Below are 131345 nucleotides of genomic sequence, written 5' to 3' on the forward strand. Positions count from 1 at the left end.
TGAATTTTTTTTCGAAATTGGTTTCTAGTCTATAACTTTTGATTGAGAAGTCTGATCGAAAACGTACGAATTGATTTGGATTCTACGCACCCAAATTAATAAGAAAGTGTTTTCCCGAGAAATTTTGGTGTAGTCGATTTTTGGTAAAAAAGGAAGGTTATACACTGCCTTTTTTTGAGCCCCGAAAAAAAAATTGTCTCACATCGACCCGGAAAAAAAATTTTCTTATAGAATGTCGCCTGTAGAATCCAAAATTTCAAACAATTCCAAGATTGGGCTACTAGTTCAAAAGTTACAGCCCTTTGAATTTTTTTTCGAAATTGGTTTCTAGTCTATAACTTTTGATTGAGAAGTCTGATCGAAAAAGTACGAATTGATTTGGATTCTACGCACCAAAATTAATAAGAAAAAGTGTTTTCTCCAGAAATTTTGGTGTAGTCGATTTTTGGTAAAAAAGGAAGGTTATACACTGCCTTTTTTTGAGCCCCGAAACAAAAATTGTCTCAGATCGATCGACCCGGAAAAAATTTTCTATAGAATGGGCCTGTAGAATCCATAATTTCAAACAGTTCCAAGATTGGGCTACTAGTTCAAAAGTTACAGCCCTTTGAATTTTCTTTCGAAATTGGTTTCTAGTCTATAACTTTTGATTGAGAAGTCTGATCGAAAAAGTACGAATTGTTTTGGATTCTACGCACCAAAATTAATAAGAAAAAGTGTTTTCCCGAGAAATTTTGGTGTAGTCGATTTTTGGTAAAAAAGGAAGGTTATACACTGCCTTTTTTTGAGGCCCCGAAAAAAAAATTGTCTCAGATCGACCCGGAAAAAAATTTTCTTATAGAATGTGGCCTGTAGAATCCATAATTTCAAACAGTTCCAAGATTGGGCTACTAGTTCAAAAGTTACAGCCCTTTGAATTTTTTTTTCGAAATTGGTTTCTAGTCTATAACTTTTGATTGAGAAGTCTGATCGAAAAAGTACGAATTGTTTTGGATTCTGCGCACCAAAATTAATAAGAAAAAGTGTTTTCCCGAGAAATTTTGGTGCAGTCGATTTTTGATAAAAAAAGGAAGGTTATACACTGCCTTTTTTTGGGCCCCGAAAAAAAATTGTCTCAGATCGACCCGGAAAAAAAATTTCTTATAGAATGTGGCCTGTAGAATCCATAATTTCAAACAGTTCCAAGATTGGGCTACTAGTTCAAAAGTTACAGCCCTTTGAATTTTTTTTCGAAATCTGTTTTTAGTCTATAACTTTTGATTGAGAAGTCTGATCGAAAAAGTACGAATTCATTTGGATTCTACGCACCCAAATTCATAACAAAAAGTGTTTTCCCGAGAAATTTTGGGGTAGTCGTTTCTTTGGTAAAAAAGGTGGTGGTCTTCTGGAAATGACAAATGACTGACAACAATCTTTCTCCTTGGACCATCCTGTACTGTCCATTACTTTAGTGATTTGCGAACGACAGACCGACGGACAATTTTCATAATTCGCTTCCGGCAAATGCGGAAAGTAATTTCAATTTCAAAAGTTTTCGAGTACTTTTACAGCAGCCGACTTTGAACAATGATTGACACTCGCCCTGCATTTTAGTGCACCGATCCGACATTTTCCAAGTGAAATTGCTCTCAAAACGTAGTCAGCCTTGAATAACCTTTTTGTTACACTCTAAAGCCGCATTATATTCTTGTCATTGAAAGTCAATTAAAATGATTTAATTACAAAAGTAAATTAATTACGCCATCGAAATGTTCGCGATAGATAAAACGTATTGACACCCGAAGGTTCGGGAGAATTTAATTTAGCTCGCCGCCCTACTTGTCTTTTATCGCCTTTCGTATTTATTTGTTACTGTTCCCGATGACGTAAGCTGCAATGTCAACAATTTCCTGCGTTATTTTTTGGAGCCCCCGGAACGGAAATTTAGCGATTTTAACCTGAAGAGTGTGAGGCAACACCTTCGCGTCGACATTTACGGATTGATTGTGCCATTTCGAGTGAATACTATAAATCTTTAAATAGAGTTGTGCAATCCCTTCACTTGCCCGCACCTGCCCATTCCTAGGCAATTCCAAAAATAAGTCCAAACTTGGAGGTGAAAGCTACGAGTAAATTGTCGTAATCAAATCTCGTCAAAAGTAAACGTTTGGGAAGCACCGGGACGAACAAATATTTGAACAAAGTTTCGGGGGATAAATCCGTGTTAAAGATTAAACCGGCGCTTTTTTTAGTACCGCTGATATTTGAAAATAAATTGTGACATCTGACAAATGTCGGGATATAGATTTTTTCGCCTGTATTCTAAGGATTATGTCAAGAAAAGGTCCCCCACGCCCGCCGCCCGAACCCCCTATTGTATTTTCGCACCTTTATTTGTAGGTTTTTGTAAATTTTTAACAAAAGAGGATCGTGTTTTGTAAATAAATTTCGGTTTTATATTTCTTTAAAATGTGAAATTTACCTCGAAGAGAAGGTGATCAAATAATGACGCGCTCGAGCGGTTGCGACAAATGTGTCATTTAACGACAAATTAGTGTTTTCCCTCTTTTGTGCTCCCTGAATGGCTACAGTTTCGTCACATTGTCAAAAATATGGGAATCTTTTACAGCGGGAAGCGTGAAAGATTGTTCAGAGCTAGACGGAAATCCTACTCGTCGCATTAGAACCAAAATTTGACCGCTTTCTGGTATACGACGTTCAAAAATGCTTTAGAATTTTACAATGATTTAGTGTTTAAAAGGATTAAAGAGCTGAACATTCATGAGCCCTTTACATACATTAATAAGAGAGATAAACAGTTGTTTTTTTCCATTACACTTGGCATGAACATCTCCAATAAAAGAATAGGGAATTTTTCCATTTTTTTCACAAGAAAAATTCAGGAAAGGCTCTAAAACGATCTTTAAGGGCGACGGGCATTTTTTGGGAGTTCTAAAACCCCCATGACACTTGGGATGTAGATAATTAAAATAATTGAAGATTTTCACATTTTCTCAAAGAGAAAGATTCAGGAAAAGCTCTTAAAAGATCTTTTAAGAAGGGCATTTTTCACGAGTTCAAAATTACCATGACACTTGGCGAGAACATCCTCAATAAAATAATTGAGAATATTCAGGGAAGTCTTAAAAAATCTTTAAATGTGGCGAACATTTCCATTACAATTGAATATGAACATCTTCAATAAAACATTTGGTAATTTTTACATTTTTTTTCAAGGGAAAGATTCAGGGAAGGCTTTTAAATGATCGGTAAGAGTCATGGGCATTTTTTTGCGAGTTCCAAAATTATCATGCAACTTGCCATGAACATCCTCAATAAAAGAATTGAGAATTTTAACATTTTTTCTACGAGGAATATTCAGGGAAGTCTTAAAGATCTTTTAAATGTGGGGAACATTTCCATTACACTTGACATGAACCACTTCAATGAAACAATTGGGAATTTTTACATTTTTTTCAAGGGAAAGATTCAGGAAAGACTTTTAAACGATCGGTAAGTCATGGGCATTTTTTTTGAGTTCCAAAATTTCCATGCAACTGGCCATGAACATCCTCAATAAAAGAATTGGAAAATTTAACATTTTTTCTACGGGGAATATTCAGAGAGGTCTACAATTTCCGTGACACTTGGCATGAACATCTTCATTTAACCAAATAAACCTTTTTCCCACGGGAAATATTCAGGGAAGACCCTTAAACGATCTTTAAGGGCGACGGGCATTTTTTGGGAGTTCTAAAACCCCCACGACACCTTGGGATGTACATAATTAAAATAATTGAAGATTTTCACATTTTTTCAAAGAGAAAGATTCAGGAAAAGCTCTTAAAAGATCTTTTAAGAAGGGCATTTTTCAGGAGTTCAAAATTCCCATGCACTTGGCGGAAACATCCTCAATAAAATAATTGAGAATATTCATAGAAGTCTTAAAAAATCTTTAAATGTGGCGAACATTTCCATTACACTTGAATATGAACATCTTCAATAAAACAATTGGTAATTTTTACATTTTTTTCCAAGGGAAAGATTCAGGGGAGGTTTTTAGAAGATCGGTAAGAGTAACGGGCATTTTTTCGCGAGTTCCAAAATTTCCGTGCAACTTGCCATGAACATCCTCAATAAAAGAATTGAGAATTTTAACATTTTTTCTACGAGGAATATTCAGGGAAGTCTTAAAGATCTTTTAAATGTGGGGAACATTTCCATGTCACTTGGCATGAACATCATCAATAAAACAATTGGAAATTTTTACATTTTTCCCAAGGCAAAGATTCAGGGTAGGCTTTTAAACGATCGGTAAGAGTCACGGGCATTTTTTTGCGAGTTCCAAAATTTCCATGCAACTTGCCATGAACATCCTCAATAAAAGAATTGAGAATTTTAACATTTTTTCTACGAGGAATATTCAGGGAAGTCTTAAAGATCTTTTAAATGTGGGGAACATTTCCATGTCACTTGGCATGAACATCATCAATAAAACAATTGGAAATTTTTACATTTTTCCCAAGGCAAAGATTCAGGGTAGGCTTTTAAACGATCGGTAAGAGTCACGGGCATTTTTTTGCGAGTTCCAAAATTTCCATGCAACTTGCCATGAACATCCTCAATAAAAGAATTGAGAATTTTAACATTTTTTCTACGAGGAATATTCAGGGAAGTCTTAAAGATCTTTTAAATGTGGGGAACATTTCCATGTCACTTGGCATGAACATCATCAATAAAACAATTGGAAATTTTTACATTTTTCCCAAGGCAAAGATTCAGGGTAGGCTTTTAAACGATCGGTAAGAGTCACGGGCATTTTTTTGCGAGTTCCAAAATTTCCATGCAACTTGCCATGAACATCCTCAATAAAAGAATTGAGAATTTTAACATTTTTTCTACGAGGAATATTTAGGAAAGTCTTAAAGATCTTTTAAATGTGGGGAACATTTCCATTACACTTAACATGAACATCTTCAATAAAACAATTGGGAATTTTTACATTTTTTTCAAGGGAAAGATTCAGGGAAGGCTTTTAAAGGATTGGTAAGAGTTTTTACATTTTTTTCAAGGGAAAGATTCGGGGAAGACTCTTACAAGATATTTAAAGGTGACGGACAGTGCCTTCTGCGGTTAGGGATATTCCATTCCGCCCCAACACAGATAAATGCAAGAAGAACATAGCTGCTACAAAATATCAATGTAAATCTAAAACAATAAATTTAAAAAAATCGAATCATTACACATTTTGGTGATAAAAATAAAAAATGATTCTATTTATTCTTGTCGCACATTTCTGATACGGAGATTAAGTAGCAACAGTAAAGCAACAACAAATAAAAATTATTAATAGAGCGAACGCGTAAATGTTGGCTTTCTAAATTTTTATATTATTATTATTATTATTTTATTTGATTGTTTTTAACCAACATAATCCTAAACTTTTACAGTTTAGCTTTGGGGTGTTTGTTCTATCCTGTAACAGATGGTGTCGGACGATAATCATACAAAAACCCAATTGCCCAGAAAACCCCACAAAAACCTCAAATGCCCATGGGTTTTTTGGGTTTTTTATACAAAAACCCGGGTTTTTGCCAACCGTGAACTTGTACTTTTCATTAGTGCGCGTAGTGCGCGTTTATTTTTAAGAATGAATCTCGAAAATTTCATAACACTTTTACTACTTACTTGCTTCACCCGGGAAATATCGTCTCCTATCACTATTTTCAAGCGGTAGAATCCCAACAGTCTTTTGGATCACCTAAAAATACTGGCATTCTTGAAACAGTAAATAAAAAACACTGGCAACAGTTCATAGTTCTTGAAACATCGCCGACAAAGACGGACTCAACTGACCACCCTGTATATGAGTAAAACACAAAGTGTAAAAATGTAAAAATCAAAATACAATTTTTTGTAATTTTAATTTTTAGACTGCTTGATACATACTTTACGCACTTAAGGCACCTCTCCCACTTGAGACATTGCTAGTGCCAAAGACATCAGAGATATGAATTAACACTTGAGTTCTGAATAAGCCTCAAGACTGAAACACATCTGGGACGCTTGAGACACGCGAGAGCTCCCTGTTCTAGGTATATTCAGAGCAAATACTCCGGGCGCGAGTTTTTTTGGAGCAAAATTTTCGAAATTCAAATAAGAATCGAAGATACAGCAATTTGTCACCCTCTCTCAAAGATCGGGCATTAGATATTGTCAATAAAATGGGACCCCGGTCGGAATCCCGAGCAACCCCCCTGAAATGGATCACAATTGGCACGTTTTTAATTGTGCACTCGGTGTACACGAGGGGCAATTGAGATTATCAGGGAAGTGGCTTGCGGTGCGTTCTACGTTATCGAAAGATACGCGACGAGACATCGCGGCGGCGGTTTTTGTTTATCGCAGACGTCTAGATAACAGACGCCCATTCGACAAAAACTTTTGATTGTTTTTCGATAACAAAAACAAGCGGAACAAAAACCTTGGTGGAAGAATGCAGGTGAATCTTATCGTAAAGGAAATAATGTTATCTGGGATCAAGTGTGCCGATTAAGTGAATCATCACAACTTATAATGCAGGTGCTTTCATTTATATGATAATTAAACAAAGCGGCGCGTTGTAGAAATCTACGTGGAACCCGACTTCTTAAAGGTTCACGAAATGCTCCGGAATTCAACTGCACACCTCAGTTTTTTATATATATAGAAGGTATAAAACATACATAACAGTCCGCCATTTTGTATGAAACAGGTATAAATATCAAAAAAATACCTGAACCATCTTTTTCATCGTCCATTAAACAAACAAATCGCTAGAGCCACCCTTGAGCCTAATTACGAAGTGACCTTAACGCCACGGACTCGAAAATCAAATTGGAATTGCTTACCTGTTAACATCGCTTTTCACATTTTCTTTAATAATAATCCCCCCTAGATCCATGGGGCCATTTACTTCATTCTCCAAAAAAAATACCACAATCACCTACACAAATTAGTCCACAATAACAATTAGCGAAAATGTACAGTTGGGCGACGAAAGACGGGACGAAACGCGACTAAAATGAAACCCAAACGAATTTGAACACGATTCTTATTTATAAAAACGTACTTGGATCGTTTATTAAGCCACAAAATTCACTACACGTTCCCCTCGCACGTACAAATTCTGTATGAAATCTACAGCATCTTTGGTGCGCTGAACTCGACAATAATCTTTAAGCCGAAAGCGCGACTCACACGCTAAAAACGGATCACACCTCCACCCCGAGACTGTCGGGCCGAAATTTGTGGAACTTCGCCTGAAATGTTAATTTCCGCGCGATCGACGAAGAATCAAAAAGTTAAAAGGACGCCTCGCTTTAATGCAACACGAAAAGGGAACGTGAGGATGAGCGAATTGTGCTGGTTAAACGCGACTTTTCCACCGTAAATGCCGCAGTACTGCCAACCTCGAGTAACTAAAACACCCAAAATTGGTTCAATCATTTTTTTTTTATTAAAAACTAGAATTACACTTTACAAGAGAAAATCTACCAGGGGCGCACTTTACTTTGAGTAGCGTGCGACAACATCCACGTGTTCCTCTCCTTCTTCACCATTTGCATTTGCTTGTGCCGGGGGTGCTTGTCGCACAGCACGAACAGCCGATTGAATCGCATTATGAAATAGCACGCCTTGCAGCGACGTTTCAGTATTCCCTTAGTTTTAAACGAGCACGTTTGCGTTACGAGCGGGCTGACTGTCGGAAAAACACTAGCTGGTGGTTTCGAAAGCAAGTGAAAGTTGCTGGTCGGTACGAGGAACGATGGTCGGATTACCGCCTTTACTAGCGATTGTAATAGAGAATTCATGGCTGTAAATAAATCGCGCTCTCATAAGAGTAATAGTCAATTAAATGAATACCTTTTTTTAGAATTGTTTGGAAAATGTAAACATTATGAGTTTGGAATTTCTAGGTTAGGATATTTTGTACTGGCTGTGGCTAAAGTAGCTGCCCATGTGTTTACCTTGCCGAGTAGAATAGTGGGTGTACATATGAATTGTTGCCTAATATCCTATGAGAAAGAGACATAAAAGTCTCGCTAATGGAGAAAAATCACGGTTCCGTGCATTTATTTTACCTATTAGTAACCATTAATGGTTTAGTTTTATTCCATCTTCGACTGATGTTCCTCCAGTTTACTGAGCATTCCTTCCTGAGAAAAGATACCGTGAGGTCTTTGGAGAAGGTGACAATATAGCGCCTAAAATAAAAAGGTTTGAATTAATACTTCATTCAGTGTTCTGTAGGTTGTTTTATGAGTCATGTTTATGTGTTTTATTTTCAGAAACCACTCAATTACTTCGTTAATGCAGATCCATGCTTCGGCGCAACAGGCTGCCTTCTACAGAGTGGGTGTCCACTATTAGCACCACGAAACGTGAAAATGCCGGTCTCAAACGAAGAGAAGGAAAGCAGCTCCACAGTACAAGCCTCTGTTGTGCTGATATTGTATTTGTTCATGATGGTCTTCCATGTTTCCGCCTCTTTTAACAGAAAATTATAAATTATACAAAAAATCACGTGCTTATCATAAATTCTGCTAATACACACAGAATTATAGTACATTATTTACCTTTTCTTTCCATGCGGTTCCATCAATGTGTGTATTTCTACTAAAGTCACTAAATATAGAAAGTACCGCAATCCATTGGGCTCGTATGTTAAGAGAGAGAACGCATGATTTTTGCCCAAAAATGGCGGAGTTTACCAGATTCTAGTCACTTTAATGTTAAGGATTGTTCTATCTGTTTGGAGATATCTGCATATATTTTTATAAAACATGACAATTCTATAAAGTCAGGTTAGGAAAAATGACAGCTATTCAGATTTTATTTGTCAATATTTTTAAGTTGGCAGCAAATTAGCCCCAAAATGGCGGATGATTGCGGTACTTTCTATATCTAGTGACTTTAATTTCTACAATATTGTAGAACCAAATCCACCAAACTGTGACAGTACTAAAAAGTACTCGCTTCGTCGTCATGGCAAACACACGAAACAACTGAACACGGCTGGAGCGCTTTCCATATACTAAGCGAGCTGATTGGCTAATACCGAATCATCAGTGTAGCCAATCTTAGGAATCCAAAACCAACTGCCGGTTCTTCAACTGACCGCGGTTCCTACCTGCTTTTTGCAACCGGATCGATGTGACCAACCACAGTTACACGCGAATACGAAGCGAGGGTGATTGAATAAAAGCAAAAATTGCATGTATGAACCAACAATCGCAAGAAAATACTAGCAATCGCAGGAAAAGTAAAAATAAATTTCCTTCATGGTCACTACACGCTTTCATACAAGCGCGATTTTAATGTGCTAATGAATGCAGTTTTATTTGTACAATACAATCTACATAATATTACGCAATTATCGTATTTCTGATTAAATCAAAACCAAATTATCTGCCAAGTATGTATCGATTCTGGTGGCACCACGAACCAACCTGAAGTTACATTCACTTAAAATGGAAAAACAAAAAATGACTTTGTTTTCCCATTTGGGTTGGTACTACCTCAAAAGCGAATGTAACTTCAGGCTGGTGCACCACAAACAGAAATATTCAAATTAAGCAATCCTCGAGGTAACCATCCATTTACAGAACTAGTCCTCTCTCTAGTCGCAGAAGATTATGTCACATTCGCCTTCTTCTTGTGCTTCTTACTGTCCAGATGTTGCTTAAATTGTACCTCCGAATTCAAAGTGAGATTGCACGGGTTGCAATAGTAAAACCCGCTCGGGGTCCGAAAGACAGACAGATCCTTCTTGGAAATGCTCGGACACGACAAGGTGGATAGTATCGTGTTGTCATGATGCGGATGGGGTGCTAAAAAAATAAAAGTGGGGGGTGAGTAAATTTCCACGTTCAAAGGACCAACCTTCCACCGGCGACTGCGGCACCTCTAACAGCTTCATCTTCTTCTTGTGCTTCGATCCGTTCTTGTGTATCTCCAGTTGTTGCTCCGAGGTTACGCAGACGTTGCAAACGTAACATCGCAGACCGTCCTGGCGCAGGTGACGTTCGATTTTTATCTCCTCGGGTATCACGAAGTCGACACCGAAGCTGTCGTGAGGTTTCGGAACGACCGTTGACCTGCACAGAACGCTTGAACGATGTGAGAATCGATTTAAAGGCACTCACGTTCTAATCCAATTGCCGAAGCCGTCGTACTGTCCTCGCCCGGCAGGCGGCGCCGCACCTAAAATGACCCTAAAACCTACATTAAAACAAACGGCTCTACGTTAAGTACATAGAAGTGAAACCTTCTGTGGTTCCTACTGCTGTAGTGCGATTCGGCGTGCAGCCGGCCGGTCAGAGGCAGATCACAAGGTTGACAGTAGAAATATTTGGGATCGTGATCTTCGAACTGTTTCTCGGGGGGCTTCGCCTTCTCGTGCAGCGGGGTTCCGGTGGTTTCGGCGTACTCGATCAGATACGCGCGCACCTTCTTCATGTGTCGCTTGGAGTCGTAATGCAATTTCGCCATTATGTTACTCGAGTGTTGGCACTCGCACAGTTTGCAGAATAATGGTTGGAAGAGCGCCTGCAGTTCGGCGGGTAGGGTCGGATCGCTTAGGTGAGGAAACGTGTCTCTGTCTAAAACGAAGGATAGAGCGAGACCCTAGCAAACACGAACGTTACATTTTTGAGTCGAGGCGCTAGTCTTCGGTTTCTCCTTGGTACGTTCGACGTGCTCCTGAATTTGAGATATCGTCTTGTAGATTACTGTGGTAGGGTCCTCGGCGTACACATTTTGAAGAGGTTGAAACAGGGCATTCGAAGGCGAGTTTGTGTCTTCGGTTTTGGCTTGTTTTCGAGGTATTATGAAGTTGGTGGAGAATTGGGGGCCTAAGAATACACTTACAAGACATGTCTCCTAATAGACCGATAGCACTTACCCCTTTTAAGATTGCCTGAGCTATCCATTTTGCAAATTACACAAATCACAACCGCCAAAAGATACAACAGCCCGCCATGTTTAATTTGATCGAGTGTGACGTCACGATCATCAGCTACATACAGTGTGTGTCAATTTATTCCGACTACTTGGCCAACTCAAGGCTCAGTTACTTGTAATTGCTGATTTGATAAACCGATGACTGAACTCAAGCCATCGAAATGAATATGAGGGTGCTAATAGAAGAAGTGCTACTTAAAGTTACACTAAGGCCGAAGAAAAGCAACTTGGCAGCGTTGCATCAGTGTGACATGACAGTTGCCTTAACCTCAAACATTTCCAAAGTCAAACTTTCGAAATGGTTGACGAAGGTACCAGAAAAACCTTAAGCGGCATTCCCCTTTTGCAAACGAAAGCAGGCCCCAGAGACAAAGAGCTATGGATACAGCGGCTAAAGGAAGAGTACCAGTCGCTCATTAAAGTACGGCAAGTTCGCTTAACATATGTTTCGGTCTCTCGACATCTCCCTTTCAGTACGTTCAAAATAACAAAGAGGCCGACAACGACTGGTTCCGGCTGGAGTCCAACAAGGAGGGCACGCGATGGTTCGGTAAATGTTGGTACATTCACGACCTACTCAAGTACGAGTTCGAAGTTGAATTCGACGTGAGTTATCTCGCGAAACCGTTACCTTAGGTAATTTGCGCCGTTACAGATTCCGGTAACTTACCCGCATACCGCTCCGGAAATCGCGTTGCCAGAACTCGACGGTAAAACCGCCAAAATGTACAGGGGCGGAAAAATCTGCCTATCGGATCACTTCAAACCACTCTGGGGTCGGAATGTGCCCAAATTCGGATTGAGCCACGCGATGGCACTCGGGGTAAGTCTCGCTCTGATTTGAGTTGGTTGTCATCGTAGCGTTTGTTTGTAGCTCGGACCTTGGCTTGCGGTTGAGGTACCAGATTTGATCTCGAAAGGGATAATTACGTATAAGGAAAAGGAACCTGAAAAAGCGACATAGTTTATTGTTTATTATAAAGAAGCTGCTTGTTTTTGTATTACATTGTAACTAAAACTATTTACATTGATTTAACAAAAATTGCCTTATATTTGAATTGCAACCCTTAATCTGCCATGCCATTTATTTTTCTCTCTCTTGCTCTGGGCCCTCAACAGACTTGCGCCCAATTACAGAGTAGTCCGCATAATGCTTTTTAGAGGTGCCTCTGCAGGTCTTTCCCAAGATTTAATTGAAAAATCCAGTGAAATAATTGGATTCTAGCTCAGAACAAATTGCTCTGAGAATTCTAAGGCCAAAATTTGTTTATAAATAATCGTATATTATTAATATTGATATTGTTTAAGAATTATTTAGTTAATTATGCGTAATTTTGTTTAATAAATTGCGTTTTGTTTTGATTTTTGTTACAAAGATAAGGAACATCTGGCAATTTGTCAGTATTATCTCTGGTTGTTGCGATAAGAGTTGTTTTTCGCTGCGTAAGTGCTAATTAGTTTTAAGATAAAGGTCATAGTTATAGATCTTAAGTCCTAATATTTGTTCAGAGCCCCAGTTTGTGTGTGCCTCTGCAGGTCTTTCCCAAGATTTAATTGAAAAATCCAGTGAAATAATTGGATTCTAGCTCAGAACACATTGCTCTGAGAATTCCAAGGCCAAAATTTGTTATATTGATTTTGTTTAAGAATTATTTAGTTAATGATGCGTAATTTTGTTTAATAAATTGCGTTTTGTTTTGATTTTTGTTACAAAGATAAGGAACATCTGGCAATTTGTCAGTATTATCTCTGGTTGTTGCGATAAGAGTTGTTTTTCGCTGCGTAAGTGCTAATTAGTTTTAAGATAAAGGTCATAGTTATAGATCTTAAGTCCTAATATTTGTTCAGAGCCCCAGTGCAATGTAATTGGAATTTTTATTCTGTATGGTTTCTGGTTAAACAAATAAATAAATAAATAGTTGACCATCCCATAGCCGACGGGCTGGCTGACTGGCAGCACATTCGGGCCCGTAGAAGAACGCTTGTAGAAAGACGAGGAATGCAGTCGACTTTAGGCGTCCAAAAGATTTTTAGAGCTCAAAACGCTATCTCTCTTTCTCATTGCGCCAATAGAAGCTCGAGCTATGAGAAAGGTGCCCCAAAAATTGAGTGCGACTATTTTGTGGAGGGTTTTAAGCGAAATCCACCAAAATGCGAGTTGCGGGACGTCCGAAGTGGGTACCGACAAAGGGAATGTGGTAGACTGGTGGAGTCAAAACTGACTAATAGAATAGGTACTGATCTGCTACACAAAAATGAGCTGAAGGCCCTTTGATCTCACACGTGGGCTTTGATAATTTTTTACTTATACGCGCCATAACTGAAGATCATTTTATAATTGTGATTGATGAGAATTTGTCTCTGGACTTTTTTGGGTCCTGCAATTAAAAATGGATTATCGCGAGTATCTTTGTCAAGAATTACATAATATTGTATCTGGGTCGTTAAGGTGCTATTAACCAAATTGCTTTATTCCGCCCTCCGAAATTGGCAGTCTATAAAACGCGCAAATCATTTTCCCATTCTGAACAGTCTTTAATCATGTTTAGTGCAATACTCTTCGCCGCACTTCTGTCGTTTTCTGGCGCGGGGAAGCTTCGTAAGACATTCCGATTCTCGTCGCAATTTCAACTTTGTTTTAGCTGCCAATCTCAAGGTGTGCAAACGTACCGATCCCAATATAAATGAGTGCTTCCGTGATGCTGTTCAAGACTCGTTGCCCAAAATCAAAGCTGGTAAGCGAGTAAGTCGGTTTTACCTCACCCGAAAGTGCGCTTTTAGGTATACCCGAGCTGAATTTTCCACCATTTGAACCCTTTGAAATTCCCAGTATGTCGATACAAGCCGGCCACAGCGCGGTACAAGTCGTCCAAAACTACAAGAACTTGAAGCTCCACGGACTGTCCGAGTCCATTGTCGATGATGCTAAGTACACAGATCTCCCACTAAAACTTCCACTCTCTCATTTTCAATGACAGGTTGGAGCACTCCGAGGACGGTTTCAAGGCGGAAATGGACGTCACAATTCCCACTGTACGAGCCGAGGCCGACTACGAAGTCCACGGACAACTACTTATGCTTCCGATAACCGGAAGCGGAAAATCCAGCCTATTATTCAGTAAGTGCTCGGAAACTATGCTCAGTTGTGTACACCCAAGGACTTTTGCAGAGGACTCGAAAGCCACGATCCTAATGGTCGGCAAAAAAATAGAGAAAAAGGGCAAAACGTACTTGGAGGTGAGCGAGCTGAAGGTCGACTTTGTACCGAAGGTAGGAGAATTCCACTTCGACAACCTTTTCAACGGCGATCAAGCGCTCGGAGATTCCATGAACAAGATGATCAATGAGAACTGGAAGGAACTCTTCGAGGAGATCAAGCCTGGGTTTGACGAGATTTTCTCGAAACTATTCCAAACCACTGCGAATAGTATATTTACCAAGATTGCGGGGGATGACATGTTTCCGGTTTAATTTTGAATGAGCGCGTATAATTTTGTAGCACTATGTATAATGTTAAAATGTTTCTGTATTGTTCTAAGGTACGCGAGCCACGAACATCCAAGTCTTTCCAGAGCACTCACAGCAATGGAAGTTTTCCTAAACCTCACTGTTCACGATTTCCTTTAACTTTCTTATAATAAGCTTAGATTGACAGGAGAAACATTTTTTTCTCCTATTCTCTTTTGAATACGATTTTCCAACTGTTTGCACTTTGTGTATTTAAATCATAGCAAATACAAAGATTTTGTGTCTCTCTTCTTCTTAATATTACAATGATAGAACTAAAGACCTGCATGTACTGTTTGCCCAGAGCGCAAAAAATGTTATGATACGCCCCTGGTAGACAGGGATTCCGTGGCGGTCATGTACACACAGCCATTACAAACATAACCTAAAATTCAAAATGTTGTGAATTGAATTAGAATTTTTACTCGTATTTTGTAACATAATGACGTTAATAAAGACCGTTTCATCGAAAGTGTTCCACGCTATTCAAAACGTTGACATCGACGAGCTGGCAAAATGTACCGAACAGGAGATACGACCGATCCTACCGTGTCTCGTTCGGATGAGCCTAATCTCTCCCTTGGACACCTCAAAGAAATGCTCACGCCAAAAGATCGACATCCTCACGATAATTTCCGGCATCGAGTACGTCAATTCCATCGTCGCACTACTCTCAATCGACTTTCACGCGCTCGAGTCGGACGTGCGCAAAGAACAGCAGCTGCGCCAGAAGAGCTGCACCACGCAGCACGATTCCATACTCATAAGCAACCTGCCAAACGGTCTCGCCTTGGAGTACGAACGTTCGGACATGACGAGACGTCTGCGACTCGTACTGAGCGAGCTGCTCTTCATTCAGTCGCAGATACAGGACCTCGGCGATAACGTCAGCGAGCAGGAGTTCTACATGAAGTCGTCCGAACTATTCGACAACGACATTTACATCGAGGAGATCTCGGACGTCGTCTGCATCGCGCTCGCCGAACTGCCGATGCTGCTGAACGTGCAGAGCATGGCCGAGACGCTTCTGCACGTGCATAACGGGCCCGCGATCATTTGCAGGGTGGTCGCGAACTTTCCGGATTCGTTTCGTGAAGGTTGGTACGTGACGAACTCGAGAACCACCGTTTTAGAGTGTTCTTTTTTGCAGTGTGCACGAACTTGATACAGAGAGGCGAGAAGCAGGAGGAGAACGCGCACAGCACGATCCGTCTGAACGCGATCGCGATGTTGTGCCGGATGAATCCGTCGCAGGCGCTGTCCGTACGGAGCAAATGCGTCGAGCTGTGTCGCATGCCGGCGCTCGCCATCACGCTCTCGTTGGAAAACGCGCAGAGCGCCGGTTCGGTGCAGGACAGCGATATGGTCGCGTTCGTCTCGGGACTGTTACTCGGAAATGATCAGAGTATTCGGTTGGCTCGTGACTTCGTGGGCGAATTTGTCTTAATTGTGCGCCTTGCAGGAATTGGTTCGCGCTGTTCATACGTACAGGTCACAAACGGAAGGGGGAGGTTTCCAGCACGTCCCTACAGCTGTTACGGGAACATCTACTGACTCAGCTGCAGAATATCATGCACGTCTGCAAAGATGGCGAGTTGCCCGATCATTGGGTGGTCCAAGCGTCTGCATTGCTACGTTTATATTGCGCCCTTCGGGGGATTGCCGCTATCAAGTGTGTATCTGCCCTCCCCCCCCCCCCACTCCTCTCTTGTCCATTTGCCATCATTGTGTAATTTGATTTTTGTAGGTTTCAGGATGAGGAGGTCAGCTTAATTGTGCAACTCCTCACATCGCATCCGAATCCCACGCCTGCCGGCGTGCGATTCGCATCGTTGGGGCTATGCATGCTTATCGCGTGTCCGTCTCTCGTCTCGCAGCCGGAACTTGAAAAGCGCAGCATTGATTGGGTAGGTAGTTGAAGGGATAGCAAGAGGTAAATGTCATGGTACTGGTCGCCCGTTACCTTTCGGTGGCCTTGGAAAGCAGGTCAAGGTGAAATTCAAAGGTCATATTTTATCTTCAAGGTCATATTCGTACTTTTTCGTTCAGACTTCTCAATCAAAAGTTATAGACTAGAAACGAATTTCGAAAAAAAATTCTAAGGGCTGTAACTTTTGAACTAGTAGCCCAATCTTGGAACTGTTTGAAATTATGGATTCTACAGGCCATATTCTATAAGAAAATTTTTTTTCCGGGTCTATCTGAGACAATTTTTTTTTCGGGGCTCAAAAAAAGGCAGTGTATAACCTTCCTTTTTTACCAAAAATCGACTGCACCAAAATTTCTCGGGAAAACACTTTTTCTTATTAATTTTGGTGCGTAGAATCCAAAACAATTCGTAATTTTTCGATCAGACTTCTCAATCAAAAGTTATAGACTAGAAACCAATTTCGAAAGAAAATTCAAAGGGCTGTAACTTTTGAACTAGTAGCCCAATCTTGGAACTGTTTGAAATTATGGATTCTACAGGCCACATTCTATAAGAAAATTTTTTTTCCGGGTCTATCTGAGACAATTTTTTTTTCGGGGCTCAAAAAAAGGCAGTGTATAACCTTCCTTTTTTACCAAAAATCGACTGCACCAAAATTTCTCGTGAAAACACTTTTTCTTATTAATTTTGGTGCGTAGAATCCAAAACAATTCGTACTTTTTCGATCAGACTTCTCAATCAAAAGTTATAGACTAGAAACCAATTTCGAAAAAAAATTCAAAGGGCTGTAACTTTTGAACTAGTAGCCCAATCTTGGAACTGTTTGAAATTATGGATTCTACAGGCCACATTCTATAAGAGAATTTTAAAAATGGGGTCATTGACCTCTGATAACTGAACGTCGCAAAATGGGGGAGGTATTGAACTTTGATAACGTTGAAAATGAAATGACATGACAAAATTAGACCATTGACTTTTGATGACCTTGAGAATAAAACATGACCCAAAGAATAGGGTCCTTGATTCTTGATAACCTTGAAAATAACAAAAAAGGGGCGACTGAACTTTGATGGCCTTAAAAATAAAATATTACATTATAAAAATTGGGTTATTGACCTTTGACGACCTGGAGAATAAAACGTGACCCAAAAAATGGGGTTCTTGACCTCTGATAACTTTGAAAACGAAACATAACATGTCAAAAATGGGGAGATTGATCTCTGATAACTTTTAACGCAATAAAGGGGTCTATTGAACTTTGACATCTTTGAAAATGAAGTGACACTATAATAATAAGGTCATTTTCCTCTGATGACCTTGAAAATGGCATACTACACCTCAAAAAACTGGTGGTTATTGAACTTTGATAACCTTCAAAATAGGGCTATTGACCTTGAAAATGAAATAAGATACGAGAAAAATGAGAGAAATTGGATTTTGATAACCTTGACAATAAAATATGATACAAAAATGGGGTCATTGACCTTTAATGACTGAGAGTCATGGGACTATTGCCGTTTGATGGCCTTGAAAAGTAAAAACCATGGCACCCCAAAAAAGGGGGGGAGCGGTTGACAGTTGGTAACCTTGAAAGTGAATTGGCAACACAAAAATGGGGCTAATGACCTCTGATGACCTTGAAAACGTATGCTCTTTAGTTTTACTTGACCTGGTCACAGCAAAGTGGCACGCGACCTCAAAGAAATCGTAATTAAAATTAGCGTCAAATCAGTCCAAGTCTAAAATAATACGAAAGGATTACGGGTGTATAAAATTAAACTCGAAAATTTTTACAAGTTCTGAAAGGGGCTGTTTTAGGTACAGTGGCTCGTTCGCGAAGAGGCGTACTTCGAATCGACAAGCGGCGTTTCCGCGTCCTTCGGCGAGATGCTGCTGCTAATGGCGATTCACTTTCACAGCAATCAGCTGAGCGCGATCTGCGATCTCGTATGCGCAACGCTCGGTATGCGAATACCGATTCGTCACAACAACATGACGCGCATGAAGCTCGTCTTTACGCAGGAGATCTTCACCGAGCAGGTCGTGACTGCGCACGCGGTCAAGGTGCCGGTAACGGCGAATCTCAACGCGAACATGGCCGGCTTCCTGCCGGTCCACTGCATACATCAACTGCTCAAGTCGCGCGCGTTCGCCAAACACAACGTGAACATCAAGAGCTGGATCTATCGGCAGATTTGCGCGAGCACGTATCCGCTGCATCCCGTGCTGCCGTTGCTGGTCGAGGTCTACGTGAGCAGTATTATATTGTCGAATCCGCGCAACTTGGAGGTGACAAACAAGCCGCTGACCGAGAACGAGATACGGCGCGTCTTTCAGAGTTCGATCTTCGGCCAGTACTTCGACTCGAAACGTTCGGTTTTCAACATCGAGTTCGACGCGCAGCACGAGGACGTCTACGTTAACGAAACCAGTCTGACGCCCCAGCTGCTTCTGCTGTACTATCTGCTGTTGTACGAGGACTGTCGATTGACCAACGTTCAGGGCCCGAACACTTCGGTGAAGAAAATTAAAATTTACAGCGCCGAATTCATGTCCGAACTACCGATTAAGTACCTGCTGCACCACGCGCAAAAGGACCAGGTGTCGTATTCGGGTCTCTTCGGGCCTCTGTTGAAGCTATTGGCCACCCACTTCCCTCATCTGACTCTGGTCGAAGATTGGCTGGACGATATGTCGTTTAAGAGCGGTAGCAAGGCGAGTTACGTGAGCGAGCTGACCGTCGTCGAGGCCTTCAACGCGCTGGAGGTGAACCCATCGAAATGCGCGCGGATGCTGCGCTGCCTTCTTAAGATGGAGGCGATCGATATGTGGCCGTTTGCTGAGGTCTTCACGCAGTTTGCCAGGAAGATTTTGGGCAAGGACGTTCCGCGCTACGTTCAGGATTTGTACAAGGAGGTTTGGTTGAGGTTGAATACGGTGCTGCCGAGGAGACTGTGGGTGCTCACCGTGAAGAACGTGGTCTGGAACTTGCACGGGCTCGTGCGGAGAGACCTGGCCGACGATCCACTGCAGGTAGGTCCGTGGCCGATTGCGCGAATTCGCCACTGTTCGTTTTGGCAGGTGATGCGTTGCGACGAGCGGATTTTTCGATGCGCTTCCATGTACGCCATCGTATTGCGAGTGTTGCGCGCGAGCTTGGCGTCTTCGAGAAGTCAGCTGTATCAGCATCTGCAGTCGAATCCGAAACTCGATCAAAATGGTCAGGTGGTCGCCGATTCGGACAGAGAAGAAATGTGTCGTGCACTGGTCGCAGCACAGGTTTGTATCTAATCTGGTTCTCTCTATTTCTGTAAAAAAATGTCGCGAAGAATTCGTCCAGGTTGAACCATATGTGTGGCACAGGGTAGGCGTCTTTTTTTGACGCCGAATTGCGCACTGGAGTAGAAGCTCGATTGCGGTACTGAGGGTCCCTGGTTGCAATCCGGGCTTTGGCATAGATATTCGTAAATGTATAAGAGGCTGGGTTGGTAGAGCAGCCTCGTCTACTTAAAAATAAGGGGAGAGTCTGGCTTCTCTAACGTGTTTGGCCATACCTCCTCCTCTTTGCCTATACTGGGGTCTGTGGGAAAGTTGTAATGTTGTTGTCCAAGTATTGGTGACCTTGACATTGATTATTTTACACAGCGCCCCAAGGGTTTTTAGTGGTACTACGGGCTATGAAATTGTTAAAGTTATTCTTTATCTTGAACAGATTCTTGTATTCGCTACCCCGTATATTATCCATAGGGGCTGTTTATTGTCTTCTGGGACCGTAGTGAAGGTAGCAGCCAAAAAGTAGCAGCCGATTTAATAGTTTCTATTCAAAATAGGGCGTGGTTTTCAGGGGAGTGACCTGTTTGCAGTGACTACACACTGTTGCCACATATTAATTCGGCTGCTACTTTCACTACGGTCTTCTGGGGCCTGCTGGTAACGCTTTCTGACCTTTCTAACGTCCGGCTTTTTATTATTGAGTTCGTTTTCCCACCATATTTCATACCCCCCAGATCCCTTGTGCTACGTTTTTCTTCAAAATGTGCAGCCCTAAGGATTCTCGTGCCAGTTTTCTATTCAGGATTATCGAATCTTGTTTTCCTGTCGAAGATTTCATGTTCCACTGACTCCTGGTGTTACGTTGGATGGTCCCTTTCCAGAAATTGTTTAGGTGCTATGGGAACTATACGTTTTCAGGAAGAATGTTGAACCGGTGTCTGGTGGGGTATTCCAGCCAAGCGTCGGAGGATTTTAAAAGGTGTAGCTCTTTTCCTAGGGCCCCTGGGGGTATTCCAAGTTTTATATTTGATCGTCTTGCCCATGTATGGGAAAGGTTTTTATTTGTATGTATTTTAAACGTGTATGACAAATGTCTCTTCGATTATGAATTATAAACCCTAACCTCACTTTTTATGTGACTTGTTTACGTTTTCCATTTGGGGCTCTGTTAATCAAATCAAGTGCCATGCATCGTCGAGATTCTTATTCTAAATACAAAGAAGACCGTAGGCATCCTTCAAGAAAAAGGCGAAGATCTCCTTCGCCTCAGGCATCCTCGTCTTCGAAAGAGAAACCACCAGACTTGCAAGCGATTATCAACATCAACAGGCACCATTTCAGCTCGTTCCTTCAAAACCACCTGAACGTAGGAAACGCGGACGACTTCTGGAAGTTCTTCGAGAAATACCAAACGATCCAGGCCCACTCGACGGACTCCGCGAACTTCGACAAAACGAATCTCCTAAACGTCAACTTCGACCGGTCCCCGGCTCAGCTGTACAACAAGCTGCCCGTCAACGTACCCGAAGCGTGCTTCGCGAAATTCCTAAACTCGGTCCTCGTCTACCAGGACTTTCAGCAGAAATCGAAATTTTCCAAATTGAGAAAGCTCCGCAGGGCACAGTCGGATCTGCCGATCGCGCAGTACAAGCGCGTCCTGATCGAAATGCTAGAGCGAAATCGCGTCGTGCTGGTCGCCGGCGATACGGGTTGCGGTAAATCGACGCAGGTCCCTCAGTACGTTCTCGAGGCGGGCTACAAGAAGATCGTGTGCACTCAGCCGCGACGTATCGCGTGCATCTCGCTCGCGAAACGAGTGGCGTACGAGACGTTAACGGATTATAAGACGGTTATCGGTTACCAAATCAGGTTTGTATGATTTTTTTCTCTCTCCTTCGGGCTAACTCGAGGGGTGTCTAGTGTACCCAAAATAGGAGGGGACGCGTGATAGGCCTTTAATAGCATAATTTGCTGGAGGTTTCCAAAATTTCTTACGTAGTCAAATGTGGGGGAAAATACCCCCCAGAACCCTTAACCCTCAAAACAAATAACACGCACATCGTAAGATATCTCTTAGTATACACGTGCGTTAATTAATTTTCGTCTGATAAAATTCCTTATCGCCAACGACCAGATGTGCCTTACTCCTAACATCTAAATTGCATAAATAACAAAAGCGAAAGAATTACACATTAACACAATTTCTAAAAGGAAACAAACAACACTGGAACACAAATTCAAATGAGACGAACCAACTCTGTGCTTATTTCGTAAATGATCCCCAAATTTACTTAAATTGAAATATCCTCATATACAGGGTGTCCCATCATTAGTTTAGAAAAAGTTTTCCCCGTCAGTCCGTAGGGAGACACCCCTCAGGCCAGCCCCCAAGCATAACTTTAGGTGACAGTGTTCTTTAATTAACAACCCTAACGTAAGGTTTGAGAAGACGAAACGCGCCGACACGTCAGTCGTTTTCATGACCGAAGGTCTACTGCTCCGACAAACCGCCGAAGAGGAGACCATCAACGCGTACGACGTTATCATTTTGGACGAAATACACGAACGCCATCTGTACGGGGACTTTCTGATCGGAATAATGAAGTGCCTGTTGCACAAGCGCGACGATTTCAAGCTAATTTTGATGTCGGCGACGATTAACATTGAACTATTCAAGAGCTACTTCCAAGAGGAGGAGATCGGCGTAATCGAAGTGCCGGGCCGACTGTACCCGATCGACGTCCAGTACTTGCCGATCATTTACGACTCGTACAAGCAGAAACGGGACCGTTTCGATTGCAGCCCGTACCTTCGGGTAATCCACATGATCGACGCGAAGTACCAACCGCATCAGAAGGGCGATCTGCTGGTGTTTCTCAACGGGTTCGCCGAGATTTCGGCGCTGGCCGACGCGGTGAACGAGTACGGCCAGATCAAGCAGAATTGGATCGTGCTCCAGTTGCACAGCAGTTTGTCGCTGGAGGAACAGGACAAGGTGTTCGATTACGCGCCGGAAGGCATGCGAAAGTGTATCATCTCGACCAACATCGCCGAGACTTCGGTGACAATAGACGGGGTCCGATTCGTGATCGATTCGGGTAAGGTGAACAAGATGATCTACAACAACGTGGGCGGCATCAACAAGCTGACCGAGACGAACATCTCCCAGGACAGCGCGAAGCAACGCGCCGGGCGCGCGGGCCGCACCGGCCCCGGCATTTGCTACCGAATGTACTCGGAGGAGACGTTCAGGTCGTTTGACCCGTTCACCGTCGCCGAAATTCACCTCGTTCCGCTAGAGGCGCTCCTCCTCAACATGATCTCGCTGGGACTGAGCGACATCCAGAACTTTCCGTTCTTGGAGAAGCCGAGCGCCAGCGCGATCGAGGAGAGCGTCGACAAGCTTAAATTCTGCGGCGCCCTAAAGCTCGACGAGGACTATCTCGTGTTAACTACTCTCGGCGAGTCGCTCAGCAAGCTGCCCGTCGACTTGACCATTGGAAAAATGCTGATAATGTCCACGCTGTTCGGCAACGTGAACTCGGTGCTCGCGCTCGCCGCTGTTTTAAGCGTGCAGAGTCCGCTCACGCAGCAGGCCTACCGCAATTTGGACACGCAGAACGCGAGGAAGACCTTGGAGAGCAATCACGGAGATCCGATATCGCTACTGAACATGTACAAGGAGTGGCTTTGCGTCAAGCAGGACACGGTTCCGATGGAACGGCAGCCGAAGGAGAACTCCCGAACTTGGGCGAAGAAGAGAGGTCTGGAAGAACAACGATTTTACGAGGTATGGCTTCCCCCGCGCGAGTCTGGGTCATTTTCAAAATTGATTTAAAACACCCTGTATAACACTTTTTTTGAATAGCTCCCTTCAATGATAGATAGAGAGAACCAGAGTGTACCAGTCAAACTGATAGGTCGGTGCTATGTTTTAATTGTTGTGGAGTGGGACACAAAGCCAGCAAATGCAACGCTTGTATCCCTTATGTTTTCCCTTGGGTGGTTCGTTCATCGATGCATATTTAATCCAATACAGTATACGAAATGGTCTTTCATTGGCTTGCGTCCACACTAGTTTTTCCGTGGAAAGTGGAAAACCGTTTCCCTTTTTGAATTTTTTGAAGATATTAATTTTTTTGGATTCTGGAATTTTTGTTTTGGAATTTCTTAATTCAATACAGGGTGTCCCTTTTTTTCGAGAGGGAAATCATGTACAGGGTGTTCAATTTTCAAGGGAATTTCTGTTATAAAAAAAAAAATAATTTTTATTTCCAACTTTGCTTAAGTATATAGGCGCAAGTGCTCTTTTTGCCTTAAAATGATAAAAATCAAAACTTGAAAATTTTCCGTGGAAAGTGGAAAACCATTTCCCTATTGGAATTTTTTTAATTTAAAATTTTTTGAATTCATTAATTCAGTACAGGGTGTCCCTTTTTTCTCAAGGGGGAAATAATGTACAGGGTGTTCAATTTTCGACACTTCTATTTTTGAATTTATTAATTCAATACAGGGTGTCTCTTTTTTTCAAGAGGGAAATAATGTACAGGGTGTTCAATTTTCGACACGTGGCTAGGGTATTTCCGTTATCAAAAAATAATAATAATATTTATTCCCAACTTTGCTAAAGTATTTTTTTGACGTTTTGGCGTAAAATGCTCAAAATATTGAAGTTTTTGAATTTATTAATTCAGTACAGGGTGTCCCTTTTTTCTCAAGGGGGAAATAATGTACAGGGTGTTCAATTTTCGACACTTCTATTTTTGAATTTATTAATTCAATACAGGGTGTCCCTTTTTTTCAAGAGGGAAATAATGTACAGGGTGTTCAATTTTCGACACGTTGCTGGGGTATCTCCGTTATCAAAAAATAGTAATAATAATATTTATTCCCAACTTTGCTAAAGTATTTTTTTGACGTTTTGACGTAAAATACTCAAAATATTGAAGTTTTTGAATTTATTAATACAGTACAAGGTGTCCCTTTTTTTCTCAAGGGGGAATAATGTACAGGGTGTTCAATTTTCGACGCTTTGCTAGCGTATATATTCCCAACTTTGCTAAAGTATATAGGTGTCATGTGCTTTTTTTGACTTAAAATGCTAAAAATCAAAACTTGAAAATATTCGCTCGCTTAAGAGATACGGGGGAAATAAAAAAATTGCCAATTTCAGAAGGACCCTGTATTGAAAAGAGACAGAAAAATATTTGAAATAATCTGCCGTTTTGAAAATAAGTACACAGGGCGAGGTAAACGAGTTTTTTTGTGTATTTTTTGAATTGTTTGAACTTTTTTTAATCTTTTTTGAATCACTTCAATCTTTTTTTATTACCTTGGTGTGTTATATTTTTGAAGAGAATTTAATATCCTACTTTTTTAGATCAAAATATACAGGGTGTACTATTTAAAATAATGAGGTTAGGTATATTTATTTTGAAAATGGCAGATATTTAACAATCATTATCAAGAAACCTTTTTAATAGACATTTCTCTGTATCACTTTTTAACAAAGAAAGTGGGGCGTTTTCAAATTTTGATTTTACCATTTTCAGTTTGACCCAACACTTTCAATTCCTTTTCTCTATTTTTTGATTTTTTAAAATTTTCCGAATTAATTAAATTTTTGAATTTTTATTTTTTGAAAAATGACCCAGACCTTCTCTGTCTCGCACGTTCAGGTAACCCTACCATTCTTTTTTATCTTTCGTAAGGTAACGAAACTGATCCAGCAATTTCGGGAAATCCTGGAGGACGCCGAGCTTTTATCGAAAAGAGCGCAGGGCGAGCTTTCGAGCGGCGAACGTTCGATGCGCTACGGCGAACTGAAACAGCTGAAGACGCTCAGGCGCAACCTCAAAAACGAGGGTCGCAGCGCCCAGCGCAAACAGCTCAAGTTCCAGCGCTTCGACGTAGAGACCGACGATCGAGAGGCCGGCGGCAAGCTCGACCTTCGAGACATCGAGTTTCGCATCACGAACGACTTCAAAAAGCTGCAAACTCTCCTGGACGACTCCTCGCCGGAGAGCTTCCGGGACCTGATGATGCTCAAGCTGATACTGACGAGCGGGTTGTATCCGCAGGTCGCCGTCGAGGACGAGCACAATTACTCGAAGAGCGTCGCCGAGCGACTGTACCACACGAAGAGCAAGAACTTCGTCTTCTTACGTCCGCTGAGCTGTTTCACGACCAATCCCGAAGTGCTCGAGATACACGCGGACGATATCGACGTGCCGCCCCCGGGATACTTCAGCAAGCGGCCGATCAGCCGAAAGCACCAGCTGCTGGTTTACCAGTCGATACTGGAGACTAAGAAGGTGTACCTGATGAACGTGATGAGGATGCCAGCGATTCAGACGCTGATGCTCTTCGCGAAGACGATCGCCACGAATTTGACGCTCACCAAGTTCGTGTTTGACGAGTTTCTTCTGTGCGACGTCCCCGCCTTTGGGCAGGGCAAGACGTTACTGTTGCGCGCAGTACAACTGCGCAAAAAACTGAAGGAGAAACTGGAGGAGAAGCTCGGGGATGTCTCGGCGAAGTGCGACCAACGCGACGCCTTCTACTTCATCGAGGACCTCGTCAAGTTCATGACGACCGATGTCAGTTACAATATTAAACGACTATTACCCGCGGACTTAAAGGTTATATACACGGACGAATGCTTTCCGAGCCCGGACTCGAACCCGTTCGACTCGGAATATCGCGCGACACAGAACAGCGCGTACGGCGGGTTGCAGGTTACCGAGAACGTCGTCTACGGCTGCTTGGTGCAGGAGGAGTGGGCGTGCATGATCGAACAGCAGATTTCGACTATGACCTACACGTGCGCGAGTTGCGGGGGGGAAATGGCGGGGGTGTCGGTGCTGAACATTATGCAACACGAGGCGAGTTGTACGGTTTCAAAAGCCGAACAGCGGGCAGAAACAGTAGCGGAGCCAGTCGTTGTTAAAGCAAACTCTCAACAGTATTATTGTGATAAATGTGATAAAACGCTTATGTTAGCTCCTATTGATATATTAAAGCACAAAAGGTCGTGCAATTAATTCCAAAACTCTCATTCAATTTGCAAAACATCAAAAACAAAATTAAGACCCTGAAAGAGCGGTTTTTAGGGCTTGTTGTTTTACACATACCCCGCACGCAGGCGTTCGATAGACAATTAAATAAAGAAATCTTAATTATTAAATAATTCAATTGATCTGATCGTAACAAAATTGCGATATCGCAATCAACGGTGCTTTAAGTGTGATCACCTGGGTCACCAGACGATAACATGTCCTGAAACGCCTTAGATCGACGAAAAGAATTCCTCAATTCTTAACGAAAACGTAAAGAATCGCGGTGTCAAAATATCGCGAACAGTTCCCAAAACCTGTTTTGAACCTCCTCTTTTCTAGAAAAAGAAAGAAGACCAAATTCACATTTGCAAATTTTAGGATAGCGCAGCTGCTCAGATGCTGTTAGAAACGTGCTTGGAGACGAAAGAAGACTCCGAAACGCCCGGTCAGCTTCTCGCCCTGCAGGAGGTACGCTCCCTCGTCTGCAGCTACCTTCACCAGGTGTTCATCGTCGATCCGTCTCTGGCGAAATTAATCCACTTCCAGGTAACCTCGCCCGCTTCATAGTCGCCCTCTAGCGTACAATTTTAGGGTTATCCGAGCGAGCTTCTCCCAGTAACGGTCCGCGGAATTCCCTCGGCGCACATCTGCCTCGACTCCCTGCCCGAGCTGATGCAGCAGCCGAGCGTCACGAAGCAGATCTTCGCCATTCAGCTCCTCTCGCAGCTCTCCCTGCAGTACGCGCTGCCGAAAAGTCTCAACATTTGCGTGACCGCCCTGAATCTTCTCTACGCCCTGCTCGGGGGTAAGCAACCAAACCATTGCGCCCTATTTTGGTTATATTAGCAAACGCCGTTTGTATTTGAGTTGTGTCTTTGAAATAATCTAAAAAACGAAAAGAAATTTGATTCGGCTCAAAAAAGCACCAATTTATAGATTAGTCTCATCGTATAGATTGGTAAAAATTTTGTGTTCGCAGCGATCTCACCGAGACAGCGTGTGAGATTATTCAAGGAGATTCTTCCGGCGCTAACGCAGATCAGCGAGGCGTTCCCGCCGTTGGCCGAGGACATCGTTCAGTTTCTGATACAGCTGTCGCGCGTGGCGCTCTCGCAGGCGTCGCTCGCGTCGTACTTCCACGACCATCTCACCTGGGACAGCGAGATAAACGAGAGTGAAACGCGAGAGATTTCCGAGCTCGCTCAAGTCGTTTTTAACGACATTATAACGAGGACTGTTCTGAAAACTAACATTTATAACTAGGTATAAATAATAAAAGCGTTTTTGATTTTTTTTTTTACTTAGTGGCGTGTGATGTTGCCCTGTATGATTCTATTAACCATATATAGTGTGGAAAAAGCACCCAATCCAGTTCCTATTCTTCGCTGTATGTGTTGCTTTTTCATTTTGTACCCGCTGCCGGACGGATTTTTCCTTGAACATGAAATGACACTACACAAGGTGACTTTGAAAATCAAATATGACACTACCTTTGAACTTCACCTTGGTCTACTTTTCAATGTCACTGCCAGGAGGCGACCGACCTTGAACCGGTCCTACTACACTACTGATAACATACATATATATATTGTCGAAATTTGTATTTAGTCCATAACTTTTGATTGAGAGGTCTGATCGAAAAAGTACGAATTGTTTTGGATTCTACGCACCAAAATTAATAAGAAAAAGTGTTTTCCCGAGAAATTTTGGTGCAGTCGATTTTTGGTAAAAAAGGAAGGTAAATAACTGCCTTTTTTTGAGGCCGAAAAAAAAATTGTCTGAGATCGACCGGGAAAAAGCATTTTCTTATAGAGTTTGGCCCGTAGAATCCATAATTTCCAACAGTTCCAAGATTGGACTACTAGATCAAAAGTTACAGCCCTTTGAACTTTATATATATATATATATAAAAATTTGTATTTAGTCCATAACTTTTGATTGAGAGGTCTGATCGAAAAAGTACGAATGGTTTTGGATTCTACGCACCAAAATTAGTGAGAAAAAGTGTTTTCCCGAGAAATTTTGGAGCAGTCGATTTTTGGTAAAAAAGGAAGGTAAATAACTGCCTTTTTTGAGGCTGGAAAAAAAAATTGTCTGAGATCGACCGGAAAAAGCATTTTCTTATAGAGTTTGGCCCGTAGAATCCATAATTTCCAACAGTTCCAAGATTGGACTACTAGATCAAAAGTTACAGCCCTTTGAACTTTATATATATATATATATATATATCCTGGACCTAGACCTCCGGTGCTGCTACTCTCGGGGAGAATGTTGTCTTGGAGGTCTGAGTGGTATTGAATACCCCCCGGAAAAATGAGTGGAAGGGCGATCGAGTCTTGAGCACTTTAACTGGAGAATATTTTCCTGAAGGAGGGTATTCCATACCCCCCAGACCACCCTGTGCTGCGATAACTTTCGAGAAGGAATCATCGCACTTACTACTACGATCCGGTGTAGTATGGACTGCCAGCCTGAAACTTTCACTTTTCTCCCTCGCCCCCAAAGACACTTGCAAGCACAGCCATTCTGTTGAGGTCTGAGGGTATGGAGTACCTCCAAGAAAAATAAGTGGAAGAGTGATCGCTTCATAATATAATGTGCGAGGAAGTGAAGGGTGGGTTAAAGTATATATGAGTGAGGTTAGGTTAAAGTGCTAGTTAGGTTAGGTCAGAAATCTTGTATCAGGAGAATATAATATGCGAGGAGGTGATTCAAGTTTGAGTTAGGGTGCTAGTTAGGTTAGGTGAGGGATCTAACTCACATGAACCAAACTTAACCTTCAAAATGAACACCCATTTTAAGTTCTCTGATAGTGAGGTTTAAGTATTTCTTGTATCACCTTGAATCACCTCCTCACAAATTATATTCTCCTGATACAAGATTTCTGACCTAACCTAACTAACACTCTAACTTAACCTCACTAATACTTTAACCTAAGCTTCAATCCCCTCCTCGAACCTTATATTCCCCTGATATAAGATTTGTAAAAGTTGAAGGCGAAGTAATGCGTTCCCTTTTCCAGCCTGCCCACGAGGCTGTGCAGAGGATGTCGAATACGGGGGATTAAGCCCCCTCTGTTGCAACGGTACTGGGTCCCTCTGTTCCGGTGGAACCCTCTCCCTTACCCGTATAACATAACCATTACCTTGGTTACTCTAGGGATGTACATACCTCACATTCGGCCACAATGGCACCCTGTGGATTCCAGTGAAACCCTGCCAGCCGAGCAAACCTCCTCCTCCCAGGAGCCCAGAAAGGGTTTGTTTGAATAATCGTCCATATAATTCCCACGAGTAGTGCGGAGGTTTCACCTGGGTAGATCCGCTCCCGAAGGAGGGGCCTATAGGGAATTAAGGGTAGTGGATTCTATCTTTGTTTAGTGGTTGTAAACACTCGATCGCTACGCGTTAAGTCTTCTTTTTGCTGGAGGTGTATTCCATACCCCCCGAGGCGAAGGCGATCATGATAGTGCTGGAGAGGAGGGGGGATGGAATACCGCCCAATCTCCAAAAAACCAGATTCTCCGGATTCTTTAAGTCAAAGTTGAACTGAAAATGAAAGGGCGGGGGAGTGAATTGCGTAGGTTGCAAAGAGCAGTGAAGATGTCGAGAGGGGAGATAGTGATAGAAGCAGAGTATAGAGGAGTGGAAGAAGAAATTTGAGCAACGGGGAATGTCGGGGGAAAGGGAGATTCCAATTGTTCCCGCCAACATGGCTCACTCGCATTCACTAAATTCTGCAAAAGCAACAAAAAAACTGACCCCCCTTAACAATTTCTCAAGTGGGGCAAATACGCATGCACAAAATTGCCAAATCGATATAGCTGGTCGGGAATGGGGGCGTATGAAAGATTCATTCAAAAGGAAGATAATTGTTCGTCTTTATCTATTGATCGTTTCAGTTCTGCGGGAGCAGCGCGCAGCAGACGACGGCGACGACTTCGCCTCCGATGAAAAGAACGGCGGCGCCCCATTCCCCACGTTAATGTGTTCCGTTTTCAGCTTCCCAAAGTTCGGTTTCTTTTTTTCCCGCCATGGCCGGTAAGGTGAACGAGAAAAGTTACATCCTGCAGTCGAGCTATAATTTTTCGGAGGACCAGGTGAGAGTCGCAATCTCTGTCGGCGCCGCTCGCTCGATCGCCGCTTTTTTTAGGGCAGCAGCGTCGATTCGAACGAGAATGCCTTCGACGATATGAAACAGTTGATCGCGGTAAATATCGAAGGGTCTTGGTGGTGGATGATGACCGTGTTGCGTTTCAGGAGGAGGAGAACGAGAACAGGTCGAGTCTGCCAAGGGCGAGCTTTAATTTTATTAATTCCATTATTGGAAGCGGAGTCATTGGTGATTCGCGTGGTAAGTTGGACGTTTTGGCTCATTGTCAGCTTTTAGGAATTCCGTACGCGCTCCACCAGTCCGGTTTTGGTTTGGGTCTCCTACTGTTAGTGATGATAGCCTACATTACGGATTACTCTCTGATACTGATGGTGAAGAGCGGACATATCAGTGGAAAGTACAGCTACCAAGGCATCATGGAGGCGGCCTACGGAAGACCCGGCTATATTCTGCTGGGGATTCTACAGGTGGTCTATCCATTGATCGGTGAGCGAGCCGTTTCCACCCGCTCGGCTTAAACTTGAACTTGTAGCGATGGTCTCGTACAACGTCGTCGTCGGAGATACCGTGACCAAGGTCGTTGTGCGTCTAACGGACGCATCCCCCACGTCCATCTTTTCGAAGCGCGAAGTCATCGTCCTGATCTGCACTCTCGCCGTTACTATTCCACTTTGTATGTATCGAAACATAACGAAACTCGCACACATATCATTTACAAGCCTGATCTGCATCGGGACCATTCTTATAACTATCTTCTTCAGGGTTGGATCGATGAGTCTAATAGTGTACGTATCGGCGCTTCCTCGCGGACCACACTCTAACGCTTTATTGCAGGCCCCACCACACAAACGCGTGGAGATTTGCCAACTGGGACATTGTGCCCGCGATGGCAATCATGTCTTTTGGTAAGAGTCTTCTTTTAACCCCCTCCGCCATCTTTATTTTCAATTTTTCCTCGTCTTCCTTACCTGCGCCATCTTGCAGAACTTCAGCTTCTCAATCTTCCTAATCTTGATTTTCATTGAAACCTTGATCTTCCGCTAAAAAGTCGTGTAAAAGAAGGGCGAGAAACTTTTAACTTCACCTTGATCTCACACCTCAAGAGCATTACCACCTTTGAACGGTGAGAAATGTTTGAATTTTGAACGACGACCAAACTTTGGACTTTGACCGACAAGCAAACTTTGAACTTTGAACGGCGACCAATTCTTGAACTTTGATCGGCTAGCAACCTTTACACTACTAAACAAATTCACAGACGATCAATGACACCACACACTGATCCTAAGACCCCACCGCCATTTCGACAAATCGGTCGTTATGACCTGTATTTGGTTTTCGATGTCATGCTGTTAACAATTGACTTCTTTTTTTTGTTAAAGTTACCGTCAAATGACCTTGACGCCAGAAGTTTATTCTTAAAGTCGTAAAAATCAATGTCCTCATTTTTCCCGTCATCTTTCATTTTCAAGGTTAGCAAAGGTTAATGACCCTAAGGTTAAGTGCCCTTGAACTAACCTCTAGCTAAAGCGGAATTGACCATTGAACGTCACCTTGACCTATTTCCAAATGTCAAAGAAGCGGGGTGAGCGGCTAGGTCCATCTTTGAACTTCCCCTGGTCACCAGCCGAGGCCGCGACCTCCGAGGACCTTGAAAATGGAATGAGACATCAAAAAGGAGGTCATTGGATTTTGATGAAATGAGACATGAACCGCCGCGTGACCTTTGAACTTCACCGAGATCTACTTCCTTAAGTCTCCGCCAGGTGGCGAGCGACCTTGAACTGCTCCAGACCCTGTCCTATATGGCTACTGGTACTTATGCTGCTAATAAGCGTTGACCTTGGAAAGTAGGTCGCGGTAAAGCTCAAAGGACAGGCTTTAGTGATAGTATTTAATTTTTGGGGTGTCAAATTACATTTTCAAGGTCAATGGCCCCAATATGTTAAATTACACGTTTGAGGTCATCCCAGGTCAATGACCCCAATTGATGTTGCCTCCATTACACAGTAGATTCGCGGGCACATTCACATCGGCAAGAAAGTCGACCCCCAGGAGGCTATGATTTTTGCCGTCGGGCAGCACCAAGAGTTTTGTCAGGTGAAAGTCTATATGGGCGGCACTATTTTTTGGTGTGTCACATAGGTCAGGGTGAAGTTCAAAGGTCCATTCGGTCATTCATCTCTCTAGGGTGCCACGTGGTAATTTCGTAAAATGAGTCAAAGCCTTATTTTGACCCCTAAACCTCTTTTTCTCTACAAGAATGTCAAAGTGAGAACCAGATCAAGCGATATTTACCCTTCAACTAGTGACCTTTGAAAGTTGTGTACTTTGCATGACTTTGCACTTTACGTACCAATTATAAAGCATTCATGCGGATCGAATAATAGTATGTCATGGACAGCGTATGCTGAGCACTTATGACCAAAGCAAGCGATAGCCATTTAAATCAACTCCATGTATAATTCCATAAGGCTCAATTTTAGTGTTGTCAAAGTTATCTACCTCTCCTCCTGACGAAGAAATTCAAAAGTTGCTAACCGTTCAAAGTGCAAAAGTTTCCCGTCGTTCAAAGTCCAAAGGTTGGTCGCCGTTCAAAGTCCAAAGGTTGGGCGACATTCAAAGTCCAAAGTTTGCTAACCTTTTTCTGTGTTCTGTGGTGGTACATAGAAACTTTAACGATTTTTATTTTTTTGATTTTGATAAGGCATATGCTCGGCTTCGGCGGCTGCGCCGCCTCGCCTCGCCAGTTCAAGTAATCGCAAAACTTGATAATTTTCAGCATTCATGTGCCACCACAACACTTTCCTGATCTACAGTTCCATACAGGAGGCGAACGAGAAGCGCTGGGAGCTCGTGACACACATATCGCTGACAATCAGTCTAGTTATAACAGCCTTATTCGGAATAGTCGGCTACGCCACGTTCACCACCTACGTCCAAGGTGACCTTCTCGAGAACTACTGCTGGGACGACGACCTGATGAACTTCAGCCGTCTTCTCTTCAGCATCACGATCCTCCTAACCTTCCCCATCGAGTGCTTCGTCGTTCGCGACGTCGTCGAGAGCTCGTTCTTCAGGCACGATCCGAACGTACCGATCTCCGACCGAATGCACTACGTATCCACGCTGGTAATCGTCGGCATCAGCTACTTCACCTCCATTGCGACGGACTGCTTCGGGGTCGTGCTCGAGCTGAACGTAAGTTCACTCGTCGCTTACCCGCGCAGTGACGGTTGCTGTTTCAGGGCATTCTTGCGGCGACACCTCTAGCATACGTCCTCCCCGCTCTGTGCTACCTGAGGTTGGAGGAGGGTTACATTTTCTCGAGACGAAAGCTACCGGCCGTCGGGCTCGCGCTGTTCGGCATGGTGGTTACGATCCTGGGAGTGATACTCCTCTGCGCCGACCTCAATGAGGGCGACACGTGCTCGCACGGAAAGGTGATGCCCTACTGCGCGGCGAACTTTACTCTTCGCGTTTAGCTGGGCGATCCATTTTAGATCTAATGCGTCCATTTTGAAAAATCTCTATGTACTCGCTCTTTGAAATATCTTCTTAAGTTAAGCGGAAACCAATTGCATGTGACAACTTGAAAATCGCCAAATAGGTATTTATGTGATACTACCATAAAAAGGGATATTTATAGAAATCGTTGGGTTCTTAGACGCGTATGCACTTAGTAAATGAATTCAGCCATATTTGTTTACCAAATGTGTACATTTATTTTTTACTGTAATTGTTGCGATTCCAAAAAAATTTATCTATCAATTATTAAATGATATTTTAAATGTTGTTGAAGACCATTGACTACTTTCCACAACGCTACAATTTCAGGTACCCGATTCTGCACTGCAATTTGGAACGAAACGCCAGGAAAAAATATGGTTTGCATCAAAATATACTTTTCTCTCATATTGGAGGCTATAATTTGAATTTAAAGTAGACCCATACGATTTTGCCATTTGAAGTTTGAATCGATTTATAAGCTTAACGACCCTTCTACCGCGCAGTTTCTCTGTTCTTGCTTTTGATTTCTACTTTCGGGCTGAGCATAAATGGATTGGGTGGTTTTTTTTTAAATGGAGGGTGTGATTTTTTTTCGTAGGTGCAATCTATCGTCTAGTAGCAGGGGTTAAAATTATTTGGTGGGGGTTTCTTTTTCATTTTAAATAGCGGGAGGGGATATTGTTTAGCTTTCTTGTGTCTTTTCTCTCTAGATTGTGCTATTTCCTAACGTAACTCGGTATGGGTGCGCGCGCATTAGTTTTCATTTTCGGTAAAACGTATCACTTTGCTCCGATATTCCTTGCGTGCATTGGGTGATTAATTGAACGTCTGGAGATAATACAGCATTACAGACCCGCAGATTGGGTGTCGAATTATGTGGAGGGAGTGAAATCCGTTGGTTCTATTGCATGGTCGTAATTTTATATATATAAAGTTCAAAGGGCTGTAACTTTTGATCTAGTAGTCCAATCATGGAACTGTTGGAAATTATGGATTCTACGGGCCAAACTCTATAAGAAAATGTTTTTTCCCGGTCGATCTCAGACAATTTTTTTTCCCGGCCTCAAAAAAAGGCAGTTTATTTACCTTCCTTTTTTACTAAAAATCGACTGCTTCAAAATTTCTCGGGAAAACACTTTTTCTCACTAATTTTGGTGCGTAGAATCCAAAAAGATTCGTACTTTTTCGATCAGACCTCTCAATCAAAAGTTATCGACTAAATACAAATTTATATATATATATATATATATATATATATATATATTATAGGTCTGATCGAAAAAGTACGAATCGTTTTGGATTCTACGCACCAAAATTAGTGAGAAAAAGTGTTTTCCCGAGAAATTTTGGAGCAGTCGATTTTTGGTAAAAAAAGGAAGGTAATACACTGCCTTTTTTGAGGCCGGAAAAAAAAATTGTTTGAGATCGACCGGGAAAAAACATGTTCTTATAGAGTTTGGCCCGTAGAATCCATAATTTCAAACAGTTCCAAGATTGGACTACTAGATCAAAAGTTACAGCCCTTTGAACTTATATATATATATATTTTTAATAAAGAAAAGAGGAAGAAGCAAGGAAACAGAAGCCGAACTAGAACAATTACAAAAAAACAGCAAAATCAACCGATCACCGCCCACAACAAAGACAGAAGAGAAAAAAAACAGCAGAAAAATCCGAAAACACGAAAGAAATTAAAAATATGATGATAACCATTAACAAGAGTATGATAGAAATGAGAAATGACATCAGAAAAGGAATAACGGAAATGAAAGAAGAGTTTAAAAAGGAAATGCAGGAACTGAAGAGGCAAAATCAAAAGAAGGAAGAAAAATGGAACAAAGAAAAACGAGAACTAGCAGAGAGAGTAGACAAACTAGAATGGAGACTGGAAAAAGAGGAAAGGACGAAGCAAAAAAATAATGTTATAATTAAAGGAGAAGGAGCAAATAATATTAAGGAAACAATGAAGGTATTGTTGTGAGCAACATTCTTAAAAAGGGGGCAGTGCAACATTACAGTACAATTGTTGATCACTTTCAGAGTGGGAAAAAGGCAGGCCTTAAGAACTACAAATCCGTGTCTTTACTAAACCATTTATTTATATACTATACATATTGCCTTCCGTACAGTCGCAACATTTCGATCACCAGAAGAGGCTGCAATTAAGACACCGATTAATCGACAAACTTGGCATATTATACCTACTTCATTATCGACAGTTCCGGCATTCCGGGATCGGAGCCCTTCTTGAAACCTACAATTATAGCGAGTTCGGTTAGAACGGTCGAAGACGACTTGACCGAGTACCTTACCCATATAGAGAACGGTGGGTATGAAGGCGTAGTGGAAAACCGTCTTCGATAGCTCGACCACGGAGGACAGTCGTTGCAAGGTATCGTTGGAGAGCATTGCCGAATCGGAAAATTTGGAGAGGTGACAAAAGTTTGGTTATGAAATTGTTTGGTCGCGTTCGATCAGCGGTCACCAGTGGCGTAGACGTAGAGCGACAAGACGAAACCAGTCGAGAAATTATTCTGTTGCTTTGAATTTTTTAATTCTTTACCTTACTCAGCTTCATACGGGTCCTTTTCTTCAAGTTATCTCCATTCTTTTCAAATTCGACAGTCGTATTTTTCCATTCTTTTGTTTCTTAAAGTTCAAGTTTCAAGATTTTTCCTTTTCTTCAAATCCATTTCTCGGATTCTTCTGTTCTTCAAATTGTTAGTGTCAAATTTCCTAGATGCGTAAGATATCTTTAAGATTTATAACCGAATCTTCATTTTTTAGATCTTCAAATGTTTATCAAAAATTGTCATTATCAAGTGATTTTTGACCAATATTCTTCAAATCTTCTTCCAGTTCATCTTCGTCATATTTCTGAATTTTCGAATTTGAAGGCTATTCTCAAATCTGCATCAAAAAACTGTTATCAAGACAGTTCTCTATATATCTCCTACAAGTCTTCAAACTTTCTTTTCTCTATAAGCCTTCTTCGAGTGATCCTCAAGTGCCTTTTGCGCATTTTTTCAATATACTTCAAATCTTCTTCCACATTCTTCAGCTATATCGCCGATTCTTTGAGATTTTGACCTACACAATTCATATCGTCTAGAAAATTGAAAAACGCACTCGTGTGTCAAAAATTATATTATAGCGCTTTCTGTCTTTAGACACAAGTTTCTTCTATTTTCTGATCTTCACATTTTTGAATCTTCAAATACTTACACTATAAATTATCTCGACCATTCTTCGTTTCTGTTTTTGGCAAATTTAAAAGAAAGTACGAAGAGAGGGGGAGGATTATCGATTATGTATTTGTAAATAATGAAAAAGACTCGTTACTACGTATCCGTTTGGCTATAGGCTGCGTCCAGGGCCACAGAGACGTCCGCTTGCACGTCGCTGTCGCGTAGCTTTGTCTCCCGCAACATCGTCATGATCTGCAATTACAACCGCGACTAACGCAACGGCCGGCGTCGCAACGCGTCTTACCTGCGGCGAGTACTGCTCCACGGCATCCAGTAAAGTTTCGGGATAGTTCGGCGAATAGTAGCGCACGATCTCCTCCGGGAAGCACGCGTTGATTATCGTAATGTATTCCATCAGCCTCGAGCCGGGCTCGGCCTGTATTTCCTGAACCTTCTTTAGTCCGCCGCTGGTGACGAATAGGCGACGCGCCTTCGGGTCGTTCGGTAACACCTGAAGCACCACATCATTTCCATGGGTTTTTAATTTCAAATCCGAACCTTCTAGAACGTTATCGAGTCGCCAGAAAGTTACAAAAAATTTTGTAGGCGGCGCACGGATCGGGTGTGGAGGATACGCATTTTCGGTCCCTCGAAGCTTAATTAAAAGTTATACGGGATAAATCGAAATTTTCGTACGCAAAAACCGAAGAAAAAATTGTCAAAAATCGATGGCCTTGGGGATTTCAAAAATACCCCCATCGCCTTATACAAAAATGCTCGGTTTTCGCTGTACGGGTAAATGTTCGTTTTTTAAAATTTTGTGACCGTTTTTTTGGGGTGTCAAAAAATTGATACAGTCTAAAAATCGCATTAATTTTTAAATGTCCGGAAATTGAAGGCAGTTTGACGCTCTGTCTTAAAATGCGAACCTACAAGAAGGGATTTACTAAGGAAAAGCTTGGCACGATATTGGTCCTTTTTTGAGCCGAATCGAATTGCGGTTCGTTTGTTTTCGCTTTAACAACAGTCAAGTAAATAGAACCTACCTTGCTAAACTGCCCCAGCACGTACTTGAGGATGTTAATAGGAGCGACGTACAGTAACGGCTCGAGGGCGCTGAGCATGATGCACTTCTGCAAGCACTGCTTCAAGGTGGTCTTGCATTTGTACTTGAGATCCTCAGACGACGTGTTCGCCAAGTAGAAGTTGAGCAGAAGAGGGAACGCATTTGCGATACCAATCGCCTTGGCGTGCTCCGGGCTGTGCTTGCCAATCTGTCCGAGTGTCCATACCGTGACCGCCTGGGTGGCGTCGTCGCTGCTCGCTCTCAAAATGCCCGTCAGCGCGTCCACTCCGTTGCAGCCCAATACGGACATGGCCAACTGGTCGCTGTGACCCGCGATGTACCCCACCGCGGTAATGCAGGGCACCTTCGATTCCTCGGACTGATGATGCAAGGCCTCCATTAGGGCCCCGATGCCGCCGGTGTTTACGACGAGCTGCGTCAATTCGAGCGAGTGCTTAACGATGTCGCGCACGAGCGAGGCGGCGTTCCGACGCACGACCGGGCACGCGTGCGACATGTGGATGAGCACGCTCGGGAAAATCTCGGCCTCGACGACGACCTCGGCCAAATCGTTGCTGTGCGTCGCGATGCAACTCAACGCGTGCAACACGTTGCGCTTCAATTTCTCGTCTTGATTGCCGAGGTTTCGCACCAGGTGGGGCACGGCGCCGGCGTCCACGACGTTCTGCGCCAAATCCACGCCGTGCTTGGCAACGTCGGCGATGGCGCTCACCGAGACTTGCTTGATCGTTAACTCCGGCTCTTGCAAGCACAGGATCACCAAGGGGACCGCGCCTATGTCGACCACGTTTTGCGCTAACGCCAGACTGTGACGCGCAATGTGCCCGATGGCCCATACCGCCCCCTGCTTCACCTGCAATGGGTCGTTAGTGCACATTAGCCAAATAGTGACAGTAACCATCGGTTCAAAATCCTCAAGGCACAACACCAACGCCTCCAGTCCCCCCGAGCTCACCACCACGCTCGCAATCTCCTCGTTGTGCCCCGTCAACGAGCGGATCACAAAGAGAACAGCCCGCTTGTAGTACTTCTACAACATTGCGCTAGTGCAAGATCTGCAGTTACCACTTACATTCTGCCTTTCGATGTCGCGCAGCAGCAACGGCAGACAGTTGCGGTTGATGACCTGCTTGGCGAGCCGGACATCGCAGTGTACCATGCGTCCGATCGCGATCGCCGCGCATTGCTGAATTTGCACGCAGGTGTCCGAGAGCAGCGACTGGAGCAGCTCTGAAATGCACGTAAGGGGCCGTTAGTCGCGATTTCGGGAACAAACCGAGCGCGCCCGCCTGTCTGAGGTACTCGACGTTCTGAGACCGAAGCGCCAGCTCTCCGACCGTTTGCACGAAGCTGATCCTCGCCTTTTGGTACTGATCGAAAACTTGAAAGATCGATCTCGCTGTCATTTTTAATGTCGACGAATTCGAGGGCACTTCGATCGGTGGAAATTTCACTCCAATTGTTGTAAATCATTACTTATACCTCCATTTCCACTCTTCTCCCCCGCCTGTCTGCTCCTCCCTTATTCGCCAATTGATTCCCTCTAACAAAATCTCAGAAATATTAGTCTTGGCTTGCTACGATCCCTAGGTATACGTTCCAGAAGACAATATCTTCATGCTCTCCTTTTCCTTTACCGTATTCTCTCCCCTTCTCGCTCTCTCATTCGTTTCCTCCAAACGTAGTTGCTTGGCTTCAATTGTCGCTTATTTTACTTGCAACTTTTCTTCAGCCATTCGTACGCCTTTCTCTCTCGTTTTTTCTTCCTCTGTCGCTATTTCTCTTCTTCCCCCCCCCCTTTCACTTTTCTCCGCCGCCCCCAAAATGACTTGCAAGCAGAGCGATTCTGTGGGTGACTGTAGTACCAGGGGTTTGAAGGTACCCCCCCCCCCCCNACCGTTTGGGAGCGTGTAGGTGGTGCGTAGGGGAGTATTTTGATATAGGACACTTGGGGTCGGAAATCTAAAATAAGGGTGCCAGAGCAAAATTTACCTTCTGGAATTTCGCGCCTGTAGGTAGGCAACCCAACCGGCCGGCGGTGCACACGGAGCGATCTCAGGCGGCGATGTGTGGCTGACACTTGATCAGAATTTTGTTTAAACCCACGAAATCCAGTCTGCAACGACGCGTATCAAGTGAATAAACACTATGGCACGTTTTACTAACACGGAATACGCGGACATGCACTTCATGTACGGATTGGCAAATGGAAACGCACGAGCTGCACGACGAGCGTACGCTGAGCGGTATCCAAACCGTCAGTTACCCTGCAGACAGGTCTTTCAAGAAGTTCACTTCCGACTGTGCGAGACAGGGCAATTGCAGGTAAGCTGACGGGAGGCTTAACTTTACACACAGATTCGTGATGCACATCGATACTTGGGTCATTTAAGCACCCATTTCGAAAAGTTTGTTTGTTTACACCGACATCCTCCTATTTCGCAGCCCACTAGCGCCCGTGATCGCGATCGCCCGTTGGTAAATGCCTTAGAGGAGGATGTGTTGGAACGTTTCGAGGCAAACCCGCGTACTAGCATTCCGTGTATATAAAGTTCAAAGGGCTGTAACTTTTTATCTAGTAGTCCAATCTTGGAACTGTTTGAAATTATGGATTCTACGGGCCAAACTCTATAAGAAAATGTTTTTTTCCCGGTCGATCTCAGACAATTTTTTTTCCCGGCTTCAAAAAAAGGCAGTGTTATACCTTCCTTTTTTTCCAAAAATCGACTGCTCCAAAATTTCTCGGGAAAACACTTTTTCTCACTAATTTTGGTGCGTAGAATCCAAAACGATTTGTACTTTTTCGAGCAGACGTCTCAATCAAAAGTTATGGACTAAATACAAATTTCGAATATATATATATATATATATATACATAAAGTTCAAAGGGCTGTAACTTTTGATCTAGTAGTCCAATCTTGGAACTGTTTGAAATTATGGATTCTACGGGACAAACTCTATAAGAAAATGTTTTTACCCGGTCGCTCAGACAATTTTTTTCCGGCCTCAAAAAAGGCAGTGTATTACCTTCCTTTTTTACCAATAATCGGCTGCTCCAAAATTTCTCTGGAAAACACTTTTTCTAACTAATTTTGGTGCGTAGAATCCAAAACGATTCGTACTTTATCGATCAGACCTCTCAATCCAAAGTTATGGACTAAATACAAATTTCGACAAAATATATTATATATATATATTATATATATAATCCATGCTTCAAATAAGTCTTCAAGGTTTTAAATCTTGGAGTCGTCTGTGAGGCTTCTACTGGGTAATTCTCACAAGTTGGCAACCCTGCGTCTCTGTATTTTTTTATAACCTCAAATACACATTTCGACCTTACACAAAGAAAATGCCAAGAGCGGCACCCAAAGACCAGTAACACGATGAACCTCTCACTCCTCGTCTTCGTAATAAATCTATTTTTAGTGAACGCGGAGAAAAGCGTCGTAATTGTCGGCGCTGGGGCGTCGGGAATCGCCGCGGCGTCCTTGCTCGCCGAGAGCGGCGTCAGTTTCACCATTCTCGAGGCGGAGGACCGCATCGGCGGACGGATCTTTAGCGCGCGGTTCGGCGAGTCGAAAGTGGACCTGGGCGCCCAATGGAGTCACGGAGAGCAGAAGAATACGATGTACGATCTCATTCGAGATCTCGATCTGGTGAAGCCGAGCGAGTTTAGGAAGAACCTGTATTACTCGGGCGAGGTGTTTGACGTAGCGCTCGCGGATGAGTTGTACCGGCTGTGCAAGGGGATATTTTTGAAGGGCGTTCCGGTCGAGGATGTGTCGGTCGGGCGGTTTGTCGAGGAGAGATTTCGCGAGGTTGTCGAGGCGAAGTATGGCCTCGGCGAGAACGTTACCCGGTTGGCAGGGGAAGTTCTCGACACTTTCATGCACGATGTTTTGGTGCAACGAGGGGCACAGTCTTGGTACGATATATCAATGCGTAACGACTATGATCGCCTGAAGGGTCAGGCGTACTTAGATTGGAAAGGTCGTGGTCACGGTATTATTCTGGACGTTATGATGAAACGGTACCCCAACACCTCGGAGCAGCTGCCAATTGCCGAGAACATAATTTTCAACCAAGAAGTGAGCAAAATTCACTGGAACGGGCCCCCATCCATTCGGTGTGTCGACGGTTCCCAATACTTCGCAAACCATATCATTTTCACCCCGTCCTTGGGCGTTTTAAAGCACGGCCATCGGGAGCTATTTCAACCGGCACTCCCTTCTGCTAAAATTGACGCAATAAACTCGCTGGGAATAGCGTCCGTTTTGAAGGTAATATTGGAATTCACCCACCGGTGGTGGGATGTGGACGATTTCAAGACCGCCACTCTGTGTTGGGCCACCGCCGACTTGGAGCAACTGGCACGGGAATTTCCAAAGGGTCCCATCAAGGTAGTACGGTCGCAAATGTAGATATACTACGAAATTTGATCCGGCTCAAAGGACCAACATCTTGTAGTATATTTACATCGGCGCCACTCTCTGCGTGATCTCAAAAGTGTGAGTTTCAGCATAACAGGTCGTGGCTGGAAAATTTGTGCGAGTTTTACGCCCTCGACGAGAACCCGAACGTGCTGGCCGCCTGGTTTACCGGCGAGTTCGTGCCCGACATCGAACTGCTGCCCGACGATACGATTATCGACGGGCTTACGTTCGCGCTTCGCAAATTTTTCCGACGGAAGTACGAAATAAGCCCGCCCGTTCGTCTTCTACGGTTCGCTCGACCCTAATACGTGTCGACCTTGACTTTCACTTTGCCCTAGGAGCAACTGGAACTCGAATCGTCACTTCCGAGGGGTGTACTCGTACGAAACGCTCGAGTCTCGTCGATTGAACGGGTCGGCCGCATCAGTCCTATCAATGCCTTTAACGTTGGAAAGCGGCGAAGTATCACTTTTGTTTGCGGGTGAGGCCACCAGTCCTACGCATTATGCCACCGTGCACGGTGCGATCGAGGCCGGGTACCGTGAGGCCCGAAGGATCATTCAATTAGATCTGTAGGCGGAGATTTGTATTTATTAGTTATTAAGTAATAAAAGCAAGTGTCCCGTTTGATTTCTGTTTATAATGATAGACGGCCCCCTTGGTCTTCGTTGACCAATTCGTCACTTCCACTTTGCGCAATATGTCCTCTGGATTTACAGCAGCCTCACTAAATCTCTCCTCGTCGTCGCTCTGACTAGAGGAGGGAGCAACAGTGACTCTCTTAGGCTTCGTTTTGCTTAGCTTCAGCCGTTTTGGCGAGTTTTTAAACAATTTTACGCCGCCTTTCTTGGAGCTTGGCCAGATGGGGCCACCGGTCTTGGTGGTAAGTCGCTTTTCTAACTCTTTGTCTAACATCTGCGACAGTTTCTTCGCGACGTGAGCTTGAAACTGAGGTGTAACACCCAAGGTGTCGAATTGGTCGGCGTCGTCCCATCGACGCCTTAGAGACGGTTCAGTAGCCTTATCGATTGGACCCTCTGCAAGTATATTTTAACGCACGTTAGCATCGGAACATTGCTTTTCACCTTGTCCGTTGCTGAAGATCAAGTCGGTCATAAACTCTGGGTCGAGAGCTGCTCGTATCATTCGTTCGCTTTCCTCGTCACTGCCACTGCTATCCATTTCCTCATAATTTGAAAAATCTCAGTCCTCAGGATTTGTTATTTGAGGTTATGTTTATCATAGACATATGTCACATATGAGAGTTAAGACGTCTATGGTATCTATACGTCATGACAATAATAATGTACAGGTCGACTTAAAAGTTGGGACACAACCAAATTGATCACTGAACATTAGATGCTAATATTAGGTGCGATTTTAGCAAAATACAGGGATTACTGCTGGTAAGTTAGAAATCCGTCGACGTGGTGAATAGTTAGTGGGATACAGAGTAGGGAAGTGATATACTAAAACAATACTGGACAAATCGTAAGCTAATTGTTGTAAATGTACATTTTGATTGCTGTATAGAATATCAGAGGTTATGTGGAAAGAGCGCGCGCGTGCATAAACAATCCGTAATCGCTGCAGCAGATAAATAGTTTGAGATGCCCCAACCTTAACAACGTCCTGTGAATATGATTGTCGATACGAAGCACCCTATACATCATGTAGGTTACACAAGCTGCCAACAGAAATCTGGTGGGATTACAGAAAAGAGAAAGAGAGCGAAGATGAGACGGATGGAAATTCTCAGAAGACCACATGTGTTTACCATTTCAAACACCTGCAGTCCACTTTTTTCTTAGAAATGCGTGAAATGCAGGGAATGAGCGATTTTCGGGTGGTTTTTAGGGGTATTAGCAGATCAAATTACCGCGTGGCTTGGGTTGGTCAAATAAATAGGATTTAACATGTGTGTTCATGGTCTTTTGTCTTGTAACCGGCTGAAGTGTAAAGTACGGCTTGTCTTGAAATATTTTGTGATACCTTAATCATTACTGTGTGCTTTTGCTTTGTAATATCAGGTGAGCTATTTGCTTTATTCAATTAATCTATAAATGTGTGTTACTTGAATGTAGATGGTAACCCTTTACTTATGTATTTACTGAATTCAATCACATATATTCAAAACAAGGCAGATTCACCAAAAGATTGAAATCGCAAATCGATATCAATGAGTCTAAACATCAGATCACAATTAAGATATGGCCAATCCTAAACAAACCAAATAGCTGGAAAACTTAACAGTGAAACTTCCACATACAAATTGATTCAATTCAACACTTCCTACCGTTAAATTATAAGCAGCTGATGGCAAAATGAATAATTACCATTAAAACTAAGTGCATTACCTTTTGTTACGGTTACAGCACAAAACTACGAAACTTGAATTTGAAAATTAAAGCAAAATTCAAATTTGTAATAACCTATCAATAACAATAGATGCCGATTATTTTTGCGAAAAAGGAATATGCTATGAGTTCTGCAAGAAATTATCTGGCAGTACTTGGTGGTTGTGACTATAACAATAATTGCGTATGTTTAACACCCAATTGATAGAATGCATGTTTACTATTAATGTATCTTTTTGCCTCTAATAAATGGCATTAGTTATTACAAATACTAAAATCACCTGACTAGGATACGAAAGGAAAGATCTCTCCTCTCCGACTTCTTATCGACGTCGGTTATAATTCCTTATATCTCGAGAACACAATGTCGGGCGTGGAGATTTCCGCACGAGGGACCAGTCACCTATCCCAGGGGTGCGGTATGGATATTCACTAATCTTCACATTATACGCCAGGTGAAATTGCTATTCAACGTTTAAATGTAAGGGGAGTTAAAACCCGATTTGTTTTCAGTCACTTTCCAACCCAGACGGAATCTTTCTAATCACCCTATACGCTTAACAAATAAAGTTGGCAACGTACCGTTACTTTTGTCTTGTTGACGGTTGGCACTACCATTTGTTACACTTTTCATAACCTCAATCGTGTGTTTACTTGCATTTGTAATTTAAATAATTGTAGCTTGTTAAATGGCGATAAGGACATTTGGTGATAAGCCCATAAGCTTCCAACTTGAAGAGAATGGCGAATTTTATTGCGTGGGCTCCGAGGTAAGTACCGAACACCTTCCGTATACCGTGCATTACAAGCTTCCTCCAAGGTGGGCAACTATCTGCGATTGTTCCGGGGCTCACTCTACAAGCGTTACCCCGGCATGTACCGGAGGACAATTACCAACGAAGAACGCAAGAAACTGATCGATATCGGGCTGAGTCAACACGTACTGGCCAGTAGCGTTTCTTTGCTGAGGTCCTCCGAGGTCGAGGACATCATCGACGGGAACGACGAGAAGTAAGCCGGTACGATTGCACCTCGGTCACTTATTTTCGTCGACAGGTACAAGGCGGTGTCGGTGCACACCTCGGACCCGCCTCTTCCGCGCGAAGGCAAAGCGAAAAAGTCGATACAGTGGGTGCCCTCGTTGCCCAACTCCAGTCACCTGGACGCCGTACCCCAGGCGACGCCCATAAATCGCAATCGGGTCTCGAATAAGAAGGTACGGACCTTCCCGTTCTGTTTCGATGATACCGATCCGCAAGCAAACGTGGAGAACTCGGTTAAAGGTGAACTGCTTGTGCCGATACGTTTGGATATGGAAATCGAAGGGCAGAAGTTGCGGGACACGTTCACTTGGAACAAGAATGGTAATTGACGCTTTTTTCCCCCCCTTTCCTCACCACCTAATCTAATACCCCCTATCAAACTAAAATTCCCTATAACGCTCAGGGTACTTGATTGAAAATGGTAAGGGGTCTAATGTATGTACTGAGAGGGGGGGGGGGGTATTCCAGACCTTCCGGTGCTACATTCCCCACAGTCCTTCTTAGGAGAAGATCATTTTCTCCACACAAAAATCATGAGACTCCTCAAGACTAACCGTTTTGTGGCAGATATGGTGACCAGGGGGGGTCTAAGACCCCCTAGCAAACTAAAATTCCCTGTAACACTCAGGGTGCTTGCTTGAAAATAAAAAAAAACTCCCCAAGATTAAACGATTTGTGGCAGATATGGTGACCAGGGGGGATCTTAAGACCCCCTAGCAAACTAAAATTCCCTATAACACTCAGGGTGCTTGATTGAAAATTAAAAAAATCATGAGACTCCCCAAGACTAAACGACTTGTGGCAGATATGGTGACCAGGGGGGATCTAAGACCCCCTAGCAGACTAAAATTCCCCATAACACTCAGGGTGCTTGCTTGAAAATAAAAAAAATCATGAAACTCCCCAAGACTAAACGATTTGTGGCAGATATGGTGACCAGGGGGGATCTAAGACCCCCTAGCAAACTAAAATTCCCTATAACACTCGGGGTGCTTGATTGTAATTAAAAAAATCATGAGACTCCCCAAGACTAAAAGATTTGTGGCAGATATGGTGACCAGGGGGGATCTAAGACCCCCTAGCAAACTAAAATTCCCTATAACACTCAGGGTGTTTTATTGAAAATGGTCTAAATGTGTCTCCTGGGGGGTATTCCATTACCCATTGGGTTCCATAGTTCGATTACAATGTCATTTTCAGAAAGCATGATCGCACCCGAGCAATTCGCCGAGGTGCTCTGCGACGATTTGGATTTGAACCCTTTGACATTCGTACCCGCGATCGCGCAGTCCATCCGCCAGCAGTTGGAGGCGTTTCCCGCCGAGTCGACGGGAATTATGGAGGAATCGTGCGACCAGCGTGTCATTATCAAATTGAATATACACGTGGGGAACACCTCGCTCGTCGATCAGGTACTTCGCCTTCCGAGAGCGTGACGATTTTCTCAACGTTCTTATAGGTCGAATGGGACATGTCGGAGAGGGACAACAATCCGGAACAGTTCGCGTTGAAACTTTGCTCCGAGCTGGGATTGGGCGGCGAGTTCGTGACCGCCATCGCCTATTCCGTACGCGGTCAGTTATCGTGGCACCAGCGCACCTATGCGTTTAGCGAGGCGCCGCTTTCGACCATTGAGGTTTGCGCTAATCCGTATGGGCAATCACTGACGCATTTGTTGTTGATTAGGTACCGTTTCGGGCCGCGAGCGAGTCGGACCAATGGGCTCCATTCTTGGAGACGCTAACGGACGCCGAAATGGAGAAGAAAATCCGGGATCAAGACAGGAACACGCGTAGAATTCGTCGTCTTGCCAATACTACGCCTGGATGGTAAATGCATTGGTGTAATTATGTGGTAGATAGGCTGCATGTAAGGAATTGTACTTAAGAACGATCGTTGCTTGTTGCATTTTTGAGAGTAGTGTAATTACGTAAAATTGATTGATCGAGTAGGTACATAACGTTTGAGGTTTGTTTCAGGAAAGCTGTCCATTGTACATAACCAAAGGTCTAACCATCATTGTAGACAAATTACTAATTAATTCCGCTACTATACTGTAGCCATGCTTTAGTACAAATCATGCATTCACTTTCATTTTTTTATATTTGATTCATACTGTAAGTGCTAGTTTCATGCGATGTTCAACCTATGAGTGTATTCAAGTATTGTAATCCAATAAAGTTAGTATTATCAGGATTCTATCGAATTCCCCCCCCCCCCACACACACGTTAAACTCCGCCTATTTATCAAAGGACTATGCCTGCCTTATACAAGAACATGCCCGGATTGTGCAGTGCTTTAAGTGCCAAAAACTTGGGCATAACGCTTTCGACTGCCATAGTCAACTTCAACGGTTACGCTCTTTACTGCCTGGTAAGAAGGGGCTCTAATACGTCCAAATGGATGTTATAGGTAGGTATTTAAATTAGAAGCACTTGTCATTCATCGTCCACCCTGTATATTTTAATCTAGAAAAATAGTAAGTATAATAAATTCTCAATTTTCAAAAACAACACAAGGGATGATGTTTTATAATTCAACTGATTCCCTTTTTTCTCAAGAGGGAAATAATGTACAGAGTGTTCAATTTTCGACACTTTTCTAGGGTGTCTCCGTTATCAAAAAAATAATATAGGCAAATCAAATCAAAATATTCCCTCGCTTAAGAGATACGGGGGGAATAAAAGGGGTATTTAAAAGAGACAGAAAATTGATTTTAATAACCCGCTGTTTTCAAAATAAGTACAAAGGGCCAGCCAAAAAGTTATCGGTTCTGACCTCATTTTTTTGACCTTGTATATTTTAATCTAAAAAGATACCAAAAACACCTAAACTAAAAAATTCAAAAAAGTTTAATATTGTTTCAAAAAGAGTAAACAAAGATTTTAGAAAATTCACTTTTTTCTGTATTTTTTTGAATCACTTAAATTATTTTCAAATGTCATCCCTAGTACGTGTTACATTTTTGAAAAGAGACTTTAATATCCTACATTTTTAGATTAAAATATACAGGGTGTTCCATTCAAAAAAATGAGGTTAGGTCCAATCTCTTTTTTACCTGACCCCGTATATTTATTTTAAAAATCTTAAAAGTGTTTTCCCGAGAAATTTTGGTGCAGTCGATTTTTTTGAGCCCCGAAAAAAAAATGTCTCAGATCGAACAGGAAAAAAATTTTCTTATAGAATGTGGCCTGTAGAATCCATAATTTCAAACAGTTCCAAGATTGGGCTACTAGTTCAAAAGTTACAGCCCTTTGAAATTTCTTTCGAAATTGGTTTCTAGTCCATAACTTTTGATTGAGAAGTCCGATCGAAAAAGTACGAATTGTTTTGGATTCTACGGACCAAAATTAATAAGAAAAAGTGTTTTCCCGAGAAATTTTGGTGCAGTCGATTTTTGGTAAAAAAGGAAGGTTATACACTGCCTTTTTTTTGAGCCCCGAAAAAAAAATTGTCTCAGATCGACCCGGAAAAAAAATTTTCTTATAGAATGTGGCCTGTAGAATCCATAATTTCAAACAGTTCCAAGATGGGGCTACTAGTTCAAAAGTTACAGCCCTTTGAATTTTCTTTCGAAATTGGTTTCTAGTCTATAACTTTTGATTGAGAAGTTTGATCGAAAAAGTACGAATTGTTTTGGATTCTACGCACCAAAATTAATAAGAAAAAGTGTTTTCCCGAGACATTTTGGTGCAGTCGATTTTTGGCAAAAAGGAAGGTAATACACTGCCTTTTTTTGAGGCGCGAAAAAAAAATTGTCTCAGATCGGTCCGGAAAAAAATTTTTCTTATAGAATGTGGCCTGTAGAATCCATAATTTCAAACAGTTCCAAGATTGGGCTACTAGTTCAAAAGTTACAGCCCTTTGAATTTTTTTTCGAAATTGTTTTCTAGTCTATAACTTTTGATTGAGAAGTCTAATCGAAAAAGTACGAATTGTTTTGGATTCTACGCACCAAAATTAATAAGAAAAAGTGTTTTTCCGAGAAATTTTGGTGCAGTCGATTTTTGGTAAAAAAGGAAGGTTGTACACTGCCTTTTTTGAGGCCCTCAAAAAAATTGTCTCAGATCGACCCGGAAAAAAAATTTTCTTATAGAATGTGGCCTGTAGAATCCATAATTTCAAACAGTTCCAAGATTGGGCTACTAGTTTAAAAGTTACAGCCCTTTGAATTTTCTTTCGAAATTGGTTTCTAGTCTATAACTTTTGATTGAGAAGTCTGATCGAAAAAGTACGAATTGTTTTTGATTCTACGCACCAAAATTAATAAGAAAAAGTGTTTTCCCGAGAAATTTTGGTGCAGTCGATTTTTGGTAAAAAAAAAGGAAGGTTATACACTGCCTTTTTTTGAGCCCCGAAAAAAAAATTGTCTCAGATCGACCCGGAAAAACAATTTTCTTATAGAATGTGGCCTGTAGAATCCATAATTTCAAACAGTTCCAAGATTGGGCTACTAGTTCAAAAGTTACAGCCCTTTGAATTTTTTTTAAAAATTGGTTTCTAGTCTATAACTTTTGATTGAGAAGTCTGATCGAAAAAGTACGAATTGTTTTGGATTCTACGCACCAAAATTAATAAGAAAAAGTGTTTCCCCGAGAAATTTTGGTGCAGTCGATTTTTGGTAAAAAAGGAAGGTTATACACTGCCTTTTTTTGAGCCCCGAAAAAAAAATTGTCTCAGATCGATCCGGAAAAAAATTTTCTTATAGAATGTGGCCTGTAGAATCCATAATTTCAAACAGTTCCAAGATTGGGCTACTAGTTCAAAAGCTACAGCCCTTTGAATTTTTTTTCGAAATTGGTTTCTAGTCTAACTTTAGATTGAGAAGTCTGATCGAAAAAGTACGAATTGTTTTGGATTCTACGCACTTTCTCTGCGAATGAAGCAGTCACGGGGGTGGAAAAAACTGGAGTCAAAATTGAAGTGCGACACCTAATTCCGTGGACATCCAACTGTAGGCACGAAACCAGGGGCGGGCTCCCCATCTTGCAGGAGCGGGATTACGCTAATCAAAGCTCTTCAGTTTAGAATCTATGTGCGATAAATGAGTGGCGATTCAGTAGTCTCCACGTATCTTGTTTTTAGTTAAATTTGCCTACAAGGCCATGTAATTTTCCAACTTGCTTTTAACAAAAGGACTTTATTGCACCAAAGATCAGTCACATCCTGTGTATTTCACCCTTTCTTAGAATCTTGGTACCTGCTCACCTGACCCATAATTCCCCAAACTTGTTTTTAACCTCTTGAAGTCTACATGCTACTTTTTGTGATGTTATAATTTTATGTTACGCATTCACGTCATTACAAACAATTAATTTTACAACACAATTTGATATTAATTTGACGGCTAGTTTTTTTTATTGGTAAGTTCTTTTTTTCCCAACCTATTTCTAATTTGATTCGGTGAACTACCATTTTCAAAAGTTTTGCAATGTAATTTTATTTCGACTTAAATTTCCGAGCTTTCACAATTGCGATCATTATTAAACAAACTTTTCACAATTTGAGTGTTTTATTTTACGTTCCTTCCCTACTGTGCTTCAGGTCATAGCATTTTTACGCCATTTAGGGGGTGGTTTTGGGGATGACGAGCTGAACACATCGGCGCTGGGGTTTCAGACGGTATTTCATGCCTTGTTTTAGCTTGTCTCTAATTTGTTGAACGTCATCCTGTATGGTCCCTGTGCTATAGCCAAGAACAAGCCCGATAATTTATTAGAAAAAAGAATGTTTCGCTACGTCTCCCCGCCGACTTTACATAACACGCAAAGTAGCAATTTCCTTTGGGTAATGTGGTAAACGACATCAGCTTCCGTCATGCAATATGCAAATGAGTTGTTTACTATTATTGCTTTGAAGATCGAAACGCGATAAAAATCGGGGCGCCTATCGCGGGGCGACCTACACTCTTACTTTTTGGGTTTCGCGTCATTTCGAAAAAGGCCCGAAGCGGCGGCGCGAAATTTCTCAACATTCCTTTATCGCACGACCTTTGCCCAATCAGGTTCGGAAAAATATTTATTTACTGACGCATGATCGCCGCGTAACGAAATTTCCATAAATTCTTTCGGTTGAATTTACCCATTAGTGCTTTCCAGTTTTCGGTTGCAATGCGCAAGATGAGTCGCGTAGGTACGTAGCCGTTGACATTGATTTAAACGGGTTTTGAGTAGTAGCCATTCGGTTAATTAGGGATATCGGTGATAATTGCACGATGGTGCTGATGTTAATTTTAAATCTGTGCGTAATTTTATGCGGACTGATAGCCGCTCAACAGCGGAATCCCTGTCCGAACGTCTTCCGCTACGAAAGCAGCGCGCGGGATGAAGTCCACGGGATTATGACGTTCAAAAACGACCTATCAGGTCGATATAGGGTGGAACTGAAGATGGCCCTACCAATACGGACCAATCAGGTGATTATATCAAAGAGAGTTACAGTGATAACGGCACCGATAGTTTTGTAGAAAATCGGGATTAAGAGGTACTCGCCGGTGGAGGACGTGCAAAGTGGCAGAGATGTAATGTTTTACGTTTCATTTCCGACCATCAATCCGCTTCCCGAGGTGGACGAGATCATATTCAACGGACAAGTCTACTGTTCCATGCCACATAGCCTAGGTAACTGAGCCCGAATTTGACCGATACTCCCCCCCCCCCAACTTTTAGGTCCCCAATTTCAGACCTTAACGTTTTTGACCGCCTTTAATGAGTTCGCCATTACTGTAAACGGCCGCCCTCAGCAACCGGAACATTTCTTCAACGTAATTACGTCGAGCACAACAACTCGCAGATCGCACGTGTTCGGTCCCGAACTCTTTGAGTCGATGTACGGCGAATCCAATACCAGAAAACCACCGGCGACCTTATACACCCCAACCACCACCAAAGCGCCGGTAACCAGAAGTCCCGAGCCGCTTGATAATCGTGGCGAATTGTCGTGCGGCATCTCTCAAGACACTCAGCCGCTAGTGGTGCAGGGTGCAGCAACCTCAGAAGATCAGCACCCGTGGCTGGTCGCCATGTTCCACCTGGAGAAAAGTTCGATGTACAAATTTAGGTGCGCCGCCAATCTGATCACAAACAATCACGTGATCACAGGTGAGTACAGCCTCATGTACCGGGTGACCCAATAAGACTGAGAGAACCGTTCGTCGTATGACTTAGAGGTAAAAAAAATAATTGGATAAGTCGGTCATGAAGAATCGCTGGAAAATATTTTCAAGTTCTAAAATTGACCAACAGAGGGCGTAACTGCCATCTTAAATTTTAAAATTGGATTTTCTTTGAATTTTTGGATGTTATTTGGCTACTTTTTCATAAAGAAAATCATTCCATTTGATTTTTTTAGGATTTAGGGTCATAGTGTCAAAACTAGCCCCCTGGCGGAGAAGGATTCAACTAAATTAACTAAAAATTAACTATTAACTATATTGTTGTTGATTCTTGTTACCCAAGGAATGCTCTTTTCAACGATACCAAATTTGTTACAATCGGCCAAACGGTTAAAAAGTTAAAGCAGGTTATTGCAAAAACAATTGAACGCCCCACGCCATCTTTGTTTTTGAAATTAACTGAGTTTTTTTTTTTCGGTTTTTCGATTTCTTTTAAAATGTAGCGATTTTGATGAAAATTTTATGAGACCTTTTTGAGACGATTTCGGATCGATTCCGAGAATTTCGCTACTGGGAAATTCTCCTGAGCGGCTGGGGAGCATCGTCGTCGAGGTGCGCGGGCTCGGATAAAAATTCGCCTTGGCTATACGGTTTGGGTTAGGACGTCGAGGCGCCGGCGCGGGGGGGTAGGGGTAGTTGGGGCAACTTTCGGTAAGGTTAAGAAAATTCCTCCGGCGACCTACGGGGTAGCTGCCATAAGAAGCGAAAAAATCGAAAATTTTAGAAAAAAATTCGTAACTCGAAAACGGCACCGGAACTTTTTTTCGCGCTTTCTGAGACGTCGGGCGACGTGGAGGAGCGTATTTGTGCCGGGGTGCGATTCAATTTCTATAGCCCCGTTTGGGAACCGCGCGACCCGGAGGGTCGCTCTCGAAAAGGTGGTTTTTCGCATTTTCCAACTTTGACGCCTTCTACAGGCCGAACCGTTCGAGTTAGAGCAAAACGTACAATTGCGCGATTGTAGATCTCGACGAGATCTACGAGACGAGGAGTCGCGGGTCGCTCTACCACCCCCCGCAGGGGGGTGAGAGGTGAAAAACCGGAGATTTTGAATAGCGCGTCCCGGCAAAGAGATACGGCGTCGATACCTGCGGGCAAGTTTTCTCTTTCTTTTTCCGTTTACCTCGAGGAGGTAACTCGGACGACGGCGCCGTGGTAAATTTTCTCCCGAAGGTCTGCAAAAGTCACGTTCTGGAAATTTTTTTCTAAAAAAACGATTATATCGCGTGTTTGCCAAGTTTCTTTTATAATTTTTAAACGGTAATTCGTAGGTATGTACTTACAATGGGAAAATTATAGCATATTTAGTTCTCTATTGGAGGGGACCGATCGGAAGGCGATCGGGATTCGATATACGATAATTATTATTATTATTGTTATACCTGCGGACGAAATTTTTTGAAAATTACCAAAACTGAGAAATTGTCTTTGTAGAACAGTGAACAGTGCGAGGCGAGGCGGCAAAGCCGCCGGAGCCGAGCGTATCTCTCATCAAACCCAATAAGTGATAACAAAATTAAAAAATCTTATGTGTAGATTTGGATTGAACAAGTTGAATAGAAATTTTCAAAAAAAGGCACTTTATATAGGTGATGTGTCCAAAAAAATTGTCAATTCAGTCTGCTCAATATCAGTCTCTTATATTACCAAAGCTGAAACTGAAAAATTGTCTTTGTGGAACAGTGAACAGCGTGAGGCGAAGCCGAGCTATGGACCGTTACAAATCAGAGCGAGGCGAGGGGGCAAAGCCGCCGGAGCCGAGCATATTTCTCAGGCGGCTTTGCCGCCGGAGCCGAGCGTATGTCTCATCAAAACCAAAAATTGACAACAACATTTAAAATCTGTGCAGATCTGGATTCAACAAGTTGAATAGAAATTTTCAAAAAAATCACTTTGTATAGGTGATGTTTTCATAAACAATATTCCTCACAAATTAAAAAAAATATCAATTCAGTCTGCTTAATAGCATTTTCTTACCACACCAAAACTGAAACTGAGAAATTATCTTTGTTGAACAGAAAACAGTGCGAGGCGAAGCCGAGCTACGGACCGTTACGAATCAGAGTGAGGCGAGGCGGCGAAGCCGCCGGAGCCGAGCGGATGTACCCTCAAAACCAAAAAGTGTTATCGAAACTAAAAATCTTATGTACAATTATGTGCAGATTTGTATTCAACAGGTTGAGTAGAAAAATCACTTTGTACAGGTGTTGTTTCCAAAAAAAAACAAAAATATTACTCACAAATTCAAAAAAATTATCAAATCAGTCTGCTTAGTATCANCTCGCCTCGCTCCGATTTGTTACTCGGCTTCGCCTCGCACTGTTCACTGTTCAACAAAGACAATTTCTCAGTTTCAGTTTTGGTACAGTATGAAAATTATATTGAGCAGAGTAAATTGACAATTTTTTCAAAATTGTGACGAATATTTTGTTTTTTGGAAACATCACTTATGGAAAGTGACTTTTTTTTGAAAATTTCGATTCATTTCCAAAATACAAAATATTCCACAACTTTGAAAAAATTGTCAATTTAGTCTGCTCAATATAATTTTCTTACTGTACCAAAACTGAAACTGAGAAATTGTCTTTGTTGAACAGTGAACAGTGCGAGGCGAAGCCGAGCTATGGACCGTAACAAATCGGAGCGAGGAGAGTATGTCTCATCATACCCAAAAATTGTTCCCAAAATTAGAAAATCTTATGTGCAATTATGAGCTGATCTGGAATCGAAATTTAACAACTTTGTATATGTATGTGATGTATCCAAAAAACAAATTTAAAATAAATGTTAATTCAGTCTGCTCAATATCATTTTCTTACCGCATCAAAACTGAAACTGAGAAATTGTCTTTGTTCAAACCTCATAGTGCGTGTTGACATCTGACAAACGAAAAACATAAATCATTTTAGACTATTTCTTGCAGTAGTGCGGTAAAATGAAAAGTGCGCGGTAGGTAGGTTCATCTAATTAAATTGTGCAAAAATCGTATTGCGCCGAACATAGATTACATCTCCAAAAATTAATACACAAACGTATAATACCCCTCTTTTTGGCGATATATGTGCAAAATATACTCACTCTAGCGCAGTCTTGAAATGCGAAGCATTTTTACCAACCTATGTAATGAGATTGACCATTGACATATCGATGCTTTTTTGAACCGAATCAAATTTCTTTTCCCGTTTTAGAAAATTGTAACAACCATTAAACAAAAAAATAACAAAAAAAAATTAAAAAAAATAAAAAAAATTTTAAAAAAATTGACAAACGGTAAACCACATAAAGAAACAAAAAAATAATAAAATAATTTTAAAAAAATATAAAAAAAATTTTAAAAAAGTTTTCTATACCACATAAAACGGCGTACGAAAAAAGAATGTTTAGTTTATTAGGCGAAATTTAAAGAAAATGCAATTTTAAAATTTAAGATGGCAGTTACGCCCTCTGGTGGTCATTTTTAGAACTTGAAAATTTTTCCAACGATTCTTCATAACCGATTTACCCGATAATTTTTTTTACCCCTAAACCATACGACGAACAGTTCCCGAGATACGGCCGAGGAACAGTCTTATTGGGTCACCCGGTACAACCGGTATCACTAGCGTCTCCTCCACAGCCGCCCATTGCGTCCGGCATCTGAGCAATCAGCAAACGCTAGCGTACGAAGACATAACGCTGGTGCTGGGCAAGCACAACATCAAAACGTGGGCCACCAAATCGGAAATACGGGACGTGAAGGAGATTTACGTTCATCCCGACTATCAGCAGCCGGCGGACGCCGACATCGCGATTGTTGTAATGGACAGACCGGTGGTGTTCACTAGCAAGATTAGGCCGGTGTGCTTGTGGAGCGAGACCTCTGTGAGCATTACGGGAAGGCAGGGCGTAGTGATCGGTTGGGGACGCGACGAGTTCTTCAACGAGTACGTGCCGGAGCCGAAGGAGGTCAAGATACCGGTCGTCTCGCAAGAGGACTGCCTTCGGTCAGACGAACGATTCCTGAGGCTGACGTCGAACAGAACCTTTTGCGCAGGTAAAAAGCGGGGATCTGACGAGGTCGTGCATCTTTTTCCGTTTCAGGTGCTCGCGACGGTTCCGGCGTTTGCACCGGCGACAGCGGCGGCGGATTTATAATGAGGCAGAACGGCGGCTGGGCGCTCCGTGGCATCGTCTCGGCCGCACTTACCGATTCGAGCACGCGAAGTTGCGATCTTAATCACTTTATGGTGTTTGCGGACGTTGCGATGTACCAAAGGTGGATACAGCGCGTTCTGATTCGTTAAATTAAATTATTTATATGTTAATTAATCCCATTAAATATATTTTTTTGTTTTGTTTACACAAAACGCCTAATATAAAAAATGCGCTACCACACGCACATGCGCGATTTTGCCTTTTTATGAATCGGTTTATCGGTGACAGCCGGTTGAGCGAGAAGAGAGACGCGAGCCGTCGAATTTGCGTTGGTTCCGTTTCGAAGCTCGTAGGCAACGAAAATAAAATTTGACGGGAGTCGTTAAATTTCCGTTGGTTCCGTTTTCAAGTTGCCGCACGGCAATAATGGAAAAGGAAATCGAATCGAAATTGCGAAAAGCGAAATTAACGTAAAGGTTAAAGCGGTTTTAAGACATACATGCAGAGACCATGATAGCGTATAGTTCGTCTGCGAGAATTTCCAACGACCAATTTGCGTATTAACAACACTTTTCTCAAACAAAACCGACAGTAACATAAGTTTCATCGGTGATTGATTCCTAGATCATGATACTGCAACGCACCACTGATTCCTGTGGATAGGTAATGCGTTTAACTATTTTTCTAACAAAATTGGTTAATTGATCGCTGCGTAGGTAATGCAGTCTTCATTGTGTTATTAAAATAAAAAAAAGAAAGAACTTATAGCGTAAAGGCCTCGGGCTGAACGTGACATTACCGCACATCGCATTTAACAAATAAGTAATTTCCATAAATTCTTTCGGATTAATTTATTTTCCAGTTATTGAGGCATCCCACCGCGCAGGATGACTTATAGCAGTTGACATTGATTTCAAGGGTCCCCGAATCAGTAACGATCAAGCAATGGTGCTGTTAATTTTTAAATTATTCGCGATGATTCTACTTGGATCAAACGCGCATCCCCTACCTCGAAACCCCTGCCCGAATGTCTTCCGATACGAAAGTAGTGCAAGTGACAAAATCCACGGAATTGTGACGTTAAAAAACGATCTGAGCGGAAGTTACAAGCTGGACCTTAAGATGATCCTTCCGATACAAACGAGTACGAACCAGGTGAGTAGGTGCAGCGTTGAACGTTCATTTGGAATTGAAAAGTTGCAGAACATCGCGATTGAGAGACTTTCGTCATTGCACGACGCCGAGAGTGGCAAGGACATCGTTTTTTACGTTACCTTTCCACGTTATGATGTCATTCCTGAGGTGGGCGAGATCGTATTAAATGGTCGAGTTCATTGCTCCATGGTCCATACATTAGGTAAATCCGCAGTCGCTCGTGTTACAAGATCTACTCAAAATTTAAGGTTCCCAGTTTCAGTCCTTGACGTTTCTGAGCGCTTCCAATATGTTCAGTGTGGGTGGTATACCATCAGAACGCCACCCCGAGCATCACACCGAGGAAGTTACGCACACATTGGAACCGGGAGGGGGCATACACTTTTTCAACTTTGAAAGCCCAGGGGTGGCAGTACATAAATTGGATACGTCTGACCCGGAGTCCTTCTTCGTTGACTCCCGGTATCCGACGAAAGAAATAATCAAGCCGGAATTAGAAACGCACTTCTTTGACTTTATGACCACTTCCACCACCGAGTCCAACGTTAGATATTCTCTACCGACCAAACCGCCTGAAAACGTGGAATGTGGAATCGCGGAGGATACCCAGTCGCTCGTGGTCCACGGTAAGGCAACATCAGAGGGCCAATACCCATGGCTCGTTGCCATGTTCCACCTACAAGAGAACTCAATGTACAAATTCAGATGTGGCGGAAATCTGATTACAAACAGCCACGTCCTAACGGGTGAGTAGCCACAGTCGTTACGCGCACCTTTCAAAACACTTTCCAGCGGCGCACTGCGTGCGACGTCAGAACAAGCAGGAGACCATACCGCACGAAGACATAACGCTCGTCCTGGGCAAGCACAACATCAAAACGTGGGCGACACGTTCGAAAATCCGGGCCGTTAGGGAAATTTACGTTCATCCCGACTACCGGCGGCCGTCGGACGCCGACATCGCGATCGTCGCGATGGACAGACCGGTTGAGTACACGAGCAAGATCAGGCCGGTCTGTCTGGGAGGCGAGGTCGCCGCGAGCATCGCGGGAAAGCAGGGCACCGTCGTCGGCTGGGGACGCGACGAGTTCTTCAACGAGTACGTGCCCGAACCGAGGGAGGTCAAGATGCCGGTCGTCTCCCAAGAGGATTGCCTACGGTCCGACGAGCGGTTCCTAGCGTTAACGTCGACGAGAACGTTCTGCGCGGGCACTCGAAACGGCACCGGCGCCTGCACCGGCGACAGCGGAGGGGGATTCGTGGTTAAACAGAACGGTCGATGGACGCTTCGGGGGATCGTCTCCTCCGCACTTCAAGATTCGAGGACCAAATCGTGTGATCTTAACAACTATATGGTCTTTTCGGATGTTGGGAGCTTTAATAGGTGGATACAAAATGTTTTAGTTCGTTAAGTACCAAGGACACCGACGGTTTTTTGCTTGAAATTTTTGTGGTAAGGTTAGGAGTAGGGGAAAAATAAATAAGCGAGCATTCGGTGGAATGGAAGATTGTCCTTTTTTTGCATTTTTTTCGTCTATAGAGCATTGCTTTCTTAATGGATTCGGGATGTCCGGATTTGGATCGTATTCAGTTAAATTTGGGAATCATCAAGCATAAATCGCATAAATTTAAGTCGTGTTCGGTCAAGGACAGATTAATTAAACGCGCTGGTTCATTTTTCGCTATAAACAAATCAGCTGTAAACGCCACAAATTAGTGAATGGAAGGCGAGTTCGGACCAAACCAAAACATCGTTGTGCCGTTGTGCTTTATTTTTAACGAAATGAGACCGTATTGTGCCGAACTTGGCTCCGGTTTGCTCGGAAATGATGTATTTTATGTGCCAAGAAGAAACAATTGCCTCAATTCAACCATTTCCGAGCGAGCCGAAGGCGAGTTCGGAACAAACCAAAACATCGTTGTGCCGTTGTGCTTTATTTTTTGTGCTTTATTTTTAACGAAATGAGACCGTATTGTGCCGAACTTGGCTCCGGTTTGCTCGGAAATGATGTATTTTATGTGCCAAGAAGAAACAATTGCCTCAATTCAACCATTTCCGAGCGAGCCGAAGGCGAGTTCGGAACAAACCAAAACATCGTTGTGCCGTTGTGCTTTATTTTTAACGAAATGAGACCGTATTGTGCCGAACTTGGCTCCGGTTTGCTCGGAAATGATGTATTTTATGTGCCAAGAAGAAACAATTGCCTCAATTCAACCATTTCCGAGCGAGCCGAAGGCGAGTTCGGAACAAACCAAAACATCGTTGTGCCGTTGTGCTTTATTTTTAACGAAATGAGACCGTATTGTGCCGAACTTGGCTCCGGTTTGCTCGGAAAAGATGTATTTTATGCGCCAAGGAGAAACAATTGCCTCAATTCAACCATTTCCGAGCAAACCGAAGGCGAGTTCGGAACAAACCAAAATATCGTTGTGCCGTTGTGCTTTATTTTAAACAAAATGAGACCGTATTGTGCCGAACTTGGCTTCGGTTTGTTCGGAAATGATGTATTTTGTGCGCCAAGAAGAAACAATTGCCTCAATTCAACCATTTCCGAGCGAACCGAAGGCGAGTTCGGAACAAACCAAAACAGCGTTGTGCCGTTGTGCACTCATATGTATAGCTTAATACGATTAGTAAACGCGAATCGGATTGTCGGTGACAGCCGGGCGCGTTTTGGTTGAGCGAAAAGAGACGCGAGCCGTTAAATTTCCGTTGGTTCCGTTTTTAAGCGCAGCGGCAACGAAAATGGTTCAGAATAGGAACTTACGGTTGGTGGAAAATAGACGCGAGCCGTTAAGTTTGCGTTGGTTCCGTTTTCAAGTCGCAGACCGGCAATAACGGAGAGGGAGAAGGCAAGGCAGCCCTAGTGTACAGGTCGTCGGGCGAAATTGGCATACACGTTAAAAGGGTTTAAAAGAGACACACAGCGACCATGATAGCGTGTACTTTCGTCTGCGAAAGAAGAGAAATTAGCCAAGCGTTCCTCAAGAAAGTTACGGCCCGTTGTAAATTATGGTGTCGAGTGAAACTAAGAAGTTGATTGTTGAAGATTCGTTGCCGACATTTTTGGTTGAAATAACATAAATAATAACGTAAAACAAATATTACTTCAAGTAACTAATCTCTGTACTTTGACCATTGTTTAAGAAATAAAAAAACAGCCATATATTTCTCTCATTTTTATCAGACACTTAGAACAATTTGTTATAAAATTTACTTTATCCACGAGCTTAAACATTTAGCAACAATCTTTTAACACACGCTCCATTTTTTACTTCGCAAAAGTTACTCAGAAAATCGCAAGGCCGCTGTTTTTAGTTCACCAGCGAATTTTTTTTTATTTTTGCCAAGCTTCGATCAATTTTTAATATTGGGGGTTGATGGGGAATTGTGCCGAATCTAAGGGCGAAGGGCGGCTGAGAGAGAAATCTAGGTGAATTGTGATGGTAAAAAAAGGATCAATAAAGTTACTAGACGCGACGCCTATCTTTTGCCGTTTGTTTCGGCCATTTTAGATCGTCTAACATTACGTGAGCTTTTCGAAAATGTGGCATTTCGGCTGGAAAGAGCGGCGAAGAAAAATAAACGTCATTAGATCACTAACACCCTGACCTGTTACTTATGATGTATCGTACGCAACGAACCAGTTCTCGGCTAAGTTAGCCCCAAAGTATATCGGACCCTTCGTTATCCTTCAGAAAGTTTCCCCGTGGATGTTCGAGCTGCAAAATATGGATGGTAAGTTTAGAGGCACTCGGCATGCTCGGTTTTAATTTTCGGGTTGGTTGGTTGGGGACGTTTAATGGTCCATGTTCTTTTCGATTTCGGCTACAATTTTCTGCTCAAAGATCAGAGCTCTTCATATCTATCCTTTATTTCTTTTGGGTTGGAAATTGTTAGGTTTCTGGTTTGGGTGGTTTTTGGTCTTCATTGTAGGAAAAAGGGGTGGGTTGTGCCGAGGTTTCGGATCGGTCTCCTGGACGAATGAGGCACGTTTGTGTGTTGGTGAACCAAACGTTTGTATACGGTTCTATTTTCTACTCTTCTTGCTTCCTTTGATTTCTCCTCTTTCGGAAAATTCTATCGGGCCCTCCTGTCGACCCTACATTTTATGTAGGTTAGGCAGAATATCTCTTTCAATTAATTTATAGCCATTACAAAACAGGGATGGTAAATCATTTTGATTTATGAGCTTACTTGAAAACCTCAGCGTTATCTACACTAAATATTAACCTATACGACGATATAAAGCTGCCAAGTTCTTCCTTTTTTTCTCTTTCTTTCTTCACCTAGTTCACCTAGTGATAAGAGTTCTGAATATGACGCTAATTATCGTTTGTCTTCTCATCTTGGAGACTTGGGGTAAACTTCAGTAAATCTGACATCCGATCCGACGTAGGTATTTTCTAGGTCATTCGGTCGAAAGCACATTTGAAAATGGCAGAGTGATCGGGGGCTCCTCTGCGCCCGACAAGGCCTACCCTTATCAAATCTCGATATGGCGACAGGGTTGGGGATATTCGAAATATATTTGTGGGGGGTCCATTATCGGCGATCGACATGTACTGACAGCGGCTCATTGTGTTTCGGGGTAAGTGCCCGGATTTTCGCTCTTTTTTTTAAACATGCTTCTAGTGCAGTTGTCCCGAACCTGAGGGTAGTTGCCGGGACTAACAAGTTGAGAGACAGCGAGCAGACCAACTACACCGTTAGTGAGGCCATCGTCCACAAAGATTATGTATCTTTTCTTTACAAAGACGATATAGCCATACTGAAACTGAACGAAACGATTGTATTCAATGACAGAATTCAACCTGTACGACTAACGAAAGTGGCTCCACCTTCAGGTACTAACTGCACGCTGACGGGCTGGGGGTTAACCTCGCGTTCGTCGGCTCGCCTCCCCGATCAATTGCAATACATTAGCCTGAAAACCATTTCTCTCTTCGAATGCAAGCTAAGGTTGCTACTGAGCGGCCTTCTGGTGGGCCGAGAACAAATCTGCACGCGCACGAAAGCAGGGGAAGGCTCGTGCAATGGCGACTCCGGAGGACCGCTCGTGGACACCGCTAGCGGTGCTCAAATCGGGGTGGTTTCGTGGGGACATCCGTGCGCTTTAGGTGTACCGGATGTTTACACCAACGTTTATGAGTATCGAGACTGGATAAGTAAGCATACCGACTTGGGTATCTAAGTGGGGAAACGGTTTCCTAGGCTGTCAAGTCAGCGACCAACTCGTAAATAATAAACTTTATCGTCAAGAAACATTGTTTGGGGTTTTATTTGCCACAGCCACCCCTATAGGGCTCCAAAAGAAGAAAACCACCCCATCAGTTGCCACCAGATAAGTAAGATTCATTTTTGTTGCTAGTACAGGGGAAAGGGAAGCAAGATGGGTATGGAAAACACCCTGCAGACGATGATTCTATTACCATTTGGAGTCATCATCTCTCTCTCTCTCTCTCTCTCCTCTCTCCTCTCTCCTCTCTCTCTCGATTACTATGTTCTCTGCAATACCAACTTCTTAGTCTTCTTGGGCATTATTTTACCCTCTTTTCTCAGCTTGTTCTTGATATTCTTCCTTCTCTTTTTATCATATCTTTTTGCATATTCTTGTATTTTATTTTACTTTCTTGTATCTCCTTGGATTTTCTTATCCCTTTTTGATGATTGCTGTCTCTTCTTATTCTTCAAATTCTAGTGTTTCTTGCCTTTTTCTACCTCGCCATCCTTTTCCTCTGCTTCTTCGTCATCGTCCACTTATCATTTTTTGCTTTTTTTAATTTTTAGAATTTTCTGTCTTCCTTTCCCCATTTCTTTTCCTCACAGATTTCTAGTAAAATTTCCTAGGCACACTTCGAGTAAATGAAATCTTTAGAAGATTAAAATATTTTTGAGTTTAAAATTTCCATCCATTTAGTAACCGTTACGCCATCTGTGTATTTCTCGTGCAAGTTTTTGTTATAGTTACTCTTGTTGGTAGAGTTTTTATGTCATAGTTTCGTATTCTTCCGCTAGAGGTAATGACGATTCACTACTTTACTACTTCTTAACGCTTGCGTGCGCACTTCATGGCCGTCTGATATTTTCACTTTACTTTTTGTGGATTTTGTTCTACAAGTTTTAAGTCCTCTCTACCCATCTCTACTTTCCGTGCTTTACCGTGCTTAAATAAAAGTAATTTTGTTGCGTGTGCCTAAAGCGTATGTAACAAGTCTCTAAAAAGCCCTTCAAGTAGGCACACGAAAAGCTTCACCTTTCCTGATGTAAGGGTGCGTCTTTGTTGATACTTTGTAGATGACGCATTGGGAAGAAACTCGTCATTCCTTTCAAATTTGGTTCTGATTGGAAGTGGTGGATCCTTTAAATACGGGAAGACAACGGAAAAACAAGGGAAACTTGAAACGAGATAGTAAGAGAGATTGAAGGAGATGAGAAACAATGGCTGAGGAGGGAGGGTGATATGAACGAATTGCGCAATGAAAGCATGAAGAATGCACGAATCGGATACGGAAAATTGCGGAGGAGTAAATGCGACGGATGGTGAAAAGTGGGAGATTGCGCAAAAGTAATCTAACTGATACCAGTACATAAATCAACAAATTTAATTAATTCACAAACATCATTATCATACAATAGAACCCTTGATCCGAATTTCGTCATTCCACGATAAAGTGTCCAGTGTCGTTCGTAATGATCGCACGTTTTATTTCTGTGGCAGCCATCTTCGGTAGGTAGCGCCCTTGGATCTCATCCGATTGAGATTTTCCTTGCAGCAGTCGGGTGCGAGGCGAACGGTTTTATCGAACTGCGAATCGTCGGAGGTTCAGATGCGGCCGTCAGGTCGTTCCCGCACCAGGTCTCGGTGCAGATCGCCGACCTCGGTCACGCGTGCAGCGGCTCCATTATTTCCAAGAACTGTATTCTAACAGCGGCTCATTGCACGTACAGGTAAGTGCGCGTCGACCCCGACCCCCCCAACACTTTCGTATTGCTCGCACTAGGATCGATCCCGGTGTCATGACGGTGGTGGCGGGAACTACGAATTTGAGGGTCGGCGGCGCTCGCCACGCGGTGAGCCAGGCGATACCGCACGAAGCGTACGACACCTACCTCAAGACGAACGACTTGGGAGTCTTAAGACTGACGGAAGACTTGGCGTTCAACGATCAGACTCAGCCCGTTTCGTTAAGCGGCGTGCGTCCATCGCCAGGGACGGACTGCACGCTGACAGGTTGGGGTTTCACTTCGAGCTCATCGACAAAGCTCCCCGATAAGCTACAACAAGTCAATCTCGCGACGATATCCGTCGAGAGGTGCAGGAAGGAGCTGCCGTCCAACACGCGACCGATCACCTACAATCAGACCTGCACCCTTGCGCCGGTCGGGAAAGGGGCGTGCGTCAGGGATTCGGGAGGTGCGCTCATTGATAACTCCAACGGAAAACTGGTGGGCGTGGTCTCTTGGGGCTATCCTTGTGCTCTAGGCGAGCCGGACGTGTACTCAACGGTGTACGGATACAGGAGCTGGATTGAGGAGAAGTGTCAGGATTCAAATTATTATTTTATCTCTAAATAAATGATTCATAGACCAAAGCCCTGTTTGATTTTATTAAAGGGTGCATCGCCCAGATGTTCGAGGTTACCGAAGTTCAATATCAAAAATATGAGAAACAACGTCGGAAGAGGGAAGGAAGTAATGTAAAAAGAATGCAAAGTGCAGGAAGTTACAAAAGTCCGCCCTAAGAGGAGTCACAGTTGCACTCCCAGGCACTGCGAACTGTATAAGAATCATTCAGCATGTTATTCCGCGTTTTGGTTTGTACACTCGCCATGACTGGTCTAGTACAATCAAGATAGTACCTGCGCATGCACACACTCACAACTTCAAGCTCAGCCCAATGACGATACTAAAACTACAACCACCGTTCAAAGTCCAAAGGTTGATCACTGTTCAAAGTCCAAAGGTTGTGCGCCGTTTAAAGTCCAAAAGTTCCCTCACCGTTCAAACGTTGCTTACCAAACTGATGATGATCTTGAGGTGTGAGATCAAGGTCAAGTTCTCACCCCTCATTTCGAGGTTCAAATAAAAAAATTCTGGTTTACGGCAGTTGGGAAAATCAGAATCAAAAATCAAAGCGGGAAACCTTTGGACTTTGAACGGTGAACAAACTGTGTGGATTTTGAACGGCGACCAATTCTTTGGACTTTGAACGGTGATTGTTGTTTTAGTCTTGCTTTATCGTTCCATCATGGTTAAGTTAACGTTCTGCATCGATAATTTGTATTTAATTCTTCTTGTTTCACTTCAACTTTAACAATTGCAGACATCGTCCCATACGATAGCTCTACAAGAAAGATTCGTAAACAACAAAATGAAATGAAAATATAACTAAAGGCGGTTTTACGCTTTTATTTCTCGTTTATAGCTGGCTACCGTGAGACTTTTCAGTCTCGAGAGCAACAACGCTTTTTATTTACGTTACGGTCATCTTGGTTTGAGCTATCGTCGAGAGCGCATCTTGTAGTTTGTTGTTTGTATAATTTTTTGTGTAAATGTTTGCTCAATTTATGTTTTGATTACATGGTCTTGGGTTTAATTTACGTACATAATACATACTTAAATCTTTTTGTTCCTGGGGGGTATTTCATACCCCCCGACCACCGGTGTTACATTATCCCTCAAAACGTTCACTCAAGGTCTCCCGTGCTGGTTCTTTATGTGAAAGACCATCGAATCTCCATCTAAGAATATTCCGTAGTTCACAGGATTCTGGAGTTTCTTGCGATTCCAAAAATGATAGTGTATGGGCATTGTACGTTTTGAGGAAGAAAGTAGAACCGGAAGGTCTGGGGGGTATAATACCCCCAAGCCAAGCGTCCGTAAATTTTGACAAGTGAAAATGCTAATTTTAGTTGACACACCTTGTATATAAGGACATAAGGTCCGTCTCGTTATTATATATTAATGTACAGTAATTAGATAAGGTAAAAAATTGACCATCAGGTATTCATTTTTTTTAATGGGACAAAGTGATAAATCAATAACACTGTGTATAAATGAACGCGACAAATTTCTCGTTGCGCGCACGTGAGCCACAGCCAGTCGACTTTCTTTTAGTCAAGTGAAGTGTACGTGTAGTAATTATCGGTCTTTCATCCTCCAGATAAACCAGCCGTTAGTTAATTTGTGAATTACTCTTGCAATAATTGACGTCTCTCTGGTATCGCCTAGGTACAGATATTGGAATTATCTGCGAGTTAAACTCGCATCACAAATACCTGTTAAATATTTTAACTGAAGGATTTGACATAAGGACATAAGGCGTGTTCCCTTACTAATTAGCGTAATTCCAACTGAGCTGTCAGTTTATTTTCAATTTGTTAGGTGAGGTTTTCTGCGCCAAATTTGAAAAAAGGTAGGTTATGTGAATCAATTAAGAAGGGGGTGGGTGTGGTGGTTTCCTGGAAGTGCATAATGTTCTCTAATGTGTTACATATACAGGGTGGTTTGTTTACCACACAAGCAACATTGAGTTCTCTCAATCTTTTACAGTTACTAGAGTGCTGTTGAAATACCAAATGCGTTTGTTTTGGGCAAAATAGTAGTAAATGCCGAATATACAGGGTGTTCCTAGGTGGTTTGCTTTTCTACTATGCATATTGCAAACATTTTTGTATGTACAGGCTGGTCCATAAGTATAGTATGAGACACAACTCTGTTATAGGTTTTGGATTTTGGAAATATATAAAAAAATGTGCAAAAATTGATGGGAAACATGTTGAAAATGTGTAGGAAATAGGCAGGGATTATAGAAATGTTGGAAAAATTTGACAACGTTTCTAGAATATTTGTAGAATTTTCAAAATGCTGCCGACATCTTGAAAATGTTTCATAATCATTGGAAATTTGTGCGAATTTTTGAAAATGTGTCAGAAACGTGTAGAAATTTAAGAAGAAAGAAGGATTTTTTGTAAAATAAAAAAAGGAACAAAATAAATGGAACCTCAATTGATCATAACAGTTCATATACTTCTTTTGTAGCGTTTTATAATGGTCGGATGCTCCGCCGTTGGGTGTACGAATAGAAGTGAGCAGGGATACGTTATGAAGGTGTTCCCCAGGGACCCCGAAAGAAGAAAACAATGGGTCGCGAAAGTTAGAAGGAAGAATTGGACACCTACGAACAGCACATTTCTCTGCGAAGTAAGTACGATTCAATTCGTGTGCACGTCTTTAGTGCCATTTGGATTTTAGACACATTTTGAAAGCGACATGTGGGAAAAAACGAGGGTTGATGGAAAGCGAAAGCTGAGACATAATGCGGTTCCTACGCTTTTCAGTTTTGTCAAACGAAAAATTAAGCGTAAGTCGCGGGTACAAAGACACTTATTGGTAGTTTGGCAGTCAATTACAGCGGATTGCCCCCCGATTCGATTCAGCTCAATGATAAGTTCAAAACAAAATGGCGCATAGGGCCACGCTTTCTTTATAGTCATCAGAGCGCCCCTAGCGGTTACTCTACGATACACGGCCGCAGAAATGTTTGAGAAGCCATAAGTGCTTTCCAAATGGATAGTCTGAGAATGGCGATTTAGATTTTTCATCGAAAACAAAAATTACGAACACCTAATATCATTTTTGTACCTTTAATGCTGTGCACGACAAAATAAGCCACCCTGTATATGTACGAAACATGATGCGGCAGTAGGATTTGTTCGTTCCTAAGGAATCTTGTACTATTCATACACATCAGTAGAAAGCAGGCACTATCCCCTCCACTTTGTGACCTTACAAGGTCGTGGCCTGCGGATTTTGCTGACTAATGATTATTTTTGGCGGATTTAATTGAATTGAATTTTTTGAAATTGGATCAATTAATTAATTCTGGCTCGCGATTTAAAAGGATCGGTAGATGCCATATTGCAAACCTACGTTCCCCCCCCCCCCCTCCGATGGTACATTAGAACTTAAATTAATGAAAGTGTACAAGATTTGTATTTTGAATAAAAGGCGTAACGTAAAATTAAACTACTATCTTCTGTGGCTGAGGGGTTTTCATAACTCCCAGGCCCCCCAGTGAGATGCGCCCCTTATTCAGAATACAACTATAACTGTACACTACCGTTATTTTAAGTTCTAATTTACCACCGGGGGGTCTGGGGGGTAGTAACTCAAAATTAAGCTTTTTTTGGGACTGGGGGGAGGGATTGGCCCCCCCGGTAAGATGAAAACAACACACCCTTTGTTCTTAAACTGGATAATTGTCAATTATGCCCTCTCTTTCACATTCAATTGCGCCCTCTATTGCACTTTCAATTATGCCCCAGGTTTCACCTTCAATTCTGTCCTCTATTTCACCTTCCATGACTCCCTTTATTTCCCTTCAAATCCGCCTCTACCCCACCTCTCTATTTTACCTTTAATTTTGCCCTCTATTTCTCTTTCAATTCTCAACTCCACCTTCCATTATGCCCTACCAATGATGCCCTCGATTTAACCGTCAATTTTTTCCTGTTTCACCCTAAATTTTGTCCTCTATTTAGCCTTCAAAGGTGCTCTCTATTTTACCTTCAATTATTCTCTTTATTTCTCTTCAATTCTGCCTCTACCTCACCTTTAATTCTGCCATCTATTTCGCCTTCAAAGATGCCCTCTATTTTACCTTCAGCGATGCTCTTTTTCACTCTCAATTATTCCCTCTATTTCACCTTTTCTTCTGCCCTCTATTTCATCTTCAATTATTCCCTCTATTTCCCTTCAATGATGCCTCTACCTTACCTTCAATGATGCCCTTTATTTCACTTTCAGTTATGCCCTTTGTTTCACCTTCAATTGCCCTATCTATTTCACTTTAATTATGTCCCCGATTTCACCTTCAATTCTATTTCCTCTTCAATGATGCTCTTTATTTCACTTTCAAAGATGCCCCCTATTTCACCATCAAATGTGCCTCTATTTCACCTGCAATTATGCCCTCAATTCCACCCTCTATTTCATCTTCAATTATTCCCTCTATTTCCCTTCAATTCTGCCTCTACCTTACCTGCAATGATGCCCTTTATTTCACTTTCATTTATGCCCTCTATTTCACCTTCAATTCTGCCCTCTATTTCACTTTCAATTATGCCCTTTGTTTCACCTTCAATTGCGCTATCTATTTCACTTTAATTATGTCCCCGGTTTCACCTTCAATTCTGCCTTCTATTTCCTCTCCAATGATGCCCTTTATTTCCTCTTCAATGATGCCCTTTATTTCACTTTCAAAGATGCCCCTATTTCATCATCAAATGTGCCTCGATTTCACCTGCAATTATGCCCTTATTACACCTTCAATTCTGCCCTCTATTTCAGTTTCAATTTATTATGCCCTCTACTTCTCCTTCAATTCTGCCCGCTATTTCACCTGCAATTATGCCCTCAATTTCATCTTCAATTATTCCCTCTATTTCCCTTCAATTCTGCCTCTACCTCACCTTCAATGATTCCCTCTATTTTACTTTCAATTATGCCCTCTATTTCACTTTCAATTCTCTACTCCACCTTTGATTACGCCCTCTATTTCACCTTCAATTGGGATATCTATTTCACTTTATTTATGTCCCCGGTTTCACCTTCAATTCTGCCTTCTATTTCCTCTTCAATGATGCCCTTTATTTCACTTTCAAAGATGCCCTCTATTTCACCTTCAATTGTGCCTCTACCTCACCTTCAATAATGCTCTCTTTTTCCCCTTCAATGATGCCCTAGCGAGTTTATAATCTTGCGGTGTCTGTCCGTCCGTCCGTCCGTTTAGCACGATAACTCATAAACGAATGGACCGATTACGATGAAATTTTGCAGGTGGATTCTTTATCAAATTTGTAGATCGGAGTTCGTGAATTGGCAATGTAGACAAAAAAAATTAAGTGGGCCCTTTTGACATCTCCGTTAGTTATGAACCGAATCGCATGAAATTCAATATGCGCATAGCTTTAGCCACATAAGACACAATTCCAAAAGTTGAGCCTAATCGATCAGCATTCACAGTGCCCATTGTGCTTCTCGACCATTTCCAGACCGAATTGCAAACTTTCTTGTTTATGAAGGTATATTTAAATGAAATTTGATACATGGCGACTAGGAATAAAAGCAAATTTGACGCCAGTTTCAAAATTTGGTTTTGCGCATGTGCAGTGTCAACTTTGGGTCCGTTAACTTGGCCCCCCCACTGAGAGATTTCATAGTCGTATTATTTTGAAATGAATGCGCTCGTTATGCGCTCATATGCGCCACCGATAATAACTCTTGCGCCATTATCGTTTTTTAGAAATCCGAAAAAACATTTGGGGGGGGGGCAAGTGAACGTAGCCCCCCATTTGGTTATGCGCTCAATTGCGCCACTTGAATTAAAGCTAGCGCCATTACGGTTAAGCCGTGACAAATTTTCAAAAAGTGGGGGGGCCAACTTAACGTTTTTAAAAGTTACTTTTTTTTAACATCTTTTCATACGAAATTGTACTCTCAGGTATGCGCTGAAATGCGCCGTAAAAAGATATCTTTGCGCCATTATTGTTTTTTGGATATCCTTAAATATATTGGGGGGGGGCAAGTGAACGGAATCCCCCATAACGCATTTTGCTACCGGTATTTGTGCCACTTGATACATCTGGTTATGAGCTCAATTGCGCCACTTGAATTAAAGCTAGCGCCATTACGGTTAAGCCATAAAAAATTTTTATGGCCCCTTTATGTACTTACTGAATTCAATCACTTGTACCTTTAATGTGTAACCTTTGTTGGTATTGGCCATCATGTTTCATTGTCGGTAGGGCTGTATCTATGCTGTACATACTTGCATGTGTACATATTTAATTTGTGTATTGTGCTTTTTAGTCACTCTCGATTATTTCGTTGCATTTCATTATATTTGCTTATTTGGGACTGTGAGTCATCAAGAGGGAAGTGTGCTTGTTTAGAGGGGATCGAGCTATTCGAGTTTATACGGCCTTGGTGAACCTAACACTAACATTTTCACTCGTTCCGAACCCAACAACTTTAGCCCAGGTTTACAGGGACCCCACTGGGCCTGGGTACTCCTCCCGCCCGGCGAGGTATATTTGACATTTCTTAGTTTTGTCCGATGTATGTGTTGTAATACCTGGGGAATGGCTCGATCCCATTTTGGTTACTCATAGCGTGTTTGTAGTAGTTACCCCGGTTTCCAGAGGGCTCAAAAGTGCTGTACTTTGGATGTTGTTCATTATAGGACTACTCCGAATTAGGTTTACCTGCAGTTTTCCTAATTCGTAAGGTAAATGCCGGAGGAGTATAGAACCACTTAAGACCCTCTGCAGGGGCACCGTTTTGGTATTAGCTGCAATATAAACTTAATCAACTATTGCTTTTGGTGTTCCTTACCCATAAAACGCCCTCAGTACCTGCTGAGAACCCAGTTATTACACAACGTAGGTGTCCTACATGACGATTACGATCTTAGTGCACTCGGAGTGGCCCTAGAGTGACGGATTCTCGCGGGAAACTTAAGCGAGAGTATTCAAATAGGCAGCCATGTTAGTTTGCCATTCCCAATACTACAGAACATGGTCAAATATTCCGGTGTGACTTGAAGTTAGTGTTAGCCCGCCAAGATAGTAGGAGGCTAGGATCATCACAATAATAATCCAATTCACCTTTACTATTTACTTGCTTAACTAAAAAGACATCTCTCGTATATCTATGGTAATTTTCGGACACACAATGGAAAACAAACTGTGGATTTAGCTAAGTAAAAAAAACAGGTTAGGTAAGGGAACACGCTCATAATTGTAGGGAACTATTCAATTTTTTTTAATGCAGAGAATTCCTATGCGATACTCAAACTTCGATGTTTTTTCGTTTTTAGTCCATTTCCGCGTTACGCTCGCGGCCCTTTCATTTGACAATGGCCGATTTGAGTTTCAATTCGAAACGCGAGCGCATGCAAAATTTCAAAAACGAAGAGGTGCGCCTGCTCGTCGACCTGATCGTACAAAATTGGAACATAATCGAGAACAAAACGTCCGACGCCGTCACGTGGAAACAGAAAAACGAAACCTGGGAGCAGATTACGACTAAGTTCAACGCGAGACGAATTTTGGTGACGAGAGATAAAACTAACCTTAAGGCCAAATACGAGGCGATTAAAAAGCTGCTGAAAAAGAAAGTGTGTAGCGACGACGAAGAGGTAAAGAACGATCTGAAGGACTGGGAAAAGCGGCTTTTGCGAATGTTAAATTTAAGCGCGTGCGGAGTAGCTACCACATTTGATGGTGATACACCCCAAAGTATGATAACATCGCTTGTCAAAAGGGCATAATTTTCTTTTGTTATAGCACCACCCGCAACTGCGCCCAATGACGACTTGAACGAGAACCTGAGTAACTTCATTGCCAAATTGGAGGTGGAGAGTGTGAACATCAGCCCCGAACACAAGCCAGGTAACTTAGCTAACCGTGGCCAATAATCGATCGTCTTTTCCAGAGATCGCCGTAGAAATCCACGAGTTACCAAGTAAGTGTGATCACGTGAAACCTTTTTCTTGAAGTTTGCGTCTACAGCCGTCCCAAAAATACACAGCTACGCCGAAAATGGCACGTGGAATCATTGGGCCGTGACGCGAAACAAGAAAAATTCGCCCTTGCGGAAGAAACGAATGCAAAAGCCGTACAGCACGGAGAGCATCAACAAGAAATATACGGATTTGGTCGACGAACGGAACGAGCTCGTGAAGTTGCAGGTTGCGGTGGCCCGAAGGGAGTTGGACATCCTGAACAACGAGGAGGCTCACAAAGAGGAGATGAGGAAATTAGAACGGCAGAGGCTATTGAAACGAATTGAGTTTGACGCGGAGGAGCACAAATTAAGGGTTGATCTTTTAAAAAAACAAACTAGTATCTAAGTAGCTTTGTATTACGTTGAGAAATATTCAATTAGTTGTCTTTGTACTTGTGTACTATTACCGAGCAGTATTACATCATTTTCGATTTCCTCACGATGAACATCGACATCGGGGGGCATATCCTCGCCGGCGTCCCTTGATAGGTTATGTAAAATCGCGGTGGCCATTATTACCGATTGCACTAGTGGGATTTTGCAGCGCATCCCTATCGAGAGGATGGGAAATCGCCCCGTCCAAAGTTCGAGGGTTCGCTCGATCACGTTACGGGTACGCATTTGCGACTCGTTAAACCGATCCTCCGCTCGGTTTTGGGGTTCGTGTAACGGGGTGATTAGGTAATCGCGGCAGGCGTAGCCGCTGTCGCCCAGTAGCAAGGCGTCGGCCATTTCCTGATTTTCGAAGCGAGCTCGTATACGAGAGCTGTCGAAAATGTTATCGTCGTGCGTCGCGCCCGGCCAATGCGGTTCGACGTCGGCGAACTTTAGTGCGGCGTCGCAAACGCATTGAACGTTCATCGAGAACGATCCTTTCTGATTTTTGAAATGTTCCGCTTGGGTTCCTCCTACAAAAAGAGGAATTAACATACAGTACGAATCTGAATAGAAGGACAAAGCCGTGCTTTTTCACGCGAGCCATTGTTACAAATTGATTTTCATGCCTTAATCTACACTACCTAGACAGACAAACGCGACTGAGCCCTTAATTTTCGAAAGAGCGATAAATGACAGTACTCGGGACCGAAAGTCCACGGGAAGTTTCGTAAGTACACGCCATCTGCAAATTACCCTAGCGCATCTGGTGTTAATCTGAAATCAAGAAATCCTTAGCATGCCTCGTATGTGACTATTTCGCCTGGCCCCGTATCTATTCTCATTTCTTATAGGCGGCAAATCGAACAACATTCGAAGAGTCATCAATGAACATGACTGTTAAAAAGCACCATGTCATTTCATCCCTAATACCTAAAAGTAGACAAAGGGAAAAACAATCACGTAAATCCCCGTCTACTTCTTAATAAATAGCACTGTATATCTATATACATCATTCTATCATTATTGCGTCCATACATTTACCAATTACGCACATTATTGCGTCCGAATATCGGACGCAATAAAGGCATCGCCTGTATTTCCATGTTCCCGCCATTTTATCATTCAAATACTATCAACGAAGGATGCACCGGTTTAACAGATTCCTATAGCACAAACCAGTTTTGAGACATCTCTTGCCGTTTTCGAGATATTAAAAGATAACAAATTTTTAGTGGACGCAGTCCGTACGAAGTTGTATCTTTTTAGTTCAGCACTTTGCAGCTAGGGGCGGTAAATTAGTATACGCTTTCAAGTATACGTTTTACAAAGTTGGTATATTATTGCGTCCAACATGTGGCAACACTGTAAGCTATTTATAGACATCATTTCGATAAGATAATCATCTTTTTATATCTTAAATGAGGATAATTATTATACTCTCCATTCGGAAAGTACATTGTTGCGTCCAGATACGTTTAATTATAATGGAGCTGATCTCCGAAAATGTAACAATTCAAAAAATTCTATTCTTTAAAATGGTTTAACCTAAAAGATTGTATTTGGTTATCAACAAATTAAATTTCGCTTTTGAATATTTTTGGTTGATGGTTAACAGCTGACCCCCCTTTAATGGCTGTAAATATTAACTTGGCGGGGTTCAATTGAAACGTGACGTCTCTTATACTATTCCCACCATTTAAAAACAAATTTTAATACAAGCGTACACTTTAATTTTTTGCATTATTCCGTAACCCAGAGCTGATCTGCGAAAATCTAAAAATTCAAAAGATTTTATTCAATAAAATTGTTTTATTTGTAGATAAGGTAAAAGTAAGTAATTGTAGTAATAAATGAATGTTTTCTTATACGTGATCGATTTCGCTTTTATTTAGAATTTTCGGACCTTTATTAATTGACGCTAAGGTCCGAATATGCTAAATAAAAGCGAAATCGATCACCAATAACTTATAAGAAAACATTCATTTATTTATAATTATTTACTTTTACCTTACAAATTCAATACAAGTAAATTACAATAGAGACATACGTCGACAAAAACCAAAATCAAAATTTTATACTAAGTTCCACACCTTTACAAGGAAAAGCAATTGGACTCGTATAATTAAATTAATTCCTGCCGGATCAACGTCCTCTTGAATATGTGATTAGACGAGGAATGACTGTGCATTAACATTGGCAACATTGCAGGACGCAATAATATACGGCGAAATCCATATACGGGCGCGACAATGGCGCATATGAAAGGACGCACGAATGATTCAATATGACTGAAAATTCGTATATCGAAATACTGGGAATTTTTTTAATCTGGTTACGATTCTAGCCACGACATACGATTCCAAACCAACATTCGCGGCAATAGTTTAAGAATTCCTATCCGTTCTAGGAGACGCAATAAAGTACAAATACGTACGGACGCAATAATGATATATATATATCTATATATATAAAATGCCTTTTAAATACAATGCTTTGGTCTGAACCCACGTCCTTCTACTCAGATTTCGACTCAACAGAAGGTACAAGTTTACCTGGTGATTGTATTTGTACGTGGGTGCAGTCGATTGCCCCTATAACTTTTGGAAATTGAGCAATTTTAAAAAATTCGTCCATAAGACTACTCCGTTCCGCTACAGTGGACGGTAGTTTGATGTACTCGGGCCGTAATGCGCAAATTGCGTTCGTAACTTTCTCAATTATTCTACATGCGGCCGCCTTACTTATGCCGGCGAAGTCCGCAACGGTCACGTACATTGATCCGCTGGCGTAGTACCGTAAAGTGACCAACAGTTGAGTAATCGGTGTAATATTGCTATTTCTACAATTTCTGCGATTAGTAACTAAACGTAAATGGTGCAATTTGAGAACCTAGTGATTTTAGATAGTAATTGATCATTGATTTTCCCCAACAGTAGCAGTACGGTGTGCTTTTTTAAACGAAACCTTCGAAAGAAATCAAAATCGTCAAGGATTTCTAAATAATTGGGCCGTTCGCGTATTGTGTATTGACGACGGATTCCGTTTACAATTCGCACTTCTTCTAATTCTAAGATTTCGTCAATGAAATGTTCCATTTTACTAGTTTAAAAAACACGTGAACCTAACCTATAATGCCAAAGGCACATCTCTTTTCGGATAGTACAACTATGTATAGTCTGTCTCTATTGCGTTTGTGTACCCCTTGAAGTAGGCAACGAATGCAATTTCCTAGAGTGGTTGCGTACGATGCTATGATATACAGGGTGGTTGTAAGAGTCAGGACGTCTAAGACGATCCTAGAAATATTCTTAGTGTATCTGTATGTTTAAGATATTTTAGATAGATAGACCGGACGCATTTGAAATCCTTAACAGCCTGGTGGATCAATAGAGCCTTTTAAAAGCAGATCTGTCATTGGTGGCATAGTCGCACTGTTCACATTTTAAGCCCTTGAAAGCCTTGTGCATAAAGAAATGTCTTCCCAGGTGACACTTTCTGTACGCTTCGTAATTACACTGGACACATTAAAAATCTCTACAACTCCTGTGTTTCAACAGGTGTGTTTTTACATTTTATTTTCTATGGGTTGCATAGTCACACTGGTCACATTTTAAATCTTTGGACGACTTGTGTATCAGACAATGCGTCTTTAAATACAGTTTCTCTTTGGTGGCATATTCACACTGGGCACATTTAAAATTTTGTAAAATTCCTGATAGCTTAGTAGACTGTCCCTGAACATTGGTAGTAGTCTCATAAGGTTCCAGCTTTACTGTTGCAAAGGCATCATTGGTAAGAGAGACCTTTTCATCAAAAAAAGTTAAGGGATCTCTTCTACCTCTTCTTTAGGTTCAATATTAATTACTGTAGTCCATGATAAAGTTTTAGACAAAGTCCCAGATAAACTTACATGATAAAACCCTGAATAGAGTTTCAGATAATATCCCAGATACTGTAAGAGACACAGTTCTAGATAAAATTCCAGACAGTCTGAGATATGGTTCAAGGTAAATCGATAGATACAGTGCTAGAACAGGTTCCAAATAAACTTCCAGAACACTCTGCCGCGGTTGATGTCCCGATAAGGGCCAGATAAAGTTTCTGATAACCATAGACAAAGTATGGAATGCCCCAATTGTAAGATCTTGCGATCGTTGTAGGGAAATAAGCACTAATTCATACTGTTCTGGGTGAGGGGGGAGGGGGTATTCCATCATTGAGGGGTCTGGGGATTATGGAAGTGTAAGATCTTGCGTTAGTTGTAGGGAAAGGAGCACTAATTCGAGTAGATATAATCGAACCTGGACCGTTCAAGGTTGGTGGTGACCTTGGAAAGTAGGTCAAGGTGTTGTGCAACTTAGCAGTGCCCTTGGAAATTTTACGTGTAATTTGGCACCACAAAATGGGACCATTGACCTTGGATGACCTCATGAATGTAATTGACCACCACAAACAATGACGTCGCATTGAACTACTATGACCTTTAAATTAACGTAATTTGACATCACATGGACTCATTGTCCTCGGATGACCTTGAGAGTGAGACTACATAAAAACATGGTCATTGACCTCCACGTGGCACGCGACTTTCACCTTGACCGGTCACCACCCATGTGACACTCAAATTTCATCTTATTATATAATATATATAATTTTACAAGGTCACCGCCAAGTGCACGCCACCTTGCCCTACTTTCCAAGGTCACCACTAGGTGGCGGACGACCTTGAACGGTTCAGGTTCGGTATAGTATGTCTACTAATTCTAATACCCCCAGGTTCTATACCCTTCCTCATGAGTCATGACGCAAGGAGCAGAAAATCCCATTGTCCTTTACGAGAATATTGCACAAGACCCCTTAGGGCTGAACGTTTTCATGGAGAATGTAGCACCGGGGAGCCTGGGGGTTATGGAATACCTCCCAATGTACGTTTTTGCGTTATTTCTAGGGAAAGAAGTACTAATTCGTGCTGTCCCGGGGGGTATTCCTCTGAGTTACGTAGAGGTACGCCACTGTAAATAATTTAAAGCTTGCAGATTGACTTAAAACGTGGATGTAACCTGAAAGTTAACCACCGATATGAAGCACTTCAAAGTTAGAGGCCGGAAGTTAGCCACAGTTTTTATTAAATTAATGAAGCACAAATGTCGTGTTGTAGCGGATTCTTTAACGCTTCACTGGTATTCATTTGTGCTTCACGCACGAACCCAGCTATTTCTTATTTATCGCTCGCATCAATGATTCAAAATCAGGATGCTGTAAAAACTCTACAGGGTAATTCGAAATTACTGTCTTTGAGGTTATATATAGCCCGAACCGTAGGCGTGACTGGGTTCCTGTGTAAAGCACAAATGAATCTACCAAAGCACTAAGGATTCTTCCCAATCACGACGTTTGTGCTTCAATAACAAGAAATGCTGTGGCTAAAATTCCACTTTCTGACTTTGAGGCTGTCTATCCAGGGAATCGTAGATATGGCGGGGTTCCTGTGGAAAGAACAAATGAATACTAGCGCGGCCCTAAGGATTCTGTTAAATCATTTCTAAAAAAGCTGTGGCTAACTTCCCCCTTTGACTTGGCAGAGGTACGCCACTGGGCACAATTATAAAGTATGCAGATTGGTTTTCAAAATTTTGGAAGTGTTTCTGACAGAATTATCACTCTGTATATAATACTTCCAGCGCATGCGTTGTTGGTGGGAGTCACGTTTACTTTTATATGCTCTTAATTTTTTCCCGTTATGCGCAAGTATCGTCGATTAGATAATTTCCATAATAGGCAGTTTCTCGTACAATGATAGTGCCATAAACGGTCTTGTTTTTAATTTTTTTCCCAAATTTCGGATTTTTTCGTTTTTAAGCCACGTAAGTACGCAATTAACTTGAATGTTCAATCGATTATTTAAATTAGCCAGTGGCGTACGCCCAAATTCAAATTTAAAATGGATCAGTAAAAAAGTCCTTATCAGCAACACTTTGGAACTTACGTAAACGCTTAGTCTGCCGTAGGATGTCGAAGTTCAACTCCCCATTCCGAAGGCCGTGGATGGCGGAGCAGGGGGCGGCGGCTGCCCCCGCCGGTAACACAGGAGTGAAGGGGATCATCGCCGGCGGCATCACGGGCGGCATCGAGATATGCATAACGTTCCCGACCGAGTACGTCAAGACCCAGCTGCAGCTCGACGAGAAGGGCGGCCAGAAGCAGTACGCCGGCATATGGGACTGCTGCAAGAAAACGGTGAAGGGTCACGGATTTTTCGGGCTCTATCGCGGACTGAGCGTCCTGCTGTACGGATCGATTCCGAAGAGCGCGGTGAGGTAAGGACGGCCGTCTCGTTTTAATGGGCACGTCAGTTCGCAGGTTTGGGGCCTTCGAGGCGTTTAAGAACCGCATGAAGGACGACAAGGGAAATCTGTCGCCGGTCGGGCGGCTGCTGTGCGGTCTCGGGGCCGGTGTAGCCGAAGCAATATTCGCCGTAACTCCCATGGAGACGGTCAAAGTGAAGTTCATCAACGACCAGCGGAGCGCACAGCCCCGATTCAAGGGCTTCTTTCACGGGGTGGGGATGATAGTTAAAGAGCAGGGGATCGGAGGCGTCTACAAAGGTCTCACTGCCACGATCATCAAGCAGGGCTCGAATCAGGCCATTCGTTTCTTCGTCATGGAAACTCTCAAGGACAAATACCGAGGGGGGGACCCTAAGAAGACGGTCCCTAAACTCGTGGTGGGCGCTTTCGGTGCCGTTGCAGGTGAGCACACTCGACCGGTACCCCTCGATTGACCTTATCCCCTTGCAGGTGCCGCGTCAGTTTTCGGTAACACCCCTGTGGACGTGGTAAAAACACGCATGCAGGGGCTGGAGGCCCACAAGTACAAGAATACTCTCGACTGTGCCATGCAAATCTGGAAAAACGAGGGGCCCGCCGCATTTTACAAGGGAACAGTACCGCGGTTGAGCCGGGTCTGTCTAGATGTCGCTATCACTTTCATGATATACGACAGTTTCATGGAGGTTTTTAATAAAGTATGGCCTTAGGTTTTTAGATATAATCGGTGACTGATATAGCTATAAGTAATTGAAGTAAATGTGAAATGTTTATTGTTAAAGATGTTGTAGCATTTTTTATTTTTGTTAAAACGAAAATCCTTTATGCTTTTTTCGTATCAGTTTTATTGCCGTCCTTATCTTAATGGCCCTAAGTTGATGGCGCAAAAACCTTGAATATGATTAATCCTGCAAATTGAACTAATTCTCCTTGATCTTTGTACTATACAGGGTGAACCCTCAAAACAAGATTTAAAAAACTTATCCAAATTTCTAAAAAAGTAACAGGTGGCAACATGTCTACGTCATACTGGCAGGCGTTTATGACAGTCAGGGCAACACAAATGTCACCCACCAATTTTTCTTGTGCATTGTGCCTGTAATAATGTCTAAAGTGAGAGGTTCCACCCTGTATATACAACTTACGAAGATGCACATATTTTTGAGAGTTGGCAACCACGCAATTTTTAGGAGGGGAAAGCGATTTGCGCCATCTAGAGAGTACGAACGTTGGCGACGTTTGGCATGTTGTCTTGAATGGCGGCCGCGAACGCGTCGCTCCATAAATGTGAGATGCCCCACCCTTAGCAATGTCCTGTGAATATGATTGTCGATACGAAGCACCCTATACATCGTGTTAGTTACACAAGCTGCCAACCGAAATCTGGTGGGATTACAGAAAAAGTTTGTTGGTATTGGCAATCATGTTTCATTGTCGGTAGGGCTGTATCTGTGCCGTACATACTTGCATGTGTACATATTTAATTTGTGTATTGTGCTTTTTAGTCACTCTCGATTATTTCATTGCATTTCATTATATTTGCTTATTTGGGACTGTGAGTAATCAAGAGGGAAGTGTGCTTGTTTAGAGGGGATCGAGCTATTCGCAAGTTTATACGGCCTTGGTGAACCTAACACTAACATTTTCACTCGTTCCGAACCCAACAACTTTACCCCAGGACTACAGGGTCTCCACTGGTCCTGGGTAATCCTCCCGCCCGGCGAGGTATATTTGACATCTCTTAGTTTTGTCCGATGTATGTGTTGTAATACCTGGGGAATGGCTCGATCCCATTTTGGTTACTCATAGCGTGTTTGTAGTAGTTACCCCGGTTTCGAGAGGGCTCAAAAGTGCTGTACATTGGATGTTGTCCCGTATAGGACTACTCCGAATTAGGTTTTCCTGCAGTTTTCCTAATTCGTAAGGTAAATGCCGGAGTAGTATAGAACCGCCGCTTAAGACCCTCTGCAGGGGCACCGTTTTGGTTATTAGCTGCAATATAAACTTAATCAACTATTGCTTTTGGTGTTCCTTACCCATAAAACGCCCTCAGTGCCTGCTGAGAACCCAGTTATTACACAACGTAGGTGTCCTACATGACGATCACGATCTTAGTGCACTCGGAGTGGCCCCAGAGTGACAGATTCTCGCGGGAAAGGTAAGCGAAAATATTCAAATAGGCAGCCATGTTAGTGTGGCATTCCCGCCACTACAGAATATGGTCCAATATCCCGGTGTGACTTGAAGTTGGCGTTAACCACCAAGATAGTAGGATGCTAAGATCATCACATTACTTGGTCTTGTCACAAAAGTTACAGTCATATAAATTTTGGTCATTTTATTTTAATTGAAGTACGGCACCTAATTCCGTGATTGTCTTCGACTTTAAACTGTGAAACCAGGGGCGGGTTACCTATCTTGCAGGAGCGGGATTACGCTAATCAAAGCCCTTCAGTTTAGAATCTATGTACGATAAATGAGTTACAATTCGTAATTTCCACATTAACGTTGCCGGGTTGACTATATTTTCGTATTGTTGTAGTGTGAAGTTAGCGTAGAACCTGGGGGTTCGTTGAATCTGTGCGATTAACTTAACGTTCTTATGTTGTCATCTGTCAAAATCTTGATTGGTCTTGTCTTTAGACAAGGAAAGAGTCTTGTTTAGTGTTTACATCGATTTCTTTTAAGAATTTTGAATTACAATTACGGCCGTTGTGCTTTACTGTAGCTGCGTATTTGTTCGGTAATGTCTGCCGTGGTTAAAATTGAATCCGAGCATGACGAAGAATTACATTCCTTAATTAATACAAAGGTTTTTCGTGCCAATGATGTAAATGTGACCATAAAGCATGAACCGAACGAGGCAGAGTCTTCCAGTTTCACAATTAATTGGGAACATAAAAGTGAAGTAGAGGAGAAAAGTGGAATTGTTCAGAAAGATGTGAAGCAAACTTTAAAAGATTTTAAATGTGACCAGTGCGCCTATACAAGCAATGATAGATCGAATTATAAAGCGCATTTATTAAGACACAGCTCTTTAAAAAATTTAAAATGTGCCCAGTGTGATTATGCAACCAATAATAAATGGTATTTTAAAATACATCTAACGAAACACAATTCTCGTAAAGATTTGGAATGTGCTCATTGTGATTACGTAACCCACAGAAAGTGCTACTTAAAAATGCACATGTTAAAACACAAAAGTTCCAAAGAATTTAAATGTGCCCAGTGTGCTTACGCAACCAATGATAAATACCATCTCAAAAGACATAATTTCAAGCACAAGACTTCTAAGGATTTAAGGTGTACAGAATGCGACTACGCCACCAATGACAAGTCCCACCTTAAGAGACATCATTTAACACATAAAACGGTGAAGGAGTTAAAATGTGCCCATTGTGACTACCGAACGAATGACAAATCCCATCTTAAAATTCACCTATTAACACACAAAACCACTAAAGACTTAAAATGTGACCAGTGTGATTACGCAACCAACAGGAAGGGCGATTTAAAAAATCACCAGCTACGCCACAGATTCCAAAACTTTTAAATGTGTCATGTGCGATTTTAAGTGTACCAAGTTTGACAATTCAAAAGCTCCAATACCTATATGTACTTATAAAAAAAATGATATTAATTGTCCAAATAATATTACTGCATATGGGTGGGTACCTACTCCATGGATATTAATTATTGTTCAATGAAATATATAGAAGTTCAAGTTGATTAAACTTACAAGTTTCATGTACCCACTGTACATTGCAAAATATAACTTCTATAATTTTTTTTGGCTCTGTACTTTGAATTGTTATATTCTTTTAAACGACAAATATAATATTGTAAACATTTTGATGCAAAATGATATATTATTAGTAAAATTATTCTGTTTTCGAGGGGGGGGGGGGGTTACCTTTAGAAGAGTAGTGAAATGAAATTTCATTTTTTGTTTCTTGGGGGGGGGGGGCGTTAATACGCGTCGTGAAATTTCAATTTTCTTTGTTTTTCTGACGAAATTGTTAACACATGCACAAGAAAAAGTCAAAGCACTCACAAAGATTTCGCCTTCAGGATCGTGATGGTCCGGAGGAGAGCATCTACACTCGCCTACACTGCTAACGCGACCGAGTAAACGAAAACAACACGCACTGAAAGTACTCAAACTCGTCTCTCTCTACGCGACTGGTGACGGAAACACTACTAAACACTAAAGTGCTGAAAGAGAAAAACCAGAATTCGACATTCTCAGCAGAAAGCAGCTGGAATTCACCTATCAGATGATTTAAGATCAAATGATTAGGCTCATTTCGGGATTCAATTCCCGAACTTTTATGCAAGTGGGAGAATAAACTAGAATATGACAAAGCACTTACCGATTGCATCCTTCAGGATCGAGAATGTTAGGCGGCAGACAGCAACCACTCACAAGTACACTGATTAAGCGACCGAGTAGACGAACACCGCAGAGGCTTAAGTTGATCAAACACGTCATTGATTGTGCGACCCGGGCAGGGAGGAGGGGGTGTATTCCATTGTCGCATATTGTACAAGTGTAGTGGAATGGACATTAAATGTTTCTTTGTTCCCCTGGGGGATGGGGGTTATTTCACTAGTGTGGAGTGATGGGCTTTACAATTTTCTTAGCTTTCCGGGAGGGGGGGGGAGGGGTGTAACGATCAATGGGTTTCCACATGACAAATGGTCCTTGCGATCATCTCTATGATCTGATTGATAGTGTACCTTTTCAAAATTTACCGCAACACATGCACAAGTAAAGTCTAAGCACTCACCGGAATGTCTCCTTCAGGGTCGAGATGGTTAGACGGACAGCAACCATAAGCGCCTACACTACACACACTGAAACTGCACAAACTTGTCTCTGTCTACACAACTGGTTATAGAAACACTACTATACACTTAAGAACTGAAATATAATTACTATACCTATTCCACCGTTGACTTTACCTTTCACTCAACGATTCCACATATATCCATGCTTCAAAATGGAACTGCAAACTGGAAAATGAAGCTGAAAGTGAAAATGAAAGCTGCAAAACGACGCTGCAACATAAAATGGAAAACAAACTGGATGCTCAAATTGAAAAATGGAAAATGAAGCTGAAAGAGAAAAATGAAGCTGAAAGTGAAAAATGACGCTGAAAGAGAAAAATGAAGCTGAAAGTGAAAAATGAAGCTGAAAGTGAAAAATGAAGCTGAAAATGAAAGCTGCAAAACGATGCTACAACCTAAAACGGAAAACATAAACTGGATGCTGAAACTGGAAAATGAAGCTGAAAGTGAAAAATGAAGCTGAAAGTGAAAAATGAAGCTGCACATGCACAAAAAATGGCGAAAGTAGGTACTCACCGATTGTATATTCAGAATCCAGATGGCTAGGTAGAAAGCAACCTCACACACACTGGCACAACGGACACTGACACTACACTAAATACGCGACCGAGTAAACGAACACTAGACAGACGAAAATTCCTCAAACACGTACTTATCTAATTACGCTACCCAGGGGTGTGTTGGGAGGGGGGGGGGTTATTTAATTACCGAATTTTTTATGTGTGGTGAAAATTGAATTTTACTTTCAATCCGAGGTGGAGGGGAGGGGGTTAGTATAGCTTATGGGTTCACAAATGATACAGTGGTCTCGCGATCAATCGTATGGTCAGGTTAATAGTAATAATTTTTCAAATTTACCGCAACGCATGCACAAGTAAAGTCTAAGCACTCACCGGAATGTCTCCTTCAGGGTCGAGATGGTTCGGCAACTGCAACCACAAGCGCCTACACACACTGAAACTGCACAAACTTGTCTCTGTCTACACGACTGGTTATAGAAACACTACTAAACACTAAAGTGCTGAAAGAGAAAAACCAGAATTCGACATTCTCAGCAGAAAGCAGCTGGAATTCACCTATCAGATGATTTAAGATCAAATGATTAGGCTCATATATAATTACCATATTCCACATATATCCATGCTTCAAAATGGAACTGCAAACTGGGAAATGGAAAATGAAGCTGCAAAAGAAAAATGAAGCTGAAAATGAAACCTGCAAAATCTAGAAAATGGAAACTGAAACTGAAAATGAAGCTGAAAGTGAAAAATGAAGCTGAAAATGAAAGCTGCAAAATCTAGAAAATGGAAACTGAAACTGAAGCTGAAAATGAAAGCTGCAAAATCTAGAAAATGGAAACTGAAACTGTAAATGAAGCTGAAAGTGAAAAATGAAGCTGAAAATGAAAGCTGCAAAATCTAGAAAATGGAAACTGAAGCTGAAAGTGAAAGCTGCAAAATCTAGAAAATGGAAACTGAAGCTGAAAGTGAAAGCTGCAAAATCTAGAAAATGAAAACTGAAACTGAAAATGAAACTGAAAGTGAAAAATTATGCTGAAAGTGAAAGCTGCAAAATCTAAAAAATGGAAACTGAAACTGAAAAATGAAGCTGAAAGTGAAAAATGAAGCTGAAAATGAAACCTGCAAAATCTAGAAAATGGAAACAGAAACTGTAAATGAAGCTGAAAGTGAAAAATGAAGCTGAAAATGAAAGCTGCAAAATCTAGAAAATGGAAACTGAAGCTGAAAGTGAAAAGCTGCAAAATCTAGAAAATGAAAACTGAAACTGAAAATGAAGCTGAAAGTGAAAAATTAAGCTGAAAGTGAAAGCTGCAAAATCTAGAAAATGGAAACTGAAACTGAAAATGAAACTGAAAGTAAAAAATTATGCTGAAAGTGAAAGCTGCAAAATCTAAAAAATGGAAACTGAAACTGAAAATGAAAAATGAAGCTGAAAGTGAAAAATGAAGCTGAAAATGAAAGCTGCAAAATCTAGAAAATGGAAACTGAAACTGAAAATGAAGCTGAAAGTGAAAAATGAAGCTGAAAGTGAAAAATGAAGCTGAAAGTGAAAAATGAAGCTGCACATGCACAAAAAAAAAAAAATGGTACTCACCGATTGTATATTCAGAATCCAGATGGCTAGGCCGAAAGCAACCTCACACACACTGACACAACGGACACTGACACTACATTAAATACGCGACCGAGTAAACGAACACTACACAGACGACAATTCCGCAAACACGTATCTGATTACGCTACCCCAAGGGTGCGTTGGAGGGGGGTGGGGTTTATTCAATTACCGAATTTTTTATAAGTGTGGTGAAAATTGAATTTTACTTTCAATCCGGGGAGGGGGGGGGGTTAAGTATAGCTAATGGGTTCACAAATCATACAGTGGTCTCGCGATCAATCGTCATGGTCAGATTGATAAGTGTGAATTTTCCAAATTTACCGGAACACATGCACAAGAAAAAGTCAAAGCACTCACCTTCTCTCCTTCAGAGTCGTTATGGTTCGGCGAACAGCAACTACAAGCGCACAAATACACTACGCGACCGAGTAGACGAACACCACGCAGACGAAAAGTGCTCAAACACTTCTCTAATTACGCGACCCGTGTGACGGGGGTTGGGATTTTTTCATTGCCGAATATTTATAAGTGCATGGCAATAAGCTTTAAATTCTTATTTGTTTTCCGGGTGGAGGGGATGTTAATGTTATAAGCTTATAAGTGTAGTGAAATGAGCACTAAATTTTTCATTTAATCCTGGGGGAGGGGGATAGCTAATTTGTTCAGATTGATAGATTGATTGATAGTGATCATTTTTCAAATTTAACGCAACGCATGCAGAAGGAAAATTCAAAGCACTCACCGGAATCTCTCCTTCAGGGTCGAGATGGTTCGGCGGACAGCAACCACAAGCGCCTACACACACTACACACACTGAAACTGCACAAACTTGTCTCTGTCTACACGACTGGTTACATAAACATTACTAAACACCGAGACTAAACATTAAAGTGCTGAAAGAGAAAAACCAGAATTCGACATTCACAGCAAAAAACAGCTGGAATTCACCTACCAGATGATTAAAGATCAAATGGTTAGGCTCATAAATAATTACTATATTCCACATATATCCATGCTGAAAATGGAACTGCAAACTGGAAAATAGAAAATGAAGCTGAAAGACAAAAATAAAAATGAGGCTGAAAGTGAAAAATAAAGCTGAAATTGAAAAATGAAGCTGAAAGTGAAAAATGAAGCTGAAAGTGAAAAATGAAGCTGAAAATGAAAAATGAAGCTGAAAGTGAAAAATGAAGCTGAAAGTGAAAAATGAAGCTGAAAGTGAAAAATGAAACTGAAGCTGAAAGTGAAAAATGAAGCTGAAAGAAGCTGAAAGTGAAAAATGAAGCTGAAAGTGAAAAATTAAGCTGGAAGTGAAAAATGAAGCTGAAATGAAAAATGAAGCTGAAAGACAAAAATAAAAATGAAATAAAATGCACTAGAATATGACAAAGCACTTACCGATTGCATCCTTCGGGATCAAGAGGATTAGGCGGCAGACAGCAACCACACACAAATACACTATGACGCGACCGAGCACACGAACGTTACACAAACTAAAGGTAATCAAAAATGTCTCTGATTATGCGACCGCGGAAGGGTGGGGGGGGGGAGCGGTAATTCCACCCCCACGTATTTTACCGTGTAATGAAATGAACATAAAATTTTTCTTTACTTTCCCCGGGGTAGAGAGTGAATGTTATTTTCGAAGTGAGGGGATGAGCATTACATTTTTCGTAACTTTCCAAAAGGGGGGAGGGACGTAGGTGGGGTCGCAAATGACAAAATCACCATGATCTAATTGATGGTGTGACTTCAAAATTTACCGCAACACATGCAGAAGGAAAATTCAAAGCACTCACCGGAATTTCTCCTTCAAGGTCGAGATGGTTCGGCGGACAGCAACCACAAGCGCCTACACACACTAAAACTGCACAAACTTGTCTCTGTCTACACGACTGGTTATAGAACACTACTAAACACTAAAGTGCTGAAAGAGAAAAACCAGAATTCGACATTCTCAGCAAAAAGCAGCTGGAATTCACCTACCGGATGATAGAAGATCAAATGGTTAGGCTCATTTCGGGATTCAATTCCCGAGCTTTTATGCAACTGGGAGAATAAACATTGATAATATCTATATCTCGAAATACGTACCTAAAATGCACTAGAATATGACAAAGCACTTACCGATTGCATCCTTCAAGATCAGGAGGATTAGGCGGCAGACAGCAACCACACACAAATACACTGATTACGCGACCGAGTAGACGAACACTACAGAGACTAAAAGTGATCAAACACCCTATTGATTATGCGACCCGGAAGGAAGGGGGGGGGGGTTATTCCATTGTCGCATATTGTACAAGTGTAGTGGAATGAACATTAAATGTTTCTTTGTTCGCCTGGGGGATGAGTGTTACTTCATAAGTGTGGGGTGATGGGCGTTACATTTTTCTTAGCTTTCCTGTAGGGAGGGGGGGGGGTGTAGCCAATGTGTTTCCACATGACAAATGGTCCCTGCGATCATCTCTATGATCTGATTGATAGTGTACCTTTTCAAAATTTACCGCAACACATGCACAAATAAAGTCAAAGCACTCACCGGAATGTCTCCTTCAGGGTCGAGATGGTTCGGCGGACAGCAACCATAAGCGCCTACACACACTACACACACTGAAACTGCACAAACTTGTATCTGTCTACACGACTGGTTATAGAAACACTACTAGACACTTAAGTGATAAACGAGAAAAACCAGAATTCGACATTCTCAGCAGAAAGCAGCTGGAATTCACCTACCAGATGATTAAAGATCAAATGATTAGGCTCATATATAATTACTATATACCACATATATCTATGCTTCAAAATGGAACTGCAAAATGGGAAATGGAAAATGAAGCTGAAAAAGAAAAATGAAGCTGAAAATGGAACCTACAAAATCTAGAAAATGGAAACTGAAACTGAAAATGAAGCTGAAAGAGAAAAATGAAACAAAGAGAAAAATGAAGCTGAAAGTGAAAAATGAAGCTGAAAGAGAAAAATGAAGCTGAAAATGAAAGCTGCAAAATCTAGAAAATGGAAACTGAAAATGAAACTGAAAATAAACAATGAATATGAAAATGAAAGCTGCAAAATCTAGAAAATGGAAACTACAACTGAAAATAGAAAATGAAGCTGGAAGTGAAAAATGAAGCTGAAAGTGAAAATAAAGCTGAAAATGAAAGCTGCAAAATCTAGAAAATTGAAACTGAAAATGGAAAATGAAGCTGAAAGTGAAAAATGAAGCTGAAATAGAAAAATGAGGCTGAAAGAGAAAAATTAAGCTGAAAATGAAAAATGAAGCTGAAAGTGAAAAAAGAAGCTGAAAGAGAAAAATGAAGCTGAAAGAGAAAAATGAAGCTGAAAGTGAAAAATGAAGCTGAAAGTGAAAAATGAAGCTGAAAGAGAAAAATGAAGCTGAAAGTGAAAAATGAAGCTGAAAGTCAAAAATGAAGCTGAAAGAGAAAAATGAAGCTGAAAGTGAAAAATGAAGCTGGAATGGCGAAAGTAGGTACTCACCGATTGCATATTCAGAATCGAGATGGCTAGGCAGAAAGCAACCTCACACACACTGGCACAACGGACACTGACACTACACTAAATACGCGACCGAGTAAACGAACACTAGACAGACGAAAATTCCGCAAAGGCGTATCTGATTACGCTACCCAAGGGTGGGTTGGTGGGGGGTGGGGTTTATTCCATTACCGAATTTTTATGTGTGGTAAAATGAACATTGAATTTTACTTTCAATCCGGGGAAGGGGGGGGGGTAAGTATAGCTAAATGGTTCACAAATGATACAGGGGTCTCGCAATCAATCGTCATGGTCAGATTGATAGTGAGAATTTTCCAAATTTAGCGGAACACATGCACAAGAAAAAATCAAATCACTCACCGAGAATTCTCCTTCAGGGTTATCTTGGTTCAGTGGACAGCAACCACAAGTGCACAAACACACTACGCGACCTAGTAGATGAACACTACAGAGACTAAAGGTGATCAAACACCTTATTGATTATGCGACCCGTAAGGAAGGGGGGGGGGGGGGTTATTCCATTGTCGCATATTGTACAAGTGTAGTGGAATGAACATTAAATGTTTCTTTGTTCGCCTGGGGGATGAGTGTTACTTCATAAGTGTGGGGTGATGGGCGTTACATTTTTCTTAGCTTTCCTGTAGGGAGGGGGGGGGGGGTAGCCAATGTGTTTCCACATGACAAATGGTCCCTGCGATCATCTCTATGATCTGATTGATAGTGTACCTTTTCAAAATTTACCGCAACAATGCACAAAAATAAAGTCAAAGCACTCACCGGAATGTCTCCTTCAGGGTCGAGAGGTCGGCGGGACAGCAACCACAAGCGCCTGACAGCAACCACAAGCGCCTACACACACTACACACACTGAAACTGCACAAACTTGTCTCTGTCTACACGATTGGTTATAGAAGCACTACTAAACACTAAAGTGCTGAAAGAGAAAAACCAGAATTCGACATTCTCAGCAGAAAGCAGCTGGAATTCACCTACCAGATGATTTAAGATCAAATGATTAGGCTCATATATAATTACCATATTCCACATATATCCATGCTTCAAAATGGAACTGCAAACTGGGAAATGGAAAATGAAGCTGAAAAAGAAAAATGAAGCTGAAAATGAAACCTGCAAAATCTAGAAAATTGGAAACTGATACTGAAAATGGAAAATGAAGCTGAAAATGAAAGCTGCCAAACGATGGCACAAATGAAACTGAAAGAGAAAAATGAAGCTGAAAAGGAAAGCTGCAAAATCTAAAAAATGTAAACTACAACTGAAAATAGAAAATGAAGCTGAAAATGGAAAATGAAGCTGAAATTGAAAAAAGAAGTTGAAAATGAAAGCTGCCAAACGATGCCACAAATGAAACAGAAAGAGAAAAATGAAGCTGAAAAGGAAAGCTGCAAAATCTAGAAAATTTAAACTGAAGCTGAAAATGAAAAATGAATCTGGAAGTGAAAAATGAAGCTGAAAGTGAAAAATGAAGCTGAAAGAGAAAAATGAAGCTGAAAGAGAAAAATGAAGCTGAAAGTGAAAAATGAAGCTGAAAGAGAAAAATGAAGCTGAAAGAGAAAAATGAAGCTGAAAGTGAAAAATGAAGCTGAAAGTGAAAAATGAAGCTGAAAGTGAAAAATGAAGCTGAAAGTGAAAAATGAAGCTGAAAGTGAAAAATGAAGTTGCACATGCACAAAAAATTGCGAAAGAAGGTACTCACCGATTGCACATTCACAATCGAGATTGTTAGGCAGATAGCAACCACACACACACTGGCACAACGGACACTGACACTACACTAAATACGCGACCGAGTAAACGAACACTAGACAGACGACAATTCCGCAAAGACGTATCTGATTACGCTACCCAAGGGTGGGTTGGTGGGGGGTGGGGTTTATTGCATTACCGAATGTTTGATAAGTGTGGTGAAGTGAACATTGAATTTTACCTTCAATGCGGTGAAGGGGGGTAAGTATAGCTAATGGATTCACAAAAGATACAGTGGTATCGCGATCAATCGTCAGGGTCAGATTGATAGTGATCATTTTTCAAATTTTCCGCAACACATGCAGAAGGAAAATTCAAAGCACTCACCAGAATGTCTCCTTCAGGGTCGAGATGGTTCGGCGGACAGCAACCACAAGCGCCTACACACACTAAAACTGCACAAACTTGTCTCTGTCTACACGACTGGTTATAGAAGCACTACTAAACACTAAAGTGCTGAAAGAGAAAAACCAGAATTCGACATTCTCAGCAGAAAGCAGCTGGAATTCACCTATCAGATGATTTAAGATCAAATGATTAGGCTCATATATAATTACTATATTCCACATTGATCCATGGTTCAAAATGGAACTGCAAACTGGAAAATGAAGATGAAAATGAAAAAGGAAGCTCAAAATGAAAACTGCAAAATCTAGTAAATTGGAAACTGAAACTGAAAATGAAAAATGAAGCTGAAAGTGAAAAATGAAGCTGAAAGTGAAAAATGAAGCTGAAAGTGAAAAATGAAGCTGAAAATGAAAACTGCAAAATCTAGTAAATTGGAAACTGAAACTGAAAATGAAAAATGAAGCTGAAAGTGAAAAATGAAGCTGAAAATGGAAACTGAAACTGAAAATGAAAAATGAAACTGAAAATAAAACTTGAAGCTGAAAATGAAAGCTGCAAAATCTAGAAAATGAAAACTACAACTGAAAATAGAAAATGAAGCTGAAAGTGAAAAATGTAGCTGAAAGTGAAAAATTAGAAAATAAAAAATAATACCATTTTTGATAAATAAACCTAGAAGAAAGTGCTGGAATTCAATCGCCCTTTGTCAAAATCAAAGGGCTAGGCTGAAGTGTTTGGGTCCTACCATTTTTTTAGTCAAAAACCTTGAAAATTGTACCAGAATTCATCCGCCCTTTGTGAAAATTAAAGAGCTGGACGCAAATATTTAGGCCCTACCATTTTTTATACAGAAACCTAGAAAAAAGTGCTGGAATTCAATCGCCCTTTGTCAATAATCAAAGGGCTAGGCTGAAGCGTTTGGGCCCTACCATTTTTTTAGTCAAAAACCTTGAAAAGGGTGCCAGAATTCATCCGCCCTTTGTGAAAATTAAAGAGCTGGGCGCAAATGTTTAGGCCCTACCATTTTTTATACAGAAACCTAGAAAAAAGTGCTGGAATTCAATCGCCCTTTGTCAATAATCAAAGGGCTAGGCTGAAGTGTTTGGGTCCTACCATTTTTTTAGTCAAAAACCTTGAAAATTGTACCAGAATTCATCCGCCCTTTGTGAAAATTAAAGAGCTGGACGCAAATATTTAGGCCCTACCATTTTTTATACAGAAACCTAGAAAAAAGTGCTGGAATTCAATCGCCCTTTGTCAATAATCAAAGGGCTAGGCTGAAGTGTTTGGGTCCTACCATTTTTTTAGTCAAAAACCTTGAAAATTGTACCTGAATTCATCCGCCCTTTGTGAAAATTAAAGAGCTGGACGCAAATATTTAGGCCCTACCATTATTTATACAGAAACCTAGAAAAAAGTGCTGAAATTCAATCGCCCTTTGTCAAAATCAAAGAGCTAGGCTGAAGCGTTTGGGCCCTACCATTTTTTTAGTCAAAAACCTTGAAAAGGGTGCCAGAATTCATCCGCCCTTTGTGAAAATTAAAGAGCTGGGCGCAAATATTTAGGCCCCACCATTTTTTATACAGAAACCTAGAAAAAAGTGCTGGAATTCAATCGCCCTTTGTCAAAATCAAAGGGCTAGGCTTAAGTGTTTGGGCCCTACCATTTTTTTTTAGTCAAAAACCTTGAAAAGGGTGCCAGAATTCATCCGCCCTTTGTGAAAATTAAAGAGCTGGGCGCAAATATTTAGGCCCTACCATTTTTTATACAGAAACCTAGAAAAAAAGTGCTGGAATTCAACCGCCCTTTGTCAATAATCAAAGGGCTAGGCTGAAGTTTTGCGCCCTACCATTTTTTTAGTCAAAAACCTTGAAAAGGGTGCCAGAATTAATCCGCCCTTTGTGAAAATTAAAGAGCTGGGCGCAAATATTTAGGACCTACCATTCTTATACAGAAACCTAGAAAAAAAAGTGCTGGAATTCAACCGCCCTTTGTCAATAATCAAAGGGCTAGGCTGAAGTGTTTGGGCCCTACCATTTTTTAAAAGAATCTTAGAAAAAAGTGCGCGTAATCGACCGCCCTTTGTCAAAATCAAAGGGCTAGGCTGAAGTGTTTGGGCCTTACCATTTTTTTTAGTCAAAAACCTTGAAAAGGGTGCCAGAATTCATCCGCCCTTTGTGAAAATTAATGAGCTGGACGCGAATATTTAGGCCCTACCATTTTTTATACAGAAACCTAGAAAAAAAAGTGCTGGAATTCAACCGCCCATTGTCAATAATCAAAGAGCTAGGCTGAAGTGTTCGGGCCCTACCATTTTTTTTAGTCAAAAACCTTGAAAAGGGTGCCAGAATTCATCTGCCCTTTGTGAAAATTAAAGAGCTGGGCGCAAATATTTAGGCCCTACCATTTTTTATACAGAAACCTAGAAAAAAGTGCTGGAATTCAACCGCCCATTGTCTGTAATCAAAGGGCTAGGCTGAAGTGTTTGGGCCCTACCATTTTTTTTAGTCAAAAACCTTGAAAAGGGTGCCAGAATTCATCCGCCCTTTGTGAAAATTAAAGAGCTGGGCGCAAATATTTAGGCCCTACCATTTTTTATACAGAAACCTAGAAAAAAGTGCTGGAATTCAACCGCCCTTTGTCAAATCAAAGGGCTAGGCTGAAGTGTTTGGGCCCTACCATTTTTTTTTAGTCAAAAACCTTGAAAAGGGTGCCAGAATTCATCCGCCCTTTGTGAAAATTAAAGAGCTGGGCGCAAATATTTAGGCCCTACCATTTTTTATACAGAAACCTAGAAAAAAAGTGCTGGAATTCAACCGCCCTTTGTCAATAATCAAAGGGCTAGGCTGAAGTTTTGCGCCCTACCATTTTTTTAGTCAAAAACCTTGAAAAGGGTGCCAGAATTAATCCGCCCTTTGTGAAAATTAAAGAGCTGGGCGCAAATATTTAGGCCCTACCATTTTTTATACAGAAACCTAGAAAAAAAGTGCTGGAGTTCAACCGCCCATTGTCAGTAATCAAAGGGCTAGGCTGAAGTGTTTGGGCCCTACCATTTTTTTTAGTCAAAAACCTTGAAAAGGGTGCCAGAATTAATCCGCCCTTTGTGAAAATTAAAGAGCTGGGCGCAAATATTTAGGACCTACCATTCTTATACAGAAACCTAGAAAAAAAAGTGCTGGAATTCAACCGCCCTTTGTCAATAATCAAAGGGCTAGGCTGAAGTGTTTGGGCCCTACCATTTTTTAAAAGAATCTTAGAAAAAAGTGCGCGTAATCGACCGCCCTTTGTCAAAATCAAAGGGCTAGGCTGAAGTGTTTGGGCCTTACCATTTTTTTTAGTCAAAAACCTTGAAAAGGGTGCCAGAATTCATCCGCCCTTTGTGAAAATTAATGAGCTGGGCGCGAATATTTAGGCCCTACCATTTTTTATACAGAAACCTAGAAAAAAAAATGCTGGAATTCAACCGCCCATTGTCAATAATCAAAGAGCTAGGCTGAAGTGTTTGGGCCCTACCATTTTTTTTAGTCAAAAACCTTGAAAAGGGTGCCAGAATTCATCTGCCCTTTGTGAAAATTAAAGAGCTGGGCGCAAATATTTATAGGCCCTACCATTTTTGATAAATAAACCTAGAAAAAAGTCCTGGAATTCAATCGCCCTTTGTCATAATCAAGGAGCTAGGCTTAAGTGTTCGGGCCCTACCATTTTTTTAGTCAAAAACCTTGAAAAGGGTGCCAGAATTCATCTGCCCTTTGTGAAAATTAAAGAGCTGGGCGCAAATATTTAGGCCCTAGCATTTTTTATACAGAAACCTAGAAAAAAAATGCTGGAATTCAATCGCCCATTGTCAATAATCAAAGGACTAGCCTTAATGTTTGGGCCCTACCAATTTTTATAAAAGAAACCTAGAAAAAAGTGCGCGTATTTAACGGCCCTTTGTCAAAATCAAAGGCCTTGGCTTAAGTGTTTGGACCCTAACATTTTTTATTTAAAAACCTACAAAAAGTGCTCTAATTCACTGGCCCTTTGTCAATTTATTTATTTATTTATTTATTTATTTATTATCCCTCTCTTGTTCTGGGCCCTCGACAGGCTTGCGCCCAATTACAGAGTGACCCACGTAATGCGTTTTAGAGGTGCCCCTCCAGAAGGTCATTTAGTGATCTCATTTAAGTATACAGACAGACGTGCAGAAAGTGCTATGGGATCAAGTAAATTTTTAGGGCCGTTCTTCATAGAATATTACAGGGAGGTGTCGTGACCTACTTATGGTGGCGGTTTTAAAAGTTGAAAATTCTTACCTTGTCTCCATTTTCCTCCAAGTACAATCTTCACAACTGGAATATTTCAAGTGCAGGCAGCTTCATAGCATGAATTAACGGCACCGATTATACGAAGGAGGGGGCCCGCAAATTTTGCTATATCCGCCCCTAATTACGGGTACCCGAATTTGCACAACTTTAAAAACGGCACTAAGGGCGATTGTCACAAGGGACTACATTTTCCGGATGGATTGAATATCAGCCAGAGCACCTGAATAATGGGGGCCATTTTGTATAATGGATGCTTCCATCCCCGCGGTCCTGATAAGACGCCGTTGTAAAATTGCCCTCAAATTTTGCTGTAGATGTCCACAATATCAACGGGACACCGTAAATTGGGCGATTGATCATGCAAATAAAGGGAAAAACGGCACCAAGTCGTTATCGCAGCCACCCTTGCGCCCGACCCTTTTTGGTTAGCAACCCCTTTTAATCGAAAATATTGTAGGATTGGCACTGTACATGCAATATTTCGACTTAAAACACATGCAAAAGTCGGGATTAACGTAAAAAACTTACCTTGCTATCTGCGTGCGGGGTGGATGCAACAGCCCTTTTCCATCGATCGGCACTGATGCACGGCCAATATTGACACAATCGATCTATTTCATCGCAACGAATCGATTTATTGAAGCTTTTCACCGTGACAATCACTCGGAAACGCGAATTTTCCTTTTACAAGCCATCAGGCACGCTGCAGTTTTTCACGAGCTTTGAGCGCGGCACCGGCACTTCGATTCTACCGATGAAGATGTGATAGAGGGAGTGGTAAAAGGGCGCGCATTCAAATTTTCGTGCATTGGAACTACTTTCCGTTACATTTTCTGCGGCTGATTTTTACGTTGCAGACTTCGTTTTAGTTGTTTATTTGTAATGAATTTTCAGTGGGAAGCCCATCGCTTTACTTCTAGGTACTTTTGCAAACTCGGATCAGAGGCGTATACACGGTATGTTGTAAACGTTGGGCCGATGCCCACCTTAAATAATTTGTATTGCCATGGGCATACGTTCGTGAAGGTGAAATCTTTGTCCAAAGTTTCTCCCAAATCGTACTAGACGACTCAACTTCTACGGTTAACTTCTGGAAGTTGCTGGTGAAGGCTACGGTTTTCGCCTTGTCCGGCTAGCGGTTGGCCCATATGGTAGTCGTTAAATGGCGACATCTCGTTCTGAGGAGGTTGGGTTGTTGGCCACGATGATTTCTAAGGGTAGATCGGTAACTTTAACCTTGAACGTGCACTGCGGTGAGTTGCTGTGTAGTGTTTGGATAACTACACGACCGAAGTTGGTCATAGTGTCCGTAGAACTTCACTAAGGACCCCGAGAACGCTCTCACAGTGATCTTTCCCAGGTTGTAGAACTTGACTGATGTTTGATGATTTCTATGAGTGGAGTCTTGGAGCTGTTTTGGCAGTGGGGATTCCAAGACGATTGATTATACGCTGCCACTAACGTACGATCTCAGCTTGCAAGGCTAAATTCTGTATTTTTGGCCGCCATGGTTTTTGTGGTGACCATGTTCCTTAGCGGTTAGCGCTGGTTTCCAGCCTGTGACCTCTCCGCTGGAAGGGCCGTTTCCGCTGGTGGCTTAAAGTCATCACCGGCATACGATCGTGCCGCTTTAGGCCGCCCCTCGCACCTCCAACTCGAGAGAAAGTGGCATTTACTTCACGTTGAGCACGCCCTGTTGATTAGGTACCTATTTGAATTGGTGCGGGTCGTGAGTGGGCGGGGCTGGGTCCCTGAGAAAAAGTGCTTTGCGGTCTTGGTAGAGGTGGTGGTTGGGAATGGCGAAATGAGCGTGATAGTTCAATCAATCAATCTTTCATTTACTTATGCCATTTCGTGTTTTTACATTGAATTGAATTACATGTACATCAAATGTTCTACATTTGTTTCCTTTTTCCTACTACTTTATTCGTATTTTTCTCCACTTCCCCTTTCGTCTAGTATCTCTTTTCTGCTACCTCTTGATCTTTGATCTTTCACCCTCGTTACATGCCCATATCATCAGAGGATCCGTAGGTATACATAGGTACCTATTTTCCTCTTTCTCTCCACAAAATCTGCATTTCCTTTCTTCTTCTTCTCTTCATTTCTCCTTTCCTTAGACATTTCGGCACTCCTCCATTATCAACTCCTGCATCTCCTCGCATCTTTGCCCCTTTCTGTAAGTTTATTTTGCATGCGAACTATGGGTGTCGATAACGATGCCCCTCGAATAACGAGCAACCTCTGACTTAATCCTTCTTTATACTGTGCCCTGGGCAAGCGGCTCTGCCCAGCTGAGGCCGCATTCCGGGTTCCATTGAAGTTCACCCAGTGCCATTGTGGTCGAATGCGAGGACCAGTGGATCTTGGACTAGTTGGAAAGGAACGCCCCTCTCGTCTCTAGAATATCCAAGATGATGGCTGGCGTTCCACTACGAATCCTCTGTAGGTTTCAGAACCTCGATCCGTACTGACTGGGGCTTGCTCGGAAGATAGGCCAGGTGGAGGCGGCGGTCGCATTAGTAAAAGCGTCATACGAGATCAGTTGTAAACTCTGGATCCTTTGAGGAACGAAGAGTACACCTTGGTGGAACTCAGACCTTAGACCCCATGTGGACGAGGCTGCCTACGGGCTGGGAAGATCTCACGATAGCTCGGCGCAGGTATAAGGGCTTAAGCGAGGATCATGGAGGATCTTCTGTGGGGGGGTCTTCTTAAAAACTTCGTAAGATCCCTTTGAAAGACCCGGGGGGGGGGGGCGTAAAATGGGGACACTTAAGCTTTCATGTGGCAGATATGGCTCTCGCATGTCTCCTGAAAACACACTTTCCAAGCTCTAGAGACTACGTCATTTCGAACCCACCTAATAGGGGGTCAGTGTAAGGCCGATCGACTGGAAAATAAAGTGTTTTCCGAGGGATCTTTGAGATGGGAGGTGAACGCTTTCAACCCATTTAAAGCTGCAGGACCAGACGGAAAATTCAGTGGCAACAAGCAACTGGACGCACACAATACATTATATACAGTGCCACAAGTGTCCCAAAACATTGCTGGATGAAGTAGTTCAAACTTACTCGTGGTAGTTCCAATAGCTTTGAATGTTGTCCTAACCTCATTTTTTTTTAAAATCTCTCAAATTTAATTTAAATAAAAACTAATCATTATTGATGATTGAAAGGCTTTAAACAAAGAAAATCATTATTAATAATATAAAAGTGGTTACATTCAGTCAATTTGGGGACTCTATCGCACATCTTACGTCTTAAGAACGGGGAAACTTCATCGGAGATTGCCAGTGGTTCCGAGGATTACATTCGCTTCTACAACTTGAGATTGGCCGCTCGAGCATGAAGATAACACTAGAAAGGTTTGTCGCTTAATTCGTACATCTCGCTACCTTTTCTGACGGGTTTTAGTTTACAACTTTGTTTGTCGTAGATGCTCGCTTTGACGGCCAGAGTTTCGCAACAGCTTCTTCAAACATAAAATCGACAGCGGGATGGTTGGAAGGTGGCCTAAAGAAGTCTAATTGGAGCGTAGCCGAGATCGCAATAATTCAACGTTTTATAAACTATTATAATCTTAGTGTCGACACTCACGTTCAGTTCGCCGGACGATTTCGGTCGAAAAGACAACGACTGGACGGTCAGTTTTCTCTGTACACGTACAGGCGGCCGATGAGAGTTGTGAAAATCGCTTGGCCGGCCGGGGTGACTGAGCGTAAGTGTCAAGCTTAAGAACTCGCAACGTTTTCGTAGAGCATGGCTAATTTGTTTAAATATTCGGACTGTCGGCCCGGGTTGAAAGTTGCTAGTTCTTAGAGTAGTTGGATAAACTTCTTCTTTTATTACCTAAGTAGTTATGTGGTAGTTTTGAAAGCGACCTCATATGTAATTAGAGAAAATGAGACGTATAGCCTGTTGTAATATACTAGAGACATCGCGCATGCTAGCAGAACAATTGTTTAGAAACAAATTGTGCTACTAATTAAGTGCTTAGTATTACTCCTTCAATTCTGAATGTTCACCATATAAAGTCATCTGCGAAATGCTGTATTTTTGAGACAGTAGACGAGGAAGAGATACCAAAGCATTAAATTAGCACTTACTGTTGTACCTACCTTTTGTTATTCTCTCTGCCGTGTCTTGCTCAGAGTAGCAGGACTAATTGTAAATGTCCTAATGAATTCCTCGAGTCATTCGGTGCAATGTTCTATTAAGTTGCCTTAGAGCTAGCAGGATCGGGGATGTAATTTGTGAATGAGAGGAGAAGTTGTAACTATACATCATCCACCTTCTTATATTCTGCTCATCTTCCGTACCCTTAAAGCTGTATCAGTTGGAGTACTCACAGTAGGATCTAATATCTAGCAGGGGAAGGAAATAAATTTGTAATTGGTAGTTAATTACACACCATCCACCTGCTTATATTCCGTTATTGTTAGTAGTTAGTGGTATGCACACCAGGATCTAACAATGTCTCTTAAAGGAGGGGGAAAAAATGGTCAATTTTTTTAATCTAAATTACGCCCATATTCCGCTCCCATATATATCTGTTATATATCAGTTGGAGAGTACTCAGACCGTTCTTGAGATATTACGGTTTGTCAGAATTTTTGGTCGAAATTTCAAACGGTAATATCTCGAGAATGGTGCGTCGTAGATATGCCTTCTGACCGCTCGTTGGAAAAGTCTCGACCAGCGCTATCGATTGGTGCTGTCAGAATTTCGACAAAAAATTCAAAGGGCTGTAACTTTTGATCTAGTAGCCCGATCTTGGAACTGTTTGAAATTATGGATTCTACAGGCCACATTCTATAAGAAAATATGTTTTTTCCGGTCGATCTGAGACAATTTTTTTTTCGGGGCTCAAAAAAAGGCAGTGTATATGAGTAGAGTCTAGCAGCCGGAGTACGCATTTGATTCTTGACGAGATGCCCTTCCCTCGATAATACCTGTAGCTTAGGTGTCGTACATTGAGATTCCGAAGGTACCATCTCTAAAAGAAGGGCCGTACAAATTTGTACTGTAGGAAACCATCTAGTCCAGAGAGCGCCATGTAAGGGGTAGGTACTGTAAATTTACTTGATTTGTATAAAAATAACGATCGGTTCGCTTTAAGAAATTTTTTGACATTAAAGCCTGTATGTGTTCAGTATGAAACCCCTTAAAAAGGGCAGAAAAAGAACAAAGACAGATTATGCTGAAAGACACAAAATGAATGACCCAAAAAGGCACCGTGCGAAAGGTGATTTTTAGAAGGTCCGTGCACAAATTAATATAACACACGGGTAGGACCGCCATTTTGGGGCCAAATAAAAGATTGTAGGGTATTTTTAAATTGATGACGCGCGCCGAACTTCACCCTCTTGATCAACCTCGTTTCTCGCGCTTAACAATTACCCAATTACCATACAATAAATTGCCAATGGTAATTAGTCCTATATAAGCGTGGACAAATTGCCGCGAGTCCGATTCGGCCGTGTAGAAATGGAACAGATATTGACCTCCCATATTTTCCCTAACGACGACAATGTAAAAGTCGCCGACGAGGGAAACTCGGAGATTCAGCAGTTCTATGCGGGCGGCACCGTTTTCGTAACAGGCGCGACTGGGTTCTTGGGTAAGCTGCTGGTCGAGAAGCTGCTGAGGACGTGCCGTGGCGTTCGCAGGATTTACGTTCTGGTGCGGTCGAAAAAGGAGCTGAGCGAGGAGGAGCGTATCGTTAAGCTGTTCGACGAGCCGGTAAGTTTCGGGACGAGTGCTGTGAGTGATGGGGTTTCGTTGCAGGTATTCGACGAAATCAAGCGGAACTACAGGGACGCGTTCGAGAAGGTGCGGGTGCTCCCCGGAGACATGCTCCTGCCGAATTTGGGCATGAGCGAGGCCGATCGGGAGATCTTGCGTCAGGAGGTGAACTTCATCTTTCATGTCGGGGCCACGGTACGTTTCGATGAGAACCTCAGGGTGTCGACCTACATCAACGTGAGGGCTACGTGGGACTTGCTAAGGTTAGCCCAGCAGGCTCCAAATCTAAGGGTGTTCATTCACGTTTCGACCGCGTTTATCGTCCCGATGTTGCAACACACACAAGAGAAGAGGTACGAGCCTAAAATTAGCGCGGAAAACTTGATTCACCTTGTCGAGACCATGGAACCGGAGCAGCTGGACAAGATTACGCCAGGGTAAGTACCCAGCTGCCGAAACCTCTTGGGTACTTTAACTTTTGGAATGCCTAGTCTTATAGGCGAATGGCCGAACACGTACACGTTCACGAAGGTGATCGCTGAAGACGTGATCATCCGTAAGGCAGAAGGTTTGCGTTACGCGATCGTGCGACCATCTCTTGGTACGTTTCCAAGTCACGGTACCACATTCCAACGTTAGTTACCTACTTTTAGTGATTTCAACGTCAAGGGAACCCGTGCCCGGTTGGGTCGATAACTTCATGGGAATCACTGGTTTAGTAATCGGTTTAGAATTGGGATTACTGCACGTTGCTATGGGAAATTACTATCGGGTGGTGGACGCCGTCCCCGCCGATTACGTGATCAACAACACATTAGCGGTGGGTTGGTACACCGAAGTGAAAGGGTAAGGCATTTCATGGAAAACTTGGTGCTAAAGTGGCAATTTTAGAATTGACAGCATCTACAATTACGTCAGCTCAGTTCAAAAACCCCTAACCGCTGGTAGGTTCCAGTTCAAAAAGTGCAGGATCACGTCAGGTTTCTTACCTTCCAGATCTGGGCGATAGGTTAATCCAAAAAAGCATGGCGAATTGTCCTACAATACACCAGTTTTGGCACAAGTTTAAGATAGTTACTCAAAGTAAGCTCACTTTCGCAATGGCCCATTTCCTTTTCCACGTACTAATCGGGTACATTGTCGACTTCATCAACGTGGTGAACGGGAAGAAGCCTTTGTAAGTTCAATCTGCACCGGACATCTGCAAAACACCTAACGCCGTCCCATTTCAGTGCAACCAAAAAAATTAAACGGGCGAAAGTTCGCGTAGATATGGTCAACTATTTCGTGCAAAAGGAAGCGACCTTCAGCAATAATAATACCCAACTCGTTTGGAAAACTTTGACCTCAAAGGACAAACAGTTGTTCTTCTTTGACATGGGAAGTCACAGTTGGGAGGACTACTCCGTTACGTACGGCCCAGGTTTGAGGGTGTACCTGCTCAAGGATCCCATGGAAACGATACCGAAAGCGAAGAGGCGACAGCTGAAGCTGAAAGTCGTCCATTACACGCTAGCTTCCGTACTAATACTGATTATATACTTCCTCCTAAGATTCTTGCTCAGTAAATTACTTTTCTAATTGAAAAATGTTGTATTTATATCGCCAGCTGGCAAACCTACTATGATTTAACCTCTACAGTTTGTTTTTCCCTTCAGACATTTTGTTAGATTCGCAAGTTTTCGTATTTAAGAAAAGGACACATCTGGTCGTTTGCGATAAGAAATTTTATTGATAGACAAAATCTAATTAACGAACGTGTTTTGGGGCCATTGCGCGTTTCATATCGGAGGAGCGTGTACATTTCGTTACGCTATATTTTCGGGCAGTCAGCCCTATTTGATTTATTAAAGACGCAGCGCGTGAGGTGGTGTAAGAAGTTTAACCCATGTTGTCCAATTGCGGAAAAAGCTCAGAAGCCGTCACCATTTGCGTGGTATGTTAAGGGCGCCTAGTATAGCAAACCTTGCACGACCAGAAGTAGTCATATAAAGGGGTCCGTTAACTTGGCCCCCCCCCCCCCCACTGAGAGATTTCATAGTCGTATTATTTTGAAATGAATGCGCTCATATGCGCCACCGATAATAACTCTTGCGCCATTATCGTTTTTTAGAAATCCGAAAAAACATTTGGGGGGGGCCAAGTGAACGTAGCCCCCCCCCGTACGTATTTTGTCCCTTGTAACTAGGTCACCTGATACATTTGGTTATGCGCTCAATTGCGCCACTTGAATTAAAGCTAGCGCCATTACGGTTAAGCCATAAAAAATTTTTAAAAAGTGGGGGGGGGCTAACTTAACGTTTTCAAAAGTTACGTTTTTTAACATGTTTTTTCTACTACATCGTACCTTTCATCATGCGCTAAAATGCGCCGTAAACAAAAATCTTGGCGCCATTATAGTGTTTCAGAAACACTATACAGGGTGTTTTTTTGGGAGCATAGTTAAACGATTCTGGGAAAGTAAAATAGGTAGGTTTTTAAAAATTTGTATTTTGGAGTTACTCCGAAGGCCGAATCGATGTAAAATATTTTCAAAATGGACGCACTTCCGGAAATAACTTTTGAAAACGCTACGTTAGACCCTCCACTTTATGGCTTAACCGTAATGGCGCTAGCTTTAATTCAAGTGGCGCAATTGAGCTCATAACCAGATGTATCAAGTGGCACAAATACCGGTAGCAAAATGCGTTATGGGGGATTCCGTTCACTTGCCCCCCCCCCCAAATATATTTAAGGATAACCAAAAAACAATAATGGCGCAAAGATATCTTTTTACGGCGCATTTCAGCGCATACCTGAGAGTACAATTTCGTATGAAAAGATGTTTAAAAAAAGTAACTTTTAAAAACGTTAAGTTGGCCCCCCCCCCACTTTTTGAAAATTTGTCACGGCTTAACCGTAATGGCGCTAGCTTTAATTCAAGTGGCGCAATTGAGCGCATAACCAAATGTATCAGGTGACCTAGTTACAAGGGACAAAATACGTACTGGGGGGGGGCTACGTTCACTTGCCCCCCCCCCAGATGTTTTTTCGGATTTCTAAAAAACGATAATGGCGCAAGAGTTATTATCGGTGGCGCATATGAGCGCATAACGAGCGCATTCATTTCAAAATAATACGACTATCAAATCTCTCAGTGGGGGGCCAAGTTAACGGACTCCATATAAAGGCCGAACCTGGACCGTTCAAAGTCGCTCGTACCCTGCCGGTGACTTTGGCAAGTAGGTAGGTCAAGGTGATGTTCAAAAATCGCGTGCCACGTGAATGTGACCTTGAATGCCAAGTTGAAGATCAAGAACATTCACTTTCAAGGACATTAAAGGTCAATGATCCCATTTTTGTAATGTCATCCATTTTTTGCGGTCATATTTTATTTTCAAGGCTCAATATTACCTCATTTTTGTGTGTGTTATGGTGTCATGTTGTATTTTCTGTCATATTCTATTTTGTAGGTCCTCTTTTTTTCCTAGGTAAAATTTCAATTTCAAAAGAAAGGCGACGACTGACTGGGTACGCAGACGCTTTCTATCCTAATACTGTACAGTTTATTTAACGATCGAATGGGATCATTGACCTTGGACGACCTTAAAAGTAAATGTTGACCGTTGATCTCTGGTGACCTTGAAAATGGAATGTAACACAAAAATGTGGTCACTGATTTTGGATGACATTAGAAATTGATTGATTTAAATATGTGGAAGTTATCGAATTTCCCAACTATAGGCTTGAATATCCCGCACGAGGGACAAGTTACAAGTCTCAGGGGTGGGACCCTGCTAACAAAAACTCTTCTTCTCTACTTTCCACACATTTTGTTGTAACGGTGAGTTTGCCCCCCGAGGTCACGCAATTTTCCCACGAAGGGAATATTTCCTAGTGGATTTAGTCTGTGGAATCCAAGAATTAGTGACCTCCACACTAAGAGTTAGTGATATACAGAGAAGAGCAATGGCAAAACTAGAAAAAAAAGTAGGGAAAAAGAGAGGTTACGAAACTGTGTAACTATAAAGAGAGTGGATATTGACCAAGGAAAAAAGGGGAAAAAAGGGAAACGGAAATGCAATAATAGCATGAAGAATTAAGAGGGGAATTATGAGGAGTAAGGAAAACTTGAAAGGGGGTCAAGTTATGCATCCATGCCATAGGTCGTCAAAGTTAAATATTCACCTAAAACATAAAAAAGGTTTGTGCAAGTAATCGATACTTGTCCATTAGTTATTCGTTTCCCATAAATTAACGTTTAATAATTATTCATAGCGTCAATTGCACATAAATAATGTAATTGGATTACTTCGATATTTACACCTTGTATAATGTATGCCGACATTTACATTCGGAACCATAACGTTTGAATTTTCGTGTAGATAATGGGGTGAGCTGATATATATAGTTCAAAGGGCTGTAACTTTTGATCTAGTAGTCCAATCTTGGAACTGTTTGAAATTATGGATTCTACGGGCCAAACTCTATAAGGAAATTTTTTTTCCGGTATATCTCAGACAATTTTTTTTCCGGCCTCCAAAAAAGGCAGTGTATTACCTTCCTTTTTTACCAAAAATCGACGGCTCCAAAATTTCTCGGGAAAACACTTTTTCTCACTAATTTTAGTGCGTAGAATCCAAAACGATTCGTACTTTTTCGATCAGACCTCTCAATCAAAAGTTATACACTGCATTCTTTTGAGGCTCGAAAAAAAAATTGTCTCAGATCGACCCGGAAAAAACATTTTCTTATAGAATGTGGCTTGTAGAATCCGTAATTTCAAACAGTTCCAAGATTGGGCTACTAGTTCAAAAGTTACAGCCCTTTGAATTTTTTTTCGAAATTGGTTTCTAGTCTATAACTTTTGACTGAGAAGTCTGATCGAAAAAGTACGAATTGTTTTGGATTCTACACACCAAAATTAATAAGAAAAAGTGTTTTCCCGAGAAATTTTGGTGCAGTCGATTTTTGGTAAAAAAGGAAGGTTATACACTGCCTTTTTTTGAGGCCCTCAAAAAAAATTCTCAGATCGACCCGGAAAAAAATTTTCTTATAGAATGTGGCCTGTAGAATCCATAATTTCAAACAGTTCCAAGATTGGGCTACTAGTTCAAAAGTTAGAGCCCTTTGAATTTTCTTTCCCAAAAATGTCAGACAGCACTGCTACTTTTTTTATTTGGTTATACGCTTATTGTACTATGGTTATACGCATACTGGTAGTAGCCATCACATGAACCACCTCCAGCACGTGGTGGCAGCGCGTGTAAACAAAAAAGTCTAACCTCAAACCTGTCCTAGTGTCAGTTTTTACTTTTTAGAAATGTCCCATGCAGAGGAAGTTCTTATAACCTCTTGCAAGACGTCATTGCAAGTATGGAGCTCCCAAGGATCGGGATCCATGAACAGCATACACACCTACAAAAACAATGGAGAAATCGTACCCAACTCCCTAAACCTAATTAATAATCGGCTCGTAACGACAGCCCACCACGGCAAACCCCTGTTACACATTTGGCCAATAAACAGCCCGGACGAGATCAAAAACCCGAGGTTCGTCTTGCCGGGTCCGGCCAACGTTTACAAAGTGACACCGGATGGTCACTACCTGGTGGCGGGTATCAACCGAACTCTGTACATCTGGCAAATATCGTCGGGAACTCTACTGACCGCCCAGGAAATCCACCTCTGCCCGATCACGTGCATCGCAATTTCGCTGAACTCGACCCACGTACTAGTCGGCGCGGCCAACGGATGTGTGCTCGTCTACAACTTCGTCCACCTCATCTCCGTCGAGGACGTGCACTATGCCCAAAAGGAGCTTGGCAAAGTGAAACCGTTGCACAACCTCCTCCACCACACCAACGCCGTAACGGACATTCAAGTCGAGCTCGTCAACGTAAACCCACGATTTGTAACGTCCTCCCTCGACAACAGCTGCTTTATTTACGACCTCCGCACCGGCCAACCGCGCCTGCACATCGTCTGCGACGAGCCGATAACCTCAACGACCGTCGACGCCGTCTTCTGGAACGTCTACTTCGGCCACGCGGCCGGCGACATCGTTCAGTTCTCCGTTTCGGGCTCGACGAGCGGATTGGTGCACTTCACCGCTCCCGCCGCTCATCTGCGTTTCGCCGGTCACAGCGGTCGCATCAACTGCGTGGACCTGAACAGAACGAACGAGCTGCTCGTGTCGGGCTCCGACGATTCGTGCGTGATCGTCTGGAACATTGAGAGCAAGCAGATTTTGAACAGGCTCGAGTTGAAGACGCCGATCACCAACGTTAAATTTCTCCTGAATACGAACACGTTCGATCCTCACTATCAGCCGAGGTACATAGTGAAAGAACTGCAGCGTACGTTGGAAGGCAACGCTTATAAGTCTTTCGAGTGCGAGGTGTATCAGGATTCGAGTTTCGTATGTGAGAGTGACGATGCCCGTTGGGAAGAGATAGACTCTTTGAGGAAGCGCCTTCATTTAGTCTCGCGTGTCAATCACTGTTTAGTAAAGAGGCTTAAATCTGGAACGATGTAATTTGTTGCTAATAAAACGTCATTTCTTGTTAAAAATATTTGAGGTTATGTCAAAGGATCATTTGTTTATTATGAAGTTAGCTGTTAATTCTCCAGTGGCGTACGGTTAGTTGCTATATGTACAGGGTGATGCCTAGCGCAACAGCATAGGGATTTCAATGGTAATTTCTTTATAATCAATTGCAATGTAATTTATTTTGACTTAAATTCCCGAGATTTTACAATCAATAATAATTGCGATCAATATTAAACTAACTTTTCACAGTTTGAGTGTTGTATTTTACGTTCCTTTCCTACTGTGCTTCAGGTCAAAGCGTTGTCTAAAACTTGTTTGATCACGTGCCACTTTTCAAATTAAAGCGGGTTCTTGTTTAGTTTTAGAGGGAATAGTCATTCGGATGGCCATTTTTAAACGTTGCCGGGTTAACTTTATTTCCGTGTTCTTGTAATGTGAAGTTAGCGTAGACATGTTGAAATGCATAATTTGTCATTTTTTAAGAGAATAGTAGGTTGCAGTATGATATCCCTCTTTTTCTCTCCTGCTCCCTTTCATTTTAATTATTTAACATTTTGTAAACCAATCGAGACCATGCGGGATTATGAGGAATGGTATAAGTTTTACTTTCCTTTATTGCAAAAATATAAAAATAAAATCTAACAACGTTCAAATACCTTGTACAAATGCGGTAAGTCGGCGATCTGCAACACGGCGGCGTTCTCGGTAAACGTTTTCGGCGGAAGAAAAAAGTCCTTGATGGCCGTATAAAAAACATGCTCAACCACCCATTTCCAACTCTGCGCGTCAGACTCGTACATCTTGGCATAGTACATGCCCGTCTCCCTCGCGAACTGCCTGAAACATTTCTTCTCGTGCTCCCAGTCGACTTCCGTCGCCAATCGTAGGATATACATCGGCAAACATCCCATTTCCGGCAGATGATTGTCTACAAAAAAAAAAGGTTAGCGGCGAACGCACTCGGGCTAATCACCTAGCAGTAACGGTAGACTCTTCAGGTAGCCGAACTCGTCGATGTCGATCGAAAAGTACGCCTTCAGCATGTCGCCTTTTTCGGTCAGGATCTCTTGGACCTTCTCCGCGAGCTCGTCTTTATTCCCGTCCTCCTCCGTCCAACCGGTTTCGGCTAGGTCGAGCGCTAAACGCGCAAGCTCCTTGAGCGGCAACGGGTCGGAAAGGTTGATCGTGCCGAAATTTTGGAAGTTATACATGACCAACTCGTAAAACACCTCCTCCATTATGCGAGTCGTGTCGCATAGGTATAACTTGGTGCCGTGCTGCACGAGCGAGTGTTTCGCGTTGACGCACCCGACGAAGACGTGCTGCGCGAACAACTCCCTTAGCGTCTTGTGACACTGCGACTCGATTTCGTGTCGTAGCTGCAAGACGCTCGTCAATTTGCATTCATTTTGTATTTTAGTGAGCGAGGAGCGCAGACAAATGCTTCGGTTTAACGCGTTTTCGAAATCTGTGGCCTTCTCCAAGAAGTGTTCGTTGTCCCGCTTGAAGGCGGTTTCGTAGTTTTCGCTTCGGTTTAAATCGGAAGGGACGAAAAACTTATCCAGTTTCTGTTCGGCTGCATCCGTTCGCACCAAGTCCTTGTCGTACGTTCTGATCTGGCCCGTTTCTTTCGTATCGGAAACCGCCCCCGGAAGCTTAGTTTGCACGAAGAACACGCGCGAATTGTTCGAACCGAGAAGCTTCGTTTCGATGGCGGACGTGAGCGATTCGATGATCTGGTCCTCGCTCAGAAAGTGAACCTCGTGCTTGGTGGGGTGGACGTTAACGTCGATGGTGCGCGGGTCCAGCTCGAGGCTCAAGTAAACGAAGGGGTGCATGTGTTTCGGAAGGTAAGTCGTGTAGACCTGATCGATGCATTTTTTTAAGCCCGTGCAGTCGACCAATCTGTTGTTGATGAAGAGCAGAAATGTGAACTTTTTGGTCGAGTAGTTCACGTTCGTCATGTATCCGTGCGCTTTGAATTTCAGTTCGTCGTTTTCGACGTTAAAATTGATCAGTTCGCGCGCGATTAAGTTTCCGTAAATCGTTCGTATATTGTCGATCGCGTTCGAATTCGGAGGCGTGCGAATGTCGTTGTTCTCGTTGAACTTTTTCAGACCGAAACCGATCGACGAGTTGTGGACGGCGTACTTGCCGACGACGTCGATAATTCGCTGATACTCCTCGGCGCCGTTCTTCATCGCGGCCCTTCGAACGTTCATGTTGTAGAACAGGTCCTCGACGACGATCTGCGTCCCCTGAACACCTGCGACGGCTTTCGGACTCTCCTGGAGTTTGCCGTCGACGAAAGCGGCCCTGAAATTTTACCATGAGCGTCCGCCGGAAACCGCGCACGTGACCGTACCGGTACGCGCACTTCTCGTTTCCGGTCTTCGATTGTATCGTTAGGTGCGCAATGTGACTGATGCTCGCCAGTGCTTCGCCGCGAAATCCGTAAGTGGCGATCGTGCTCAGGTCTTCGAACTCGCGCAGTTTCGACGTGGTGAACCGTTCGCAGACGATTTCGAAATCCTCTCTTCTGATACCCGACCCGTTATCTTGTATCTGTAAAAGAGACGCGAAATAATGTCGCGCTACCAACACTGGCCCCACGTTGGGCGCCAAATTGTACATCCTCCAATGGTACAGTAGATGATCGTTGTATTTTTCTTTCATTCAATATGCATAAAAATTCCAGTTGGCCGTGCACCTTGAAGACTCAATTGCGTTCAATGAAAAAGGTATGGAATACCCCCCCAGTATACGCAGAGCTGATAGATAGGAAAGTGAACATTGAATTGTTCTTTGATGGGAGGTATTCCATACCCCTCCGGTTTCTATATTCCTTCCCAGGAGCTCTCAAATTATGCTCAGAAAGGGAAAATTGTATAGCCCCCTATAGTACCACAACAGTACTCAGGGTTGAATGTTATGAGGAAGAACATTACACAGGGGGGTCGGGGGGGTGTGAAATACCCCCCAGTATACGCATTCCATACCCCCTAGTCGACGGTCAGTATACGTAGAGCTAACAATAGTTATAGAGAAGTAAACATTGAATAGTTCTATGCTGGGGGCATTCCATCCCCCCCATCCCCCCCCCCCCGCCGGTATACGTAGAGCTAATAATAGTTATAGAGAAGTAAACATTAAATCGTTCTTTGCTGGAGGGTTCTACATTCCTTCCCAGGAGCTCGTGAAGTATGGAATACTCCTCAGGAGGGGACAATTCTATAGCCCCCTATGAAAAACAGACCTTAGAGTTGAATGTGATGAGGAAGACCATAGCACCGGGGGGTCTGAAATACCCCCCCCAATAGGCAGAGCTAATAATAGTTATAGGGAAGTGAACTTTGAATCGTTTGCATACCCTCCCAGACCCCCCGGTTTTTCATTCCTTCCCAAAACGTGTAGTGCACATACTATACAAAAATGAGACCAGTTATTCAAAAAGGTCTATGGCTAGTGTGACATAATCCTTATAACAAGATGCTTATCCTCAATTGATAAGTTACATCACTAGGAAATCGTATTAGATCTACACCTTTTCCACTTTTATTCGAGAAACTATCAAGTTAATTTGAGAAAGTATCAATTGTATTTGAGAATAGTAAAATGTATTTGAGAAAACAACAAATGTAGTTCAGAATAGTGATTTGTATTTGAGAAGGCATCAAATGAATTTGAGAGTAGTAAATTGTATTCAAGAAATGGTAAAATTAAGTATTTGAGAATCAATAACAAAATCACATGTATAACATAGCGTGATGCTGCTGCTGTGGCGGGACTACATACAGTAGCGGAATTATAAAAATTGGATTCTTAATTATAATTCATTAGGAATAATATTACATTCTGAAATACAATAAAATTAAATGATACTTTCTCAAATACAATTGACTATTCTCAAATACATTTGATGTTTTCTCAAATCCAACTGACTATTCTCATCTACTTTGACGTTTTCTCAAATACAAGTAACAATTCTCAAATACAATTTACAACTTCTCGAATAAAAGTGGAAAAGGTGTAGTATGCCAAGCACTACCGTACCGTACTTGGGACCGTAATAATAAAATTGTGAACTACACATTACAATACCCGAACAGAGCGAGAGTTTACCTGAATATATTTCAGTCCGCCTTGTTTGACAGTCACTTGAATGTTGGTCGATTTCGCGTCGATGCTACAAAAGATGGATGGTTTAATATCAAAAGTAAGTTAGTACGAAGGGTACCTGTTTTCGATCATTTCCTTGATCGCATTCACCGGTCGCTGAATCACCTCGCCGGCTGCAATACGATTTATAACGGCCTCCTCGAGTTTCTTTATCTTCGGCGGTTCACCCATTTTTCTGCGTTAGTTTATTACATTGGGCGTTTTTGTTGCATTAACAATTTGAAAAAGTGAGGTTATAAGTTGACAAACAACCATTTATGAATTTTGGCTGTGGGGAAGCTATTATTCCTACTCAGGGTGCAAAATTCATACAGTGGCTCTCTCTGATCAAAATGCAACACGTGTAATTATTTTAGCTGAAGGTTTAAAAAATACGTCCACACTTACTACATTTTGTACTGCCTGCATGAACCATGATTAAAGTCGTCAGCCCTCAAGGTTCGCCCTTGCACACGCCTTTAGACTCACTCTGTATATATTCGTAAAGTTAGGTTAGGAATCTTAAATTTGTTTATTTACAATCGTTGTGTTACTCATATCGCCCTATTCTCCTAACTTTCCGTGTTTAAATGAGTTTGTCGGACCTAGGAAGTAGCTGTTCAACAAACTACAGACTGGAAAATGACCGCAACAACGTCGTCTACAACAATTCGCATTTGGTCGACGTCTTTTACGGGTCGAAGTCCTCCACACAGAAGACTGTCTCCTTCATAATTTCGCAACTGGCAAACGCCATTGTATGCCCGTCACTTCGACTACCTTGTTTTAATCAACGTATCGTTACAGAAGGTAAAGGTGCGCGACGCCTCCGACTACTCCTTCAACTACACCGCCGTGATAGACTGGTCGGCGTTCGACCGTATGCGACACGAGCAACTTCTCGACATCACCTTCGAAGAGTTTCAGCCGCAAATCCTCGACTTGCTCAGTCAGATCACTAAGAAGCAAATGTAAGTGGTAGTGTCCTTGACTCCTTGATGTCCGTTCCATCTGCAATGATTGTTTCGTTCCATGTTTTACTTGGTCTTGCTCTGTGTATCTTTGCACGCGTAAATTATATTATGAGAACATAATAGGCAAAGAGGTGATCGGTCAGAATGTTGGGCAAGAAACATGCACTTTATTTTAACATGTATTTCACATGTATAAGGAGAATATCACAGGTGGGAGTTGGTTGTGCTCCTAATACACACAGAGATTTTAGAGTTCTAGACAAGGAGGTATTTTCCGAATGCAGAAGATATGTCTCTTAATCTGTAACTGTTGTATTGGGAGAATATACTGTGCTAGGAGGTGTTTCTGCTACCAATGCGTTGAGTAGCCAATAGAAAAGTTGTGTTTGGTTACCAGAAGGACGTCTTTTTCCAAACCCAAGAGCTGTTACAAAAATTTTCTTTGTATATCAGGAGGACATAATGTAAGAAAGTGTAATATGCAAGGTATTTTTGCTCCTAATGTATAAATGTAAAATTTTCTGCCTACTAGGAAAACATGAATAGATGAAAAGGTCTGTTTTGAAAGGGAAGGGAAATGTTTCAAGATTTTATTTTCTCTCAAATTGTTACAAAATTTGTTTCCGGAGACTATAATATGTTCTCCTAATAGACTGGAGTATCCTGTAACATTTTTTCCGGCAAGAGAAATGCGTCAACATATTAACTATTGTACTAGAGTAGTAATATATGGCAGATTCTAAATCTCACTAGATGAAAATCCCTAGAAAAGTCACTAGAATTGAGTGGTTCTGAACTGCGGTAGCGAGGCTTGCGCCTTTGCTAACGTCAAGGGGTCGAGGTTTGCGCTCCAGATAAAGTATCGGAGGTTTGCGCCTGTGCTAACGTCAAGGAGTCGAGGTTTGTGCTCGATATAAAGTATCGGAGGTTTGCGTCCGAGCTATTTGGGCCGGAGGTTTGTTGTCAGGTTACGGTGAAGTTTCAAGGTCGTTTAAGGCAATTTTATATAATTTGAGGGAAGTGTTTCTGCCACTAATATGAGATGCGAATGATCTACCAGGAGAACAGGCCATATGAGGTATTTTTTGTAAACGCATTAGAAATTTGTCAAAGTTTCTTAAAGTGAACTTGACGTCATCACCGGTATGCGTATAACCAAAGCGGACCCCCCTAAAGAAGGTATCAATTGTTGGCTTAAGCGGGAAACGGTTTTTCACTTGCCACTGAAAAGTTAATGTGGACACGAGCTATTCAAGGATGCAAAACTGGAAGAAATTATAGGAATAATTTTACGTAATTTGGAAAGTATTTGCAAAATTTGTACACATTTTTGATAAAACGGGTAGCTTATAGAGCATTTAATCGAAACGTTTACGTGAGTCGGTGTCGATGAAAAGTTGTAATCAGACAAGCATTAATTGGTTTTTCGACAAACAGTGTCACGTGCGAGATGAGCGATGCAGGTGTTTTATCAATTTTGGCACGGCTAAGGTTTTGAAGCTATCGATCAGTCGCTGAAAGGCGGCGGGTGCGTTTCTTAGACCGAAAGGCATTCACTTGTATCTATAAAGGCCGAGGGGGGAGATGTACACATTTTAGAATTACAACTTTTTAGGCAAATACGACTCGAAGCCGACGACTCACGATGTAAGCTAATATTCTACGAGAAGTCGCGCTTAAAATCGCTGATATTCCTAACCGTCGACCTTTCGCTGACCAATCAGCGCGAACTCGTCGAGGAGATGACCAATAGCATATCACAACTGAAGGTTTGCCATCCGCCGATTTCGCCGAGATTTTCACGCGGGAAATTTTAGGGTTTCAATAAGAGTGTCAACGCGCAGCTGTCGATGACGAAGAACCAACTGTTCGAGACGGAACTGCTGCTGAAGACGGCCGTCAGCAAGAACAGCGTTCTAGAGAAGCAGTTCTACAAAGATCTCGAGCTCATACTGCAGACGTTCCTGTCGCGTATACGGCACACGGAGACGAACATATCGGTCGAGCTGTCGAAGTTGACGAAGCGACATCACAGGCTCATCGCGAATTTGGAGCTGCTTAAGAAGGAGAACGCGGTCAAGAGCGACGCCCGGAATCAGTTGCTGCAGTCCGTGCAGAATCTTCGGATTGACAATGAGAGGAGCCATAGGTAAAGTACAAACAAAATCGACTTTCCCAATTCGGAAACTTTTAGGAGCGTTACGGAGTTAAAGCACGAAATCGACATTTTACGTATAGGCAAATTGAAGCTCGAGGACAACTGCAAGGACCTACGGACCAGTTTGGCGAGCAGGGAAGCGGACGTTGAAGTATTGCAAAAGCAGATGGTAAACGCCCTTGTATTTAATTAAGGCGCATTAATTTGCAAATGTTAAGGGTGAATTGAGGCGGGACCTACAGGACGCGACCATGATCATAACTCAAAAGACGAAGACGAACGACGAAATCGGCAAGGATCTACTCGAGGCGAACAGGTTACTCGTCAATTTCAACGCGCAGTACGACACGTTGGCGAACGAGGTTTGTGCATTATCACATTTGTGCCCGAGTCACTTTCACCCGATCAAAGTAGGCGGACCAAATCAGGGAAATGCTGACGTGCAAGGATGACGCGATCAAAATGCAGGCCGCCGAGCTCGAGAAGATCGGGCAGGAGTTCGCGAACTATCGCAGCCTCTACAATTCGGACGAGATTTCGAAGTTGCGGGCAGAGCTTCGCGTGGCGAAACAGCGTGCCGACGAGCTGGAGAAGCAAAATCGCGAGGCGATAAAACGTGCGTATGCCGAACGCCGCGTCGTGGCCTAAACTTGTTTTTGCAGTTAACGGACTGCTGACGAAGAAGCTGTCGAATAGCGAGTACGAGGTGCGTAATGCGAATGTGGGAATGTCGAGGAAATTTTAGCGCTTTATACGATTATTTAATTAGATAGACTTTGTATTTATGAAATAAAATGTGTTCAATCGTGTGTATTTTTTACTGCTAGCGACATCTTGTGCCACGGTCGAAAACCGCGATGCGTATCCATTGCCATTTATTACGTATAATTCGGATTAGTGAAGGGGCTGCAAGAGGCTGGAGACGGGAACTTGCAATTAGCAGTAGAATCGATTGAAAAGGAATGGATTTTTTGTAAGAAATGACAGCTCGGGAATTAAGCGAACAAATAACGATTAAAGATGGCCGTTTGCGTTCATAAGACGCTATTTTATAATTTTCTTTAATAAAAATTTAATGATTCGTGGTTAAGCAGAGAGAGACCAGTGCGTATCCATTACCGTTTATCACCTATAATTAGGATCAGTCGCGAGGCTGCATCTTTCCCTCGCATTTAGGAACGGAACGGGCGACTAAAATTAATTAAATGAAAAATTTATTTCGTACAAAATGACTAGTTAATTGTGATTAATAATTAAACAAAGCTTTTGTTCCACCTCCACCGTATCTTACAGTAACAAAACTAGCATAGGAGATCACTTCGTACGCTCGTGCCCGACTTAGTTGATGTTATTATCAAAAAATTAACTGGCTTACGCGAACAGTTATGATATGTCGTTACAGTTTGTATGGTAAACGAGGCCTTCGGAGGTAGCGATGTAGGTCGTGTTGGAATCTGAGTCAGTCTCTGCAATAAAAAATGCTCGTTGGTTAACGGAATATATTAAACAATTTTTGGAAATAGTACAGGAGGCGGTTTCGGGAGCGTCAGGCCTCAATGGAGCCGTCCAGACTAATCAGGGAGCGTTTTAATTCTTCGACAACCACCGCAAACGGCACAAGTGAAATGGTCCCGTTGATGGTCATATGATCTTCCACCACCGCAGTTTGCGTCTCCGTGTTCAGGGAGTTGTTAGGGAAAATTGCCAGCGGTAACACGTGATGCGCGCGTAAGTGCGTTACGCCTCCACTCTGCGAATCTCCCCTCCCTTTGTCCTCTTCGCTCAACTCAATTTTCTCAAGTGCAACTCTGCTTTGATTTTCCTCCTGGCGTAGCACCAGATCGACCTTGACAATATCATCGTCGTTGCTCGTCTCGATCACTTTCAGCTTGGATTCTGCCCCAAACTGCTCAATTTTGGCCTTTTCCTCATCGAGCATAATCTCGATCAAGCTTTGCCCTTCCATCCTCGCAATCACTCGGGCAGTAATTTTAAATAGATCTTCGCGACTCAAAGAACTGCCTCCGAGCAGTTGCTTGGAGACTTTATTTACCGCCCGGGAAACTAGATCAAAATCGGGTCGACTCTTTTGACAGTTGATCGCCATACAAGATTGAGACCGGTGCAGGGAGTGTCCCAAGTACTCTCCCTCGTTAACGCGAGTACCGCCCTCTTCCTTATGTTTCTCGATCAAAACGCAATCGCAGTCGACTAATCCCTTCTTTGTCCACCTCTTAACGGCGTGCGAACGCGCCGATTTTTTGCGTTCGAAATAGTCGGGGTTTTGAATTAGGGATATGCGAGTTTGCGATTCCTTGGGGTACGTGTGGAGGGACGTGCGATGTTTCTTTTTGGGAATTGCGGAATTGAGAACGGTAGAGGCTGGAAAGGGAAAATTGGTTTTATAGGGCAAGAAATCGCACGATTTCCATCCGTTGATGCAACCGCCAGTCATCGGAGTAGCATTTTTTTTGTGTTGTACAGGGTGGCTCAACCAAAATAATACAAATTCGATGGCCATCTTTGACAAATGATCACAGAAGTGTACCAATTTGAGAGAGAGACTAAAACTGGGGGGCATGGAATACTCCCCCAGCCACACGCAGATATAAATTCCAGGAAAGAATATTCCGTGAATCTCTCATGATTCTTCAAAACAACAAAACAGCAGTGTCACAGTCATGTAAGGAATGTAATGGGTTTCACGTCAAAAAGTGCGACTTTTTCCTGACGCCATGACGTGTTGATGCATTAATCGGAGGGAACTAAAGGATTTGTCTTTGACAAGGGAGATGTAGATACCTTTAAATTCCTGCGGAGATTCCGTGTAATTGGCGAGAATGATCGATAAGCACTGCGCCACGCTGGTATTCGGAGCGCAGCAAAGAGCGGGAGTCATCCCGTTGATATCTAACGCTAATACTGACGCACCCTGTTTGATTAAATGTCTAGTTGCGCTGACAAGCCCATTTCGTGCGGCTAAGTGTAGAGGCCTGGAAAATTGGGGACGATTATTTCGCCCTGTGGTACACAATACGTACGTTTTCCTCTCATTATTCACCATGTTCACTACGTTGGCATCGTCGATGTGTTTTAAAAGAAGTAAGGCAGAATGGTTGTGTTTTTTTAAACACGCGAGGTGCAACGCGGTATTTCCGTTATTGTCACACACGGCAATATCACATTTGGAATTTAGAAAAATATCTAGAAAGAACCTTGTGAAGGCGACTCGATTAATGACCCGCCTACAAACCTAAGATCTGAGTTTTCCCGTTCTGGGCGGCCGCGAGCAGGGGCGTCCGCCCGTTTGAATCCTTGCAATCCAGCTCGGCGCCGTTCTCCAGCAAATATTTGGCACATTCGATCTTCCCGTGTAAAGCGGCGATATGCAGCGGCGTTCGATTGTTGGCGTCCTTTAAATTGACAATGTCGCGCCCGTAATGGTCGCACAGCGCTCTCAAGCACTTTTCCCCACCGATCCTAAAAAAATACGCACTGTGTAATCGACGCAGGGAAACTTTAAAGCAACAAACACTGCGCAGTGCACCGGTGAGAATGGATTTCCGATTATCTTCTCATAGAGCTTGTTTTCCAGCAGGAATTCCACACACGCTGATTTGCCTAAAACAATAATTTTGTGTTTTAGCAAAAATGTCAAGCAGCGCCATCTAACTTTCACGTAAAAATGACATACTTTCGAGCCCCCTTTCAAACCTCGGTAAAATACACGATACACTCAAAATTAAGTCATCTTGTTTTTCGAATGGATTTTCGCCAACATTATTTTAATGAGAAATACTTGTTCAAATTATTGTTAGTACACGACTGTCTGCGTGGACATTAGAATGTGACTAGCAGTTTCATTAACCTCACATTACCTCCTAAAATTTACGCGATTATAGTCATATTATTTTTGAAATCAACATTTTATTGAGGACATGAACCTTTTTGAATAGAGCGCACGTTACATACCATTGTAACATGCCCAATGCAGTGCTGTCAGATCTTGATTATCCAAAGCAGTCGCCTCGGATAATTTCATCTGTTTAATAATCATCTTCATGGCGAACAGGTTACCGCAAGCCGCTGAGAGGTGCAAGACCGTCTTACCGTGAATATCGACTAAGTTCACCTTAGCGCCGTGCGCTATAAGTATCTGAACGGCGTTACTTCTATTTTTCAAATTGCCGACCTAGAACCCCCGCCATTAAAAGTTAACCAATCGCGTTGCGACTTACCGCCCGAAACAAGGGCGAGTGTTTGTCCACGTCGACTTTGTTCGGATCGGCGTTGCACTTGAGTAGCGTTTTGGCGCATACGTTGTTACCCTGAGAAACGGCCAACATCAGCGCGGTCCTCTGCAAACTATCGACAAATTGCACAGTTCAAGGGCAGAAAGGGCACTTACCGATCGGGTAAGTCGGCCACGTTCTTGTCCTCCGCGTTATCCAGAAGTAAAGCGAGCGAATGTAGATGGCGCTTTTGCGCGCTGTAGTGTATCGGGCTCATTTTGTGTATGTCGTCGCACATGGCGACTTGTGCGCCGTAACGCAGCAGCATTTGAATGCAATTGGTGTGCCCCCACCTAGACGAAAGCAACAGGGGCGTCAGCCCGTCCTCCGTCACGATGTTAACGTGGTGAAAGTACGGCAAAAGCAATTGCAGAATGTCGTGATTTCCCTTGTGAGCCTAGAGCAAGGAGTCAACCGTAGTTCCACGACCCGAACAACTTACGGCGATGTGCAACGGCGTGGTCTGCGGAACACCAGGTCCGTACAGCGCCACGTTATTCCCAACGGCGGCCAACAGCGACTTTAGTGCGGTCGAGTTATTGCCGGCGACGGCGTAGTGTATCGGCGTGAAACCTTTCAGATCTTGTAGTTTCGGATCGGCCTTGTGCTGCAGTAGGTAATCAACGCATCTATGAAAAAATCCTACTGTAAGGCTGTATTAGAAACGTAGCTGAAAGCCTGAACCTAGCCCCCACTCCGAGCACCACAAAACAAATCTGCCGCCTATTAGTTAAGCCCAGTCTCCATATCAGGGTTTGACCAATTTGTCTCAGAATCAATACGACCCTAAAAGCGTTACGGGCGACAGTCTGTCGGGCGTTAGCGAGCGATAATACTATCTTAATGGGTTTTACGTGACCAAAAACACCGTACGGAGACTTAGATGTGCCTAGTGCCCTAGTGTAGTTTCTGGATATGATCAAAAATCACTAGCTTTCAGCCACGAAATAACCTTGATCGTACACCCGAGTACTTACTCTCCCCACAGATCATAGGCCGACGCCAGGTGCAGAGCGCTGCATCCCTCAACGTCGCACGAATTTACCGCGCTCCCTAAACCGACGAGCGTAAAAACGCACTGGTAGTGACCTTTAACCGCCGCATAGTGCAACGGTAATCGGCCGACCTTGTCCGTTATGTTGTAAGCGGCCCCGTTACTTACAAGTAAGTCCATACACTCCGGCGATCTAGAAGCGAAAGTGAGCGAATGGGTTATTAAACGATGTTTAACTTACCCGATATACGCGGCGTAATGCAGGGCGGTTTTCCCCGAATCGTCGGTCGTGTTCAAGTCGACGCCCTGTATCTGCAACAGTTTGCGACAGCACTCGATATATCCCGACATGCAGCTCATATGCAAGGGCGTTCGGCCTTCGTAGCCTTTCCGAAGTGGATCGGCGCCGAACGATAGTAACGTGTTCGCGAGCAAATCGTGACCGTACCGCGCGGCGATATGCAGCGGCGTGCAGCCGTTCTTGTCGACGCAATCGACGATGGCCCCTTTGTCAATTAAGGTTTTACTCCGCGTGAAGCGGCCATGAATCGCCGTCATATGCAGCGGCGTTCGTCCGTCGAAGCTCTGCATGTTGATGTTCACCTGTTTTTCGACCAGGTAGTTGAGGCAATCGACGCCCTGCGAGCTCGCCGCCGCGATGTGCAGCGGCGTCCGACCGCGGTGATTGGTTGCCTCGATGTTGGCGCCGCACGATATCAAGACCTCGCAAATGTCCGGATGACCGTTCAGACAGGCCATGTGCAACGGCGTGTTGCCGTACGCGTTCTTCGCGTCCACTTGCGCGCCCTCGCTTATCAGCAGCCGGCAGGTGCCGACTACGCCGCAAGCCGCCGCGAGGTGCAAGGGCGTACATTGGTTGCGATCCTTCGCGTTAATGTCGCCTCCTGCACGCAGTAAAAGCTGAACGGCGTCCAGATTATCAGTGCAAGCGGCGAAATGGAGTGGTCGATTAAATCTTGTGTCACACGGGTTCACAAGGCAACCTATAACAATCATTAAATGTGAACTTCATGCGCATGCACGCTCAACATTTCGCGAAAATTGTTACACAACCAAACAATTGGTTCAGCGCATGCGTTTTGCTACAACCGGACGGACCAGCAACAATAACAAACAGTATTATATAAATTGTGTAGGAAGAAGTGTGCGCATGCGCAGAAAGACGTCATTATTAACATAAAGGATTAGCATCCGCATGCGCAGTACAACTTTCTGCGTTCTGACATTTTAATCAACCTTGAGAATTACGTATACGCATGCGCAGGGTCAACTTTTTTAAAATGTCGGGGTATTTTGTAGAGATTATTCTGAAATTTCACAAAAGGCTCTGCTCGGCTAGCTCCGATGTCATAAAAAATGCGCGCACGAGCAAAACCAGCCTTCTTGATTGTGATGCTTACCTAGCGCACGTGCGCGCATGCGCAAAAGGACCTTTGTTCCACGCAATTGAATTTGAAATATTGTCTATTCCACTACTATTGCCAGACCCTGTATATTTAACCTTTTCACATTATGAAATACGAGTCCATATTATTGGTCTCAATGTATTTAATAGTGATCATGCAATAATCCAATAGCCGCCAGGGAGAATTTTTAACAGTAAGCAAAGATGAAACGATTAGATTTGTTCACGGCCACCAGTTGGCGCTATTTGCCTAGACAAATGAGGTTCTACATGCCCGCCCTACCTTTCGTTATAAGCAATCCGATAATATTGGGCTTGCCATTCCTCGCCGCGTTATGCATGGCGGTACGTTCAAATTGATCGACCGCATTTATATCGGCCACGCTGGCGGTATGATTCAGGAGACATTCGCAGCACTCGTACGAGTTGCTGGCGACCGCCACATGCAGTGGAGTCTGCCCGTGTCTGTTCTTGGCGAACACGGTAGCCTGCTGATCGATTAGGAGCTGTACCATCAACTGAAATTAACGTGAATGTTAAAGTGTACGCTCGCACGAAACGCTTACCGGCGAATCGCCGCAGCAGGCCAAATGCAACGGCGTATTAAACCAGAAATCCTTGCAGTTGACGCGAGCGCCATTCTTGATCAGCAGCTCGGCGATCTCGGGATCGCCCACGAAGGCGGCGGCGTGCAGGGGCGTTCGCATGTCCTTATCTTTGCAATTCACGTCGACCGGACATTCTAGCACCGACCGAACGGAGTCAAGCTCACTCGAGAAGATCGCCTGTACGAGAATGGGCTAAAATTGTACGATTAAAATGGATTAATCACACAAAATGATAAGGAAACCTGCTGATCTAATTTTGCTTCGCTAAAATTTCTGGACGAAGTACGAAAACGTTGCATTTTGACTCGAAAAGAAATGGAGAAACGAGTAACTTAAAATAAATAATTTAATTCGACGCTAATGCATTGTTTTAAATAAATAGAAAATTTGTTTAAAGTTTCTAAAGAAAAGTCAAAAAGATTGAACTTTGTTTACTAAACTAAACACAAAATTCCCTAGAATTTTAAAAATTCCCCAACATTCTACCCTATGTACAGGGCGTTTCAAATTACATCTTACAGTGGTGCTTTCAATTATTATTACTCCATAATGGCAATTGTGCAATTTTTACGGTCTTTTTTATTTATCTTTATTTAGCGTAAGCTATATGCACATGACGAACATGAGATAAACTTTTACAAATAATTTCCAGATGAATAAATCTAGTCTTTTAACACGTAATTTAAATGTACAATTACCAAAACAAATTAAAACATTAATTCTGATACAAAACACTGACCTCGAAATCAAATAATATATCTAACACAGGGTGGCCCATCACAACACGTCCGTCTGTCGCAGTTTACACAACACTTCTAAAATGACGAATTAAACAGTCAACAAAAAATAATCAAACCTCAAATTACTACTTAAATTAAGTAAAGTAAGTTCACTTACCTATTAACTGAAGGGAATTATTGTGCAACCAAAAGATTTTAAAACCTACAGCCTACAGGCGTTTTCATTGCATAAATTGAAGTCGTGTTTGGTCAAGGACAGAGTAATTAAACGCACTGAGTTATTTTTCGCTACAAAAAATTCAGTAAATTGAAAAATAAGCGGAAATGACGTCAAGTTGTAAGATGTCAAATCGCAGAAAGTATGAGCTGACAGGTTTTGTACCTGTCAATAGACATTTGCGATCGGTCAATCGACGCTTACTATCTGTGAATCGACACAACACCGTTTTTAACCACCGATCAGCAATTTAGCAGGTTTGTAACCGATCCCATGGTGATATTTAAATTATTGTTCCAGATCCCGGAAGTAACAATGGACATTACTGGAATTTCAAATTTAGAAATTTTAACCTGGCTAATTAAGTATGCATAATTACCGGTAGCTAATTAAATATGTTGCAGTAAATGGCGTGTGATCAGGTTGTGTTTAGTGTCAGTGGAAGCGCGCTAAAATATCAAGACGTTTAAGTCATGTTCCAGATTTGTAGCATAGGGAGCCGTGAAATTAAAGAAGTTTTAATTTTCCCGTGCTGATCGGACAAATCGTTTGTAATTAACGTGAAGTTAAAACTTCGGGTGGAAACACCTGAAGAACGAAATGTCAAAAGAGGGTAAGTGGAGGGTCTGGATTACCCACTGCTCTCAGTAAGCGCCCATAATTTAACCCACAGTGAATTCGAAAGTGAGAGTTTCGGAATGGTAACAATCGCCTTCGAAACCTGCAGTAACCTGATACCTCCCTGTAGTATTTTATATTTAGAACACACAATTCAGTTATTTATAAACAAAAAGTCCAATGTTGAAGGAAAAATATCAGAATGGTCGAAATCAGAGTTGACTGTGGTCAAAATAAATTATCATGATGCTGCCACCTAGTGCCCAGTCATCCAAATTACAGATTCAATGTAGCGCCTCCTATTGGCTCGACCCTCAGTTTAGTTTACTAAACTAAACACAAAATTCCCTAGAATTTTAAAAATCCACTAACATTTTACCCTATGTACAGGGCGTTTCAAATTACACCTTACAGTGGTGCTTTCAATTATTATTACTCCATAATGGCAATTGTGCAATTTTTACGGTCTTTTTTATTTATCTTTATTTAGCGTAAGCTATATGCACATGACGAACGAGATTTCCAGGATTTGGAGAGCTTTCAGTTACCCTTGTAACTGTTTTGAGCTTCAGGAGAAAATAACACTGAATCTTTCCTTTTTTCCTGGGGCGTACGATAAAGGACCATCAAATCTTGCTTTCCTGACGAAGATTCCATACTCCACAAACTTCTGGTGACGTTGGATGGCCCCTTTCCAAAAATTATAGTGTAAGTCGTATGGGTATACTATACGGTTGGGAAAGAATGTAGAAGCGGGAGGTTTGGGGGGGTATGGATTTATGGAATAGCCCCAGCGCCCGAACGCTTTGTGATAGGTGCAGGAAAATGAACATATTAAATCTTTGTTTGTTCCTGGGGGGTATGGAATACCCACCGGTGGTACGTTATTCCTCAAAAGTTCAGCCCTAAGGTCTCTCGTGCTAGTGTTTTATATAAACCATCGAATCGGGAATATTCCCAAAAGGCACGTTCCAAACAAATAATCTTCAGTCGTGTATTGCCGCCTTGAAAGTGATGAAGTGTAAATCGACCTTTACTTTCAGTACCAAGTTCTGGTGGAATTTAGTAACTTTTCGCATGTAACAGTTTGCAACACCAACAGTAACAATAGTAATGGCCGACATTTCTAGGTACACAAATGTGTGTACTTCCAAGAATTAATTTAATAACGGTAAAATAATTATTAACCGAGTGAAAAGTGAAATCGTAGTGAATTGCGTTAAAAACAAATCTTAATGTATATTACGTGCCAAAATGTTTCGTTTTTTAAGCGGACGAAAAGATCGAAATTCGCCCAAAAATGGTACCAGGGATTTGAAAGTCTTCACGAAACACTCTCATAACCGAAATTTGATACAGTGCAAAGTGATATTGCTAGATGGGACCGATCTGTCCGTCGATCTTTCGGTAGGTATGGGCGGATTTCGCCCTATTTTCTCACAGTGTATCGATTTCTTCATCGTGTGAACCTCTCTCCAATTGTCTTGCAGAAGAAGGCCGCGGCTGGCGATTTATACGAGCAGGTTTTCTATTCGTTGGACTTGATTGAGAAAGACTACTTCGGTCTGCAATTCACTGATGTTAATCACGTGAAACACTGGCTGGATCCGACGAAACCGATTAAGAAACAGATTAAAAGTAGGTGCGGTGGCGTGTACGCGTTTGAGATTAACGAATTTGTTTCAGTTGGCCCCCCTTACACCTTAAGATTGAAAGTGAAGTTTTATTCATCGGAACCGAACAATTTACGCGAGGAACTGACGAGGTACCAGTTCTTTCTCCAGCTCAAGCAGGACATTTTGGAAGGCAGACTCGAGTGTCCCCAGCAGACGGCCGTCGAGCTGTTCGCCCTTGCGTTGCAATGTAAGCCGTCGATCCGATCGCGTGCCTTATTTTAACTGATGTTTTAGCCGAGCTCGGCGATTACGATGAGACCCAGCATACGGCGGCGACCGTTTCCGAATTCCGCTTCATTCCGAACCAGACGGAGGAAATGGAGATCGAAATCCTGGAAGAGTACAAGAGGTGTGTCGGGTTGACACCGGCGCAGGCGGAGTCGAACTTCCTAAACAAGGTGAAGTGGCTGGAGATGTACGGTGTCGACATGCATACGGTTTTGGTAAGCGGTAACGCTCGCGTTGGGCTTAGTGTAAAGAATAGAATACTGAGACAACCGTGTCGAAATTGTTCTTTTGGTAATGGTGGGCAATTGTTATTAAGGTACCACTACTTACATATAGATGGCAATAGTTTCGTTACACAAACTAGGTGTCCCTTGGAATAAATACAGCGAAATGGACGAGTTAAGTATTATTTATGCAGGGTATATCCCTGGGAGTTCAAAATGTTTCTTTGGGGAACTACAACCCCAAAAGTTTCAAAATATGTGTGCCTTTTTTAATTTTTTTCACAGTAATCTGAAGGCATTCTAACTGAGGGTCGAGCCAATAGGAGGCGCTACATTGAATCTGTAATTTGGATGACTGGGCACTAGGTGGCAGCATCATGATCATTTATTTTGACCACAGTCAACTCTGATTTCGACCATTCTGATATTTTTCCTTCAACATTGGACTTTTTGTTTATAAATAACTGAATTGTGTGTTCTAAATATAAAATACTACAGGGAGGTATCAGGTTACTGCAGATTTCGAAGGCGATTGTTACCATTCCGAAACTCTCACTTTCGAATTCACTGTGGGTTAAATTATGGGCGTTTACTGAGAGCAGTGGGTAATCCAGACCCTCCACTTACCCTCTTTTGACATTTCGTTCTTCAGGTGTTTCCACCCGAAGTTTTAACTTCACGTTAATTACAAACGATTTGTCCGATCAGCACGGGAAAATTAAAACTTCTTTAATTTCACGGCTCCCTCGCATGCTACAAATCTGGAACATGACTTAAACATCCTGATATTTTAGCGCGCTTCCACTGACACTAAACACAACCTGATCACACGCCATTTACTGCAACATATTTAATTAGCTACCGGTAATTATGCCTACTTAATTAGCCAGGTTAAAATTTCTCAATTTGAAATTCCAGTAATGTCCATTGTTACTTCCGGGATCTGGAACAATAATTTAAATATCACCATGGGATCGGTTACAAACCTGCTAAATTGCTGATCGGTGGTTAAAAACGGTGTTGTGTCGATTCACAGATAGTAAGCGTCAATTGACAGATCGCAAATGTCTATTGACAGGTACAAAACCTGTCAGCTCATACTTTCTGCGATTTGACATCTTACAACTTGACGTCATTTGCCGCTTATTTTTCAATTTACTGAATTTTTTGTAGCGAAAAATAACTCAGTGCGTTTAATTACTCTGTCCTTGGCCAAACACGACTTCAATTTATGCAATGAAAACGCCTGTAGGCTGTAGGTTTTAAAATCTTTTGGTTGCACAATAATTCCCTTCAGTTAATAGGTAAGTGAACTTACTTTACTTAATTTAAGTAGTAATTTGAGGTTTGATTCTTTTTGTTGACTGCTTAATTCGTCATTTTAGAAGTGTTGTGTAAACTGCGATAGACGGACGTGTTGTGATGGGCCACCCTGTGTTAGATATATTATTTGATTTCGAGGTCAATGTTTTGTATCAGAATTAATGATGTTTTAATTTGTTTTGGTAATTGTACATTTAAATTACGTGTTAAAAGACATCTGGAAATTATTTGTAAAAGTTTATCTCATGTTTTTCTCGGATCATAGATAAGAAGTTTTCTTATCGCTGTAAAGCTAATTAGTTTCAAGATAAGGACGTGTTATCGCCGAAGTTTAACACAAGTGCAGATTATTTTTGTAAAGGAAGGAGGAGGCAAATTTTCTTCTGTAAAGGTACCTGATGCTTAGCTTAGCTTAGTTTTGATACTTGACTTTAGCCGTAGGTACTTAATCTTGCCCAAAAAGCGCCATCTTATTTTCCTTTTGTCTTCGCAAAGTCGTCTCACTATGATATTTTTTACACTAACCATCGGATCTGCTTAACATCCAACTTGTAGGGAAAGGACGGCATGGAGTACCACCTCGGCCTTACACCGACCGGAATTCTAGTGTTCGAAGGCTCGCAAAAGATCGGCCTATTTTTCTGGCCGAAGATCGGCAAGCTGAACTTCAAGAAGAAGAAGCTCACCCTCGTCGTGGTCGAGGACGACGATCAGGGCCGCGAGCAGGAGCACACCTTCGTCTTTCGTCTCCACAACGAAAAGGCGTGCAAGCACCTGTGGAAGTGCGCCGTCGAGCATCACGGCTTCTTCCGCCTGAAGGCGGCGCCGCGCTCCAACTCGGCGAAGCAGAATTTTTTTCGAATGGGCTCGAGGTTCCGCTACTCGGGCCGGACGGAGTACCAGAGCACGCACCAGGCGAGGGCGCGACGCACCGTTCAGCTGGAGAGGCGGCCGAGTCAGAGGTACGGTCGACGGCAAAGTCACGTCTTAAGGGAGCGACAGCAGAAGGAGGCGTCCAAGGTGGAGGGCGCGGAGGCGGCGAGTCGCTGCTCGACGCGATCCAACGCGACGAACACGACCGACGCTGAGCCCGTTTATTGTAAAATCGCCGAGGATACGAAGTTACCCAAAGGTATGTGTGATTGACATCCTGTATCTCTCTCTCGCTAGGGGGTATTCCAGACGCCCTGGTACTATGTTCTTAGGAGGGGACAACCTGATATCCATTTCTAAAACGCACCATGTGAATCCTGAGGGCAAAAAGTGTTACCG

At 42.4% G+C, this 131345-nt stretch overlaps 21 protein-coding genes and 1 long non-coding RNA gene across 38 annotated transcripts; 16 read left to right on the plus strand and 6 right to left on the minus strand.

Moving 5' to 3' along the window:
• Positions 1 to 9501: 9501 nt before the first annotated feature.
• LOC116162551 (zinc finger matrin-type protein 3-like) lies at positions 9502 to 11059 on the minus strand. The gene is made up of 6 exons (XM_031476188.1): positions 10925 to 11059; positions 10668 to 10874; positions 10289 to 10622; positions 10167 to 10235; positions 9904 to 10118; positions 9502 to 9851 (listed from the first exon to the last, which is right to left on the minus strand). The coding sequence occupies exons 1-6, from the start codon at positions 10950 to 10952 to the stop codon at positions 9655 to 9657; spliced, it is 1050 nt and encodes a 349-aa protein (XP_031332048.1). The 5' UTR covers positions 10953 to 11059; the 3' UTR covers positions 9502 to 9654.
• A 164-nt stretch (positions 11060 to 11223) lies between these two features.
• LOC116162553 (ubiquitin-fold modifier-conjugating enzyme 1) lies at positions 11224 to 12025 on the plus strand. Its single transcript, XM_031476190.1, has 4 exons — positions 11224 to 11404; positions 11458 to 11589; positions 11639 to 11806; positions 11858 to 12025. The coding sequence occupies exons 1-4, from the start codon at positions 11282 to 11284 to the stop codon at positions 11945 to 11947; spliced, it is 513 nt and encodes a 170-aa protein (XP_031332050.1). The 5' UTR covers positions 11224 to 11281; the 3' UTR covers positions 11948 to 12025.
• Positions 12026 to 13522: 1497 nt separating this feature from the next.
• LOC116162552 (protein takeout-like) lies at positions 13523 to 14705 on the plus strand. The gene is made up of 5 exons (XM_031476189.1): positions 13523 to 13582; positions 13626 to 13718; positions 13765 to 13912; positions 13962 to 14101; positions 14153 to 14705. Exons 1-5 carry the CDS (start codon positions 13525 to 13527, stop codon positions 14452 to 14454), a joined length of 741 nt encoding a protein of 246 aa, XP_031332049.1. The 5' UTR covers positions 13523 to 13524; the 3' UTR covers positions 14455 to 14705.
• Positions 14706 to 14848: 143 nt separating this feature from the next.
• Positions 14849 to 28051, plus strand: LOC116162549 (integrator complex subunit 2). The gene is made up of 9 exons (XM_031476185.1): positions 14849 to 15587; positions 15641 to 15902; positions 15953 to 16162; positions 16238 to 16397; positions 18239 to 19453; positions 19502 to 19699; positions 27130 to 27297; positions 27343 to 27556; positions 27731 to 28051. Exons 1-9 carry the CDS (start codon positions 14933 to 14935, stop codon positions 28012 to 28014), a joined length of 3366 nt encoding a protein of 1121 aa, XP_031332045.1. The 5' UTR covers positions 14849 to 14932; the 3' UTR covers positions 28015 to 28051.
• On the plus strand, positions 19707 to 27143 carry LOC116162550 (probable ATP-dependent RNA helicase DHX34). Its single transcript, XM_031476187.1, has 3 exons — positions 19707 to 21562; positions 22133 to 23483; positions 25405 to 27143. Exons 1-3 carry the CDS (start codon positions 20880 to 20882, stop codon positions 26734 to 26736), a joined length of 3366 nt encoding a protein of 1121 aa, XP_031332047.1. The 5' UTR covers positions 19707 to 20879; the 3' UTR covers positions 26737 to 27143.
• A 2598-nt stretch (positions 28052 to 30649) lies between the features above and the next one.
• On the plus strand, positions 30650 to 34610 carry LOC116160860 (putative sodium-coupled neutral amino acid transporter 11). Of its 2 annotated transcripts, XM_031473996.1 has the most exons (8): positions 30650 to 30850; positions 30904 to 30960; positions 31011 to 31092; positions 31141 to 31350; positions 31397 to 31649; positions 31699 to 31769; positions 33647 to 34065; positions 34113 to 34610. In XM_031473996.1, exons 1-8 carry the CDS (start codon positions 30785 to 30787, stop codon positions 34347 to 34349), a joined length of 1395 nt encoding a protein of 464 aa, XP_031329856.1. In that variant the 5' UTR covers positions 30650 to 30784; the 3' UTR covers positions 34350 to 34610. The 2 variants fall into 2 exon arrangements, with proteins under 2 accessions (XP_031329856.1, XP_031329855.1); XM_031473995.1 differs by having other exon boundaries at positions 31011 to 31350.
• Positions 34611 to 36827: 2217 nt separating this feature from the next.
• LOC116162430 (sperm-associated antigen 6-like) lies at positions 36828 to 40055 on the minus strand. Of its 3 annotated transcripts, none has more exons than XM_031476047.1 (6): positions 39926 to 40055; positions 39722 to 39879; positions 39548 to 39679; positions 38609 to 39502; positions 37867 to 38073; positions 36828 to 37814 (listed from the first exon to the last, which is right to left on the minus strand). In XM_031476047.1, the coding sequence occupies exons 1-6, from the start codon at positions 40053 to 40055 to the stop codon at positions 37716 to 37718; spliced, it is 1620 nt and encodes a 539-aa protein (XP_031331907.1). In that variant the 3' UTR covers positions 36828 to 37715. The 3 variants fall into 3 exon arrangements, with proteins under 3 accessions (XP_031331907.1, XP_031331908.1, XP_031331905.1); XM_031476048.1 differs by adding an exon at positions 38121 to 38217 and having other exon boundaries at positions 39722 to 40045; XM_031476045.1 differs by having other exon boundaries at positions 36828 to 38073.
• Positions 40056 to 41918: 1863 nt separating this feature from the next.
• On the plus strand, positions 41919 to 43715 carry LOC116161832 (spermine oxidase-like). Of its 2 annotated transcripts, XM_031475304.1 has the most exons (4): positions 41919 to 42027; positions 42079 to 43052; positions 43172 to 43374; positions 43424 to 43715. In XM_031475304.1, coding segments are annotated over exons 1-4 (1416 nt in total). In that variant the 5' UTR covers positions 41919 to 42026; the 3' UTR covers positions 43662 to 43715. The 2 variants fall into 2 exon arrangements, with proteins under 2 accessions (XP_031331164.1, XP_031331163.1); XM_031475303.1 differs by lacking the exon at positions 41919 to 42027 and having other exon boundaries at positions 42035 to 43052.
• Positions 43659 to 44352, minus strand: LOC116161833 (protein CUSTOS-like). The gene is made up of 2 exons (XM_031475305.1): positions 44171 to 44352; positions 43659 to 44122 (listed from the first exon to the last, which is right to left on the minus strand). Exons 1-2 carry the CDS (start codon positions 44265 to 44267, stop codon positions 43686 to 43688), a joined length of 534 nt encoding a protein of 177 aa, XP_031331165.1. The 5' UTR covers positions 44268 to 44352; the 3' UTR covers positions 43659 to 43685.
• A 1700-nt stretch (positions 44353 to 46052) lies between these two features.
• LOC116162141 (SWI/SNF-related matrix-associated actin-dependent regulator of chromatin subfamily B member 1-like) lies at positions 46053 to 48681 on the plus strand. Of its 2 annotated transcripts, XM_031475679.1 has the most exons (7): positions 46053 to 46212; positions 46263 to 46453; positions 46499 to 46806; positions 47686 to 47897; positions 47945 to 48121; positions 48172 to 48314; positions 48465 to 48681. In XM_031475679.1, the coding sequence occupies exons 1-7, from the start codon at positions 46132 to 46134 to the stop codon at positions 48484 to 48486; spliced, it is 1134 nt and encodes a 377-aa protein (XP_031331539.1). In that variant the 5' UTR covers positions 46053 to 46131; the 3' UTR covers positions 48487 to 48681. The 2 variants fall into 2 exon arrangements, with proteins under 2 accessions (XP_031331539.1, XP_031331540.1); XM_031475680.1 differs by having other exon boundaries at positions 48172 to 48681.
• Positions 48682 to 52345: 3664 nt separating this feature from the next.
• On the plus strand, positions 52346 to 60891 carry LOC116161406 (serine protease gd-like). Its single transcript, XM_031474742.1, has 9 exons — positions 52346 to 52901; positions 52953 to 53106; positions 53155 to 53586; positions 57277 to 57693; positions 57741 to 57938; positions 58684 to 58949; positions 58998 to 59151; positions 59198 to 59695; positions 59742 to 60891. Exons 1-9 carry the CDS (start codon positions 52701 to 52703, stop codon positions 60359 to 60361), a joined length of 2940 nt encoding a protein of 979 aa, XP_031330602.1. The 5' UTR covers positions 52346 to 52700; the 3' UTR covers positions 60362 to 60891.
• A 2347-nt stretch (positions 60892 to 63238) lies between these two features.
• LOC116161407 (serine protease 53-like) lies at positions 63239 to 66545 on the plus strand. The gene is made up of 5 exons (XM_031474743.1): positions 63239 to 63312; positions 63361 to 63541; positions 63586 to 64139; positions 65727 to 65901; positions 65955 to 66545. The coding sequence occupies exons 1-5, from the start codon at positions 63270 to 63272 to the stop codon at positions 66526 to 66528; spliced, it is 1527 nt and encodes a 508-aa protein (XP_031330603.1). The 5' UTR covers positions 63239 to 63269; the 3' UTR covers positions 66529 to 66545.
• Positions 66546 to 68046: 1501 nt separating this feature from the next.
• On the plus strand, positions 68047 to 74958 carry LOC116161526 (THAP domain-containing protein 1-like). Of its 10 annotated transcripts, XM_031474898.1 has the most exons (7): positions 68047 to 68368; positions 68506 to 68626; positions 68678 to 69156; positions 69208 to 69316; positions 74304 to 74408; positions 74452 to 74481; positions 74529 to 74958. In XM_031474898.1, exons 3-7 carry the CDS (start codon positions 69004 to 69006, stop codon positions 74867 to 74869), a joined length of 738 nt encoding a protein of 245 aa, XP_031330758.1. In that variant the 5' UTR covers positions 68047 to 68368; positions 68506 to 68626; positions 68678 to 69003; the 3' UTR covers positions 74870 to 74958. The 10 variants fall into 10 exon arrangements, with proteins under 10 accessions (XP_031330758.1, XP_031330759.1, XP_031330760.1 ...); XM_031474899.1 differs by lacking the exon at positions 68506 to 68626 and having other exon boundaries at positions 68995 to 69156; XM_031474900.1 differs by lacking the exon at positions 68506 to 68626 and having other exon boundaries at positions 68047 to 68337; positions 68995 to 69156.
• Positions 74863 to 78080, minus strand: LOC116161525 (putative nuclease HARBI1). Its single transcript, XM_031474891.1, has 3 exons — positions 77791 to 78080; positions 77454 to 77740; positions 74863 to 75431 (listed from the first exon to the last, which is right to left on the minus strand). The coding sequence occupies exons 1-3, from the start codon at positions 77994 to 77996 to the stop codon at positions 74881 to 74883; spliced, it is 1044 nt and encodes a 347-aa protein (XP_031330751.1). The 5' UTR covers positions 77997 to 78080; the 3' UTR covers positions 74863 to 74880.
• Positions 78081 to 80608: 2528 nt separating this feature from the next.
• Positions 80609 to 82052, plus strand: LOC116162156 (putative tricarboxylate transport protein, mitochondrial). 2 transcript variants are annotated; one of them, XM_031475704.1, is made up of 4 exons: positions 80609 to 80765; positions 80910 to 81218; positions 81262 to 81650; positions 81699 to 82052. In XM_031475704.1, exons 2-4 carry the CDS (start codon positions 80911 to 80913, stop codon positions 81935 to 81937), a joined length of 936 nt encoding a protein of 311 aa, XP_031331564.1. In that variant the 5' UTR covers positions 80609 to 80765; position 80910; the 3' UTR covers positions 81938 to 82052. The 2 variants fall into 2 exon arrangements, with proteins under 2 accessions (XP_031331564.1, XP_031331565.1); XM_031475705.1 differs by having other exon boundaries at positions 80612 to 80765; positions 80900 to 81218.
• A 19204-nt stretch (positions 82053 to 101256) lies between these two features.
• On the plus strand, positions 101257 to 102273 carry LOC116161937. Its single transcript, XR_004143453.1, has 2 exons — positions 101257 to 101525; positions 101597 to 102273. It is a non-coding gene; the product is annotated as an uncharacterized LOC116161937 (long non-coding RNA).
• A 1344-nt stretch (positions 102274 to 103617) lies between these two features.
• On the plus strand, positions 103618 to 105494 carry LOC116161936 (fatty acyl-CoA reductase 2-like). Its single transcript, XM_031475436.1, has 7 exons — positions 103618 to 103902; positions 103948 to 104342; positions 104397 to 104506; positions 104559 to 104751; positions 104797 to 104849; positions 104902 to 105082; positions 105138 to 105494. The coding sequence occupies exons 1-7, from the start codon at positions 103648 to 103650 to the stop codon at positions 105484 to 105486; spliced, it is 1536 nt and encodes a 511-aa protein (XP_031331296.1). The 5' UTR covers positions 103618 to 103647; the 3' UTR covers positions 105487 to 105494.
• Positions 105495 to 109207: 3713 nt separating this feature from the next.
• LOC116161408 (WD repeat-containing protein 18-like) lies at positions 109208 to 110422 on the plus strand. Its single transcript, XM_031474744.1, has one exon. The coding sequence runs from the start codon at positions 109208 to 109210 to the stop codon at positions 110420 to 110422; it is 1215 nt and encodes a 404-aa protein (XP_031330604.1).
• A 611-nt stretch (positions 110423 to 111033) lies between these two features.
• Positions 111034 to 115026, minus strand: LOC116161172 (DNA mismatch repair protein Mlh1-like). The gene is made up of 5 exons (XM_031474415.1): positions 114675 to 115026; positions 114560 to 114623; positions 112803 to 113002; positions 111411 to 112753; positions 111034 to 111365 (listed from the first exon to the last, which is right to left on the minus strand). Exons 1-5 carry the CDS (start codon positions 114785 to 114787, stop codon positions 111076 to 111078), a joined length of 2010 nt encoding a protein of 669 aa, XP_031330275.1. The 5' UTR covers positions 114788 to 115026; the 3' UTR covers positions 111034 to 111075.
• Positions 115027 to 115093: 67 nt separating this feature from the next.
• On the plus strand, positions 115094 to 118536 carry LOC116161173 (nucleoporin nup211-like). Its single transcript, XM_031474416.1, has 8 exons — positions 115094 to 115353; positions 115403 to 115566; positions 117185 to 117338; positions 117387 to 117718; positions 117764 to 117896; positions 117946 to 118089; positions 118142 to 118343; positions 118390 to 118536. The coding sequence occupies exons 1-8, from the start codon at positions 115186 to 115188 to the stop codon at positions 118470 to 118472; spliced, it is 1380 nt and encodes a 459-aa protein (XP_031330276.1). The 5' UTR covers positions 115094 to 115185; the 3' UTR covers positions 118473 to 118536.
• A 388-nt stretch (positions 118537 to 118924) lies between these two features.
• Positions 118925 to 125477, minus strand: LOC116161170 (serine/threonine-protein phosphatase 6 regulatory ankyrin repeat subunit A-like). 2 transcript variants are annotated; one of them, XM_031474414.1, is made up of 14 exons: positions 125290 to 125477; positions 125006 to 125239; positions 124723 to 124957; positions 123255 to 124017; positions 122997 to 123206; positions 122462 to 122648; positions 122136 to 122416; positions 121966 to 122092; positions 121700 to 121919; positions 121261 to 121348; positions 120981 to 121207; positions 120769 to 120931; positions 120530 to 120720; positions 118925 to 119193 (listed from the first exon to the last, which is right to left on the minus strand). In XM_031474414.1, exons 1-14 carry the CDS (start codon positions 125344 to 125346, stop codon positions 119111 to 119113), a joined length of 3066 nt encoding a protein of 1021 aa, XP_031330274.1. In that variant the 5' UTR covers positions 125347 to 125477; the 3' UTR covers positions 118925 to 119110. The 2 variants fall into 2 exon arrangements, with proteins under 2 accessions (XP_031330274.1, XP_031330273.1); XM_031474413.1 differs by lacking the exon at positions 118925 to 119193 and adding an exon at positions 119224 to 120109.
• A 2247-nt stretch (positions 125478 to 127724) lies between these two features.
• LOC116161959 (band 4.1-like protein 5) lies at positions 127725 to 131345 on the plus strand. The gene is made up of 6 exons (XM_031475461.1): positions 127725 to 128029; positions 128113 to 128260; positions 128309 to 128485; positions 128533 to 128741; positions 130629 to 131205; positions 131256 to 131345. Exons 1-6 carry the CDS (start codon positions 127877 to 127879, stop codon positions 131276 to 131278), a joined length of 1287 nt encoding a protein of 428 aa, XP_031331321.1. The 5' UTR covers positions 127725 to 127876; the 3' UTR covers positions 131279 to 131345.

This window comes from Photinus pyralis, unplaced genomic scaffold, assembly GCF_008802855.1.
Source record: "Photinus pyralis isolate 1611_PpyrPB1 unplaced genomic scaffold, Ppyr1.3 Ppyr1.4_LG10, whole genome shotgun sequence".
NCBI lineage: Eukaryota > Metazoa > Arthropoda > Insecta > Coleoptera > Lampyridae > Photinus > Photinus pyralis.

Bases quoted from the DNA above. Each gene is read 5' to 3' on its own strand.
- LOC116162551 (XM_031476188.1), bottom strand. From the start codon at position 10,952: ATGGATAGCTCAGGCAATCTTAAAAGGG. The intron at 10,875-10,924 runs GTAAGTGCTATC...GTGTATTCTTAG, and splicing joins CTCAGGCAATCTTAAAAGGG to GCCCCCAATTCTCCACCAAC. The intron at 10,119-10,166 runs GTGAGTGCCTTT...CGTTCTGTGCAG, and splicing joins TTCGGCAATTGGATTAGAAC to GTCAACGGTCGTTCCGAAAC.
- LOC116162553 (XM_031476190.1), top strand. From the start codon at position 11,282: ATGGTTGACGAAGGTACCAGAAAAACCTTAAGCGGCATTCCCCTTTTG. The intron at 11,405-11,457 runs GTACGGCAAGTT...TCTCCCTTTCAG, and splicing joins AGTACCAGTCGCTCATTAAA to TACGTTCAAAATAACAAAGA. The intron at 11,590-11,638 runs GTGAGTTATCTC...GCGCCGTTACAG, and splicing joins AGTTCGAAGTTGAATTCGAC to ATTCCGGTAACTTACCCGCA.
- LOC116162552 (XM_031476189.1), top strand. From the start codon at position 13,525: ATGTTTAGTGCAATACTCTTCGCCGCACTTCTGTCGTTTTCTGGCGCG. The intron at 13,719-13,764 runs GTAAGCGAGTAA...GTGCGCTTTTAG, and splicing joins GTTGCCCAAAATCAAAGCTG to GTATACCCGAGCTGAATTTT. The intron at 13,913-13,961 runs GTACACAGATCT...TTTCAATGACAG, and splicing joins TCCATTGTCGATGATGCTAA to GTTGGAGCACTCCGAGGACG.
- LOC116162549 (XM_031476185.1), top strand. From the start codon at position 14,933: ATGACGTTAATAAAGACCGTTTCATCGAAAGTGTTCCACGCTATTCAA. The intron at 15,588-15,640 runs GTTGGTACGTGA...TCTTTTTTGCAG, and splicing joins TCCGGATTCGTTTCGTGAAG to TGTGCACGAACTTGATACAG. The intron at 16,398-18,238 runs GTAGGTAGTTGA...GGGCTGTTTTAG, and splicing joins AAAAGCGCAGCATTGATTGG to GTACAGTGGCTCGTTCGCGA.
- LOC116162550 (XM_031476187.1), top strand. From the start codon at position 20,880: ATGCATCGTCGAGATTCTTATTCTAAATACAAAGAAGACCGTAGGCAT. The intron at 21,563-22,132 runs GTTTGTATGATT...CCCTAACGTAAG, and splicing joins GTTATCGGTTACCAAATCAG to GTTTGAGAAGACGAAACGCG. The intron at 23,484-25,404 runs GTATGGCTTCCC...ATCTTTCGTAAG, and splicing joins AAGAACAACGATTTTACGAG to GTAACGAAACTGATCCAGCA.
- LOC116160860 (XM_031473995.1), top strand. From the start codon at position 30,785: ATGGCCGGTAAGGTGAACGAGAAAAGTTACATCCTGCAGTCGAGCTAT. The intron at 31,650-31,698 runs GTACGTATCGGC...GCTTTATTGCAG, and splicing joins GGATCGATGAGTCTAATAGT to GCCCCACCACACAAACGCGT. The intron at 34,066-34,112 runs GTAAGTTCACTC...TTGCTGTTTCAG, and splicing joins GGGTCGTGCTCGAGCTGAAC to GGCATTCTTGCGGCGACACC.
- LOC116162430 (XM_031476045.1), bottom strand. From the start codon at position 40,055: ATGACAGCGAGATCGATCTTTCAAGTTTTCGATCAGTACCAAAAGGCG. The intron at 39,880-39,925 runs GTTTGTTCCCGA...CGTGCATTTCAG, and splicing joins CAGACAGGCGGGCGCGCTCG to AGCTGCTCCAGTCGCTGCTC. The intron at 38,074-38,608 runs GTAGGTTCTATT...GTGGTGCTTCAG, and splicing joins TGCTGGGGCAGTTTAGCAAG to GTGTTACCGAACGACCCGAA.
- LOC116161832 (XM_031475303.1), top strand. From the start codon at position 42,036: ATGAACCTCTCACTCCTCGTCTTCGTAATAAATCTATTTTTAGTGAAC. The intron at 43,053-43,171 runs GTAGTACGGTCG...TGTGAGTTTCAG, and splicing joins TTCCAAAGGGTCCCATCAAG to CATAACAGGTCGTGGCTGGA. The intron at 43,375-43,423 runs GTTCGCTCGACC...ACTTTGCCCTAG, and splicing joins CCGCCCGTTCGTCTTCTACG to GAGCAACTGGAACTCGAATC.
- LOC116161833 (XM_031475305.1), bottom strand. From the start codon at position 44,267: ATGGATAGCAGTGGCAGTGACGAGGAAAGCGAACGAATGATACGAGCA. The intron at 44,123-44,170 runs GTGAAAAGCAAT...ATATACTTGCAG, and splicing joins GATCTTCAGCAACGGACAAG to AGGGTCCAATCGATAAGGCT.
- LOC116162141 (XM_031475679.1), top strand. From the start codon at position 46,132: ATGGCGATAAGGACATTTGGTGATAAGCCCATAAGCTTCCAACTTGAA. The intron at 46,213-46,262 runs GTAAGTACCGAA...GCTTCCTCCAAG, and splicing joins TTTATTGCGTGGGCTCCGAG to GTGGGCAACTATCTGCGATT. The intron at 46,807-47,685 runs GTAATTGACGCT...TGTCATTTTCAG, and splicing joins GTTCACTTGGAACAAGAATG to AAAGCATGATCGCACCCGAG.
- LOC116161406 (XM_031474742.1), top strand. From the start codon at position 52,701: ATGGTGCTGATGTTAATTTTAAATCTGTGCGTAATTTTATGCGGACTG. The intron at 53,587-57,276 runs GTGAGTACAGCC...TCTCCTCCACAG, and splicing joins AAACAATCACGTGATCACAG to CCGCCCATTGCGTCCGGCAT. The intron at 59,696-59,741 runs GTGAGTAGCCAC...AACACTTTCCAG, and splicing joins AAACAGCCACGTCCTAACGG to CGGCGCACTGCGTGCGACGT.
- LOC116161407 (XM_031474743.1), top strand. From the start codon at position 63,270: ATGACGCTAATTATCGTTTGTCTTCTCATCTTGGAGACTTGGG. The intron at 63,313-63,360 runs GTAAACTTCAGT...GGTATTTTCTAG, and splicing joins TCTCATCTTGGAGACTTGGG to GTCATTCGGTCGAAAGCACA. The intron at 65,902-65,954 runs GTAAGTGCGCGT...TGCTCGCACTAG, and splicing joins GCGGCTCATTGCACGTACAG to GATCGATCCCGGTGTCATGA.
- LOC116161526 (XM_031474892.1), top strand. From the start codon at position 69,272: ATGCGGTTCCTACGCTTTTCAGTTTTGTCAAACGAAAAATTAAGC. The intron at 69,317-73,834 runs GTAAGTCGCGGG...TTTCGTTTTTAG, and splicing joins TGTCAAACGAAAAATTAAGC to TCCATTTCCGCGTTACGCTC. The intron at 74,409-74,451 runs GTAACTTAGCTA...CGTCTTTTCCAG, and splicing joins CAGCCCCGAACACAAGCCAG to AGATCGCCGTAGAAATCCAC.
- LOC116161525 (XM_031474891.1), bottom strand. From the start codon at position 77,996: ATGGAACATTTCATTGACGAAATCTTAGAATTAGAAGAAGTGCGAATT. The intron at 77,741-77,790 runs GTTCTCAAATTG...CAGAAATTGTAG, and splicing joins TTACTATCTAAAATCACTAG to AAATAGCAATATTACACCGA. The intron at 75,432-77,453 runs GTAAACTTGTAC...CTCTTTTTGTAG, and splicing joins CGTACAAATACAATCACCAG to GAGGAACCCAAGCGGAACAT.
- LOC116162156 (XM_031475704.1), top strand. From the start codon at position 80,911: ATGTCGAAGTTCAACTCCCCATTCCGAAGGCCGTGGATGGCGGAGCAG. The intron at 81,219-81,261 runs GTAAGGACGGCC...GTCAGTTCGCAG, and splicing joins ATTCCGAAGAGCGCGGTGAG to GTTTGGGGCCTTCGAGGCGT. The intron at 81,651-81,698 runs GTGAGCACACTC...ATCCCCTTGCAG, and splicing joins CGCTTTCGGTGCCGTTGCAG to GTGCCGCGTCAGTTTTCGGT.
- LOC116161936 (XM_031475436.1), top strand. From the start codon at position 103,648: ATGGAACAGATATTGACCTCCCATATTTTCCCTAACGACGACAATGTA. The intron at 103,903-103,947 runs GTAAGTTTCGGG...GTTTCGTTGCAG, and splicing joins TTAAGCTGTTCGACGAGCCG to GTATTCGACGAAATCAAGCG. The intron at 104,752-104,796 runs GTAAGGCATTTC...TGGCAATTTTAG, and splicing joins TGGTACACCGAAGTGAAAGG to AATTGACAGCATCTACAATT.
- LOC116161408 (XM_031474744.1), top strand. From the start codon at position 109,208: ATGTCCCATGCAGAGGAAGTTCTTATAACCTCTTGCAAGACGTCATTG.
- LOC116161172 (XM_031474415.1), bottom strand. From the start codon at position 114,787: ATGGGTGAACCGCCGAAGATAAAGAAACTCGAGGAGGCCGTTATAAAT. The intron at 114,624-114,674 runs GTACCCTTCGTA...CATCTTTTGTAG, and splicing joins AAGGAAATGATCGAAAACAG to CATCGACGCGAAATCGACCA. The intron at 113,003-114,559 runs GTAAACTCTCGC...TCTCTTTTACAG, and splicing joins GCGGACTGAAATATATTCAG to ATACAAGATAACGGGTCGGG.
- LOC116161173 (XM_031474416.1), top strand. From the start codon at position 115,186: ATGAGTTTGTCGGACCTAGGAAGTAGCTGTTCAACAAACTACAGACTG. The intron at 115,354-115,402 runs GTATGCCCGTCA...GTATCGTTACAG, and splicing joins CGCAACTGGCAAACGCCATT to AAGGTAAAGGTGCGCGACGC. The intron at 117,719-117,763 runs GTAAAGTACAAA...GGAAACTTTTAG, and splicing joins GACAATGAGAGGAGCCATAG to GAGCGTTACGGAGTTAAAGC.
- LOC116161170 (XM_031474413.1), bottom strand. From the start codon at position 125,346: ATGCAACGTTTTCGTACTTCGTCCAGAAATTTTAGCGAAGCAAAATTA. The intron at 120,932-120,980 runs GTTTGTAGGCGG...GGTTCTTTCTAG, and splicing joins CGGGAAAACTCAGATCTTAG to ATATTTTTCTAAATTCCAAA. The intron at 120,721-120,768 runs GTACGTATTGTG...CCAATTTTCCAG, and splicing joins GTGAATAATGAGAGGAAAAC to GCCTCTACACTTAGCCGCAC.
- LOC116161959 (XM_031475461.1), top strand. From the start codon at position 127,877: ATGTTTCGTTTTTTAAGCGGACGAAAAGATCGAAATTCGCCCAAAAAT. The intron at 128,486-128,532 runs GTAAGCCGTCGA...CTGATGTTTTAG, and splicing joins GTTCGCCCTTGCGTTGCAAT to CCGAGCTCGGCGATTACGAT. The intron at 128,742-130,628 runs GTAAGCGGTAAC...TCCAACTTGTAG, and splicing joins TCGACATGCATACGGTTTTG to GGAAAGGACGGCATGGAGTA.